Below are 113712 nucleotides of genomic sequence, written 5' to 3'. Positions count from 1 at the left end.
GCTCTGGCACAGACCGTACAAGTCTGTCCAGCACTATCCCCGCCTCCCACCACCGACTCTGGCACAGACCGTATAAGTCTGCCCAGCACTATCCCCGCCTCCCAACCACCAGCCACGCCTCCCAACCACCGGCTCTGGGACAGACCGTATAAGTCTGCCCAGCAATATCCTCGCCTCCCAACCACCAGCCCCACCTCCCACCACTGGCTCTGCCACCTGATCTCAGCTAAGCTTCTGAGGATCCATTCCCTCGGAACAGGATTCCTTTTTGTTTATCCCAAGCATGTTTGAATTCCATTACCGTACTCATGGCAACTCCAGACCATGCTAATTAACACCAACATATGACCAGGTCCCAAAGAAATTTGAGCATTGGTTTGATCAGCCAATTCTTTGCTATCCACACGTAAACACCCTCAGAGCACTGCAACATGGTGATTATTCCATGAAGGCCCAGATAACATAGGCAACTGCCTAGGACTCCAGCTTTTGAAGGCACAAAATGGGAGGTATGGAGATTTATTTGTGGAGCTAATAAGGTGGGTAGGACAGGCAGTTCCTGCATACTGTACAATTGAGATTTTAATAAAGCTATAATTTGAGATAAGATTTACATGTCATGGTGGCACTGCATGCAGATCAGTCATATGTGTATTCATTCTGAATATTCTAAAAATCTGAAAGGTTAGGAGGCTCCCCAAGACAAGGCTGGGAACCTCTGGCCTGGCATACAACAGGAAGGCAAAGTAATCTCTGTTCTTAAATAGTTGATAGGTTCTGTTGGGTAGGTGGTGGGTGATTGTGAAGTATGTTTTTAGCCTGTAAAATGTATTGGGTATTTTCCTGTTTTAATTATGTCTGAAGTGTATTTCTCCTATTTGGCCAGCAGATGGTGCATGTTTATGCTTAAAGCTGTTGACTGGGCTCTGATTGGCCCAGGAGCTCACCTCATTTGGATTTTACTGGGTTTGAGTTCAGTCTTAGCCAGGAAGAAAGCAAGACAGATCTCTTTGCCGAGGCTTGGTAAATTATATGTCCTGATCTTGCCAGGTACTGTTTAGCCAGTATGCAAATGTTTAGTTAGTGTTACAATTGATCCATAGTTCAGTTACCTGTTATCGTTTGCCAATTGCACATTTTTGTCCACTGTTCCAAGTTCTGAGAATAAACCCAATTGTTTGTTCGTTCTGCCTGTCTGGACTGATAAAGAATTCTGGTGGTTTGTGTGTTGGGTCTGTGAGTGCTTTCTGGGAACTGTGGGAACACTGGGAGTATGGCTCCAGTAACCTAGAAATCACGGGAGATAATTGAAGAGCGGGAGAGTCGCAAAAAGCGGTTGTGACTCAGTCGGTGGGAGGAGGGTGCTAGTGTAGAGCACAAGCGGCAGATGCAGGTGGACCTGAGCTGTGCTGGGGATAGACCCTCTTAAGTGGCCACGGGATAACCCCAGGTGGGTGGCAAGGTGTTTTGTGACAGTGATGAATGGTCTGTGTGTTTAGCATTATTTTTTTTTTTATGCGAAATAGATTTCCTTCCTCATTTTTAAATTTTGTATTATTACATCACTGTCAAGCTTTAAAGAAAGTAATATAGGAAAATCAGATAAACCATACTGATATACCTGTGCTAATTTTGCAGTACAGCCCCCTGTTAGAGGGTGTGAAATGACAAAACTCACAACAATTATACTATCAAGGAGGGGCCACAAAGTTTAATAAAATTCTTTAAACAGATTCCAATCTTTATCATTTTAAAATACATTAAATAGCTAAAATTCAGTGCAAAGTTTAAAAATCCTTCTTATACTCCAAAAATGTTTCTTTCTTTTTTTTTTTTAAACAAATATGGAAAACACACATATCTGCATGACAATTATTCTGTCCAAAAATCTGTAGTGGACCAATGAACAGTGTCCCCTCCCCACCCTATAAAAAAAAAAAGTCCAACTGTGAAAATAGAGGGCACTTTTTACAAAAAAAATCTCTCCACAATAATGTTAAAATTATATATGTATATAACTGTACATATTAACATTTTTACATTTAGTCTGTAGTACAAGTGAGGAAAATGGCTTCAGGTTCTGTTTCCATTCGAGAGGAACTGCCATATGAATTCCCGAGCTCTCCTCTTGTCGGAGACATCCTGCTTGGTCTGGTCAGGGGAAGGTCGAAGCAGTAAGCTTCCAAATAAACTAGCTGCACAGAAGGAAAAAAAAAATCCATACGTTAAAAGCACAACAATTTCAAGCAGCAAGACAACAGTATATAATCTTGTCAAATTAAAAGAGGCAAAAAACGCCTTTCTGGTTGGAGAGGCCAAACAAACCAATGTCTAGTCTGAATGTCATACTCTCTAGTCGCCGATGCTGTATTCAAAAATGTTGGTCAGGCCCTGGCAGCCCACCCTATTCTTCTGCCTATGAAATTAAAGATTTTATGTCATAAGAACATAAGAATAGCCATACTGGGTCAGACCAATGGTCCATCTAGCCCAGTATCCTGTTCCAACAGTGGCCAATCCAGGTCACAAGTACCTGGCAGAAACCCAAACAGTAGCAACATTCCAGAACCCCAAAGAGTAGCATGGCCTCCCCCATGTCCATCTCAATGACAGACTAGACTTTTCCTCCAGGAACCTGTCCAAACCTTTTTTTAAATCCAGATATGCTAACTGCTGTTACCATATCCTCCGGCAACAAGTTCCAGAGCTTAACTATTCTTTGAGTGAAGAAATATTACCTCCTATTTGTTTTAAAAGTATTTCCATATAATTTTATTGAGCGTCTCCTGGAAAAAAAATTGATTCACGTTTACCCATTCTATACCACTCAGGATTTTATAGACCTCAATCGTATCCCCCCTCAGCCTTCTCTTTTCAAAGCTGAAGAGCCCTAACCTCTTTAGCCTTTCCTCATATGGAAGGAGTTCCATCCCCCCTTTATACTTTTGGTTGCTCTAGATTTCTGAGGCAAAAACGGAAGGGCCTAGGCCCACCTGTGGCTTCACCCCTGGCCCATACCATACACACAGATGAAGAATCAGAACTGTTCATGAGTTTGAATGGTTTGGGACTTTTTTTTTTTTTTTTTAAGAGGTGGCAGTGGGGAAAGGTAATCTGCATTCTTACATAATGGCACAATTGTGCTATTCAACACAGAACCTGCTTACCCAGAATCGGAATATCCAGGTGATTTAGTTCAGCATTTCTCAGCAGCTCCTGCAGGAATGCCATAAGGTAGTCAAACACATTTTTATGGCACTTAGGTAGCCTGGAGACCGCCTGAAAGAAAAGCAAACACAGTGCAAGGGCTCAGTCAGGTTTTCTGGCTTTTGTTCCCACTCTTCCAACTGATCCGGATGCCTGTTACAGTCCTGGATGGCTTAGCGCTCCTCATTCTATAAGCCAAAAAGTTTCACACCTGGTGTTTGATGTGGAGGCGTATTTTCAAAGCGCTTGATGCCTCCCTCCCCCGACGTTTTACCTGGTCACGATGACTTTCCAAACCTGGCAGAGGCAGCAATTCCTATACGCTGCCCTGCCGCCGCTGGCAACCGCCTCTTCCCTTTACTGCGGCTGCCTGAGCAAAACAGGAAGTTACTTCAAGTGGCCACAGTAAAGGGAAGAGGCGGGTGCCGGCGGCGGCAGGGCAGCGTATGGGAATCGCTGCCGGGTTTGGAAAGTCACCGTGAGTAGGTAAAGTGCCGCGAAGCCACCCCCCAGAGATGCCGCTCCTAGAGAGTGGCGCCTGAGGCCCCTGCCTCAGATAACCTAATGGTCGGGACCCAAAGGCTCATGCTGTGTGTGGAATTGCTTCTGCAGATGTTGTGACAGCCAGGCTACAAGTAACACCCACAGCCGTCACGCAGTAACAGAGCCACCACTTTCCAACACGCAAACCCCCCCCCCCCCCACGCTAAAGCTTCCTTTGCTAAAATTATACATCAATTTTCTTTTAATAAAATGTTTGTGGATGACCTCCCATGACCTTCAACTAGTCCTGTGCTTTCCAATACACACACACTTGAGGAGCTTAAAAGTACCAAAGAATGAGGCCAGTTTATCTTATGAGCCCTTGAGAGGAAAAAGCTAGCTGCAGTGACACTGTTGGCCTTCCAACCATCCAGCTGGCAACTGTACGTTACCTGAACACACATGGAATAATCAGTGGCACTCTCAAGACAAGTCTCATATAAATGGTAGCAGATGACAGGCTCTGGAAGGGCTTCCAAGAACAGCAGCAGGGCCTCAGCCACAGAGTGGATACTGCCAGCTGCCAGGGTGTCATGAAGGAAAAGGTCACTTCGAGCTCTTTTTTGCATTAGCATCACAGAGGATCAAACCAGAATTACAACACTCAACATATTTCCACCCCCCTCAAAATCTGTAAATCAATCAAACATATAAACGGCAAGTGACCGACTCACCTGCAAATGCGCAGTACAGTCGGAACGCTGAGAGTGTAGAAGTCCAAGCCCCGCCTCCACCAGCAGTACAGCCCAGTAGGGAGGAGGGCTTGGACATGGGTGTGGAAATCGGAGGAGGAGGGAGCAGGGAGGGGAGGAGGGGGTGGAGCTGAAGGAAACAGACGCAGCGATGGAGAACTGATGACACGACAACAGCGGAAAGAGGGAGGGTGACGCCGGGGGGGGGGGGGGGGGGCGGCGAAATGGCGGCGGCAGGGACGGCGAAATAACGGCGGCAGGGACGGCAGGGCACAGGAGGTCACAATCGCGGTGGATGGGAGCCCGAGAATGGAGGGTAGGGGAGAGAACAGTTAATGGACACGGGTGGATGGAGCGGATGGGAGGGGGGGAGAGGAGGGTTGCTGGACATGGGGGGAGGGCAGGGGAGAGAGCAGGATTGGTGGATGGGGGGAGGCCATAGGAAAACAAAACACTAGCCCGTTGTTACGGGCTTAACGGCTAGTTATTTTATAATTTAAAGAAAGACATTTAACACAGAACAGAGATGTCTCTACAACTTGCAGAAACAGTGGCCTAGTGGTTACAGTTGTGGACCTAGGACCAGGGAAGTCAGGCTTCAAATCCATTTCTCCCACTGATGATCTGTGTGTCATTGGGCAAATCGCTTCACCGTCCATTGCCTCGGGTAAGGCCTCTGGGCCAGGGAAACCCCACTGTGCCGGAATTGTGACTTGCCTTTAGACTGGGTTTGGAAAGTTGAATTAAATCCACAATCCCAAATGGCTCCCCAATCCAGACACTACCACCTCAGCTCTGAACTCCTGTGTATTACAGTCCCTACCCCCAAAACATAGCAGCACGGACTGTGTGACCCGTTTACCCTGGAGCTGCAGGCACACTAGGCAAATATCAGCCTTGTGTTCTCTCAAAAACCTGCAGGACCCTAGGTCCCCCACCCTCCCCATTTCACGATGTTGATAAACGAAATAAAATTATGAACACCCCCAACATCATTCCTTCTGGAATGTCCAGTAAAAAGATATTTAAATATGATGTCCAATTATATATATATACACACATGAGGACAAGTTTCTGTCTGAAAATTACACTTACACAACCTCCAGGCTGACTGTACTTTGGTTTGACTGAAGTTACTACATTTTTGGTATTTCTTACCCCTCCCCAGATTCTGCCTGGCTAACTGCTTAGCCTGCCTAATGGTTAAACTCGCCCTGTGGGAGCTGTTAGGATCCAAAAGCTCAGGATTGGGGATACTGTTCACGCTATCCAAAAATACTAGGACTAGAGGGCATGAGTTGAAGCTACAGTGTGGTAAATTTAAAACGAATCGGAGAAAATTTTTCTTCACCCAACGTGTAATTAGACTCTGGAATTCGTTGCCGGGAGAACGTGGTACGGGCGGTTAGCTTGACGGAGTTTAAAAAGGGGTTAGATAGATTCCTAAAGGACAAGTCCATAGACCTCTATTAAATGGACTGGAAAAATTCCTCATTTTTAGGTACAACTTGTCTGGAATGTTTTTACGTTTGGGGAGCGTGCCAGGTGCCCTTGACCTGGATTGGCCACTGTCGGTGACAGGATGCTGGGCTAGATGGACCTTTGGTCTTTCCCAGTATGGCACTACTTATGTACTTATGTACTTATGATACATATGTAACCCCCTGGGGGATGGGTAAGTTAAGAGATTCTGGGTAACAATTTTTGAAAGGCTCATATTTAAAAGCGCAGAACAGCAGCACCAATGTGTGCTTGCACGTCCAGATGCACATTCCTCCCCTTGCTTTTTGGTTTGACAGCACTAATTAACCGCACATATTATTTGACCCCCAAACATATGTAGACGCTATTGAAAACAATACCATACGTGTGAGGTCTCTGCCTGCCTGCCTGCCTATGTGTGGGGGTTTTATTTTTGACAAGTTTTTTATTTATTTATTTGAAAACTTCCCATATGTAACCCAAGGGTTTTTTTAAACCTCTGGCAGGTCCTGGGGGGGGGGAGGGGGTGGGGGTGAGCCACGGTCCACAGGTGCTCTGGAGCAGCAGACTTATTTTTTAAAAAACAACAACAAACCTTGGGTTACATATGGGAAGCTTTCAAATAAATAAAAAAAAACTCTCAAATAAAAAAAAACCCCACACACATAGGCAGTCATAAACCTTGCATTTGCTATTGTTTTCAATAGCATCTGTGAATGTTTGGGGTCACACAATATGGCGGCTGTGCAGAGGAGATGGCTTCAAGTTTTGATGTCATGCTGTCTCCTGTCTTAATACCTCCTCCTTGGACAGCACGGTGTAAGAGGGGAGGGAAAAGGAAGGTGGGAGAACCAATCAGCTGCGGTGGTCTGTCAGAGCTTCTGCCCAATCTGGAATTGAGAAGGTTTACTGAGAAGGGAGTTTTCTCCAATGAGGACGGAGGTAACAGAGATGAAGGCGGGAGTTGGACATGAAAGGTGGTGGTGGTGGTGGCACACACAGACACAGTGTGGCAGACAGAGAAAGCAGCAGAGGTTGAGAAAGAGACAGTGGGGAGAGAGGGGGACTGGGAAATAAAAGGAGGTGCAGTGACCCCCAAAAGACACTGAAATTAAAAAGATAAATAAAACCCCAACTCCACACTAGTGAGGTCTGAGTGATTAACACAGTCTATTTCCAAAAAGACTGAAAAGAGAGGGATCCCCCCCCCCCTAAGGTCCATTTCAGGGTTCAGCACCTTTTCCCACCTTCACCCATCAGAACCTCGATCCAGAGCATTTGGGACATTAGGGGCTTCCAGTTACACCACTGGACTAAGAGTGTCCTTATGAAAACCCAGGCAGTGTGAAAGTCACCACAAAATTCACCCCAGAAGTTTAATGTGCACAAACTTTGCAACAAAGATCATAATTTCAGTTTCCCATTGGGGCCAGAAGGAGATGATTTAGTTGTGTGGAATGAAATTTTATAACAGGGCACTTAGGTTAATTGGGCAGGAAGGTGCCTATAAAGATACATAGGCACCAAACTATCTAATCTTTTACTTCAAAAAGACTGAAATGAGAGGGATCCCTTTCTCCGTCCCCCAAAGGTCCATTTCAGGGTTCAGCACCTTTTCCCACCTTCACCCATCAGAACCTCGATCCAGAGCATTTGGGACATTAGGGACTTCCAGTTACACCACTGGACTACGAGTATCCTTACGAAAACCTAGGCAGTCTGAAAGTCAACCACAAAATTCACCACGGAAGTTTAATCCACACAACCTAATCGCTTGCAACAAAGATTGTGATTTCAGTTTCCCATTGGGGCCACCCATCAGGACCTCGACCCAGAGGACTAGGAGTTCTACTGTAATTATAGGTTATAACCTCCCAGTTATACCAGTCAGCCAGTCGGTCACTGTACCGGGCAGTCAGTATCCACATGGAAACCCAGGCAGTCTGAAAGTCACCACAAAATTCACCTCAGAAGTTTAACCCGCACAACCTAATCGCTTGCAACAAAGATTGTGATTTCAGTTTCCCATTGGGGCCAGAAGGAGATGATTTAGTTGTGTGGAATAAATTTTATAACAGGGCACCTAGGTTAATTGGGCAGGAAGGCGCCTATAAAGATACATAGGCACTAAACTATCTAATCTTTTACTTCAAAAAGAATGAAATGAGAGGGAGTCGGAGAGATCCAGATTCTCCTGAGCCAAATTCCAGGGTCCAATCACCTTTTCCCATTCCGGGATCTTGACCTAGAGGTCTGGGACTGCTACTGTAACTATAGGTTAGAACTTCCCAGTTAAACCAGTCAGACATTATTCTGAGCAGTCAGTACCCCACATCAAAATCTCAACAGTGTAAAAGATCACCACAGAATTTAGCTAAAAGTTTAGGAAATAAAGGTTATAACAGGTCACTTTATTTGTGAAGGCCGCATAAGCAGCTACTTTAAAAAGGCACTTAATCACCTACTTAAATCAGCTGAAAATCACAAACTATGAAGCTGTAGATGCTGACACTTGCTCAGGAGCAGGCTTAAACGTTAGCGACTAAAATACATGCGTAAATCATAACTCTGCCCCTGAACACACCTGCAAAGTGTGTCGCATAGAAAAGTGCATGCCTTTTTGTCACTGTGTAACTCCTGAGCTAATGTCATCAAAGCCCTTTACAAAACAGCCTCCTTAAATGGGCAAGTCACTTAACCCTCCATTGCCCCATGTAAGCCGCATTGAGCCTGCCATGAGTGGGAAAGCGCGGGGTACAAATGTTAAAAAAAAATGTGCAACCAATTAATTGCTTTTGACAAAGACTGAGATTTCTTTTCTCTCAGTGAGGACCAGGACATATTTATAGGTTATGTTTTGTGTGTTCAAAGTAAAAAGTTATTTACCCCTTTTTTATGAATTTTATCTACTGTAACCCATTTACAAAAAATAAAACCCACACCCCACTGTAGCTGTGTACACACCCATGTCCACATCCCTTACCAGTTAAGTGCTAAAGGAATTGCACAGTAAAGTTACAGAATTACAACCAGGGGCAGTTATGCTCATAATTGCAAATTATTGGCAATTAGAACCAATCAAGTCCAATTTTAGCCAATTATTTTAGGGGGTCCTTTTACTAAGGTGCGCTGAAAAATGGCCTGCGGTAGTGTAGACGCGTGTTTTGAGCACATGCAGAATCATTTTTTAGCGCACCTGTAAAAAAAATGCCTTTTTTAAATTTTTGCTGAAAATGGACATGCGGCAAAATGAAAAAAAAAATTATACATATATATATATTTATTACATTTGTATCCCGCTCTTTCCCACATACAGCAGGTCCAGTGCGGCTTACATAGTAAAGAAAGCATCTTACATGGTAAAGAATACAGTAAAAACAAGGAAATGCAGGAACAGTATTATAAATTGTGATGATCATAACTACTTACATTGTGAAAAGTATTACAAAGGACATGCGAAAAGAATATAATGGACTGTGGCAACAGTGTCCCGGAATATATGATTTAGAATAGGGAAGGTAGACAAGGATATATATACTGGAGATGGGAAAAGGATACGGATGGTTTCCGGTATTCCTGTATCCAAACAATCTCGAATTGCTTCAAAGTCCGACCGTAAGCCAGGCTGCTGGAAGAGATCTTCCTGTAACACAAACAGATCACGGTGTGTCAAGACAGCTGGGTTATTCCCCAGAATACAACATCAGCAAAATTCACCCTTTCCTCTCTGAGCACACCACCCGAATTCTCGTCCACTCTTATTACCTCTCGCCTTGACTATTGCAACCTACTCCTCACTGGCCTCCCACTTAGCCACCTATCCCCCCTGCAATCCGTTCAGAACTGTGCTGCACGTCTTATCTTCCGCCTGGACCGATATGCTCATATCACCCCTCTCCTCAAGTCACTTCCAATCAGGTACCGCATACAGTTCAAACTTCTCCTACTAACCTACAAATGCACTCAATCTGCAGCCCCTCACTACCTCTCTACCCTTATCTCCCCTTACGCTCCTACCCGAAACCTCTGCTCACAGGACAAATCCCTCCTCTCTGCTCCCTTCTCCACCATCGTCAACTCCAGGCTCCGCCCTTTCTGCCTTGCCTCTCCCTATGCTTGGAACAAACTCCCTGAGCCCATACGCAGAGCCCCCTCCCTGCCCATCTTCAAATCCTTACTCAAAGCCCATCTCTTCAATGTCACCTTCGGCACCTAATCATTTTACCTCTATCCAGGAAATCTAGACTGCCCCAATTGACTGTCTGTACATTTTGTCCATTAGATTGTAAGCTCCTTTGAGCAGGGACTGTCCTTCTTTGTTAAACTGTACAGCGCTGCATAACTCTAGTAGCGCTTTAGAAATGTTAAGTAGTAGTAGTAGTAAGGTGGCAGAGGCTTTACTTACTTAAGGTTTGTCCCACTTCTTGCCTCTGGGGTAAGTAATCTGTACTCAAACTATACTATTTTAACCACTAGGCTACTCCTCCACTCCTATAATGCAGCAACAAAAAGAGTGTGAGATACATAACAACAATCCTTACAATCTTGCAGCGCTAACACTAGGGAAAATCCATCATCCCCCGCCACCCAGTCATCACAGGAAGCACATGACCGACCTGCAGGGAAATATTCCGGTACATGTGGTCCACCATCATCCAGATTTCTTTGGGGATATCCAACGGTTTGTCTCGAACATAAAGATCATCCTTTATGTGCAGGGGTATCAGTGCCTTAAAAAAAAAAAAAAAAACACACAAAACTAAAGATCAGCTTTCCCAAAACTGTGACCAATGCAGCAACTGAAAAACACAGCAAATCACGGATAAATGATGCGACAGCAAAAGATACTAAGCAGTGGTGTAGCTAGATCTGACATTTTGGCTGGGCCCAGAGCTAATATGGGTGGGCCCTCGTCGGAACAGGAAATTGACGTCAGCAGGGGCAGAGGACGGCAGAGCCGACAGCGCATGCCTGAAGGCTGCTGCGGCCCCGCGCTTCATTTTCTTCTTTTGCTGAGGCTGCTCACAGAGAAGCAGCGGCGGCAGAGGATCATCACAGCGGCAGCGGGAGACTTTACCGCTTTGGCGGGAGTGCGGAAGATGACCTGCCAAAGCGGGAGTCTTGGCAGGCAGGCGGGCGGGCGGGCCTGAGCCAAGATTGGGCGAGCACGGGTACTGGTGGTAGTTCCGACCACATGTGGCATTTCTGCCACTAGCAGAAATTAGGGAAAAGCATTTTGGGTAGTGCCGTGTACTGCCCGGTTACAGCCGGCTTCCCCCCCCCCCCCCCCCATGAAATGGCTGCGCGGCAAGTGCTTTACTTGCCACACGGCCATTTCCTGCAGGAAGGCGAGACTTCCCTTTTACCAGCTGTGGTAAAAGGGGGACTCGGCGTGCATGTAAAACGCATGCCGACACCAGCACCGGCCCACGTTTGCCGCAGCTTGGTAAAAAGGGGCCCTGGGATTGATGTGGTTAACTCAATAAAGAACATTTCTGCATAAGATTTCCTGCGGAGCAGGTGGGGGGAAGAGGGGGTGGTGATTGGGAGGAGAGGATAGGGGAGGGCAGACTTGTACGGTCTGTACCAGAGCCGGTGATGGGAGGCGGGGACTGGTGGTTGGGAGGCGGGAAATACTGCTGGGCAGACTTATATGGTCTGTGCCCTGAAAAGGACAGGTACAAATTCAAGGTAAGGTATACACATATGAGTTTGTCTTGGGCAGACTGGATGGACCATGCAGGTCTTTTTCTGCCATCATCTACTATGTTCCTGTGTTCATTTGGCCATCCCCACTGTCTTTGTTTTGGTTTCTGCTATTTGTGGGACTTTTGGTTCTTCTTTTTTTGTGGCCTAGACTTACATTTCACATACGTGTGCAAGTGCCAACTTAATTGGCACGGAAGTGCATATATACATTTGTTGCTATTCTCTTAAGATAGCACACAAGATGACATGGAACTGCAAGGGAAAATAGAAGAAGTGGGAAGTGGACCAATAACTCCAGGGACTGGGACAGATAAGTCACAATGTTAAACTTTATTACAGACTAGACTGAGCTCTGTGTTTCGGCCACAGGCCTGCCTCAGGAGTCTTGACAAAGACCTTTTGTAATTGGATTCACCGTAGCGCATATATAGTGATACCTCGGTTTTCGTCGATAATCCGTCCGAAAACAAATCGGCGAAATCCGAAACAGACGAAAACCGAGGCAATTATTTCTGAGCAGGAGAACGCGTGGGTCGCCCTTTGTTTTCGCAAAATTAGCAGCAAGGTCACGTGGGCACGCCAGCAAAATCCGAGACAAACTTTTCATGGAAAAAATCGACGATAACCGAAGTCTACAAAACCTGAGGTATTACTGTAATATATGCTTGATGCAGAGTACCTTCTTATGCGCTATGGCGAATCCAAGTACAAAAGGTCTTTTTCAAGACTCCTGAGGCAGGCCTGTGGCTGAAACACAGATCTGTGTCGAGTCTGTAATAAAGTTTAACATTGTGACTTATCTGTCCCGGTCCCTGGAGTTATTGGTCCACTTCTTCTATCTTCTCATTGTTTTTCGTGGGATTCTGTTGTTCATCCACCTCGGTGGATTACCCATCCATGGAACTGAAAAGGGGGCATAAGGTGAGTGGAGCATGGGTGAACCATGGGCATGGTGCCAGTTTACACAATATTAAAAATAACGTGTGTTGCATGGCACACTTAGGCAGGCTCATTTACACCAGTCACTGAGTTGGCGTAATTAGCCTTTCCTACAGATTGGTGCCCCAACATGGCTTTGTGCTGTATTTTATGATGGTGTAGGCATGCCCAGAAGCCATTATGGAACTGGCACGCAGCACATGCCATTATAGCGCTTTATTTGAGGTGCCAAGCTAGAGAATCACCCTTTTTGCACCTGCTTTAAAGCAGATATCAAGTACCCACGCTCCTCCATGTTTTCAAAAGGGGAAGCTCTACCAGTGCCGCCAAGAGGGGGGGCAGGGGGGACAAAATTCCCCGGGCCCGGGCCTCCAAGGGGGGCCCAGTGCCACAGTCGCACTCGCCCTCCGTCGTCGACCGTCTGCCACCGGGCCGGGCCCCCTGCATTGAAATCACAGTGCCTCTTACCTCCGCGTGAAAGCGCTGCAGGCAGCAGATCACCTCCCTTCAGGCCTCCTTCCCTTCCAGTGTCCCGCCCTCGTCAGACGTAACTTCCACGAGGGCGGGACACAAGGAGGGAAGGATGTCCGAAGGGAGGTGATCTGCTGCCTGCAGCGCTTTCACACTGAGGTGAGAGGCGCCATGATTTCAATGCAGGGGGCCCGGCCCGGTGGCGGACGGGTGGAGGGGGGCAGGGCCCCGGGGGCAGCCTTGCCTCGGGCCCGGTCCAGTCTCTCGGCGGCCCTGAGCTCTACAGACCCCATAGAAAGTTTAAAAATTGCTCCTAACAGGGCACAGTCCTTCTGTGCTCTAAGGGGGTCTTTTTCTAAGACGTGGTAGAGGTTTTAGCTCACAATAGAAATCACCTGGCGATAAATGCCAAGACACTCATTATATTTCTAGGGGACGTCTCGGCATTTACTACCAGTTGATTTATACCGCGAGCTAAAAACGCTAACGCAGCTCAATAAAAGACCCCCTAAAATATTTGTTCTGTGTTAGCACTTTCTCAAGCACTTCAACCTACCAGTTCTCGGATGGACTCTGCTGACATATCCTGAATAGGCTCCCTCATGTAACACAGGGTCTGTACAGAGCACCCAAAGCAGCTGGGCAAGTAGTTACCAGACACAGAAAGGAAATAATCTTTGCCTCCGGCCAGGTGCAAAACCAAAATCTCCTCGATGCTGTCTTCACCCGAGTTAAGTTGCGTGGCCGTTGATTTATTAACAAACAATTCTAAATCAATGACAGCTTCGGCACCTGAAGGACAGACAGACAGGCTTAGGAGAGAAAAGTAAGCATGCCAGAGATGTGGCAGCTGTTCTTTGCATCAATCGAGAGCTGCTGTTTTTTCCCCTTTTTGACCTAGTAGTTCCTGTTTTTATATCTTTCTCCCAAGTCAGTCCGGCTTTTTGAGCTGAATTGCTTAGTTTCCATTCTCTTGTTATTTATTTCCAAATGACTAAAGTTCACACAAGCTCAAAAAAGCATTGTATATCAGAAAATCAATATGCACCAATTATACTATAGCTCATGCATCCAGACTCTAATGACACAAAAGCCCTCGAAAGCACATCCCAAAAACAGTGGAGGAAAAACCTCAGTAGAGTCACCCAGCCAACAATAGTTATAAGGCTTTTTCTCCTCTGTTTTGTAGGGTGTACTTGAGGGCTTTTGTACCATTAGAGTCTTGACGCACGAGCTATAGTATAATTGGTGCATATTGATTTTCTGATTTATTTCCACCATTTTTATACCACACAGTCCATAGTACTAGGTAGTTTACAACTTGCCCATAATAAAACCAGAAAAACAAATAAAACAAAACAAACACGACATACTAAAATAACATACAATTAATTAGTTCTTAAATCTAGAACATCAGCTATGAACTATTGCCCTCGATTAAAAGTGTGTTGGAATAAGTATGCCTTAAGCAGCTTACGGAACTGTAAATGTTTCCTACTGCACAAATTCTCTGGAAACATATTCCAAAGCCTGGCACCCTCTACATAAAACATCCTAGAACTATAATCATCTACTCAAATCTAGTCGATGGATTAGCTACTGTTGGGCATTTGATAATTATTAAAAAAAAAATCAAAGGACTAAAATAATTACATATCCAACTTGTTAAGAATACTTTTTACTTTGTAATAAATATGTTTTAAGAGGGTATACTTTGTTATTTTTACTTGAGGTTTTTTTTTTTTTTTTAATAAAACTTTCTACTTTTACTTCACTACTTTTGAAGCCAGTACTTTTAACTTTTTATTTAAGTACTTTAAAAAGTAATGACCCCCATCCCTGGTCATTTATAAAGTGAACCAATGCAAACTGGAACTAGTTACTGGAACCTAGTTTAAAAAAAAAAAACGGCTAAGGGCGGAGGAAGTCCTGCTGTGTAGAAAGCTTTGTTTACTAGCACGTAAATGTATTTTGCAAAAATGGACTGTTCCAGATAGACCTGAATTTTGGCACTGGCGCAATCAGGTACACCAACTGATGACTTGGGAGGCGCAAGAGGCCAGGGGTTCCTTTAAGCGGAAATCACGTTTTTTAAAGACGTGGAGTCCCTTTATAGCTAAACTCACGCAAAGAGGAAGAAGTCTCATCCTTAACAGACTATGATTGAGAACCTGGAGACTCCATTGATGCCTTTAGACAGATCATAGGGAGGGTAAAAGGGAGGGGGGATGGGAGGGGGAAAAGGGAGGGATGAAAAGACTAAGTAAAAAATTGATGTTACTTTAACAAAGGTTTTGCTATTGACTTTAGAGATATCATTTTGGTGATTGTAATTGATGCTTAAATGTTGTGGATGTGACATCAATAAAAAAGTTAAACTATAAAAAAAAAAAAAAAAACAAAACAGTGCAAGTAACAGATTCCTCCACATTTAAACACGGGCTTCCAAAGATCCCTATACAAGGCAGCTCCTGTACCTCTAGGGACAGGAAGAGGTAGCACTGTTAATCTTGCAGGATTTCCATCAACATTTATACTAGGTTCACTCATTAATACCAGCTGGGCCGACACAGAGACAAAATGTATTCACACATAAGACTTTGATGTATATCCCAGGATCGGTTGCTCATATACCAAGATCCTCTGAAGCCCACACAAGGGACTATTTACCTTGCATGAGAAACCCCTTGCAGGGATTCGCAATCAGCCACTGCTTGCAATATGAAGGTTCATCTGGTTTATTGATGAACTCAAACTGGCACGGCACCTGGCCATCGTTCTGAATGGTGAAGGTCTGAGTCTGCAGCTGCATGAACTTCACATCCTTGAAGAAAAACTGAAGGGAGGGGGGAAGCCAACAACAGCAAATAAAATGTTCTGTAAATCGCACTTGTGAAACTCTGTTGGGAACTTCCAAAGAAGAAGTATAACTCTGAATAAATACATCCTTAACTGTTATTAAACCCTCTCCCGGCATTGCCCATGGTCAAGATTATCGCTCTGTTACAAGTTAGATGATATCTCAGTGTTCATACATCCAAATGTGTGCTGCTCAATCCAGCTGTTTAGGTGCTATAATCATGTATCAGTTCTATGTAACTACACAGACATTTAGCATAATTTCCAGGGTGGTAGTGGAAAATGAACTCAATTCTGGGGAGTAGGTAAAAACAAATGAGCTCCTACCCCCACCAATAACTGCCTTGGGGATCCTGGCCAAGTTGTCGGCACTCTCTGGGCCTTGGTTCAGCCAAGCGTAATGAAATTAACAGCAGTAATAACTTTGCTTTTCTCCCCGCTCATGTGGCAGCTGTCACAGATGCAAGGTTCCAAAAATAAACCCCAGAACTGGCTGCCATGTTGTTCTAAAAGTTAAAACAGAAAGCCACACTGGAATCTTTGGAGGGAAAAGCACTCTGTAGACCAAAACTGTTTATTACAGTTTCACTGGACTACAGTACCCAGCAGCCAGGTGTGATGATGCCTGAGCTCACAAAGAGGTAAATAGGCTTGGCTGAAAATTATCTTCCTCTGCTAAGACATACTTTTAGCTGGATTTAAAAGAGATGCTCCCAGGGGTGTATATAGGAGGGAAGAGGAAATCGGTACGCGTAAATATAACTTTTAAAAGCAAGCGCACCCTTTCACCCTCTGGCTTCCGCACGAATGGCAACTGCAGAAATACATGGGAGCTTCCAGCAAGCCTTGTTTACTCTACTTAATTGTAATTTCCCTTTGGAAATTAGTTAGTAACAGTTTCCTCTAAGCTGAGCAGGAGTCCTCTGCCTACAGTCCTGCCAGAGGGGGGAGCTGTTTCACTAACACATTTTCAACAGAGAGGGACAAGCAAGATCTGCAGGTAGAGAATGACATGGGGACAAAGGTTTGTCTCCGTCCACGCCCCGTCCCCGTGGGTTCTGTCTCAGTCCCCACCCTATCCCCGGCAGGTTCTGTCTCCGTCCCTGCCCCGTCCCCATCTGCAGAAGCCTCGAACACTTATGATTTTATATTTTAAATCTTTTTATTAAAATATAAAAAGGAACAATATGATGTGCAACTGTTGTGTATAAATTACAAATAGAGAACAATAATAACAATGAGCAGCTATAATAACCCTCCTTCCCACCACCACCCTCTACCCTTCCAACCTCAACAATAGGTGATTTCTACTACACTAAACAATCCTAATTCACACTGTTAAAATGTCCAGGGGTATAAAATACAACCCGTTCCATATGCCCTAGAGGGGAAAAATATGCCCTATAAAGCACTGTTATGTTTTTTTAAATCTGTGGATAAATAAGAAATCATCAACTATCTCAGGATTCAATCTAGCTCTCCTGTCTTCCACAGTCCTTCCTGGAATAGAAGTTGTCTTCCTTGTCACCTATTACTTCCCTCACCCGTAACTGTCTTGTCTGTCTGTATTACTTAGATTGTAAGCTCTTTTGAGCAGGGACTGTCTCTTTGTATCAGATGTTCAGCGCTGCGTGCGTCTGGTAGCGCTATACAAATGCTAATAATAAGATGTGCTGGTAAGCAGGATGTACAGGATCCCACCATGCAAATTTTGCTAGTTGTGGCCAGGATGTTTGCTTGTTTTTCCAAAAAAATCAAAATATCTTTGTAGGCATCACTTAAATATAAATAACAGTCCAGTTCATTAACAGGCTTCAAAGTAGAAAATGACATGGGGGCAAAGTTTGTCCCCTGTCCCTGTGGGCTCTGTCCCCATCCCCGCAGGATCTGTCCCCGTCCCATTCTCTATCTGCAGGACTCCAGGGTCCCTAGTGATCGAAAGCATAGTATTGTAGCACTGCCCCCTAGTGGCAGCAATACAGCTGTGGGACTCCCACTCAGCTTAGAGAGAACAATGGTTACTAACCACCAGATTCTATAAACGTTGTCCAAATTAGCGCACAGTCCTGAGATACATGCACAATTTAATTGGTTAACGAGACAATTAATGGCAATAATTGGGTGCTAACAATTATTAACTGTTATCAATTAGGATTTGTGCACACATACGGCTGTGCGTTGTTCTATAGCACTGGCTGCTTAAATCCCGTAGTGTGCAACCCAATGGGGGGCATGAGTGGGAGGAAGTGGGGCAAAAAAAAAAATTTGCGTGCAGGGTTACAGAATACCAGGGAGGCACGCAAATTGGGTGCCAGGAATTACGCCTGCAAATTTGGCCATGGGAATTGGCAGCATGAGCTATTCTATAAAGTGTGTTCAGAACGGAGCGACCTTTACAGAACAGCGTTGACTACAGATTTTTTTTTTCCTGCAATTATTTTTGAGCGTCATTTACTGAATCCGGCCCTAAGTGTGCGACTACAACCACTCAAGTATTTTGCCACTGCACAGGCTAGAGAAAAGTGCCCGGATTAATGTCAGCCACAGACACCTGGAACCGCAGGGCGGCACTCCTACCTCCCTTCTGGACAGCGACACCGATGGGATGTTCTCATTTTCTAGTTTATCCATGGAGCGAACAATGTCCTCAAAGGTTTTCCTGTATATTTCTTCATTCACTACTTTCACCTGTCAAAGGAACGTTAAGGGCAGAGACAAGTGAATCTCCAGAGCTGTAAATATTGACTCCATTGTACGCAAGACTGTCACAGATTTGGGTCTGTCTGTTCATTTGGGCTCCAATTTATTTATAAACCTCATGAGCACTGGGGAGGAAGGGGAGAGTAGAACAGAGGTGGCCAAAAACATTTAATCGGCCTCCATAATCTATCTGTTTATGCCAACGGAGAGATTACTACAGGATCCTTATCGCCACTGTGCGGTTTTTCACCTTAAAAGATATGCTTGTTTTTTGAGATACGTATCATGCCTACGCTGCTCTGACTGATCGTTTTCAGCAATTTTATAAGATTCAACTTACATCTAAAGCTTTGGACTTACATATTTTTGATACGTCACAACTTAATTCTGACCCCTGAGGCAGGCGTTGTTTAACACCGAAACACGGCCTGTGTCGGGTCATCTGTCAATAAATGACTCCCTTTGTCTCAATCTTGAAGGCCCAGTGTTGCTTTTTTGTTTGTGTATTCTGCATTAAACAGGGCCATCGCTTTCTTGTCCTACAAGTCTTGAGCTGTAGAAAACCCTCTCCTGCATTTAGGACCAGATGATGAAAAGGAAACGCGGGCGCTAGAGGCCATTAGTGTCGAATTAGAACCTGCATTGGCTTGCGCCCCAGGATCAGAGTCGGCGAGCGCATGCTAAACGGGGACATTTGTATTCTTCCCCAATGCTCAGCAGACAGCACGTCAAACAATGGCAGTGCTATCACTGTAAAGCCTACACTAGCTCGGAGCTGGCGTTAGGGATTATAAAGCACTGGAGAGGAATGGGTTGCCCTGTCCAGCATGCATCTGAATGATAGCAGAGGGCCCTCCCCATCCCCCCAACCGACTGACCCCCCCCCCCCCCACCTCATGGACTTACCCCAATGTTGAACAAGGAGCTGACTGGTTTGTGGTCACTTGTCTTCAAGCCCATGTGACTTCGGTAATCCAGCTGTGTGACGTGCTTCCCCTTCCAAAGGATACGGTCGCACCAGGCGGGGGCTCGACACTTCTCACTGTAACAATGGAAAGTTATCCGAGATTAACAGAAGGCGAAGGGCCGGCAAAGCATTTGCCAGTTTGGAAGGACAGTGGAAAACTGCACCTGCCAAGAAACATAAAACCCTGAAAAACCCTAGCACGTTCATTCTTCTCCACATTTTTATTTAAAACATTTAGCGCATTTTCAGCATCCCAGTAAGACAATTCAGCTTGCTCAGATGTCTGTTGCTCTGTCCTCACATTTTACTAGTGAACCTTGAAAAGGAATCCAGCTAATACAGTGGCACCTCTCTTTCAAGATCGGGAGGCGGGGCTGGTGGTTGGGAGGCGGGGATAGTGCTGGGCAGACTTATACGGTCTGTGCCAGAGCCGGTGGTGGGAGGCGGGGCTGGTGGTTTCGGAGGCGGGGATAGTGCTGGGCAGACTTATACGGTCTGTGCCAGAGCCGGTGGGAGGCGGGGCTGGTGGTTGGGAGGCAGGGATAGTGCTGGGCAGACTTATACGGTCTGAGCCAGAGCCGGTGGTTGGGAGGCGGGGCTGGTGGTTGGGAGGCGGGGATAGTGCTGGGCAGACTTATACAGTCTGTGCCCTGAAGAGGACAAGTACAAATCAAGGTAGGGTATACACAAAAAGTAGCACATATGAGTTTATCTTGTTGGGCAGACTGGATGGACCATGCAGGTCTTCTTCTGCCGTCATCTACTATGTTACTTTCCCAACCAATGTATTGACCCGTTTCAGTTCCTGTTACTACAAAGTATTACAATTGCAGATGAAGCCTTTCCAAAGCATTTTATTAGGGATGAATTCCATGTTTTTTTTAATCCATCCTCTACATTGGTACTGATCCATTTGCATGGAAATACAAACACAGACCTGGTGTCCCAGGCATCAGATCCAGGGTCGTACTTGTACGTTGGTTGAAAAGCTATCGTCCCCTCTGTAAAACCTTCAAACACACCTTTTTCATCCACCTGGATCTTAAGCTGGTGAAAGAAAAAAAAAAACCACAGAGTTTTATTTTGCTTTAATCTGAGGATTCCGGGTGTACCTTTTCTTCTCTCTCCCCCTCCCCTGTGCTCCAGCACCATGAAACCACTGTTCTCTACAGACCATGACACCTGATCAAGCTTATCAGAGTGAATCATGGATGACCGGACTCCTTGACACAGTGTCTCTCTCCCCCACCCCACCCCAAACTCCTGTCAGTCTATTAGCAGGGGCTGGGCTCAGTACTCAAACCCAGGTCTGCCATACTCCCTGCTCGTCTCAAATTTACCTTCATTTTAGAATGACATCATCATCATCATTACCTGATCATATTTATAAAGTGTTTGGAAGTCCCTGTCCTCAATCAGCTTTTTAACCTTTTCCAGATCAAGATCTTTTATTCGGTAATTGAGGTCTCCAAGCCACAGGATGACACTGAATAAAACAAACAAAAAAAAAAAATCACTTTTCAGAAGTTTAAGTCTGTTGATCTAGCACAAAAGTCAAACCAAACGAGATGCATTTCCCCATCCTCCTCGAGAGAATAAGTACTATAATACAGCAATATCTCCCCTCGGAAAAGAATAGAGCGTCTTTATTAAAAGATGCAACCCTGGTACACTTTTTCCTTTTCATCACCATTCGAAATACCCCACTGAGCTACCAGGGACTCTAGTGCTGCTGCTGATGGGGAGAAAATTAGAGAATACCCACAAGAAAAGTCCCTCAACTTTGCAGGAAACATGTCAAGTTTCTTTTCTCCTTCTTCAAGTGCTCTACACTAGCGTTATGGGCCTGCAAGTAGGAAAGAGAAGGCTTCTTCGCTAAGCTAATGTCCGAGCACCTCTTTAATGGTTAGTGCAGTGGACTTTGATCCTGAGGAACCGAGTTCAATTCCCACTGCAGCTCTTTGTGACTCTGGGCAAGTCACTTAACCCTCCATTGCCCCTGGTACAAAATAAGTACATGAATTTACTATTACTACTACTTATCACTTCTATAGCGCTACAAGGCATACGCAGCGCTGTACACCATACATGAAAAGACAGTCCCTGCTCAAAGAGCTCACAATCTAAATAGGACAGGCAAACAGACAGAACAACTGAGAGGTAAGGGAATTAAAGAGGTGGGGATAAAAGGGTACAGGGCAAGTGAGTAGTGGTTAGGAGTCCAAAGCAGCGTTGAATAGGTGGGCTTTTAGCCTGGATTTGAAAACGGCCAAAGACGTGGCTAGACGTACAGGCGTGAGGTGCAGCGAGATAAAAGGAACGGAGTCTGGAATTAGCAGTAGAGGAGAAGGGGACAGACAAGAGAGATTTATCCACAGAACGGAGTACCTGAGGAAGGGGGGGGGGGGCGTAGGGAGAGACAAAAGTGGAGAGGTACTGGGGAGCAGTAGAGTGAATGCACTTATAGGTAAGAGAAGTTTGAATTGAAAGCGGAAACGGATAGGGAGCCAGTGAAGTGACTTGAGGAGAGGGCTAATGTGAGCATAGCGACTCTGGAGGAAAATGAGTTGTGTAGCTGAGTTTTGGACTGATTGAAGAGGAGAGAGATGGCTAAGTGGAAGGCCGGTGAGAAGCAGGTTGCAATAATCTAGGTGAGAGGTGATAAGAGTGTGGATAAGGGTTCTGGTAGAGTGCTTAAAGAGGAAGGGAAGGATTTTGCTGATGTTATAGAGAAAGAAAGGACAGGTTTTGGCAATCTGCTGAATGTGAGCAGAGAAGGAGAGAGAGGAGTCGAAGATGACCCTAGGGTTACGAGCTGATGAGACAGGGAGAATGAGAGTGCCATCCACAGAAATAGAGAAAGGGGGGAGAGGAGAGGTTTACTATGTAAACCGCTTTGAATGTAGTTGCAAAAACCACAGAAAGGCAGTATATCAAGTCCCACTTCCCTTTCCCCTTAATGCTTTGAGAATCTGCTAATGTACAAAACACAGGACTTAAATTAAGCCGGCAAAATAAGCCCGGATCACCTACTCGTGCTTGTTGATGGTAAGTGGTGGCAGAGTAGGGTCCAACTGGGAGAACTGCATTCGGGAGCAGATGTCCCTGTAGTCCTGGTTCCTTTTCTCACACTCCTCCACGTGGGCAGCCAAGTGGGAGTTCACCACGCACACCTTTGTGTTGTGGAACTTAAATCTTACCGCCACCCCACCTTTGTTGCCCTGGAAAAGCAGCAAACGGAGAACAGTTCAGCGAGTCAGCAAACCAGCAAAGACGTACAGTCAAGAATATCAGGACAAAGAATCGGCCCATTTTTCCCCAAGGAGAGCTGCAACCTTAGCAGAGCTCTTACTGTCCGTGTGCTGATGAAAGCATCACTAAGTGCTTATATGTGGCGTTGATATTTAATGGTACCCAGTCAAAATAGCTTCAAACAAAAAAGGATAAGCTTGGTAAGACTATGAAAATGATGACAATATTGTTGTTATCTGTTTTTAATTAGAATGTTGATGGAAGAATAGTTTCCTTAAACAGCAGTCTAGAGAGAATCCACGTACGTGGAGAACTCAGTAGATCCCACGGGGCGTAAAATGAAAATAAAAAAAAGGTGGGAGTACGAGCCAGGCTATCCAAAGACTGAAACCAAGGTAAAATTAAAATATATGACATTTAATAGTTTTAAAACAAATAATAATAAAACAATTTTACATGGAAAATGACTCGACACAACGTTGTGTTTCGGCCAGACGGCCTACATCAGGAATTGAGATCATCAATGGTTATAATCACAAAATCTCAATGCTCGAAAAAAAATGCCAAATGAAAGATCTGCTGACAGGATCTTAAAAAAATGGTCTTGAAAAAGACCGTTCAGTGAGTGATCCGTCTACTGCTGCGTACTGCACCAACGATGGGAATAAGAAAGCTTTCTTATTCCCATCGTTGGTGCAGATCTTTCATTTGGCATTTTTTTCGAGCATTGAGATTTTGTGATTATAACCATTGATGATCTCAATTCCTGATGTAGGCCGTCTGGCCGAAACACAACGTTGTGTCGAGTCATTTTCCATGTAAAATTGTTTTATTATTATTTGTTTTAAAACTATTAAACGTCATATATTTTAATTTTACCTTGGTTTCAGTCTTTGGATAGCCTGGCTCATATTCCCACCTTTTTTTTATTTTCATTTTACGCCCCGTGGGATCTACTGAGTTCTCCACGTACGTGGATTCTCTCTAGACTGCTGTTTAAGGAAACTATTCTTCCATCAACATTCTAATTAAAAAAAAGATAACAGCAATATTGTTTTACGTCTACCCATTCCACTCCAATCATTATTTTATAGACCGCTATCATATTTTCTCTCAGCCATCTTTTCTCCAAGCTGAAGAGCCCCAGCCGCTTCAGCCTTTCCTCATAGGGAAATCTTCCCATCCCCTTTATCATTTTTGTCGCCCTTCTCTGTACCTTTTCTAATTCCACTATATTTTTTCTGAGATGCGGTGACCAGAATTGAACAAAAGATTAAAAACGTGCATCAAGAAATCCGGTGGGTAAACCTGAGCCTGGACAGGGGCAATGAGATGATATGAATAAAATCGCATTGAATATTCATGTGTTGTGTCCATACGAACCAGAAACACACAGAAGAGGACACACACAGATCAACCCAAAGTAATTTAAAAAGTAAAGGAGATTCCGACTACGAGCATTGAAAGCAATTGACCTCTCACCTAGTAAATCCATTTGCATTTCAAGTTCTTCTTACCATCCTCCCCATGATGCCCGTTCCAACCGTCTCCGCCTCCACCTCCGAAATATTGCTCGCGTGCTCCCTTTTGACGTAAAGCAGCAACATGATACCAATCAGCCGGATAAGCTTGATCTACACAACAGACAGAGAAGAAGCTCCCAATGAGAGTCTGTATCGGTCAGTTCAATAAGAAATTTCATGGCGTTTCATCTTGCGTAAATGCAAGGGGAAAGCACACTGATTTTTTTAAAAACTGAAACCACTGTGCTCTCAGGGGGGTCTTTTACGTAGGCACGCTGGTGTTTTTAGCGCACGTTAAAAATGGGTGTGCGCTAAATGCTAAAGACGCCCCTAGGAATACATTGGCGTCTTTAGCGTTTTAGCGCGCGACTATTTTTAACGCGTGCTAAAAACGCCAGTGCGCCTACGTAAAAGACCCCCTTATTGTTTTAAGCCAGGTGGTATTTCAAATAAATGTGTGGGGGATCTGGATTCAACTCCAATTTCCACTGCGGTTGGTGAGGCCTAAGGGAAAAGACCAGACATTTACAGATATAATACAGCAATATGAAACATAGAAAACAAGGACAGATAAAGACTTCATGGCCTATCCAATCTGCCCATCCATACCATCCTTTCCTCTCCCTTGATTCTCTATGCTTCTTCCATAATTTCTTGAATTCAGATACAGTGCTCATCTCCAGCACTTCCACATGGAGGCTATTTCACACATCCACCACCAGAGGCAGCATACTCAGATGGCATTAAGAGTTCTAAGAAATGATGGTACAACTTCACCTTTGCATATTTGGCATCGTGATGCAGAGCATCCGACACGGCTTTAAACCACTCCTCCTCTTTTGGCGTGTCATTGAAGAAAAATACTTCTTTACTGAGATCAAGCTCCTGAAAGCTGTTAAAGAAAGCAGAATCAATCTAATAGGCAAGGGACACAACGATTTATAAATCCCTTCCACTTTAGCTTTTAAAAAAACAAGGATACATCAGGGGCGTATCTGCGTGGGGCCACAGGGGCCTGGGCCCCTGCAGATTTCGCCCTGGACCCCCCTACCGCCGTTAACCCTCCCCCCGCCTACCGCCGTCACCTACCCCCGAGGTCCGCTTCCTCCTGCCGGTTTTTAAAAATATTACTTCAGCTGGCGGGGGACCACAACCCCCGCCAGCCCAGCCGAGGTCTTGTTTGAGTTCTTCATCCTTGTGCTGTGAAAGCTGCATTCCTTCCAGTTGGACGGAGTCTGACGTCGCAGCACGTTGACGTCCTGCACGTACAACGTGCAGCGACGTCAGACTCCGTCCAGCTGGAAGGGATGCAGCTTTCAGAGCACGAGGATGAAGAACTCAAACAAGACCTCGGCTGGCGGGGGGTTGGGGTCCCCCGCCAGCTGAAGTAATATTTTTAAAAACTGGTAGGAGGAAGTGGACCTCGGGGGTAGGTGACGGCGGTAGGCGGAGAAAGGGCGGCGGCCGGGGGGGGGGGCTATAATGTGCCCCCTCACTCTAGCCCCTGCCCCCCCCCCCCACCGCCGAACCTCAGATACGCCCCTGGGATACATCCTTTTGCGAGATGAGACTGATCCATGACTGAACGACAAGATGCAGCTGAGAAACTCAATTCTGCTGTGTGAATTTTAGAACTCATTTAAACTTCTGTTCAGAAAACATTATAGGCTACAATTAATATTAACGGCTCGCATAATTTCTGCTAAGGTCCTTTGGGGACAATGACCTTAGTGTAACATGATTTACCTTTTAAAACACTACACAAACAAGCTGTTGTAATGATATCGAGTAAAAGTCAGCTGACACATTTGCAAACAGGTCTATTTTACTGATGTGTTAAGGAAAAGCACCAAGACGCAGAGGATACGCCTTATACCCAACAGAAACGTAATCAACCAAGCAAACAAGTCAGTTTTCTTATTTATTAACAAGTAAATGAAGGTAGTTTGCTCCCAAAAAATAGCTGACTTGGGATCTCTGAGTTTGTCAATACCTGTGGATTTACGGGAGGGAGGGGGGTTGGTAGGATCTGTTAGCTTGGTGTTAAGTTTTGGGAGGGTCCCATAAGTCCAGACCTTGTGGGACAATTTTGTTTCTGTTAATAGGAGAGAGGTCTCTGATGGGGGTACTCAGGGAGGGTATGGGGGCTGCAAATAACCTACACAGTACAACTGTTATTATATTTACATAGTAACATAGTAAATGACGGCAGAAAAAGACCTGCATGGTCCATCCAGTCTGCCCAACAAGACAAACTCATATGTGCTACTTTTTGTGTATACCCTACTTTGATTTGTACCTGTCCTCTTCAGGGCACAGACCGTATAAGTCTGCCCAGCACTATCCCCGCCTCCAAACCACCAGCCCCGCCTCCCACCACTGGCTCTGGCACAGACCGTATAAGTCTGCCCAGCACTATCCTCGCCTCCCACCACCGTCTGGCTCTGCCACCCAATCTCGGCTAGCTACACAGCATATTTGTTTAATAAACATTATTTCCAAGTTAAATATATTGATAATAAAGCAGAAGACAAAGGGGGGGGGGGGGGAGGTGTACGATGGGTAGGAATTCAGGGAATAAATATATGAAAAGATGGATGACATATTTCAGTCTGCTGTCTTTACTTATGTATGTCTTGATCTTGGACACTTTGTACGTATTTTTATAGTGTTTTATGTTTTTTGCTGCACTGCCATCAATAAAAATTGTTAAAACCTAACATGTAAATGAAGGAGGACCATGCGCATACCCAATGCAGTACACATCAGGGGGTTCGGGGTCACAGCTTAACCAAAGCTTCAGGCTCTCCTTCGGGGACTGGCCATTAACGTTGTATGTTCCAATGAAAAACCTGCCAAAACATTTCAACAAAGGAATAAACAAGGGACGCCGCAAAACCAACCATGTGAGGTCGGGGGAGGGGGGGGGAAATAATACAATACAGTGTTTGCATTAGAGTAATATCAATTTTGGGAGGGAGCGGGGGGACCATACATGCACTTACATTAGCTGAGCAGTTATAAAACCCCGGCATCAACCCCCAAACTTCCTTCCCCACCCCCAAACCCCGTTTACTGAAATCTGCAAGGAAGTGCTTGTTCCAGTTAGCTTATCAAGCCACACAGACAAACCCTTTCTCCTACTGCTCCTCTGAAGTGCGGTGTAATACATGGGATTGAAGGTCAGCTGGGGATGGAATGAGTAGAATGTTTTGGCTGTAATTATGTGTTGATATTCTCTGTTATGGGAAATAGGCTAGTTGTTTAAGGGATGCCAGCACCTCTGGGAAAGGCACCTTCAACCTGTGCAGGTCTGGGGGAGTTATTCTCTGTTATGGTGGTTGTTTAAGGGATGCCAGCTTGTGCAAGTCTGGGAAAGACACCTTTGGTTCACACTATAAAAGAGGGGGGAGCACGGACCTTCTTTAGAAGCTTGCCTGAACATAGGGACGCCTTGTTCAGTGAAGGGTATTTCCCTGCAATCTCTGAGGAAGAGCTAGTGCTTCCCTGGTGGTCTTCCCAGATGCTGACTGAATTGCGGGTGCTGTAAGTATCTTGGTGTATGTGTTCACATATGTATCACCAATAAAAGCGATATACCGCATATTGTGTCTGGTGGCTTTTGTGTTGTCATAAGCACAGCGCCCCCTAGTGTTACATGCGGATACCTGAAATTCCTGATAGAAGTGTACGAATCTTCCTGCTTCAAAAGTTCTAATTTAACAATATTGTCTCGTAGACCAAATGCAGATGTCGGTAATGTCTGGGCCTGGCTGGATGCCATTACATCTGAGGGCCTCACCATATCATCTGCGATCTCTGCTTTCAGTTTGCCCTGCCTGTAAGAAAAGCAGTGACCAAAATTTACTGCTGAAGCAGCAGGTCACAGGCGAGATTTAACAACAGAAATCCAGGAATACGACTGAGAGAAGGGAAAGAGGGAGCTAAAAATTGCTAAACTGATATTTTGAGGACAAATAGTCCTGTTTTGCAGTCAGAATGCTTTCTTCTTTTCCCAGTAAATATCACAGAGTAAAAAGATTTCACGCATGTTCAGCACTCCACATCTTTCCAATCCTAAGCTCCTGTCTGGAAATAAAGGGACCTGCTTAGGAATGCCAAATTCTAGGGTAAAAAATGCAAAGTTTTGGGGGCACAGTCTGCAGGAAGATGGATTGTTTTTATACATTTCTGTCCTGGTATTGTCTTACTTAAAACCTGGTGACCTTTTGAGCACACCTGCAGACTGCTCCTTCTAAGCTCTTACGGGTGGCTCTACAAAATCCACATGCGACCACCTGGTCATCTGACATATCATAAGTATTGCCACACTGGGACAGACCAAGGGTCCACGAGAGCGGCCAATCCAGGCCAAGGGCACCTGGCGAGCTTCCCAAACGTACAAACATTCTATACATGTTATTCCCGAAATTGTGGATTTTTCCCGTCCATTTAGTAGCAGTCTATGGACTTGTCCTTTAGGAAACCGTCCAACCCCTTTTTAAACTCTGCCAAGCCAACCGCCTTCACTGTGTTCTCCGGCAACGAATTCCAGAGTTTAATTAAGCGTTGGGTAAAGTAAAATTTTCTCCTATTTGTTTTAAATTTACTACACTGTAGTTTCATTGCATGCCCCCTGGTCCTAGTATTTTTGGAAAGTGTGAACAGACGCTTCACATCCACCTGTTCCACTCCACTCATTATTTTATAGACCTCTATCATATCTCCCCTCAGCCGCCTTTTCTCCAAGCTGAAAAGCCCTAGCCTCCTTAGGCTTTCTTCATAGGGAAGTCGTCCCATCCCCGCTATCATTTTCGTCGCCCTTCGCTGCACCTTTTCCAGTTCTACTATATCTTCCTTGAGAAGCGGCAACCAGAATTGCACAGAAATTGAACACAATGTCAAAGGGAGCAGGGAACCGGCGGAGCCAACAGCCGCTCCCAGCACCCCCTTGCAGAGTGAACCCGGGACAGACCGCCCCCACCGCCCCATTCTTGGTACGCCACTGCTGTTGTGGACAACACCACGCTCTGGCATCCTAATCCTGTCTACAAGATTTGGTCATTTTGAAAACTTCCCAGCGATGTGTGCATTTCATCAATGCAGCTTCCAGGTTTCTGGTGGGGTGAGGTGGGGGGGGGGGGGGCGGGGAAAAGATTTCCATTTTTGCAGAAGGCCATACTGCAGTTACCTGGCAGCAGCGCTGGTAAATAAGGCTTGATTCGGAGTCACGCTCCACTTCAGGTTCTCCCCATTCTGCTGGGATTCATCGGATCCAGGGTCTCCTATGGGAAAAAACAGTTTATTAAACATGGAACGCACACTTTTCCACACACTGAACCCTTGGGCCTTATGCAAATTTTTAAAAATAAAAGGAAAAAAAACTCCTAAACGTATGTCTGCCTTTTTTTAAAAATGTTTTTATTGAGGTTTTCAATAATACAACAAACAAAAGAGAGAAAGGAAAAATAAAACAACAACTTATACAAAACAGGAAGCTGAGATCAAACATTAGGCAACACAATTAGACAGCTGATGTCAGAAAGAGGTCGAGAGTTTTCCATTTCTGAGAACCATAATGAGACCCAGGGATAGCAGGCGCTGAAAGCTGCTCCTATTTCTTGTACAATAAAACCCAATTCCTACCGAAGAATGACATTGACTGGAGAGTTGTCTTTCCAATGCGATATTATGAATTTCAACGCAATAGAGACCAAGAAGTCAAAAAGCAGTTGATCGCTCTCTGCAAATAGAAACGGGGTGCAAATTGACTTCCAGATCACATACTTTGGTAGAAAAGAGTCCTGAAACCCCAAAATGCAGGAGTGGCCTAGTGGTTAGGGTGGTGGACTTTGGTTCTGAGGAACTGTGTTCGATTCCCACTTCAGGCACAGGCAGCTCCTTGTGACTCTGGGCAAGTCACTTAACCCTCCATTGCCCCATGTAAGCCGCATTGAGCCTGCCATGAGTGGGAAAGCGCGGGGTACAAATGTAACAAAAATAAAATAGATACTATTGGAGATTCTACATGGAATGTTGCTACTATTGGAGATTCTACATGGAATGTTGCTATTCCACTAGCAACATTCCATGTAGAAAGCTGCGCAGGCTTCTGTTTCTGTGAGTCTGACGTCCTGCACGTGCAGGACGTCAGACTCACAGAAGCAGAAACCTGCGCGGCCACATTGGTGATCTGCAAGGGCCGACTTCTACATGGAATGTTGCTAGTGGAATAGCAACATTCCATGTAGAATCTCAAATAGTAGCAACAGTGGAGGAGTGGCCTAGTGGTTAGGGTGGTGGACTTTGGTCCTGAGGAACTGAGTTCGAATCCCACTTCAGGCACAGGCAGCTCCTTGTGACTCTGGGCAAGTCACTTAACCCTCCATTGCCCCATGTAAGCCGCATTGAGCCTGCCATGAGTGGGAAAGCGCAGGGTACAAATGTAACAAAACAAAAAAAAAAAAGACATACGAGGAGAGATTTGCTGACCTGAACACATACACCCTCCAAGACTCACGGCAGAAGCGCACACTTCCAAATACGAGTTTACAAGAGAACGTAACAAACAATCCTCTTTACTCTGAGTCTACAGCCTTGATTCTTCCTGAAGTTCCAAATCCCCTCTTCACACAAATGGCTACAGACTTGGTCAATTAGAGCTCAGTTCTCTAAAGAGTTCCCAAAACTGGGAGCCCAAAAAAAGCCCACTAAGCGTTACTCTATAAACAGCGCTCCAAGTTGGGCGAATTTATAGAATAGTGCTTAGCACCAGGATCCGTGTAAATCTCCGTGCCTAAATTAGGTGGGGGTTCCCCGAATTCTGTAACTGTGTGCAAATCCTAGACCCGCCCCTGACCCTCCTATGGTCACACCCTCTTTTGGATCGGTGCTGAAAAATTTACATGCACATCTTTATAGAATAACAACTATACAGATGAGTGTGTAATTTCCAACTATTGCCAGTAAATTGATTTTTCATGCCAACAATCAGTGCTAATTGGCTCGTTCAGCAATTAAATTATGTGCACAATTTATGCACATGCTCAAATTTGTGCAGACTATATATACAATTACGGGGTTAGGGAACAGCAGCACATGGGGTGTTTTCCCTGCTTCTGTCCAACAGGTCCAAAATACTACCATTGGTTAAGAACATAAGCGTTTCCATACTGGGATAGACCGAAGGTCCATTGTAGATAGAATGTATTTGGATACAGGCAGCAGATGATGTTTTGTATATTCCTGAGAATCTAGCATGTGATGTTTTTGTTCTTTCCTGAGAAAGTAGCAGAATAGCAGGTGATGTTTGTACATTCCTGAGCAGGTTCACGAGCTGTTCATGTAGAGTTGTTCTTGTAAGCAATGCATGATCATGGTTGTGTAAGCAAAATGTAACCAATAGTAATGATAATACATGTAATATCCATGAATATTCATAGAGTATATAAGAAGGGGATTGACTCCCAAATAAAGAGTTTTTTGCCCAGACACACGAGAGGAGAGTTATTTTGCAACATCTGGTGACCCCGACGTGATCGGTGAAAACGTGACGTACTTACTACGACTGGAACAGTCAGCGCGCCATTCCTTCTACGGAACACTGTAAGTATGGGGGGAAATTTAACATCATCACATAAACAACATGCACAGGAGCTATATACTATAACACAAAGATATGGATCCTCCCGAAATCCAATAACTCTTAAAGATATAGAGCGTTTAATTGAGGAAATAGTTTGTCAATGTCCCTGGTATCCAGAGAAGGGATCATTCGATCCTCAAACATGGGAAAAGATAGGGCAGCAGTTTCGTTTAGAGCCTAGAGTTTCGACTCCTATATTATTGACTTGGAGAGAGATATATTCTACTATAGTAATTCTCTCTTCTGGATTGACAGGCATTACTAACGAAAATATATCCAACAAATTGCCAGGCAAGACCTGGTCTCTTTTACCTCCCGCGACTCTTGGACCTACACCTTCTCCTCCTTCTTGTCGGCTGGCCACCGATATGGGAAGGGAAGAGCAAAACAAAACTCCTGACTTTACTACTACTACCCCTAATAAACCAATTGAAAATATCCAAAACAACAACGCTAATGATAGCGTTATTATTACCAAAACACCAAAGAGCGTAGAACGACCTAGTTTAATTCAATTAGGTATACAGCAAGCACGAAAAAATGGTGAATTCATTTGGAACGATGATCTATGGGATAATTCGGAACCTAATCCTAATTTATACCCAGTTACTAGAACTACAACAATAGAGGCAGGGAACGAAACACATCATGCAGAATGGACTGCTCTACCTTATCAAGTTTTGAGAGAATTACGTAGAGCTATCGTAGAATCAGGTTTAAAAAGTTCATTTGTTCAAGGCATGATAGAAGGGATTAGTAACGGTTACTTAATGACTCCAAAAGATTGGAAAGACCTTTTCCGTATGCTGTTAACTCCTGCGCAATATGTAGTGTGGGATAATGAATATAAGCAAGCAGCACAACTTATCACTGGGACTAATTTGGTGCCTGATCAAATTTATGGATCGGGACCATTTTCAACCCTTGATATGCAAATTCAACAAAACGATACCTGTTTTCAAGCCATAGGCACTTGTATCTTGCGAGCATTTAAAAGAACACCAGAAGGGAATAAACCAACAAAATCTTTTGCATCAATTAAACAGGGTGCAACCGAATCTTACCTTCAATTTGTTAATCGATTGCAGGAAGCTGTAACTAGGCAAATTGATAATCTTGATGCGCAAACAGAGTTATTGATTAAATTAGCCCAAGAAAATGCAAATTCAGATTGCAAAAAGGCATTGCAGACTGTAGCTCATCGCCCAGGAATTACTTTAGCAGATTTATTGAGCGCATGTGCAGATGTGGGGACTCATGGTTATTCTATGAATTTGTTAGCAGGAGCTATACAAAAAGGTAATAAGCCACAGGGGACGTGTTTTAATTGTAAGAAACCAGGACATTTTCGAGCTCAGTGTAGAGCCCCAGGAGGGGGTGCCAACTTTGCAAAAGGACCTTCTCGACCTTCTCGAAAATGTCCTCGATGTCAAAAAGGATATCATTGGGCCAATCAATGTCGCTCTAATCCAATTAATTCCACACCGCCACCCCCAAAAAACTTTGCTCCGGGTTAACTCCTAACCTCGGTCCAAAGGGAGTGCAAGGGTCTTTTGCTCATAGTACTACTGCTACACAAGGTAGTGCAGGAATTGACCTTATTGCAGCGGAATGTAAAACTGCCATCTTACCTCATGAAGTTTTGGTATATAATACTACCTTTAAAGGACCCATTCCAGCGGCTACTGTAGGTTTAGTATTACCTCGCTCCTCTGCATCGAAGGCAGGTATTCATGTTATCCCTGGAGTTATTGATGCTGATTACACAGGCATTGTTAAAATTCAAGTATGGTCCTCATCACCTTTAACAATTTCTCCCGGGGACTCGTGGGCACAATTAATTATTTTACCATATTTTACAGCACCTATTCCTTCTACTGTCTCTCGTACAGGGGGCTTTGGATCTACGCGACAGGTAAGTGCAGTTTTAAAACCGGTTTCTAATGCACGACCCACTGCTCAATTTTTATTGCAACAAAAGCCCTTTGTTGGTATATTAGATACCGGGGCGGATGTTTCTGTCATAGCTTATAAACAATGGCCTGTGGAATGGCCCATTGAAGATACTTCACATGTGACAGGAATAGGGGGAACTCAGTCAGCCTCCCAAAGTTCTCAATGGTTATCTATTACATATCCTAACGATACCAAGGTTCTAGGACATATTAAGCCCTGTATTTTACAAGTACCCTTTAATTTATGGGGTCGTGACCTTTTGGAACAATTAGATGCATCATTGATCCTACCTGATTAACAGTTCATAAATATGTCTTTTTCTCTTCCTTTGGAATGGAAAACTGACAAACCTGTTTGGGTAGAGCAGTGGCCGATTACCAGAGAAAAACTGTTGATTTTACATCAATTGGTGGAAGAACAATTACAATTAAATCACATTGAGCCTACCAATTCTCCATATAATACTCCGGTATTTGTGATCAAGAAAAAATCCGGAAAATGGAGATTTTTACATGACCTACGAGCTATTAATGCGATTTTAGAACCAATGGGCCCGTTACAATGTGGTATTCCAAATCCTAATTTGATTCCTTATGATTATCAATTAGCTATTATAGATCTGAAGGATTGTTTTTTTTCAATTCCTCTCCAGGAAAAAGATTATAAATACTTTGCTTTTACTGTACCTGTTTACAATAATGCACACCCTACTACTAGGTATTGTTGGAAAGTTTTGCCCCAGGGAATGTTAAATTCACCCACTATTTGTCAATACTATGTTCATCAAGCCTTGCAACCATTTCGTGCCTATTTCCCTCAACTTTTGGTATATCATTATATGGATGATATACTAATTGCAGGGATAACTCTTCCCCCTTCTTGGAAATCTACTTTAATTTCTATCTTGGCCTCCTCAGGATTAACAATTGCCTCAGAGAAGGTTCAAGAAAAGGAACCCTATGTATATCTAGGTTTCCGTATGACTAAAGCTGCAGCCCAACCTGTCGCTCCTCATCTCAATTTACAGTCTCCCACGACATTACATCAATTACAAGAGATTTTAGGAAATCTCAATTGGTTACGTCCCTACTTGAAACTTCCTACAGAATTTTTACAACCCCTGTTTCTCGCATTAAAAGGTCATAAAACACCTGCTGAATTAATTACACTCACTGCATCGCAACAAACAATTCTGTCACAATTGGATCAAATCTTACAAACAAAATGGACAGATAGACGAGATGCATTTGCCCTTTTTTGTTTTTGCGTTCTCAAAGACCCCACCCACCGACAACCGTTTGGTGTCTTATATCAAGATACAACTCCTCCGAAATTGATAGAATGGGTCTATTTACAGAATACTCTCCATTCTACTATTACACAATGGCCCCAGCAACTAGCCTTGCTGATTACTAAAGCTCGAGAGCGAGCAACATTCATGACTGGTTTCGACATTCTTAAACTCATCATTCCTCATTCTTTGTGGCAGTGGGAAAAAATGATTCAGTTCTCCGACGACTTGCAATTTATTTTAGCCACTTATGTTGGTATTATAGATTGCCACTATCCTAAAGACCCTCGCATACAGGGCACATCCATTTTGCCAATCACTCTTCATGATCCCATTTCTTTACGTCCACTCCCTACTGCTCTCACCGTCTTTACAGATGGTAGTCCCACTCGTGGGGTGGTTACTTGGTACAATCTGAACAAATGGCACGTCAAATTTACCTCTCCACAAACCTCTGCTCAACGTTCAGAGCTTGCTGCCATCATCCTGGCTCTTTCTTTATTTTCAGATCAACCACTGAATCTTATTGTTGACAGTCAATATTGTGCTAATCTTGTCCGTCGCATGCCCGACAGTTATGTATCATTCAAAATGGATGCCTCTTTTTATGCTTTACTGTTAACCCTCCAAGGTTACTTGGAGAATCGCCTTTCTTCTCTCTTTATAGGTCATATCCGCAGTCATCAACCTTTTCCTGGTGGTCTGTCTGAAGGGAATGCTCGAGCGGATCGCCATCTTCATTTTTTCTCCACAGCACACTGCAGTCATGAACTTCATCATCAAAATGCACCTAGCCTAGCTCGCCAGTTTCAAATTTCTTTAGAAGAAGCTAGAGCTATTATCAAAAATTGTCCACAATGTTCCTTTTCAGCTCCTACTACCTTTTTTCCTGGAGTTAATCCTCGTGGTCTGGAAGTTAATAGCCTCTGGCAAATGGACGTTACTCACTTTCCCCCTTTTGGTCAATGGTCTAAGCTTCATGTGGTTGTTGATACTCATTCTGGATTTTTGTGGGTCACTGCACAAAAAGGGGAAACTACATCTCATGTCCGCTCTCATCTTCTCCAAGCTTTTGCGGTCATGGGTGTTCCTAAAACTCTCAAGACAGACAATGCCCCTGCTTATACTTCCACCTCCTTACAGGAGTTCCTGACCCTCTGGCATATTGAGCACCTTTTTGGTATCCCCTATAACTCCACTGGTCAAGCTATTGTTGAACGTGCTAATCGCACACTGAAAACTGCTTTAAGTAATCTGACTACAAAAAAAGACGGTATTCTCCGTCATAGAGTAAGCATTGATGAATGCTTAGCACAAATCCTTTACACACTGAATCATCTCAATCTCATCAATAATCCTGCTACAAAAACTTTTTCTTCCAGATTTGAACAACATTTTCGTACTCCTGCCCCACCTTTATCTCGTCCTTTGGTCATATACCGACAACTACCTTCTGATCAGTGGAGTTCCCCTGTGCCTCTCCTTACCTGGGGTCGTGGTTACGCTGCTGTTCAAACAGATTCTGGCCCGGTGTGGATTCCAGCAAAGTGGGTGAAACCTCATGTCGTGGCATCAAGGTCTTCACAACCCAATTCCCAATTTCACACTCACCCTTCAAGGACCGCAGATGCAAACACGCAAACGGTCAGTGACTCGTCAACCTAATGCTCCTGTTACTTGGGGACAAATTAAAGCCTTGAGTCAACAAGCTACAGAGACTTTAGAAAAAGCTCATATTGAAAAGACTGATGATAACTTCGTAGTGGCTATTATTGCAGCGCTTAATGCTAATTCCATTACATTGCTTCTACTGTGTTGTTGTTTGTACATACCTTGTGGACAGTCACAATTACTTCCCACAAAAAATATTTGGGAAGCGTTTGCAATTTCACTGAACCAAACTGATTTCTGTCTTTCTCATCAAAAGGCAGTTGGAGAAGTTTTGGCAACTTGCCTGATTCCAGTATGTCATGATCCTAAAGATATGCAAAATGATACTTGGTTTTATTCACAGCTTCCTGTTAATTCATCCTATCGAAATGCTTCTTATGAATACCATAATTGGGGAACACAAACCCTGTTGCCGCCTACTTTGGCAATGCATGTGAGAACCAATCAAATAGCTAGTATCAATATGACATGTGCTCGTATGGTTAATTGTACCCGATCAAATTGTGTTAATTTTGGACCAACTTTGTTAAATTGTAGCTCCTACGAAAATGTTTCATATATTTATAAATTTACTCATTTACCCCCTGGCTGGTTTTGGTCATGTGGAATGTATACCTTTAATTATATTCCAGCTAATATATCTGATGGTACTACATGCTGTCTAAGTCGACTCACTATGGTACTTCCCAGTAAACATATTTTATTTTCTAACTCCTCACATATGCGATCCAAGCGTATGACCCTTGCTGCCAATTGCAATGATAATGTTAAATTTCTGAGTCAAACTGAATATCTGGCACTTGCATTTTCATTAATAGGTGTCCCTGCATTGGCAGCGGCAAATGCAAAAAATATTCGTGAATTAGCCTGTTGGGCAATTAAATCAATCAATGCAACCTCCACTGCTATTAGTTTACTTAATGCTGAGCAACAGCAATTACGTCATGGAGTTTTACAAAATCGAGCAGCCATTGATTATCTTTTATTACTTAACCATCATGGTTGTGAAGAGTTTCAGGACATGTGCTGTTTTAATTTATCTGACAATTCTAAGGCCATTGACAAACAATTAGCTTTCCTACGGAATTTAACTACTCATATTACTATTCATAATAACCTACTCTCTGATGTATGGGATCAATTGTGGCAATGGATCCCTTGGACCTGGCTCCGCCCTATTATCCAGTATTTAGTCATTGGTATTTTTGTTTTCACTATTTTTTGCTGTTGTATACAATGCATTCCTAACCTTTTTTCTTTATGTTTTCCTCGTCCATTCGCTCCAACACGTCACTCTGCTCAATATGTTTATAAGCTATTACAAACATCTCCACCTCCATCTCCAGCTGGCACACCACGGAGATTTCATTAAAAAAAAAAAAAGGTGGAGATGTAGATAGAATGTATTTGGATACAGGCAGCAGATGATGTTTTGTATATTCCTGAGAATCTAGCATGTGATGTTTTTGTTCTTTCCTGAGAAAGTAGCAGAATAGCAGGTGATGTTTGTACATTCCTGAGCAGGTTCACGAGCTGTTCATGTAGAGTTGTTCTTGTAAGCAATGCATGATCATGGTTGTGTAAGCAAAATGTAACCAATAGTAATGATAATACATGTAATATCCATGAATATTCATAGAGTATATAAGAAGGGGATTGACTCCCAAATAAAGAGTTTTTTGCCCAGACACACGAGAGGAGAGTTATTTTGCAACAGTCCATCAAGCCCAGCATCCTGCTTCCAACTGTGGCCAATCAAGGTCACAAATACCTGGCAAGATCCCAAAAAAGTACAAAACATTTTATACTGCTTATGCCAGAAATAGTGGATTTTCCCCGTCCATTTAATAGCGGTCTATGGACTTTTCCTTTAGGAAGCCGTCCAAACCTTTTTTAAACTCCACTAAGCTAACATCCTTTACCACATTCTCTGGCAACGAATTCCAGAGTTTAATTACACGTTGAGTGAAAAAACATTTTCTCTGATTCGTTTAAATTGTACTACATTGTAGCTTCATCGCATGCCCCCTAGTCCTAGTATTTTTGGAAAGCGTGAACAGACGCTTCACATTCGCCGATGACACAAAATTATTCAGGGTCGTCAAGTCGCAGGAGGAATGTGAACGATTACAGGAGGACCTTGCGAGACTGGGAGAATGGGCGTGCAAGTGGCAGATGAAGTTCAATGTTGACAAGTGCAAAGTGATGCATGTGGGTAAGAGGAACCCGAATTATAGCTACGTCTTGCAAGGTTCCGCGTTAGGAGTTACGGATCAAGAAAGGGATCTGGGTGTCGTCGTCGATGATACGCTGAAACCTTCTGCTCAATGTGCTGCTGCGGCTAGGAAAGCGAATAGAATGTTGGGTGTTATTAGGAAGGGTATGGAGTCCAGGTGTGCGGATGTTATAATGCCGTTGTATCGCTCCATGGTGCGACCGCACCTGGAGTATTGTGTTCAGTACTGGTCTCCGTATCTCAAAAAAGATATAGTAGAATTGGAAAAGGTACAGCGAAGGGCGACGAAAATGATAGTGGGGATGGGACGACTTTCCTATGAAGAGAGGCTGAGAAGGCTAGGGCTTTTCAGCTTGGAGAAGAGACGGCTGAGGGGAGATATGATAGAAGTGTATAAAATAATGAGTGGAATGGATCGGGTGGATGTGAAGCGACTGTTCACGCTATCCAAAAATACTAGGACTAGAGGGCATGAGTTGAAGCTACAGTGGGGTAAATTTAAAACTAATCGGAGAAAATTTTTCTTCACCCAACGTGTAATTAGACTCTGGAATTCGTTGCCGGAGAACGTGGTACGGGCGGTTAGCTTGACGGAGTTTAAAAAGGGGTTAGACAGATTCCTAAAGGACAAGTCCATAGACCGCTATTAAATGGACTTGGAAAAATTCCGCATTTTTAGGTATAACTTGTCTGGAATGTTTTTACGTTTGGGGAGCGTGCCAGGTGCCCTTGACCTGGATTGGCCACTGTCGGTGACAGGATGCTGGGCTAGATGGACCTTTGGTCTTTCCCAGTATGGCACTACTTATGTACTTATGTACATTTACCCGTTCAACTCCACTCATTATTTTATAGACCTCTATCATATCTCCCCTCAGCCGCCTTTTCTCCAAGCTGAAGAGCCCTGGCCACTTTAGCCTTTCCTCATAGGGTCATATATTTATTTATTTGTGAGATTTATATCCCACATTGTCCCAAACAAGTTTGAGTTCAATGTGGCTTACAATAAACAGTATAGGATACATAACAAAGAATAATGCATAAGAAAGTAATTTGTTGTAAGAATCCAATTTTACAATACAGTATCATAAACATACTGGGATAACGATGGATGTTTAACATTTAGAAAATATATTATGAATGAGAAATTGTACATGAAGCAAAGAGAAAGTTAATGATAAATAGAGTAATAACCAATTCAGCTAATAATTGTTTCAGATATGGTCGTTTTTGTGAGGGTTTGTTTGAATAGGAACGATTTGAGGACTATGCGGAATCTAGTATATTCCTGTATATTTCTTATTTCGGGTGTTGAGGAGTTCCACCATTTGGTTCCTAGGTAAGTGAAGTCTGCAGAGTGGACAGTTTTGTAGAACATTTTGGGAGGTGTAGTCTGAGATAGTTTCTTGCCTCATATTTAGTGTTTCTTTGAGGTAAGTTTATTAATGGTACCAGGAGTGGAGGAGTGGCCTAGTGGTTAGGGTGGTGGACTTTGGTCCTGGGGAACTGAGTTCGATTCCCGGCACAGGCAGCTCCTTGTGACTCTGGGCAAGTCACTTAACTCTCCATTGCCCCATGTAAGCCGCATTGAGCCTGCCATGAGTGGGAAAGCGCAGGGTACAAATGTAACAAAAATAAAATAGATACTACTGGAGATTCTACATGGAATGTTGCTATTCCACTAGCAACATTCCATGTAGAAGGCTGCGCAGGCTTCTGTTTCTGTGAGTCTGACGTCCTGCACGTATGTGCAGGACGTCAGACTCACAGAAGCAGAAGCCTGCGCGGCCACATTGGTGATCCGCAAGGGCTGACTTCTACATGGAATGTTGCTAGTGGAATAGCAACATTCCATGTAGAATCTCAAATACTAGCAACAGTGGAGGAGTGGCCTAGTGGTTAGGGTGGTGGACTTTGGTCCTGGGGAGCTGAGTTGGATTCCCACTTCAGGCACAGGCAGCTCCTTGTGACTCTGGGCAAGTCACTTAACCTCCATTGCCCCATGTAAGCCGCATTGAGCCTGCCATGAGTGGGAAAGCGCAGGGTACAAATGTAACAAAAATAAAAAATATAGTCTGGAGCTGTGCCATTTAGGATTTGAAAGATAAAAGATACATAATATAGAGAAATATAGAGAAATCCTCTCAGGTTTTGGAAATTATATTAACTTCCACAATTTATTTTGTACCTCAAATTAATAATCAAATAATAGGGAAAGTCTTTTTTAAGCTTAAGCAACTTAGACTGATCCGATTCTATTTTCCCGAGGAACATTTTGCCTTGTTAGTTCAGCAGTTAATTCCATCTCACTTTGACTACTGCAATTCTGCTTATGTTGGCATTTCAAGAAAAACCATTAAGTAGCTCCATCTGCTTCACAACACAGCTGCAAGGCTGATTTTTAGCCGTACACGATACGAAAGGATTACTCCTCTCCTGGTAAATCTCCATTGGCTTGCAGTCAAGAGCACAGATTTTTCATAAAAATAAAAGCTTTTTACGGTCAGTCCTCTGAACTGGTCTATTCAGTAAAGCAAATCACAAATCACATTTCATTCCTTTCATTCTCAGGTCTGGAAGTTGTTACGTTTTCCATCTTATAAAAGGTATTTGAACAACTCAAAAGACTTCCCTTGACTATTAGGCAGGAAACATCGTATAACTCATTCTGTAAGTTACTAAAAACCCTTTCTTTTTCAAATATTTTTGTAACCATATATTCACTGTATTTTTAGTTTACTGAAAGCAGAGCAGAGGAAGGTTTGTGTTATTTAAGTATTTCCAAGACTTATAATGCACATGATAAATGTCACAAATAAATAATCTACCGATCTCCACAGCTTACAAAACTACATATGTAATCACAAAAATAACGACAAACAAGATATCCATCAAAATCCTAGTGCATGGACAAAATAAGCAGGGGCAAATCTCCACAGACAAAGCCAATTCTCACCTGAGCTGACCCAGAGCTGGACATCCCTGAGGGACGAATGAGGGGTGACTTATGAAAGCTGGACAAGTGGCCCAATACTTTCCAGATTCAATGGGGGTGCACAAATCTAAGGGAAAAGTAAACAACAAGGGAAGGTGACAGTGCCTGAAGGTAACACAGTGTGATGTTAGGCTACACAAGGAGAGAGAGACACACGAGCAGCCGAGAGAAGGAGGTCAATAATATATCTGTGCAGGGTGCTGGCGAGATCAACTGGAATTTAACCCCTCAGAACAAATTCCAGAGTTCAATTACACGTTGAGCGAAGAAAGATTTTCTCCGATTCATTTCAAATCTACTACATTGTAGCTTCATCGCATGCCCCCCTAGTTCTAGTATTTTTGGAAAGCGTGAACAGACGCTTCACATCTACCCGCTCAACTCCACCCACCATTCTATAGACCTCTATCACATCTCCCCTCAGTCGCCTTCTCTCTAAGCTGAAGAGCCCTAGCTGCCCCAGCCCTTCCTCACAGGGAAGTCGTCCCATCCCCTTCATCATCTTCACCGCCCTTCTCTGCACCTTTTCCAATTCCACCATATCCCTTTTGAGATGCGGTGACCAGAATTGAACACAATACTCGAGGTGCGGTCACACCATGGAGCGACACAAAGGCATTATAACATCCTCATTTTTGTTCTCCACTCCCTTCCCAACAATACCCAACATTCTATTTGCCTTCCTAACCACAGCAGCACACTGAGCAGAACGTCTCAACGTATCGTCAACGACGACACCCAGATCATCCCTCTCTTGGTCCGTGACTCCCAACGTGGAACCCTGCATGACACAGTATCTCATCCCAGAAAACCATACATACAAGTGGCGGCACTTAACTACAGAAGCCGCAAAAAGTGCATTTTACTTTTCAGGTAACATAGTAACATAGTAGATGATGGCAGAGAAAGACCTGCACAGTCCATCCAGTCTGCCCAACAAGATAACTCATATGTGCTACTTTTTGTGTAAACCTGACCTTGATTTGTACCTGCTATTTTCAGGGCACAGACCGTAGAAGTCTGCCCAGCACTAGCCCCGCCTCCCAACCACCAGCCCCGCCTCCCACCACATCTCGGCTAAGCTTTTGAGGATCCCTTCCTTCTGAACAGGATTCCTTTATGTTTATCCCACGCATGTTTGAATTCCGTTACCGTTTTCATCTCCACCACCTCCCGCGGGAGGGCATTCCAAGCATCCACCACTCTCTCCGTGAAGAAATACTTCCTGACATTCTGCTTGAGTCAAATTATGCCCATGTAACACCCAGCTAAAATGAGCACCTACGCATGTCCTGCAGCTGCTGCATATATCAACAGGGAAAACGCTGTACATAGACATGCATTCCCATCGTAAAATGGAAAACATACGTATACATTTTTGGCTCACCCTAGGTACAACTATTGCTATTTGAATCTCTCTCACCCCCTTCAGCTTTCTTCTTATCTTTTACCACCTGTTCGCTCCTGGGAATACTCTCTCTCCCACCCTATACAGGCATGTCCTTCATCACAAAACATGCATCACTTGGGGGGGGGGGGGGGTGGAATCAGCTGTCTGGTAGCAAAGATCTAAATGCAAGATCAGATCTCATTTTATACTCTGTGCTAGACCTGATAAAGATGGCACCTTTTTACTTGTTTTGGTGGAGGAGGAGTAAAGTGAATCTTCTTGCCCTCAGCCTTTTACTTTGCTGCAGTGTAAAAGGTAACATCAATCACCAACCCTGCTTTACATCCTTCTAAGCAAAGGAGACCAAAATCAATCAGTTAAAAGTACAGATCAGATAAAGGAGCCTTGAGAGTCTAGCTCCACATATCCTTGCTCAGAGCCAATGCAAGGGTGGTGAGCACCCTAGGTCAACCTTCAGCCTTATCCTCCCCCACTCCAAATAATTTTCAGTCCCCTTGCCTGACAGCACTTATCCCCCCCCCCCCCCCCCCCAACACACAGCAGTCGGACAGTTTGCAAAAGCCTCTGGTAAACACTCGCATTAGCCCAACCGATATAACACAAGATCAGAATTAACATATAGTAATATCGTGACCTCACCCAGCAGACAGAGGAAGAGGCTGCAAATCTCCTTCCTTCCTGCTCAACTGAAGATACGAGGAGCTTCGTAATCAAACACCACAATCCGGGGTCCAGGAATCAAGTGAAATGCACAATGCTGGTGGTGGGGATGATCCACAATCTTTTGCCCACGATGTCCTCCCCCCCCCCCCCCCCCCCCCCCCCAAATATGGCCGGTGTGATTTCCACTGAAGGAAATTTCTCTCCTTCCTAGGCTCCTCTGGAAAGCCCCTCAACTCGCTGAAATGCTGTAGCAGATACCGAGCCCGACATGAGGACAGGGGATTAGGTTTCTAATCTAATATCCTGTGAAGTTTGCAGAGAAGAACGTTACAGCTGGGCAGCACAATAAACAGTGCCTGCCATGACAAGCTCCAGGGTTACCACCTGACACCCAAGTCAGCCCAGAGAGGCTGATCCATTTTTGGTTCTGCCCCACTGTGTGGATGGCATTATACTTCTGCTACTGTGGATATAATGCAAATTTAAAAAAAGAATGCAAGCATACGAAACCACTGCACCTGATTTGCCTGCCCTTCTGACCCGGGTGAGACAGAACTACCCCCCTCCCCCTCTCTCACCATCAAAGGCTGTCCAGCGCCCCTGCTGCGTGGAGATCAGGGCCGGTCCCAGCTTTTTCTGCCCTGATCATTCTGCTACTTGCAAACGGACTAGAACCCCACCATGCAAAAAAAATAAAAAGCAAGCACGCGCCTCCAGTCGCTTAACCCGGCTGCTCTCCTCCCGGCTGCTTCAGGCTCCCTGCAGCAGCTTCCCCGAACGTCACTCGCAGCAACCACTCTGTCCCGCCCCCACCTATACTCAAGCCAATCAGAACACTTCAGCTGACAGTCCCGCCTCCGGCTCCTCCCCCTATTGCCTGGGCCTGGCGTTGGAACGGAGGAGGGAGGGTCGCAATGATTTGCTTTTTCCTTTCCACCCACTTTTCTCTACAGTGTCATATGTGGGGTTTCTATGCAAATATAAGTTTGTGCCAGAGTACCGGGGAAAAATCTGGTTCAGACCTGGGTTTTCCCTATTGCATGCATGATGCATGTACTTGTAACCTTGGTTTTTTCCCCAAGGTGTTATGGTACAAATATGGGCCCCCAAATGCAATGGGATAAATTGAGAACCTAGCACGAGAGTAACCCTTTCCAACAAATCTGCAGTTGACACTCCTAGTATCTTCTGATGCTCCTTTTTTTTTGTTACATTTGTACCCCACGCTTTCCCACTCACGGCAGGCTCAATGTGGCTTACATGGGGCAATGGAGGGTTAAATGACTTGCCCAGAGTCACAAGGAGCTGCCTGTGCCCGAAGTGGGAATCAAACTCAGTTCCTCAGTTCCCCAGGACCAAAGTCCACCACCCTAACCTAACCACTAGGCCACTCCTCCACTGTTGCTACTATTAGAGATTCTACATGGAATGTTGCTATTCCACTAGCAACATTCCATGTAGAAGTCAGCCCTTGCAGATCACCAATGTGGCCGCGCAGGCTTCTGCTTCTGTGAGTCTGACGTCCTGCATGTACGTCAGACTCACAGAAACAGAAGCCTGCGCAGCCTTCTACATGGAATGTTGCTAGTGGAATAGCAACATTCCATGTAGAATCTCCAATAGTAGCAACATTCCATGTAGAATCTCCAATAGTATCTATTTTATTTTTGTTACATTTGTACCCTGCACTTTCCCGCTCATGGCAGGCTCAAAGCGGCTTACATGGGGCAATGGAGGGTTAAGTGACTTGCCCAGAGTCACAAGGAGCTGCCTGTGCCTGAAGTGGGAATTGAACTCAGTTCCTCAGGACCAAAGTCCACCACCCTAACCACTAGGCCACTCCTCCACTTGAGCAAATCAGTTCACCATCCATTGCTTTAGGTAAATGTTAGTCAATTGGGTAAGGAAAATTACTATAGTGCCTGATTATGACTCTTCTTGAGCTTGCATTTGGAAAAGGTGAGTAATAAATCCAAATCCAATTTCATTGCAGAGTTGTGGGATTATTTCCAGCAAAGGACATCCCAGGGCATTCACTACAGATTTTCAGGAATCCACATCAAATCTGCCCTCTGCAGGTTAAAGGAACCTATACTGGAAACAGGTTCAATTACAGCATCCCATATTTGCACAGACGACTTTGTCTAATTTATTTCACCACTACTTCCTGGATTGGTTCCTGTTACAATCTGCAATGATGGTTCAGTAACTTTGCTCCCCCCCCCAAAAAAAAAAATATATATACATCAAATTGCTTATGCTGTAGCTACTCCCCTGTTTTGTTTCTTGAGGTAGTAAAACACCAATATACTCTTGCAGTTTGCACATATTTCCACTTGGGAGCAGGGGTGTAGCCAGACTTCAGTGGGAGGGGGGTCCAGAGCTCGAGGGGAGGGGCACATTTTAGCCCCCCCCCCGGCACCGCTGACCCCCCCCCCTGCTATTGCCGACCTTGCCCCCACTTCTGCCGACCCCTCCTGCCATTGCTGACTTTGCCCCCCTCCCGCCACCGACCTTCTCGACCCCCCCTCCCACCGCCAACCCACCGTTGCCTACCTTTGCTGGCGGGGGACCCCAACCCCCGCCAGCCGAGGTCCTCTTCTTCTCGCAAAAGGTTTCCTTCTGTTTCTGACGTCAGAAACCTCGGCTGGCTTGGGGTCCCCCGCCAGCAAAGGCAGGTGACGGCGGGTTGCCGGCGGGTTGCCGGCGGGAGGGGGGGGGGGGGGTCGTTGGCAGGGGTCCAGGGCCAAATCTACGGGGGCCCAGGCCCCACGTAGCTACGCCACTGCTTGGGAGGAGGAATATGTGCAGAAAACATTATAATCAGTCAAACTGTCCAATTATAATCTCTTCTCCAATCCTACCATGATGCTGGAGAAGCCTTCTGGCCCTCAGAGCAGAAATGGGACCCCTGAATGCTTTGAGGATAAATGTCAAAATGTGCTATAGAAAAAAAAAGAGTCTGCAAATGTAACAAGGTCTGGAGCAGCAGCGTACCTAGGGCGGGTCTGTCGGCTCCACTGGTTCCCTGCTCCCTCTGCTGTTACTTCCTGTTCCAGGGCAGAGGGAGCAGGGAACCGGCGGAGCCGACAGTCGCACGGCTGCTCTCAGCACCCCAGCAAGTAAGAAAAATGCACCCGGGGGGGGGGGAGGCTTGGAGGTGATATACCGGAGGGACAATGCTGCACCTGGGGGGGGGGGGGGGAGATGACGCAGCTGCGATCTGCCCTGGGTGGCAGCCAACAAAGGAACACCACTGGTCTGGAGAAAAGTACATAATTCACAGGTACAGCAAACTCCGATACACAAAGACAAAAACTGCCACATCAAAAGATTACTTAACAGACAGTTCATCTCTACTTGCTTATGATTTTTTAACTCACAAACAAGGTTAGTGTTAGACATGCAGGGGCTCAGGGCAGAGACTTGGAATGGAGACCCTAAAGCCTATTGTTAGATTGTGCCTCCGTCAGTTTTGGGCAGGCTTGGTGCCCCCTGTGGCATGGGAGCCCAGGGCAGCCGTCTTGGTTGCCACCCCCTAACGCTGGCCCTGCTCACAAAAAACACAATGAATTTAAATACAACCAATAAAGATACTGGGGAGAGGTGGTAACATTAAACATGGAAACAGACTAGTATTTGCTTCCAAATTACATTCAATGTATATGTTTCCCCCGTTTTCCCAAGACAGCCTATGCCATGATATTAAAAAAGTATCAGCAAGGCAGTCGCGTGCTTTCCTTCAGGAGCCACAACTTCTCAAAATAAAAAGAAAGGAGTCAGTCAAGTGGCCATTTGGCTAGCAAAGGGATCTGGGTCCTATTCGTGGGGCAGGTTTTCTGTTCATAGTCCCCTGGGATGGGGAAGGAGTCACAGTCACTGTGGATGAGTTTAGGATCCATAATTGTAAGGACCAGTTGAGGACAGGGGGAAATGAAATCTAGGTCCCTGTTATCAGATCCAAGCCTTTTGCCCTTATATGATAGTTTGACCCCTAGTGGTTGTACCGTAAGATTGCCACATGGGGTTGCTGATGCCATTTTAAAACCAGGCACTGGAAGGGGCAGGATTGAGTGGGGATTGCAGTTGCCCTGAACCCACTAGACACCAGGGATTAAGAAGGTAGGCCTGGGGGAGGGGGATAAGGGAGGGGGAGGGTCTTTGGCAATGTTTCCTCTAAGGAGTTGTCTGGTGTGTGCAAACTTTTTTTTCCATGCGAGCTACAAATTTTGCAAATCAACCATTTTTGAGTGCCAGTATTAACAGCGCATTTCTGTATATACCTCAAAAACTGTTTTTGTGAGCAACCATGTAAAATCTGTGATCGACACGCCTAAAACGTATGAGCAGTTGCTTATGCAGTCCGCTTAGAGGGAACATTGTTCTTTATGGTAGGAGGGAAGTACTCGGGGGGGGGGGGGGGGGGGGTCAGCTCCTGATTGCAACCACCTACCCCTTAACATGCATTATGGTAATACTAGTAAAACAGGCCCATTTCTGACACAAATGAAACGGGCGCTAGCAAGGTTTTCCTCGGAGTGTGTATGTTTGAGAGAGAGAAAGTGTGTGTGAGACAGTGAATGTGTGTGTGAGTGAGAGAGAGAATGAGTGAGAGACAGACAGAGTGGGTGTGTGTGTTTGTGTCAGAGAGAGAGAGTGTGTGAGAGACAGAGTGTATGTGTGTGAGAGTGAGTGTGTGACAGAGAGAAAGAGATAGAGTGTGTGTGAGAGAGAGGTAGAGTGTGTGAGAGAGAGTGTATGTGAGAGACAGAGAGTGAGTGTGTGTGTGTGAGGCTCCGAGTTCCATGACCCCCTCCTTCCCTCCCTCCCTCTCCTCCCCTCCAAGTTCCAGGCCCCCCTTCCATCCAAGGTGCAGGCCCCCCTCCCTCTCCTCTCCTCCCTCCCTCTTCTCCCCTCCAAGTTCTTGGCCCCCCCCCCCTTCCCTCCGAGTTCCTTGCCCCCCTCCCTCTCCTCCCCAGCATGGTCCACGCCCCCCTTTCCTCAGAGTGTGTATGTTTGAGAGAGAGTGTGTGGGTGAGAGATGGAGTGTGTATGTGAGAGAGAATGAGTGAGACAGACAGAGTGTGTGTGAGAGAGAGAGAGAGAGAGTGTGTGTGAGAGAGTATATGCGAGAGACAGAGAGTGAGTGTGTGTGTGAGAAAGTGAAGCCTTGAAGCATTCGTGCGCTCTGTAAGGCTCCATCTCCCCAATTGACGACACGTAGTTCCGGAACGTTGCAGGAATGCTTCAAGGCTTGAAGGCTTCACTTTCTCGGCTTCAGAATGTTGGAGGTGCGTTTTATTATATAGAATAACATGCATTAGTGTTCTTTTACGTACATTAAGGGGCAAGTAATGTGTATTATTTCCATAACAAACTTAGATAATGACCCCTCTGAGCTGGAATCCCAGAGGAACAGGAAGAAAAAACTGATCAAACACTTGTATACTCAAACACTAAATATCAGACAGGCTTTAGCTAATTCATCAGGTTCAATTTTAAAATATTCATATAGATAGATCAATTCATTGATAACACACCATAAACTCTCAGCACAGACAAGTTATCAATGTTATATCATTCTTTTAGCTTTTGTCTATCACTTGCTAGTTATTTATTACGCGAGTAATTAAAGTATACAACTTCTGCTTTGCTGCTTTAAGTAAGCAGGTTTTTCCGGAACAAACCCAGCTTCTTCCAGTAATCCCGTGGAACTGGGACCCACCTGCGTCTGCTGCCGTGACCTGGGTGAGAGAGTCAGTGAGAAGCTCCTTTGCAGTCTGCTGCCGGCTATTTAGAAAGAAACTGGACTGGAGGTTCTGCCAGTATTTGTTCAGCCACAGGAACTGTGAAGACATAACCCCATTGACTCCTCGGTAGAGAAGAGAGGAAAAGTGCATTTTAGAAGGCTGTCTAGCCATGGTTTATCATTTCTCTACCAATTCTTATTGAGCACAAATCAAAGCAGGTTACATAAAAACAAATAATGACAAGGTATAGAAAGGAAGTCCACATTTTAAAACAGGAAATCAATGAGGTCAGTTCCTGCTCTCTGCATGACCACTAATCTAAGGAGTTCTTTTACTAAAGCTCAGCTCGAGTTATTTGCAGTTTTATTCCTATGGGCCCTGCTGCAGATAACTCGAGCTAAGCTTTAGTAAAAGACCCCCTTAGCGATCTGTGCCAGAGACAGCAGAGTTGGCATTACCTGGAGGGCACTGGTTCACTCTATTTTCCAGTATTCAGAGGTCTGTAAAACTCTTCACAGCACAAAACCAAATATCCAACTGAAGTGACCCAAATCTGAGAGAAAATGTACCGTATTTCCAAACAGATGACTTCCAGTCCCAGACTGCACAATAGAAGCTAGGGCCAGCCTGACTAAGGCGGTCTAGGTGTCTGCCTAGGGTGGCACATTTTATTTATTTATTTAGATTTTGCTCACACCTTTTTCAGTAGTAGCTGAAGGTGAGTTACATTCAGGTACTCTGGATATTTCTCTGTCCCAAGAGCAGTGGTGTACCAAGGGGGGGGGCGGTGGGGGCGGTCCGCCCTGGGTGCACGCCGCTGGGGGGTGCCGTGGCGTGCGCCTGCTCTGAGATCGCTGATTTCGCGCATTCGCTGCAGCTCCCTCTGCTCTGCCCTGGAACAGGTTACTTCCTGTTCCAGGTCAGAGGGAGCTGCAGCGAAGTCAGGGAACTCTGAGCAGGCGCGCACTGCGGCACCCCCCCAGCGGCATGCACCCGGGGGGGTCCGCGCTGCATCGGGGGGGGGGGGGCGCCGCCACGGGTGTCCGGCCCCCCTAGGAACGCCACTGCCCAGGAGGGCTCACAATCTAAGTTTGTACCCGAGGCAATGGAGGGTTAAGTGACTTGAGGGAGGTGGCACCAACATGGCAGACAACATGCCTATGGAAGACTGTTTCTGAATTCAAGAAACTTGGGACAAGTGCATATGATCTCTAAGGGCGAGGAAGAGATAGTAGATGGTAAGGATGGTCATTATCTGCCTTTATTTTTCTATATTTCTAAGACATTGCAGCCTTTGCGGGGTCTTGAGCATCCATTCTTGCTTAAGGCCCACAGGATCCCACCCCCTCCGAACTTCCCTGCAGAAGCCTCAATGTCTTCCACAAGCATGCAGATTGACATGGCAGTGGAGCAGGCATATTTACTTATGCCAAGGTCCACAAACCAGCAGAACATAAGCACTGCCTTATTGGGACAGACCAAAGGTCCATCAAGCCCAGTATCCTGTTTCCAACAGTGGCCAATCCAGGTCACAAGTATCTGGCAAGATCTCAGAACAGCAAAACAGTTTAATCTGCTTATCCTAAAATATACAATGGATTTTCCCAAGCCCATCTTAATAATGGCTTGCAGACTTTTCTTTTAGGAAGTTAGCCAAACCTTTTTTAAACCCTGCTAAGCTAACTGCTGTTACCACATTCTCTAGCATAGAATTGCAGAGTTTAATTACTCATTCAGTGAAGAAGTGTTTTCTCCGATTTGTTTTAAACGTACTACTTAGTAGCTTCCTTGTGTGCCCCCTAGTCCTAGAATTTTTGGAAAGCGTAAACAAGCTTGATGCATCTTATCTCAGCAAGCTTTTGACATTTATCCTTAAAAATCATGTTTAGATCGACCTGTTTACTGTGAGGTTTTGCTGTTTACGGAGATAATATGATTATGATGTGTGTTTTGTGAAATGTGTATTACTATTATGAATGTGGATTGTTCCCTGCGGGATATAAAATCTTTTAAATAAATACATCGTGATAAAGGAGAAAACTCCAATAGAGGTGTCGGAGCCAAATAAAAGAGATCTTCAACTACCAGGCAATGCAGTCAGAGAGCAAGAAAATACGGCAGAAAGATGCAGAAATATGAACCACCATTTTGGGTGTCGCAGGCCTGATTAAAAGCCATTTTCAAGCAGACCTTGACAAGCTCTCTGTACGTACTACATCTTATAAATTCAAGAAGGAAGCTGTCTTTGGTAGGTGCAAGTATTCCAGTGAGAATTAGCAGTAAATTTGAGACTCCACATACCCTGGCTTAGGAGTGAGGGTCATTACCGTCATGGTCTGCGCAGAACAAATCCATTTGGTGACCTGATCCTGAAAGACCAGTCAGGCGCAGACAGCAAAGCTAATCGACTGGGTCTGACATTGAAATTGAGCCCTTCCTTCTTGCTCCAGTGTCAGATGTGGACTTTGAACGTCACAGCTTTTTCCTCTTTACAACAGGTTATTGTACGCGATCTTATAATGTTAACGAGTGCACACAGTGTGCCTGATTTTATTTGGAAACCACTGCGACCTGTGCTTAGAAAATAACGATATCTCAAGTTTAAAAATAAACATAAACTTGAAGCAGTTAGAGAGCTACTTTCACAAGGCCAAGCACAGGATGTGGGGCAGAGAATGACACGGGGATAAAATTTGTCCCCGTCCACGTGGGTTCTGTCTCTTTCTCACCCTGTCCCCCCAGGCCCCGTCTCCATCCCCGTCCCCTCCTCACAGGCCCTGTCTCCGTCCCTGCAGATTCTGTCTCTGTCCCGCCCCGTGGGCTCTGTTTTCATCTGCAGAAAACACTTATGATTTTATATATAAATCTTTTTATTAAAGTAAAAAGCAACAATATGCTGTGCAACTGTTAAGTATAAATTACAAATAGAAAACAATAATAACAATGAGTAACTGTAATAAACCCTCCCACCACCACCACCCTCTACCCTTCCAACCCCAAAAACATCTGACTTCTAGTACCCCAAGGAATCCTAATCCACCCTGTTAAAATATCCAGGGTTACAAAATACAACCCATTCTGTATGCCCTAGAGGGGAGAAATATGCCCTACGAAGCACTCTTGTGATTTTTTAATCTGTAGATGAATAAGAAGTCATCAACAATCTCAGGATTCAGGATTACTAACCTGTGGTAAAACAATGCATTGATGTGGTTTTTTTTTTACTGCAGGAAAATTTACCACCGCATTCACTCTCCTATGGCTGATAAGAAGTACTTATTTACTTACTTACATTATTGCAGCTTGGAAATGCTTTGTGTTCCCAGCACAGTGTGAAGATAGTTAAAAATGTAAATGGCCCTTCCACACTACCCCTAGCCTACTGAACAAAAGGCCTGACAGTCTAGTGGTGATAAGCATGTCCTTCCACCCCCCAATACACCCCCATCCAGTGGCGTTCCTAGGGGGGCGGTGGTCCGCCCCAGGTGCACGCCGCTGGGGGGGGGGGGTGCACGCGCCTGTCGGCTCTGCTCATTCCGTGCTCCCTCTGCCCTGGAACAGGTTACTTCCTGTTCCGGGGCAGAGGGAGCATGGAACGAGCGAAGCCGACAGGCGCGCGGCACCCCCCCCCCCCCCAGCAGGTAAAAATGCACCCGGGGGGAGGTGTCGTTTCGCCAGGGGGGGCGCTGCACTCGGGGGGCGCATCGGCGATCCGCCCTGGGTGTGAGCCGCCCTAGGAACACCACTGCCCCCGTCTGTTCTCTAAATGTGTAAACTAAAATGTAAATTTTGCTAAAAAGGGTCAGGGCTTGGGAGCCACATCAGTCCCTCCCAGTACCTAACAATCCTGACTCAGTGGCTCCGTTTTCCAAAACAGTGCTGCCCTGCCCCCTAGCGGTACTTTTGCGGTACTATCACTTGACCCCCTAGCAACAGTATCATGAAACTATCACTAGGGTGTAGGTGCTGCCATTTTGGAAGAGGGAACTGCCAGGGCAGGAGCAACAGGAAGATTGCTCCTTCCCCCATCAGGCTACTGTAGATGGCCCAGTAATTGCTGGGGTGGAGGAGGTAACTTTTGCTAAAAAGGAATGGAGCATATTTTAGATTACACATCCTTCTCATCGCTATACCACCAGGCCTTTTGACCACTGGGGTGAGAGTTGTGGAAGAGATAAGTACATAAGTACATAAGTAATGCCACACTGAGAAAAGACCAAAGGTCCATCGAGCCCAGCATCCTGTCCATGACAGCGGCCAATCCAGGCCAAGGGCACCTGGCGAGCTTCCCAAACGTACAAACATTCTATACAATCAAGCCATTGTGACATCACTAATGAGGTTGGCTCTTATTGGTGGAATGAGCCACTATGACATCACAATAGGTTAAATCACTGCTCTATGTAATAAAAGTGAGCCAAGTAGAGGACATAAGTACATAAGTAATGCCACACTGGGAAAAGACCAAGGGTCCATCGAGCCCAGCATCCTGTCCATGACAGCGGCCAATCCAGGCCAAGGGCACCTGGCGAGCTTCCCAAACGTACAAACATTCTATACATGTTATTCCTGGAATTGTGGATTTTTCCCAAGTCCATTTAGTAGTGGTTTATGGACTTGTCCTTTAGGAAACCGTCTAGACCCTTTTAAAACTCTGCTAAGCTAACCGCCTTCACCACATTCTCCGGCAACGAATTCCAGAGTTTAATTATGCGTTGGGTGAAGAAAAATTTTCTCCAATTTGTTTTAAATTTACTACACTGAGTTTTCAGTTTTCACACCAGCATCTTCAAACAGCTCCTCGGGTCACTGGTTTGTAGGTCAGTGGTTTGGGGAGGAGGATGGGGGGGAGAGTTAAAAGCAATTCTGGAGGTGGTGTTAAGTTTCTTGAAATAACTATTAATGCATTTCCATAACAGAGGTGCTTTGTAGCTCATTTATTACTTAACACATGTTGGTGTCAACGTGTAAATAAGCTTTCTACATACTTAAGACAATGACAAGACTTGCCCAAGTAGGATATGAATCCAGACTTCCCTGCGTTTCAGCAGCTGCTCTCATGACTCGACTCGGCTACTCCTCAGACTAGCTTCCTGTTACAGAGTGAAAATAGCTGAGAAATGTTTTTCTTTCTCACTATAGATTAATTTTGAAAGTAATGGAGGAATGTGACTGGGACAGAAGAGACACTGGCACGAGAGATAATGCTGAATGCATGAAACCACAATGTTCTATCTAAAACCGTGTACGGCAACAGTCCTACTAAAGAGCTCAGAGGAAATGATGCTGGTTTCCCTTCCCATTTTTTTTTGTTTTCTTTTTTTAGTACTGAGAGCTCTCACAAGGCAGCCTAGAGTCTGTAACCTGCCAATGGTTACTAATAAAAACTGTGAATAATATACATTATTAATCATTTGTATAGGACATATCAGGTGTACACAGCATTATACAGAGACACTGTAGTATAGACAGTGCATTTTTTCTAGCAAAAAGGGTGCTGGTACTCAAGTGCTAGGCCACCCCTTCAGGGATGGGGTGATCACTGAGGGACCCACCCCACAATATTTATTTATTTAGATTTTGCTCCCACCTTTTTCAGTAGTAGCTCAAGGTGAGTTACATTCAGGTACTCTGGATATTTCTCTGTTCCAGGAGGGCTCACAATCTAAGTTTGTACCTGAGGCAATGGAGGATTAAGTGACTTGCCCAAGATCACAAGGAGCACTGCAGCAGCGGGATTTTAAACCGGCCACCTCTGGATTGCAAGACCAGCGCTCTAACCAGTACTAGGCCACTCCTCTACTCCAGAATCTTGCTATTCTTTGAGATTCTGCATGGAATCTTGTCACTCTTTAAGATTCCAGAATCTTATTTATTTAGATTTTTGCTCACACCTTTTTCAGTAGTAGCTCAAGGTGAGTTACCTTCATGTACACTGGATATTTCTCTGTCCCAGGAGGGCTGACAATCTAGGTTTGCACCTGTGGCAATGGAGGGTTAAGTGACTTGCCCAAGATCACAAGGAGCAGCAGTAGGATTTCAACTGGCCACCTCTGGATTGCAAGACCGGTGCTTTAATCACTAGGCCACTCCTCCACTCCAGGACCTTTCAACCAATCACAGAATCTATGACAAGGCAGAATTGGTGTGTAGAGCCTGAGCGCTTTCATTAAAACTTGGGGTCCATGGGTCAATTTTAGCAGACAATGGAAAAGGTGCCAGTACTCAGTACCCCCAAGTACCCCCTCAAAAAAAGCCCTGAGTATAGACATCAGGACACATCAGCAAAACAAGTTCAATCTCTTAATTCTTCTTTGCTTTTTATGTCATTTCTGATAATAGCATAGGCGCCCCGTATAAGAGGCTTGGGGAGGCTAAGCCTCCCCAGCCGAATCGTCGACTTCCGCTTGTTGTGGAGCCCACCCTCCCGCCCCCCGCATTTTCATCTTTTATTTCCATGGCAGCGACGTCAATGAAGAAAAAGACTACAGGCTCGCCGCCAGCTTCTCCCTTCTCTCTGCTCTCGTGGAAACAGGAAATGCATCACGGGACACTGTGTGCAGAGAGAAGGGAGAAGCTGGCGGTGAGCCTGTAGTCTTTTTCTTCATTGACGTCGCTGCCACGGAGCGTATGGAGGTAAGCTCCGCCCCCTTTAGCCTCCCCAAACAGTTGGGCTACCGACCGTCTATGGATAATAGCATTTAAATGTTTGTGAGCGTTCCGTTTGAAGAAAGGCTAAAGAGGTTAGGGCTCTTCAGCATGGAAAAGAGACGGCTGAGGGGGGATATGACTGAGGTCTATAAAATCCCGAGTGGTGTAGAACAGGTAGAAGTTAATTGATTTTTCACTCTGTCAAAAAATACAAAGACCAGAGGACACTCAATGAAATTACATGAAAATAAAACAAATAAGAGGACATTTTTTTTTCACGCAAAGAATAGTTAAGCTCTGGAACTCGCTGCCGGAGGATATTGTAATGGCAATTAACATACCTGGGTTTTAAAAGGGTTTGGACAAGTTCCTGGAGAAAAAAAAAGCCCATAGCCTGCTATTGAGATATAGACATGGGGGAAGCCACTGCTTGACCTGGGACTGGTAGCATGGAATGTTGCTACTATTTGGGATTCCAGAATCTTGCTATTCTCTGGGATTCTATATGGAATGTTGCTACTACTTAAGATTCCAGAATCTTGTTACTCTTTGGGATTCTTGAATGCTGCTATTCTTTGAGATTCTACATGGAATGTTCCTACAATTTGGGTTTCTGCCAGGTACTTGTGACCTGGATTGGCCACTGCTGGAAGAATACCGGGCTAAATAGACATTGGTCTGACCCAGAATGGCTATTCTTATCTTCTGCCACTGTGATCCATCTAAGGCTATTAGGGTAGCCAAAAAATGGTTCTTCGGGTGCAGGTGTCACACCAGAACATGCAAAGCATGGATGCAGCATGAGCACAGACAGCTGAAGAGTGGATCTTTATCAGAGCCTCATGCAGAGTAGACCTCACACTGACACAGGTAAATCTGGAATATGACACGCATAGTAAAAAAAAAGGAACAAGTCTTCAGAGGGTGCCATGAAGAAATCACCAATACAAGTAAAGCAGGTATACAGCACAGACAGCTAAAGTGCAGATCTTCAGAATCCCACACAAGGCTCACATTTAAAATACCCAAAAGATGGATGCAGCATAGGACAGGGGAGGAGTGGGTGTTCATTAGGAACACAGCAGAGACAGCAGAAGACTAGATATTCATCAAAGTCCCACGCTGACAGGTATAGCAGGAATACAGCATGGACAAGAAAAGCGCTCACCACTGCAAGCGCTCAGACAAATGAGATGGCTTAGCTTGGTAGGATGTGGGCAGAGCAAGCAAGAAATACATTTATTTTACTAGCTTCGCTCCTTGCAGGGAGAAGAAATGTATCCCTAGAAGGCAGCTGGCACTAGATTTGAACTCTGGCTGTACCATGATTGGAATGTGTGTAATACAGTGGTGCTGTGAAGTCTGCTGCTTGTTTATGCCACTTTCCTTGATATATAGCTACAGCAAACACAAACAGTAATTATGTCCTGTCTTATATCACCCCTTCCCCTCCATATACACCTCAGTGTTTGGAATCCTGCAAGAGTGCCATTTGGAGAAGCAAAACAGATACCTTGTCTCTAACCCCAGCCGTTTCAACACAGAGACATTTTTCAAGAGGAGAAACAGACCCAAGGGCAAATCAGCTTCTACCTAAGGATTTTAAGTCCCGAAAGCTACCGGTAGTCAAAATGTATCGTTAGTCCAATCAACTGGAGGAGTGGAGGAGTGGCCTAGTAGTTAGGGGTTAGGGTGGTGGACTTTGGTGCTGAGGAACTTTCAATTCCCACTTCAGGTACAGGCAGCTCCTTGTGACTCTGGGCAAGTCACTTAACCCTCCATTACCCCATGTAAGCCGCATTGAGCCTGCCATGAGTGGGAAAGCACAGGGTACAAATGTAACAAAACTAAAATAGATACTATTGGAGATTCTACATGGAATGTTGCTACTATTGGAGATTCTACATGGAATGTTGCTATTCCACTAGCAACATTCCATGTAGAAGGCTGCGCAGGCTTCTGTTTCTGTGAGTCTGACGTCCTGCACGTACGTGCAGGACGTCAGACTCACAGAAGCAGAAGCCTGCGCGGCCACATTGGTGATCTGCAAGGGCCGACTTCTACATGGAATGTTGCTAGTGGAATAGCAACATTCCATGTAGAATCTCAAATAGTAGCAACAGTGGAGGAGTGGCCTAGTGGTTAGAGTGGTGGACTTGGTCCTGGGGAACTGGGTTTGATTCCCACTTCAGGCACAGGCAGCTCCTTGTGACTCTGGGCAAGTCACTTAACCCTCCATTGCCCCATGTAAGCCGCACTGAGCCTGCCCTGAGTGGGAAAGCACAGGGTACAAATGTAACAAAACTAAAATAGATACTATTGGAGATTCTACATGGAATGTTGCTACTATTGGAGATTCTACATGGAATGTTGCTATTCCACTAGCAACATTCCATGTAGAAGGCTGCGCAGGCTTCTGTTTCTGTGAGTCTGACGTCCTGCACGTATGTGCAGGACGTCAGACTCACAGAAGCAGAAGCCTGCGCGGCCACATTGGTGATCTGCAAGGGCCGACTTCTACATGGAATGTTGCTAGTGGAATAGCAACATTCCATGTAGAATCTCAAATAGTAGCAACAGTGGAGGAGTGGCCTAGTGGTTAGAGTGGTGGACTTGGTCCTGGGGAACTGGGTTTGATTCCCACTTCAGGCACAGGCAGCTCCTTGTGACTCTGGGCAAGTCACTTAACCCTCCATTGCCCCATGTAAGCCGCACTGAGCCTGCCCTGAGTGGGAAAGCACAGGGTACAAATGTAACAAAACTAAAATAGATACTATTGGAGATTCTACATGGAATGTTGCTACTATTGGAGATTCTACATGGAATGTTGCTATTCCACTAGCAACATTCCATGTAGAAGGCTGCGCAGGCTTCTGTTTCTGTGAGTCTGACGTCCTGCACGTACGTGCAGGACGTCAGACTCACAGAAGCAGAAGCCTGCGCGGCCACATTGGTGATCTGCAAGGGCCGACTTCTACATGGAATGTTGCTAGTGGAATAGCAACATTCCATGTAGAATCTCAAATAGTAGCAACAGTGGAGGAGTGGCCTAGTGGTTAGGGTGGTGGACTTTGGTCCTGGGGAACTGAGGAACTGAGTTCGATTCCCACTTCAGGCACAGGCAGCTCCTTGTGACTCTGGGCAAGTCACTTAACCCTCCATTGCCCCATGTAAGCCGCATTGAGCCTGCCATGAGTGGGAAAGTGCGGGGTATAAATGTAACAAAAATAAAAATAAATTAAATGTATCATCTAGTGATGTCAAACATAGAGAAGTGGCCTCACAGTTAAAGCAGCAGGTTGAGAACCAGAGCAAACCGAGTTCAAATCCCAATGCAGTTCTTTGTGATCTTGGCCAAGTCACTTAGGGGGTCCTTTTACTAAGGTGCGCTGAAAAATGGCTTGCGGTAGTGTAGGCGCGCCGATCCATTTTTCAGCGTACCTGTAAAAAAAGGCCTTTTTGTTAAAATGTTTGCCGAAAATGGACGTGCGGCAAAATCAAAATTGCCGCGCGTCCATTTTGGGTCTGCGACCTTACCGCCAGCCATTGAACTAATGGTAAAGACTCACGTGGTGACCGGGCGGTAATGACCTATGCGCATCAAATGCTACTTGGTGCGGGTCCGATACGTGCGTCCAAAAATAAAAATTATTTTTCGGACACGCGTATCGGATGTGCGCCAAAAATTAAATTATCGCAACAGCCACGTGGTAGCCGGGTGGTAACTCCATTTGGCGTGTGTTGGGCACACATAGACACTTACACGACTTAGTAAAAGGGTCCCTTGATCCTCCATTGGCTCAGGTACAAACTTACGCCTATGTTTACTAAGGTGCGCTACAGACACGTTAGCGGTTTTAATGCGCGTTAATTGTTTACACGCATTAAATGCTAATGCACCCATACAAAAGTATAGGCACATTAGCGTTTAACGCGCCTTAACTTTAAAGGCACGTTAAAAACGCTAACGCACCTTAGTAAACATACCTCTTAGATTATAAGTCCTCCAGGGGCAGGGAAATGCACGGCTTGTAGGTAGTATAGAAATAATAATTTTATGTTTTATTTTGATTTTTGGATAAAGAAGAGGGATTCACACTGTCGCAGAGGACATGCTGACGACCACTTTGCAGTGACTTCAGTCTGCAAGGAGAAATAAAAAAATCTGGGATACCGAGAGAGTGCGTAAGGATAGATTCATAGCAGTGGCGTAGGAAGGGGGGGCGGTCCGCCCCGGGTGCACGCTGCTGGGGGGGGGTGTTGGCTCCCAGCGATGTGCACTCGGGGCGGATCGGCGTTCCCGCCCGCCCCCTGCTTTCATATGGCAGTAAGAATGCGCTCCGGGGGGGGGGGTGTGCACCGAGGGGGGGATGCACTGTGCTGCAGGGGGGGGGGGTGCACAGCTGCGACCCGCCCCGGGTGTCAGCCGCCCTCGCTATGGCACTGATTCATAGAAACATGATGGCAGATGAGGATGGCCTGTCAACTTGAAACCCAAAATATTGCAGTTGGATGGAACATTTTGGCATGCATTTTCAGGCCAGATATACAGATTAAACATAAAAGTAGGTCAGACAGTGCAGAAAGCTCAGAAAGTGGCTTGCCTAATCAGTTTTCAAATCATATACTCATGCAGGGGGGGGGGGGCTTTCATTTCGCGCAATATTCGGACTGGAAGGGACAAGAACACCCAGCACTGTATGAAGAGAGTCTTAATGGTCCTGTGCACAGAAGACACTTATCGAGAAAGGGTTAATATAGCGATGATGTGTGAAAGAAAACCCAGCTAGCTGAGCTGCTGCCTTTGACATTTAAAGGAGTCCCCACTGCTGTCAGGATATCCGGTTCATTTATTCTTAGACTGAAGGCAGTGGTAGGTTTCTTTTATATTAAAGCTATTCCACAGTCCCTGAACATACTAATGCTGGGAGGTACCAGAACAGGAAAAGCAGTCTCCAGGAACTGAGGAGTCATCGTCTTTTAAAATAATTTAGAATATATTCACTAGAAAAAAAAAATGAGAGAGAGGGACAGGATGGAGGACAGAACCGTGACAAGAGGTGGGCAAAAAATGCAACAAGCCTGGGAGGGGGGGGGGGGGGGGAGATAATATCATCATTTTGACTCAACAAACAGGAACACACAAGTCTAAATGGGAAAATGGCACAAGCAACATTTGCTCAGTTCTCCTCCATTTTGGCCAGCGACTGCCCAGGGGGAGAAAATGACAGAAACAGTCAAATGCCTTATATACAGTGATAGAGGATTAAACAGGTTCCCTGTACCAAAGTGGCATCAGTGAGGTCTATTTTGGAACAACAACCCAGTGGCGTAGCCACAGGTGGGCCTGGGTGGGTCGGGGCCCACCCAATTAGGGATGAGGCCCACTCAACAGTAGCACACGTATTAGCAGTAGCAGGTGGGGATCCCAAGCTCTGCCAGCTGAAGACTTCTCCCTGATGGTAATGAAAACGCTATTCTCCACGATACCAGCACCAACGCATGCTCAGTTTTCAGCACGTGCCTGCTGCAGACTGCTAAGTGTTTTCCCGCCAGCTGAGATTTTTCTTTTGGTGGTGGGTGAAGGAGAGAACCGCCCACCCACTTCTTGTCTAGGCCCACCCAAAATCTGTTGTCTGGCTACGCCCCTGCTGAACAACCCAATAGCAGCAGATCCTCAAGGTTTGGAGGGACTTATAAAACAAGTTTCTTCCTTCCCTAGAGGTATAGCTGCCAGCTCTGTGGATGCTTGAACTCCCCTAATTTCCATTTAGTTTAGCACCCCCAATCATTTTAAAGTTGGCTAAAGGGGGTCCAGTGGATTGGAGAAAGGGAGCATCTTCCTATCCTTCCCACAGGTGGCAGTCCCTAAGCTAGAATGTAGTGGGAAGGGTGGTGGGTTTCCTGCCCTGCCCTGGGGCCCATCAAGACCTCAGTCTTCTACCCGGGAGGGTAAGGAGGAGAGGGAAAGGGCATGAGTGGGGCCTGGTCCCACAAGGAGAGAGCCACAGCTGAACCATAGGGTACAAAGGTGCCTTACAGAGGAGAACGGAGGGGTCATTAAGGAGGTCCTGTCCTGTCCCTGGGGAGATACAGGGAAAGAAAAGCTGCAATTAGTTCTGTAATCAATTTGGGGATAAAGGATTGGAATTCACAAACAGTGCGAGTAAATATTGGAAGCCTGTGTGACAGGAGGTGGGACCCAAGTTCTGGAAGCTTCCTACTTGCCTAGTCCAAAGAAGTTGAGCATGAGGAATGTGTGACAAGGAGTGAGGAGAATTGAGCAGGTTGAAAGCACAGAAGGGGCCAATGCAAAAAGCGTTAAGGCAGAGAGGAGGAGGAGACTGAGGCTACCAGAGGAACCCCATGAAAAGGCATTTCCCTAAAAGCAGAGAGTATTCAAAATCCATCCACTAATGAAAGGAGTTCAGGAGACGCAGGAGACAATGTACCACAGAGGAGATACTGTTGCTACTATTGGAGATTCTACATGGAATGTTGCTATTCCACTAGCACAACATTCCATGTAGAAGTCGGCCCTTGCAGATCACCAATGTGGCCGTGCAGGCTTCTACATGGAATGTTGCTAGTGGAATAGCAACATTCCATGTAGAATCTCCAACAGTAGCAACATTCCATGTAGAATCTCCAATAGTATCTATTTTATTTTTGTTACATTTGTACCCTGCGCTTTCCCACTCATGGCAGGCTCAATGCGGCTTACATGGGGCAATGGAGGGTTAAGTGACTTGCCCAGAGTCACAAGGAGCTGCCTGTGCCTGAAGTGGGAATTGAACTCAGTTCCTCAGTTCCCCAGGACCAAAGTCCACCACCCTAACCACTAGGCCACTCCTCCACTGTTGCTACTATTTGAGATTCTACATGGAATGTTGCTATTCCACTAGCAACATTCCATGCAGAAGTCGGCCCTTGCAGATCAGCAATGTGGCCGCGCAGGCTTCTGCTTCTGTGAGTCTGACGTCCTGCACGTACGTGCAGGACGTCAGACTCACAGAAACAGAAGCCTGCGCAGCCTTCTACATGGAATGTTGCTAGTGGAATTGCTAATAAACACAAACCAGGACTCAAAAGCCACCTACTGCGAGTAAGTGTAGTAACAAACAGTTATTTCACCCGTATGTGATCAATAATTTTTATGTGTAGAGTACCCTCAGATATAAACCACCGTGACTGCAGTCAATAATGCTGCTACAACGTGGCATAGCACTTCTTTCATTGGGTAACTCCTACTGAATTTTTTTGGGGTAAAGAGCAACCTCTGCTCATATTTTTTTGCATCCCAATCACCACAGTGCTATAAAATCACTTATTCATTTGTTTAAAAGATTACATATACTAGGTGAAAAAAACTGTACACTTATCTCGTGAGTTCTTGCCTCTCTAGCAGAACTGTGTTGCCTTGCTGAAACAATTAGCAATTGCCTTCCCCTAGATCCTAGTGGAATAGCAACATTCCATGTAGAATCTCCAATAGTAGCAACATTCCATGTAGAATCTCCAATAGTAGCAACAGAATCTCAATAGTAGCAACATTCCATGTAGATTCTCCAATAGTAGCAACATTCCATGTAGAATCTCCAATAGTAGCAACAGAATCTCAATAGTAGCAACATTCCATGTAGAATCTCCAATAGTAGCAACATTCCATGTAGAATCTCCAATAGTATCTATTTTATTTTTGTTACATTTGTACCCTGCACTTTCCCACTCATGGCAGGCTCAATGCGGCTTACATGGGGCAATGGAGGGTTAAGTGACTTGCCCAGAGTCACAAGGAGCTGCCTGTGCCTGAAGTGGGAATCAAACTCAGTTCCCCAGGACCAGAGTCCACCACCCTAACCACTAGGCCGCTCCTCCACCTGTTTGTACTCGCCTGTTTGTTACTTAAATGTTGCAAGCCACATTGAGCCTGCCAGCGGTGGGAAATTGTGGGGTATAAGTGCTGTAAAATAAATAAATAATAAATAATTATGTTGATCCTAATTTCTGGTTTCTGCTTTTCCCTTGCCAGGATCTCCTGTCCCTTTGACATGTCTTGTCTCTCCTTGCCCGCCATCCATCTCCCTTCTCTGTGTCCCTGTTCTTGCCCCATGTTCAGCATCTCCCCTCTGTGCTCATTTCTATCCCCACATCCAGCATCAGCTCTCCGAGCCCCTCATCACTGCTTTTCTAGGAAACAAGTTCCATCGCCTTTTCTGCAAGATTCTGCCTGCACTGTTTTTCCTCTAAAAATAGTTTTCCTTTTTTAGATCTTGATAAGGGCTATCTATATGAGGACTAGAAGGCTGTAAATCCTTGGAGCACAGGCACTGTGTGAGCAAACTCTTCAAACCAGTCCTTAACTGTGCAGGAAGTTAACAAAACACGGCATTAAATTCAGCAGTATCTCGAGAGGGTGGGGAGACCATATTCTCAGCTCTGTTTTTTTTGCTAAGCAGCACGCCCTATCATTCATCAAAATGAAATTTCCATGAAGTCATGGATCTGCACTGGCACTCCTTTGGGAGAGGCAGCTATCAGCTTTCTGTTAACCATTAATTCCTTGACATATGTTAGGCTTTCACCCATTTGCTTGTTCCCTAGGCTAGGTGGCAAAGCACATGCACAGTGTGGCCTGGTTTACCTGAAGGCTTCCTATCAAAATTCCCTCCTGAAAACACACACAGCTCGCAGCACACTTGGAAGGAAAGACACTGCTGGAGCGGCAGCGAACTCATCTGCAGAGGCAAAGCGCTGGCCAGCAAGAATCACTTAACTAGCATCAGAGAACAGGAAATCATGTGACCCAACTGAAGAGAGTTAACTAACTTTCTGTTTTACAATGTTGTTGTGCCATGCGATGATGCCTACACAGCTGATGTTGCTTAAGGTTTTATTGTACTGTTGTACATGACTTTGGACAGTTTTCTAACTGAGGAGGTGGTTTATAATAAGTGAATAAAATGGAATGATATCTACCTCAAACATGTTCGCTTTATTAATATTTGCATTTGTCCAAGGAAACCTCATGTCATTTCTGATCCAAGCATGAGGTAAGTGAATGTGAGATATAAGAAAATGCATCTGAAATGAACAGGACGACAAACGGAATTATACATGATTTAGCTGAATGGGTAGTAGCCAAGGTTAAAGCCTTGATGGCTGGCACCGCTTTTGTTGTTGTTGTTGTTACATTTGTACCCTGCGCTTTCCCACTCATGGCAGGCTCAATGCGGCAATGGAGGGTTAAGTGACTTGCCCAGAGTCACAAGGAGCTGCCTGTGCCTGAAGTGGGAATTGAACTCAGTTCCCCAGGAACAAAGTCCACCACTCTAACCACTAGGCCACTCCTCCACTGTTGCTACTATTGGAGATTCTACATGGAATGTTGCTATTCCACTAGCAACATTCCATGTAGAAGTCGGCCCTTGCAGATCACCAATGTGGCCGCGCAGGCTTCAGCTTCTGTGAGTCTGACGTCCTGCACGTACGTGCAGGACGTCAGACTCACAGAAACAGAAACCTGTGCAGCCTTCTACATGGAATGTTGCTAGTGGAATAGCAACATTCCATGTAGAATCTCCAATAGTATCTATTTTATTTTTGTTACATTTGTACCCTGCGCTTTCCCACTCATGGCAGGCTCAATGCGGCAATGGAGGGTTAAGTGACTTGCCCAGAGTCACAAGGAGCTGCCTGTGCCTGAAGTGGGAATCGAACTCAGTTCCTCAGGACCAAAGTCCACCAAAGTCCACCACCCTAACCACTAGGCCATTCCTCCACTCTCCACCTGTACTAATTCAACCCGGAGCTGGTACAAGGATGGTGGGCATCCCTTTTGCCATATACACCCCTCCCCAATTAACTTTCAGGCCCTTAGCCTGCAACCCCCCTCCTCCCCCGTCTTCCATGTGTTATAGGTTAATACAGCACTGAGGGGGGTCACTCTTCATCCTATGATCTTAGGGGGTGGGGGGGGGGGGAACCCAGATTCCACGCCCAGTGGCTGTGCTACATGTTACAATGCAGGAAACCAGGGTTTGATTCCTGAGCCGGTCTTCTCAGCTAGTTCAGGTTCAGAGTGCTGGGCAGCATTCGCAACCCTTGAGGGAAGGGAGTTTCAACCATCATTCAACAGTGGCATCTAGTGGCCTGACACTAAGGGAACTGTTGTTGCAACGACCAAGGACTGTGGCTGTGTTGACTGAGTTGAACTTGGAAGAGTATATAAAATTCTCCTCCACTCTGCGGTGGTAAAAAACTAACTTGTTAACGGAAGAAGTAACTAACTTGTTAGTCTCACTCACACACACAAGGAGTGACTCGGGCTGCACATACTGCAGCGGGACATGTTTATCCACTCCTACCCTAGCTGAGATAATATTTAACCATCTCTCTGACCTCGCGTGCAACTTTCTTATTTCTTTATTGCATTTGTATCCCACATTTTCCCACCTCTTTGCAGGCTCAATGTGGCTTACAATACATCGTGATAAGTGGAAATACAGTTAGAAAATATACAATTACTGGTACGGAAGGATCTTGGTTAACATTATAATAAAAGACATCATCAATCAATATATATAAAAGGCGAGTGTCGTCCTCACTCGCAAATGCGCAGTAGAGACCTTCTCTGCCCCGCCCCCGCGTCAATACGTGATGACGGGGGGCGGAACAGAGAGGGTCTGTACTGCGCATTTCTGAGGGAGGGACACCGCTGTCTAACGCTCCCCCCACCCGAGTCGCCGCCGCCACCCACCTTCTACCTGGTCGGGCCCTCGCTCCGCTATTGAAACAGCGAGGGTCCGGGAACGCAGCACTGAGCTCTGCTGAGCTGCCGACGTTGCCCTTCCTTCTTCTTCTCTGCCTCTGTCCCGCCCTCGACGACGTTACGTCACACGAGGGTGGGACAGGCAGAGAAGAAGAACGAAGGCTGACGTCGGCAGCTCAGCAGAGCTCAGTGCTGCGTTCCCGGACCCTCGCTGTTTCAATAGCGGAGCGAGGGCCCAGCCGGGTGGAAGGTGGGTGGTGATGGCTTGGGGGGGGGGGGGGCGTGAATTCGGGGGGGGAGGGGCAGCGGCGAACTCGGCGGCGGGGGCGGGCCTTTCAACCCCCCCTTCCTATAATAGCCTGTTTTTACGGGCTCAAAGGCTAGTGATATTATAGCAAGCAGATATAGTAAGACAGTTCTGAATATATAAGGGGGAGTTATATTTGTTCATATTTGTTACTCTTTGTGGTACGCCTTGTTAAAGAGACGGGTCTTCAGTAGCTTGCGGAAGTTAGTTAGTTCGTAGATCGTTTTTAGGTTGCGCGGTAATGCGTTCCATAGCTGCGTGCTCAGGTAGGTGAAGCTAGACGCATGCATTAGTTTGTATTTTAGGCCTTTGCAGTTGGGGAAGTGTAGATTAAGGAACATGCGGGATGATCTTTTAGCATTCCTGGGTGATAGGTCTATCAAGTCTGACATGTAGGCTGGTGCATCTCCGTGAATGATTTTGCGAACTAGGTTGCATATTTTGAACGTGACGCTTTCTTTCAGTGGAAGCCAGTGTAGCTTTTCTCGTAGGGGTTTAGCACTTCTTCAAATCAATCACCTTACTTTCTAACTCTTCCTACTTTCTTACCCATCTATATGTTACAACTTTGCTCTACCCTTCACTAGTACATAAGTACATAAGCACTGCCATGCTGGGAAAAGACCAAAGGTCCATCAAGCCCAGCACTCTGTCTCCGACAGCGGCCAATCCAGGCCCCAAGAACCTGGCAAAAACCCAGAATTTAATAACGATCAATGGACTTTTCTTTCATGAATCTGTCCAGACCCCCTTTGAACTCAGCAAGGCCAGCTGCCATCACTACCTTCTCCGGCAATGAGTTCCAGAGTCTAACTATGCACTGAGTAAAGAAAAACTTTCTCCGATTTGTTTTAAACCTACCATATTCTAATTTCATCTTGTGTCCCCTGGTTCTATTATTGTTAGAAAGCGTAAACAAATGCTTCACATCTGTCCGCTCTACCCCATTCATTATTTTGTACACCTCTATCATATCACCCCTCAGCCGCCTTCTCTCCAGGCTAAAGAGTCCTAGCCGTCTTAACCTCTCCTCGTAGGGTAATCGTCCCATCCCTTTTATCACTTTTGTCGCCCTTCTCTGCACCTTCTCCAATTCCTTTATATCTTTTATGAGATGAGGCGACCAGAACTGAACACAATACTACAATTAATACTATCAATTAAAATGTTCTATTACGTACTGTGTTGACATTGTAAGTAGTAGAGTATGTCACACTTTGTATTGTTATTTGAATATTTTTTTTCTTTAACTGCCTATTGCTCATGTTTGATCTATTCTTACTGTACACTGCCTTGAGTGAATTCCTTCAAAAAGGCAGTAAGTAAATCCTAATAAATAAATAAATAAAGTAGAAACTGCCAGTCTCAACCCCTTCCTCCCTCCAAAAAAGTGTTAATTCCTAAATCCTCCATATGCATTTTGTCAGTGTCAGAGCATCAACCCAGAGGCCGCCTCTATGACTTGTTTACTGTAAGATCATATAATGAATGTCAGTACCTAAAGCACACTTGTTGATTTCCTGCAGAAACTCCTGGGTTCGTGATCCAAAAGGGAAGTTCACTTTCAGGTGAGTGTTCTTGGAGGTTATCCGCACGGTAATGTCAGAACCTAATTGCAACAGAAAAACAACAGTGTTATTTCCTATTTAATTATTTTTTTCATTGTGTCTTGCTCTACTTTATTTTATTGTGGACTAACTAAATGGAAGTGTTTACCTCAGGAGGTTATCTCCTAGATTTTTTTTTTTCTTTATGCTGTAATTCAATTACTGTGATTGCAGTCATGTTATGTGATTGTTAATTTGGAAAATTATAAATAAAGATATATAAAAAAAAAGAGAGAAAAACAACAGTGGTTAGTGTTACTGTACCTAAATGCAGGATGCAAAATAAGACAACGTGGCAAACAACTCAGGGGCATCTAAAATAGTGATTCTTAACCCAGTCCACAGGACACGCACAGGGCAGCCAATGGGGGGAGGGGCAAAATTTCCCGGACCCGGCCTCGGAAAGCTTCTTCTTGCTGCCTGCTTCCGGGTCTGTGCTCCCCTGTTCCTGCGTGCCGCCCGGGACCCGGGTGATTGCATAACCACGATATCGCATTAATGCAATCATAGTAACATAGTAGATGACGGCAGAGAAAGACCTGTACGGTCCATCCAGTCTGCCCAACAAGATAAACTCATATGTGCTACTTTATGTGTATACCTGACCTTGATTTGTATCTGCCATTTTCAGGGCACAGACTGTAGAAGTCTGCCTAGCACTAGCCCCGCCTCCCAACCACTAATCCGGGTCCTGACTCCCAGCACGGACAGGAGCAGGCACGCAAGGAAGCGGCTTGCCAGCACAAGCCCCCCCTTGGAGGCAAAGACAAAAAGATGCGGGAGTGGCAATGTGAGTGGGGGGGGGGGGGAGCAGTGTGAGTGGCTTGCCGGCGTCGGGCCTGAGCCCCCCCTTAGAGGAAAAGACAAAAAGGTGCATGGGCAGTGTGAGTGGGGGGGGGGGGGGGGGGTCAGCCTGTGGCAGTCTGCTTCTGTCCCGGGCCCGGCCATGTCTCTCGGCGGCCCTTGACACGCAGGCTGTTGGATTTTCAGGATATCGATGAGTCAAATCTGCATTCCAAGGAGGCAGTGTATGCAAATCTATCTCATGCATATTTATTGAGAATCTCCTGAAAACTGGGCTGCCTGAGCTGTTCAGGGCTGCGTTAAGAAGCTCAGGTGGTGATGCCATGAGCGAATTGTTCTGTGTGCATGTTAAAATTTAGTTTGTATTGTACCGACAGTCTCAAGCGAATTCGAGCTGCTTCATGTAATCTTTACACTCATAGACTGAGGCCCTGATGCTCAAAAGTAAACTTGGGCGCTAGAGGCCATTAGCGCCATACTTATACCCACATTTACCTGCACAGAATGCTCAGCGCGGGAAACAAGCACGCCAGGCACTAGCACAGATAGCGTGCAAATGTAGTTAAGCTCATGTAAATGAGATCAGAAAGAGCACCTGAAACAAAACTGCCTTACCGCTGCAAAAAATAATGCCAGGTCCGAGCAGGCGTTAGGGTGTTGGAAGAGGATTTCTCATGCTTTCTTTCTGCAAACTCTGCTGGTTTTGATTGCTTTTGGAAGCAGAAGGAAGCCCATGCAAGCCCTTAAGCACTGGCTATGAGAAACAGCAGACTCAAGCTAACGCACACATTGGCATTTGTTTCCTGCCTATAAATATAAGCATCCAAGCTTAAAAAAAATTAAAAACGCTTATATTCAGGCTACAGAAAACAGATATAAAAGAAAAGTGGGATGTTTGACCACGGAAAACCAAAGACTGGACAAATGAATTCTTAAAAACAGTTGTTTATTGATGAAAAAAAGACTCGACACAAACGTTGTGTTTCGGCCGTTAGGCCTGCATCAGGAGTCTCAGTCGACAGAGAGAGGATAATATAAGCGTTTAGAGGCGCTTGGTGTGGTGATCAATAAAACAGGTCTCAGTCGACGAAAAAACAGTTGATACAGCTGTTTAGAAGCACATTGTCTGGTGATCAATGAGGTTGGTCTTTAGAAAGACCTTTTTTCGGAAAAGCTTGCTCATAGACAATTGAAATGTCTTTGGTTTTCCGTGGTCAAACATCCCACTTTTCTTTTATACCTGTATTTTCTCATGGGGCGTTCGAGTGCTCCGCCTGTGGCGGATTATCTGTACAGAAAACAGATGCCATTGTGTGCTTCACATTCAGGTTTTACTAGGTGCATGTGCACAGGAGGCAAGCTTACCGTGCAACTCTTCTGCGCATTGATTTTTTTACTCGTTCCAAAAGTTCAAAGACTAGGGGACACTTGAGGAAATTACATAGAAATACTTTTAAAACAAATAGGAGGAAATATTTTTTCACTCAATGAATAGGTAAAGCTTTGGAACTCTTTGCCGGAGGATGTGTAACAGTGATTAGCATATCTGGGTTTAAAAAAGGTTTGGACAAGTTCCTGGAGGAAAAGTCCATAGTCTGCTATTGAGACAGACATGAGAAGTAACTGCTTGCTCCAGGATGGGTTGCATGGAATGTTGCTACTCTTTGGGGTTCTACATGGAATCTTGCTATTCTTGGGGATTCCGGAATCTTGCTACTCTTTGGGGTTCTGGAATGTTGCTGCTAATTGGGTTTCTGCCAGGTACTTGTGACCTGGCTTGGCCACTGTTTGGAAAACAGGATACTGGATTAGATAGACCATTGGTCTGACCCAGTATGGCTACTCTTATGTTCTCAAAGGAAATGGTATGCAAAGCATATGCGTGCGGATAAAGCGAAAGCAAGGAGGAGGGGGGGGACGTGCTTGGCATGTGCGCAGAAGAGTTTTGCAGTAAGCCTCTGTGCGCATGCGTCAGACAAACCCAAACATGAAGCATATATTGGCATCTGTTTTCCACGCCTTTAAATATAAGCTTTTCAATTTTAACTTGGAAGGCTTATATTTAAACAAGCGCCAATGTGTGCTTTCACTTTCAGGTTTGCTCAGACTCGCGCCCATTTGTTTCTCGCTACTGGTGCTTAGGGATTTACACGGGCTTCTTTCTGCTTCGAAATTAAAGAAAACTGGTGGATTTTAAAGAATGAAGAGAAGATTTCTCACAATTCTAACACCCTAACGCCTGCTCTGAGTTGGCGTTATTTTTTCAGCGGTAAGGGCGGCTTTGTTTTGTGTGCTGTTCTCTAAGCATTGGGAGGGAATAGGAAATAACCTAATTAATATGCGTTTGACTACATTAGCTTGCTATTTGTGCAAATCTCTGGTGTGCTCATTGTGAACCGTCTGTGCATTCTGCACTCACTAATGGAGGCGCTAGTCCAGCACTAATGGTCTCTAGTGCCCGCGTTCGCTTCTAAGCATCGTCAGCTGAATATTGCACTGGAAAAACACAGTATAGGAATATGCAGCTGGAAGTTCATAAGGCACTCGTACTTAACAGCAGCTAAAGACGCAGCAGGGAGGGAGTGCCTTGGGCTGAGGTATTATGAGCCCTCATTTGCAGAAAGCCGAGGCATTTCTGACATGTTTTAAAACCTAACCTCTTCTCTTTAGCCTAGTTATAGCTGTGGATTATAGACTGCAGCTCTCTACAGAACCCAATACTCACTCAAGCACAGCGAGTCTGGCCAGGAGGAGTCACTAGTGAGCCAAGGCTGAGACTCGCTCCCCCACCAGAGTCTGTGAATGCTGCCTTCTGCCTTCACGGTATCCCTAACTCAACATACCTCCGAAACACTGAGAAGGACAGAAATTGAGATTACTTACCTAAGATATGGGTGCCTTTATCTGGTAAAACTGCATAAAAGAGAATATGGTTTTAGGGAGAATTACACGCCAATATCCCAGGCTGAATAACAATCACATAATTTGATTTTAGGTCATCATGGTGCTAACATGCTTTATACACACACACTCACATCCATGGCTCATCACATGGTGACCAGTTTCAGTGCTAACATTGAGTAGCTCGTGGGGTGGAAAAAGTAGTTGAGAAAAGTGAAATGTGGACTTGGGTAATGTGGTTTGGCTCAGCTCAGGCAGACAGGCTATAAAAGAGAGGATGGGGCTCTTTGCCTCAACCCACTGGCCATACTACTACTTAACATTTCTAGAGCGCTACTAGGGTTACGCAGCGCTGTACAATTTAACAAAGAGAGACAGTCCCTGCTCAAAGAGCTTACAATTGACAGCACTGGCTACCTACAAAAGGGGTATGCAGTGCGTTTTTTCTAGCAAAAAAGGTGCAGGTGCTCAAATGCTAGGCCAGGGGTGGGTTGATCACTGAGAGGGACTCATCCCACAGTAGCCAGGCCCCCTACAACCAGTCACAGAATCTATGACAAGGCAGAATTGGTGTGTAGAGCCTGAGATCTAGCATTAAAACTTGGAGTCCATGGGTCAATTTTAGCAGACAATGGAAAAGGTGCCAGTACTCAGTACCCCCGAGTACCCCCTCAAAAAAAGCCCTGGCTAGGGGCAATGCAACTTTCCTTGAAGCTGTATATTCTGTTTAGTTGTCCTGATTTGTGTGTTATACACAGTGTGTTTTTCTAGCAAAAAAGGTGCCCTTACTCAAATGCTAGGCCACCTTTCAGGTGTGGGGGTGATCACTGAGGAACCCACCCCACAATAGCCAGACCCCCTGCAACCAGTCACAGAATCTATGACAAGGCAGAATTGGTGTGTAGAGCCTGAGATCTAGCATTAAAACTTGGAGTCCATGGGTCAATTTTAGCAGACAATGGAAAAGGTGCCAGTACTCAGTACCCCCGAGTACCCCCTCAAAAAAAGCCCTGGCTAGGGGCAATGCAACTTTCCTTGAAGCTGTATATTCTGTTTAGTTGTCCTGATTTGTGTGTTATACACAGTGTGTTTTTCTAGCAAAAAAGGTGCCCTTACTCAAATGCTAGGCCACCTTTCAGGTGTGGGGGTGATCACTGAGGAACCCACCCCACAATAGCCAGACCCCCTGCAACCAGTCACAGAATCTATGACAAGGCAGAATTGGTGTGTAGAGCCTGAGTTCTAGCATTAAAACTTGGAGTCCATGGGTCAATTTTAGCAGCCAATGGAAAAGGTGCCAGTACTCAGTACCCCCGAGTACCCCCTCAAAAAAAGCCCTGGCTAGGGGCAATGCAACTTTCCTTGAAGCTGTATATTCTGTTTAGTTGTCCTGATTTGTGTGTTATACACAGTGTGTTTTTCTAGCAAAAAAGGTGCCCTTACTCAAATGCTAGGCCACCTTTCAGGTGTGGGGTGATCACTGAGGAACCCACCCCACAATAGCCAGACCCCCTGCAACCAGTCACAGAATCTATGACAAGGCAGAATTGGTGTGTAGAGCCTGAGCTCTTTAATTAAAACTTAGGGGTCCATGGGTCAATTTTAGCAGACAATGGAAAAGGTGCCAGTACTCAGTACCCCCGAGTACCCCCTCAAAAAAAGCCCTGGCTAGGGGCAATGCAACTTTCCTTGAAGCTGTATATTCTGTTTAGTTGTCCTGATTTGTGTGTTATACACAGTGTGTTTTTCTAGCAAAAAAGGTGCCCTTACTCAAATGCTAGGCCACCTTTCAGGTGTGGGGGTGATCACTGAGGAACCCACCCCACAATAGCCAGACCCCCTGCAACCAGTCACAGAATCTATGACAAGGCAGAATTGGTGTGTAGAGCCTGAGCTCTTTAATTAAAACTTAGGGGTCCATGGGTCAATTTTAGCAGACAATGGAAAAGGTGCCAGTACTCAGTACCCCCGAGTACCCCCTCAAAAAAAGCCCTGGGGGTATGTGAAATTCTATAAGGAAAATACTTGTGGATCTGTCACTGAAGAAGCAGTTTACCAAGGAATCAGAGACCAGAAGGCGGACTTAAAAACACAGGAAGATATTTCTGTGCATTTAAGTAAAGGACAGAGGTGAATCATTCTAAGTCACCCCCTTGAGGTGCTAAGCAGGTTGTAAATACAAATTTTAAAAAAAGAAAAAAGAAGCCCTGAATTTTCTGTAAGGTAGCGCTCCAGCTTACAAACATAGTAGATGACAGCAGATAAAGACCTGTACAGTCCATCCAATCTGCCCAACAAGATAAACTCATTACATATGGTATGTGATACTTCATATATATATATACCTGTTCTCATAGGAGCCAACTTTTCAAAATTATTGGGGGTGCTAAGCCCAATGAAAATAACCCCTCCCTGGACACATACAAGGAATTTTCTCAATATTGGGGGTGCTCAAGCACCCACAGCACTCACAGAGTCGGCTCCAATGCCTGTTCTTCATCTACCCTTGCCATTTTCAGGGGCACAGACTGTAGAAATCTGCCCAGCACTGTCCTTGTTCTAAAACTCCTGAAGCTTAAAGGAGAGACGGCTGAGAGGTGAGAACGGCAGAGCTGTGGTGAGGTATATGCAGCCATAAAGGACACAAGGGAGACAGGGGTGCCAAAAGTGTGCCCCATCCATTATCTCCCCTAATTCACCCTGACATAATTTCACTCAATGGTCAATTAAGCTGCGGAAACAGGATACTGGGCTTGATGGACCTTTGGGCTGTCCCAGTATGGCAACACTTAAGTTCCTATGTTTCTTATCAGAAGATATGGTGAAAGCAGTTAACATAGCTGGGTTCAAAAAGGACTTAGACAAGTTCAAGAATGGTCCATAAAACATCGTTAGCCATTGCTTATATCTAGGTGTTAAGTTAAAAAGGAATGGATCTACTCTTTGAGATCCTGCTGGGTACTGATGACCTAGGGGTTGACCATTGTTGAAAAAAGGATGCTGCATTTGATGGACTTTTGGTCTGATCCGGTTTGTATGGTCTGGGAGGTTAAAAAAATCCTACAGCAACATTTCAGACACCTGCTGTCAGGGCCCTGCCACAGACTGTGTGAGTGGTGCAGCCACAGAAGGCCATAAGGGAGACGGAGGTGAAAGAATTATTCCCAGTCCATTGTCTCCCCTGTGGTGTGGGAGCTTGGGTTGCATCCTGCAAGGCACATTTCTGGCTCCGGAGGTTCCTTCCTGCTGTTTTCTAGATGTAGACAGACAGGGAAGCTTTAAACCCTAAGCTTGATTGGAAAAAACATAGCCTGCAAAGAGATGAGGCTGGGGGGGTGGAGGGGCAGGGCGAACAACTGTGTTCTTATTTCTTAACGAGCTCCTTGACTCTCTAATGTTTTTGTCATCTACACTCAGCTGGTCTCCAACAGGCACAACTCCAGAAAATCCACCCAAGACACCCGAGTGTCCAGCAAGTAAAATGTACAGGGTCCGTTTGAAGATGCTTGTTTAAACCGCCAAGGGCAACTTGGACATATCAATCTCTTTAATGCTTGGTACAAAGTGGTTTATCAAATCAATTCAATCCAATCCAATCAAGCATCTCTGCAACATGGACTCTAATCCCAGCAGGGTCAAATCATTCTCAAGCAGACAAAAGTGAGGACCAACTGTGATTCAGCAGTAACAAGTGGGTATTATAGCCCTGGAAATCGAATCACCAGCAAACGTTATCACACGCACTGAAATAAGTAAGGCCGTAGAGTTCTAAGACCTGTGAATTGCTATGTCTCATCATTGTTGACTCTACCTTCTTCCACCTCAAATCCCTCTGTGATTGGCACAATTCTGTCCAGAGTAACATCGTCCCCGGTTATCGCCATCCGCCTGTGTGTGTATAGAAATATCCTAGAGAAATTGAGAGAGAATTATAGCAGCTGCTGATGCATTGGGTAGATTCTACTTTATAGACTAGAGCTCTTATCTAAGAAAAAAAAATATAGCTTGACCTTCTTTCAGTAAATACTGTAAATAAATGCATACAACATGGGATGCTCATTTTCAAAGCACATAGAGGTCCTTTTACTAAGGTGTGCCGAAAAATAGCCTGCGCTGGTGTAGACACGTGTATTGGACGCGCGTAGGTCCATTTTTCAGAGCATCTGCAAAAAAGATCTTTTTTTTTTGGATGAAAATGTACGTGCAGCAAAATGAAAATTGGCGCACGTCCATTTTGGGCCTGAGACCTTACCGCCACCCATTGACTTAGCAGTAAGGTCTCACGCGTTAACAGGGTGGTAATCATTTTCAGGGCATTTGGTCTCCCACTTAGCCATCTCTCTCCTCTTCAATCTGTTCAAAATTCTGCGGCCCGACTAATATTCCGCCAGTGTCGTTATGCTCATATTAGCCCTCTCCTCAAGTCACTTCACTGGCTTCCTATCCGTTTCCGCATACAGTTCACTCTGCAGCTCCTCAGTACCTTTCCACTCTCATCTCTCCCTACATTCCTCCCCGGGAACTCCGTTCACTGGGTAAATCTCTCTTATCTGCACCCTTCTCCTCCACTGCTAACTCCAGACTCCGTTCCTTTTATCTTGCTGCACCATATGCCTGGAATAGACTTCCTGAGCCGGTACGTCAAGCTCCACCTCTGGCCGTCTTCAAATCTAAGCTAAAAGCCCACCTTTTTGATGCTGCTTTTAACTCCTAACCCTTGTTCACTTATTCAGAACCCTTATTTTATCATCCTCACTTTAATATTCCCTTATCGCTTGTTTGTCCTGTTTGTCTGTCCTAATTAGATTGTAAGCTCTGTGGAGCAGGGACTGTCTCTTCATGTTCATGTGTACAGCGCTGCGTACATCTAGTAGTGCTATAGAAATGATAAGTAGTAGTAGTCTTTGGGATTCTGCACGGAATCTTGCTACTCTTTGGGATTCCGGAATCTTGCTACTCTTTGTCCTTATCCCTTATTTGTCCTGTTTGTTTGTCCTAATTAGATTGTAAGCTCTGTGGAGCAGGGACTGTCTCTTCATGTTCAAGTGTACAGCACTGCGTACATCTAGTAGCGCTATAGAAATGCTGAGTAGTAGTAGTAGTAATCGTCAGCGTGCATACAATGCCGATTACTGACCGGTTAGTGCCGAGCACCAGAAATTTTCCGAGGTGTGTAATGGGCGCGCGTAGAAAATGAAATTACCGCCTGGGTCACATGGTAGCCGGGCAGTAGTTAAAAAATGATGCGTGTAGGACACGCGTACGCAGCTTAGTAAAAGGGCCCCATACACTTACAAAGTTACATATGTTGCTATGGAACTTTGTAAGTATGCACTTTGAAAATGAACACCACCACCTGCTTGGAATTATGAGATGGAAAACAAACTCCTCCCTCCACTTCCATTTGGTTTCTTAGCGCCAATTAACCCTGCGTATCATTTGCATCACTTTGCTATTCTTTGCATTATGTAACATAGTAGATGACAGCAGAAAAAGACCTGTATGGTCCATCCAGTCTGCCCAACAACATAAACTCATATGTGCTACTTTTTGTGTACACCTTACCTTGATTTGTATCTGCCATTTTCAGGGCACAGACTGTAGAAGTCTTGCCCAGCACTAGCCCCGCCTCCCAACCACCAGCCCCGCCTCCCACCAGCGGCTCTGCAGTCCCTACCATGTCTAGCGATCACCTCTGCCCCGCACATCTGTTGAACTGGACTGAGCTCAGTGAACAATTTTCAGATGGGAACTAAATTAGTTACTACTGAGCCAAGCCAGGCTTGAACTGGGGAGCTAGAGAGGAAAGGCTAAAACTTTCATTTCCCCTTAATAATCTTACTCTAATAAATTGAAAAACTCCAACCTTGTAAAGGAAAACTTACGCGAAATCCCTATTGCACTCCACCAGCCCCAGAAGACGACTTTCAACGGTCTGGGTCCCAGCCAGAACACCCTGTACTGCCTGCAGATCGGGGTTAAGGAATAATTTAACTTCTCACACAAATAAGTCTCAGCCATACAGTTAAAACGCACAGAGTACAGAAACCTTTCCTTGGTCTGTTTCTCCCACTGATGAATGCCTGAGTGATTTCAGTCTATTTGAGTCCTTTCCACAGAGTCTGCCCTCCTCCAGCAGGGAGTGTTTTAAGACTCCCCCTGCATAGCATCTTAAGCAGTTCCAGCTTTTACTTTGCATTTAATTAGGCACACCTGAGGTTTGTTTTTATCTGCAAGCGTTACTTAGTATTTCCTATTGGTTCTGTGTGCCTAATTAAGCTCATAGCAATAGCTGGAATGGATCCAAGCAGTGTGTACTGGGATTCTGAAAATACTGTCTGCTCTTTAGTTGTTCTGCTCTGTATTAGTAGGAGTTCTACAACTTCATGCAGAGCTGCCAAGTTACCCGTTCCAAGAGGGAGACTTTTTGGCCGGTCCTGGTTTTAAACTTACACTCCAGAGCAGTGTAATATGTGAAGTCCATGATTCTATCCATTGAAATCAGGTCCCACAATGCACCAGGATGAGGTTGGCAGAAAGCCAGGACTGGCCGCAAAGTCTCCCTCCTGGAATGGGTAACTTGGCAGGTCTGTCCATGGCCAGTGTAAGGGTATTAGGCATCCCAGCCAAACCTTCAGCTTTGCACCCCTTTAATGAACTTTCAAGTGCACCTCCCACCACCTCCACCCCCAACATACATACAGATATTTCTAGAAATCATTTAGCCAAATTTATGGACTATTTGAATACTGCCCACCCTCCCTGCAGGCAAAAGAACACATTGATGGTAGTTTCAGTTAATGTGACTTCCTATTTGGCTTTGATGGCAGCTTCTTTTTTTACTGCCCCCAGACGCTGATGCCCTAGGCAACAGCCTATTCTGCATAATGGTTCAGCCAGCCCTGATGTATCCTCTCTTCCCTATGGCCCAGGATGATATAGAGAATGTCACTATATATTGAGACCTGAATTCTTTATAGAAAACTTGACTTGCTGCAACAGAAAAGTGCCCTGATACACTTCTATTGCCCAGCACCCTGATACTGTGATTTGAAAAGAGTGGCAGGGCTTTGCCAGCTGTGGCACAATGAAATCACATTAGTATTAGCAGAAAATGCTTTACCAGGGGCGTAGCTACGTGGGGCCCTGTAGATTTGGCCCTGCCCCCCCCCCCCGCCGCCGTCGTCGGGTACCTTTGCCGGTGGGGGTCCCCAACCTCTGCAGGACGTCTGCAGGACGTCAGACTCACAGAAACAGAAGCCTTGCAGATCAGCAACGTGGCCGCGCCGGAGAAGAGGAATGTGCAGGATGTCAGACTCACAGAAACAGAAGCCTTGCAGATCAGCAACGCGGCCGCGCCGGAGAACAGGACTTTGGCTGGAGGGGTTTGGGGATCCCCGCCAGCAAAGGTATCCGATGGCGGTGGCAGGGGAGGGTTGGCGGCGGCGGGAAGGGGGGGTCAAAAGGTTTGCGCCGGGGGGGCTAAAATGTACCCCCTCACCTCGGGATCTGGACCCCCCTCCCGCCAAAGTCTGGCTACGCCCCTGTGCTTTACATAAATAAATGTTACTATGGAACTTTGTAAGTCTAAGGGGGTTTTTTACTTAGGCACACTGGCATTTTTAGCACGCGTTAAAAATAGGCACGCGCTAAATGCTAAAGACACCAATGTATTCCTATGGGCGTCTTTAGCATTTAGCGTGCATCTATTTTTAACATGCGCTAAAAACGCCAGCGCACCTTAGTAAAGTGCTTTGAAAATATGCCTCAAAATGCACTAGGCACTTTTCTATAAGGTAGAACCTAACCACAAGGGGGCGTACAATGGGCAGAGCATGAGTGGGCCATGGGTGTGCCTCCCAGTTATGCACATAGGGGTGAATCCTATATATGGCGCAGCTATTCTACAAACTTTGCTTGAAGTTAGTCGCGATTTATAGAATTCCGTAGTGCCCGTTCCCATTACTAGAATTTAGGTGTGATCCAGAAAAAAAGCGCAAAGGGCTCTCAAGAATGGAACAAGTGGACTTTATTAATGACCCGACATGGGCTGTGTTTCGGCCAACAGCTGCCTCAGGGGTAGGTGCGACCATTTACACCAACTAAAACCTGGTGTAAATGACTACACCAAACTCAGGCACGGATCGGCATATTCTATAGCAGTGCACATCATTTTTATGAATGCCTACGACCCGCCCATGTCCCTCCCATGGCTACACCCTCTTTTGAGATCCACATGTTAGAATTTATGCATACCTCTTTACAGAATAGACATCACATGAAAAATGCCAGTGCCAGCCAGTGGGGCAGCACTTTACAAAACCAGAACACTGTACCAGTGATTTCATAGTAAGACTCCTGAAAGGTAACTTTAAAACAATACAGGAACGTAAGACCTTTGAAGTCAGAATGATTAAATATTTTGACACCCACCAGACAGGACTTAACAAAGATCTGGGTTTTCTAGCCCATTATAAACCATAAAGTTGTATTGCTCTGTTTGTCACCCTCCTCTCACCTATCCACCCCCATCCTGTTAGACTGTCACTGAAATGCTTTGATGTTTCACTTATATATACTGTCATCTACCAACACTTGCTTATTTCCGATCTGATGAAGAAGGGCAACCTTTGAAAGCTAATCAAGAAATGTATTAAGTTATGTCCAATAAAAAAGGTATCATCTTATTTCTTTTCCATGTTTTATTTCTATTGATTACCTTTAAAAGTGGACTAACACGGCTACCACACCTCTGTACTCAGAATACGCTAGAAAGTTGCGTGTGTAAATTCTAAATAGTACCAATTAGTGAAAATTGCTTATCAGTGGCCAATTATTGGAATTATTGGTGCCAATTGGCTTGTTAACCAATTAAGTTGCATGTGCAATTTGGCCCGCACTGCCAAATTTGCAAGCTCAACTTTGGCGCCATATATACAACCTATGGATTACGCGCATCACTTGGAGAATCTGGGCACGCCAACTTATGCTTAACAGGGTTGTGCTAGAGCCAACGTACGCTAACATTCTATAATGGAATCTTGCCGCCAAGATGCCATTGTAGAATTGGCACTAAGCACACGGTATTAGGGCGCTTAAACTGAGACACCAATTTATAGAATTGCCTCGTAGGACATAAAAATTAAGAAAGGGAACCGAAAGAGGACATTCTCTAGCTGACACCGGTCTTTGGCTATTCATTTCGGCCCAAGGATATTATCCGACAGATCTCGCCTTCTGCAAGAGTCTCTTGAATAGCAATCGACTCGTCCATTTCCCTCCGAGCTGAAAGAAAACATATTTGAATCATCTTTTAGGGTTTGTTTCAGAGATTTAAAAAGGGGGAAAAATATCTATCTTATACAGTATGATTCCCACCGGAGAGTCTTCGTAAGAGTAAGGAGGGGCTACAAACTGTGCACTTCCCCCTCCCTCCCCCCTCGGTTCTTCGAGATTCGGAACACTAAGAACAGATATACTAACGGGTTTGTCCCATTTTGTCTATGTGGGGAAATCCAGCAAGGGCTTCCCAAACTTGTCCTTCCCTTAGGAGGCAAGAATCAGCTGGGTTTTCAGGCTATCCAAAATGAATATGCATGAGAAATATTTGCATATACCGTGGATATCCTGAAAATCTGAATGGCTACAGCACAAGGCTGGCTGAGGGAGGGGGCAGGGGCATTCTCTCAACCCAGCTGTGCCTTCCGCAGACAGAGGGGTCAGGTTGGGTTCTTTGGAGGGCACGTGCATTTAAGGTTTGTGGAGAGTTGGTGAGTTAGGTTGGGTCAGCAGGAACATGCCAGATGTAGGTATAGGTGTCACAGGCATATGCCTAGGGCACCAAAATTTGAAGTCACCAAATATCCTGGCTACTGTGATCTCTGAAAAATTCTTCCCTCCCCATCACTTATGTGCACTGACATCTTATACCCAGCATGTGATGCTACAGGGTCATGCATGCTTAGGGCTGTCACTGTTACCCACAGATTTCAGAAGTCCTAAGTGTGCCAATTAACACAACTATGAGCGTCTCTCTCAGTCTGGGAAGTTCTAGTACATTTGTCTCCTTCGGTTCTGATGCCCTGCTTTATTTTAGCACAGGGAGTGGCGACCTGTTTTCTTCCCTTTCCTTCATGCATAGCCGTTCCCTACCGATTCGCTATGGAATTCGGTAGGGAAAGGCTGTAACGACGACTTTAGTGCATCCCCTCCCAAAGTGATTTTAGCTTTAAAAAGGGAAGTTTCATAGGATCCCATTCTACCGGGCTATGGGGGGAATGCACTAAAGTCCTCGTTAGAGCCGTTCCGTACCGAATTCCATAACGAATCGGTAGGGAACAGCTATGCACGAAGGAAAGGGAATGCAAATGAGCTGCTGGTTGCAGCTCACTTGCATTCAATAACCCTTCGTAAAACCGTCGGAAAATCGGCCTGTAGAGCATGCGCAGAGCAGCCAAGCGTTATGCTGTCTGCTTTGCGCATGCCAAGGACATCAGAAAAAAAAACAAACACATCCTTTATGGACGTCCTTGCCCCCCCCCCCCCGCCCGAGGTCCTTTATCGACGGCCTTGCCCCCCCCGCCCGAGGTCACCGCTGCTCCCCGCTCCCCCCTGCATTAAAATCATAACTTTAGGCAGCCCCGGCCCCCCTCCCTCCCTTCCTCTCTTTCTCCTCCTTTCTTTGAACTGACAGCTTCCGCCACCCTCCGCCCCGTGCCCCGCCCCCCAAGGTGATCAGCTGTTCTTGCCCGTGCAGCGCCTTCACACAGAGGTGAGAGGCGCTGTGAGAGCCCGGTATCAGACGGAGGTGGGCCCGGTGGAGGGGGGAGGGGCGGCAATGACCTTAGGGGGGGCGGGGCATGGGGGCGAAGGATGGCGGGAGTTGTCATTTCAAAGAAAGGAGGAGAAAGAGAGGAAGGGGGGGGGGCGGGGCTGCCTAAAGTTATGATTTTAATGCAGGGGGAGCAGGGAGCAGTGGTGACCTCGGGCGAGGGGGGGCAAGGCCGTTAATAAAGGATGCTCCTGATGAGCGTTTTTGCCCCCTCCCGATTTTTTTTTTTTTTTTTACATTTAAGTTTTGGAAGCCGTACAGTCCTCTCGTTAGCTTTCCCGGAGTTTTCCCGCGTTAGGGCAAGCGGAAAACCTTAGTGCATCTCATTTCAATAGGGTTTCTACACAATTTGCTCATCTGCATTCCGTTTTCGTTAGCTGCTACCGTCGTCGGAAACTGGGCTTTAGTGCATGCCAGGGTAATCTACTTGATCGTTAAAGGCTCGTTAAATGCTTGTTAAAGGCTCGTTTAGTTTAGTGCATCTTGCCCTGTGTCTTGACATCTACTAATACTACTTAACATTTCTAAAGCGCTACTAGGGTTACGCAGCGCTGTACGGTAAAATCCTCATTCTGACACCATCAAGTTGCGACATGCACCTTTCATTTGTCACCCTCGACCATAATCAGCCACGTTTAATTGTGAAGATTTTTCCCACACCAAACTCATCTGCTGACACGGGGGGGAAGCAGAGATCTCAGGAGACCAGTAGAATGGCCAACGTGTCAGCTTCAGCCCAAGGGAAAAGGTTCACAGTTATTAAAAATAATAAGAGAATAACGAAAACACCAAAGCCAGCACGTCCCCTTTAATTTTAACCAGCAAATGAGCACCAGCGCGTGAAAGTGGCCACATCACAACCTGGCAGCATCTTCCCTCTGCCAACAGGGGCCGTATGTGCAATGGTGCAAACACGAGCGGTTTTTGCACCAGAGCAGTAAGGCCGGCGCACCAGCCACATTAGCCCCGATGGCTGCAAAGTGGCCTCCAGCTGCAGAACCGGGAAGGGGGGGGGGGGGGGGAGACAGATGGTACCTAGCGTGATCACAGTTAATCAGTGCAAAGTGTTTATGGTGGAAGCGGATTTCAGCAAGCTTAAGAAAAAGGCGCTTTTCCCCTTTATACTTTACCAGCCCAGTACGTGGCACTAACACTTCCCGTTGCAGAGAAAGGCCGAGTCCGCGTTCGCTTCCCTCGGATGGGTCAGATCTGTTTTGGGCCGGACACCAGGAACCGCAGCAGCAGGGCGGGGGGAGGCCCCCAAGTATCCGAGACAATCAGACGGGGGCACTGAAGGAGCATCGCGTGCAGTTGCCCCTCCCCTCCCCCCCCCCCCCCCCGACCCGTTATCTGGGAGGCTGTTGTCACACTTCAACGCGCATCTGAAATTATTTCCAATATAATAGTCAGCTCCAGCCCCAGTGACATTCCCAGGCACCGTAAACCGGGTCCCCCCCGCGCTGGAGGCTGGCCCCAGTACTACCATTCCCAGGATCCACCCTTCCTCGGACTCTGGGCCCAGGCCAGAATTAACCCATCGGGTACCAGCAGGGTGAACCTAGCGGAATGATTGCACCGGCGTGCATTTCATTGCTGTAAATGGCTGCTTTTCAAAGCCTAGGCTTTGCCTATAATGATCTCGGGGCTTGTTAGAAATCCGTTTCCAGTAGGATGAGATTAATAACCTAAAACAATATCAGTTCAATGTGGCTTGTGTACACTTGAACATGAAGAGACAGTCCCTGCTGGACACAGCTTACAATCTAATTAGGACAGACAAACAGGACAAATAAGGGATAAGGACAAAGAGTAGCAAGATTCCGGAATCCCAAAGAGTAGCAAAGATTCCGGAATCCCAAAGAGTAGCAAAGATTACGGAATCCCAAAGACTACTACTACTACTCATCATTTCTATAGCGCTACTAGACGTACACAGCGCTGTACACTTGAACATGAAGAGACAGTCCCTGCTCAACAGAGCTTACAATCTAATTAGGACAGACAAACAAGACAAACAAGAGATAAGGGAATATTAAAGTCAGGATGATAAAATAAGGGTTAGGAGTTAAAAGCAGCATCAAAAAAGGGCTTTTAGCTTAGATTTGTGGTGCTAAGTGTTGAGCCCTCCAACTCCCCCCCTAAACCCACTGTACTCACATGTAGGTGCCCCCCTTCACCCATAAGGGCTATGGTAATGGTGTAGAGTTGTGGGGAGTGGGTTTGGGGGGGATTTGGGGGGCTCAGCAACCAAGGTAAGGGAGCTATGCACCTGGGAGCTTTTTTTGTATTTTTTAAACATTTTTAGAAGTGCCCCCTAGGGTGCCCTGGCATGTGAGGGGGACCAGTGCACTAAAAATGCTGGCTCCTCCCACGACCAAATGCCTTGGATTTCGCCGGGTTTGAGATGGCCGGCATTTTTTTCCATTATCGCTGAAAAACAAAACTGGCGATCTCAAACCCGGTGAACTCTGGCATTTGGCCGGGCTAAACCGTATTATCGAAAAAAAAGATGGCCGGCCATTTTTTCGATAATACGGTTCCGGCCAGCTGTTGCGCCGCCGCCAAAATAGATCACTGGCGATCTATTTGACCGTCGACGTTCGATTATGCCCCTCCACGTTACTATGTTATGGATGTCTATAATGTCTCCTCTCAGCCAGCTTTTCCGAAGATCCTTAACCTTTTTTTCTCCACTGGGAAACTTGTTCCATCTCCTCTATCATGTTTGTCACTCTTCCCTGAACCTGTTTTTTCAGATCCACTATATCCTGTTTCAGCCCTGGATGAACCACTAAGCCAGTGGTTCCCAAACCTGGTCCTGGAGGCACCCCAGCCAGTCAGGTTTTCAGGATTTCTGCAATGGATATTCATGGAAGAGATTTGGGTGCAGTGAAGGCAGTGAATGCAAATCTTTCTCATGAATATTCATTGCGGATATCCTGAAAACCTGACTGGCTGGGGCGCCTCCAGGACCAGGTTTGGGAACCACTGCGCTAAGCAGAATAAGCACCTGCGTTACAGAGTTCCCCCCCCCCACCTAACTATTATGCCCTTAACTCTTTCACTGCCATCTGCCACACCCATTATCCAACATGAATTTCAGTGTTTTTCTAATCATTCTAAATAAATAAATAAATAAATAAAATGGGCTTTTTTAAAAATAGTGAATTAAAAAAGGTTAAGGCTCTTCGGAAAAGCTGGCTTAGAGGAGACATTATAGACATCCATAACATACCCTGTTTCCCCGAAAGTAAGGCATCCCCCGAAAATAAGACCTAGTAGAGGTTTTCCTGAATTGGTAGATATAAGGCCTCCCCCGAAAGTAAGACCTAGCAAATTTTTGTTTGAAAGCAGGGCCACCGAGAGCTGGACAAGGCCGCCCCCCCCACCCAAGGTCACCGGGCCCCCACCCACCCACCCTCCGTCGCTCCCGAAACTAACCTTAAATGCCTCCTTTCACCTTCGCACCAAGCAGCAGCAGCAGGGCAGACCTCTCCTTTCTTCCATGCCCCGCCCTCGCGGACGTTACATCAGGCGAGGGCAGGACACGGAAGGAAGGAGTGGCCTGCCCTGCTTCTGCTTGCTGTGAAGGTGAAAGGAGGCGTTTAAAGTTAGTTCCGGGAGCGACAGAGGGCGGGCGGGCCAACCCCGATCCATCCCTGATGTTTCCCCGAAAAATAAGACAGCCCTTGAAAATAAGACCTAGCGCATTTTGGGGGGCAAAAATTAATATAAGACAGTGACTTATTTTCGGGGAAACACGGTAGTAACATAGTAGATGACGGCAGAAAAAGACCTGCATGGTCCATCCAGTCTGCCCAACAAGGTAAACTCATATGTGCTCCTTTTTGTATATACCTTACCTTGATTTGTATCTGCCGTTTTCAGGGCACAGACCGTAGAAGTCAACCTTTTCCTACATGAGCACGCAGTTCTGGAATTCACTGCCGCGCAACCTGAAAACGATGTACGAGCAAACCACCTTCCGCAAACTACTGAAGACCCATCTTTTGAGAAAATTTACGGAAAGAACCAAAACACATAAAGGCGCTCTCACTGTTCAATAATGCATCATTACAGCCACTCTGAATTCCCATCCCCCCTAACCTCACCTTCTCATCCCCCGTAATCTCACCACATTCATACCTTTACTCATAGAAAATGTATACCAAATGCTTTCCTGTCATTATATACTGCCCCTTTTAGTTTCCCGTTCTTTCCTTTCCAATGTTTCAATGATCTTTTCCATTGTTATATTCCTTAATGATACTTGACTTTGTCTCACATAACTCCTCATAATGTAATCCATAACTGAGTTGTAACAAACTGTATTTCCAGCTTTCATAACGTATTGTAAGCCACACTGAACCTGCAAATAGGTGGGAAAATGTGGGATACAAATGCAATAAATAAATAAATTTCTCAGTACTTACTAATGTCTTGTCACTTAACCAATGGTAGAACCCAGGGGCACCGTTTTTGGGCGGTGCTTAAAGCGTCAGTTGGCCTTGATTTGGCCACGATGCTGTTTGAGAGGGGGAGACCAGAGTACATATCAGCCAGGAGGCCAGAGTGGAATCTGACACTCTGCACAGCTTCCACTTCTTCATGATTTAATACTGGTGTACTTCATCTCTGTCTTTCCCTGCCAAGTTTGGGGCACAGACTGTAAAAGCTCGCCTGGCGCTGGTCCTACTTCCCAACTCCTGGCGTTGCTGTTGAAGCCCACTCCGGCCCTGATCCTGGCATTTGTGCGATAGAAAACTAACAACCTGCTTTGACACAAATTATTTGCAGTTTCTAATTCCATTGGGTTTGTGTTACTCAGGACTAGGGTTACCATATGTCCGGATATACCCGGACATATCCTCTTTTTGAGGACATGTCCGGGCAACCGGGCGGCAGTGGCATTCCTGGCCTGGATGGCACCCGGGGCGGAGCGCTGATGCGCCCCCCCCCCGGGTGCAGCGTGCCCCCCCTCCGGCGAAATGACACCCCCCCGGGTGCACGCTGCTGGGGGGGTGCCGCGGCGAGCGCCTGCTCCTCCGCATTCGCTAAACTTCGTTCATTCGCTGCAGCTCCCTCTGCCCCGGAACAGGAAGTAACCTGTTCCGGGGCACAGGGAGCTGCAGCGAACGAACGAAGTTTAGCGAACGCAGAGGAGCAGGCGCGCTCCGCGGCACCCCCCAGCTGCGTGCACCCGGGGCAGACCGCCCCCACCCCCCCCTTGGTACGCCACTGCCGGGCGGGTTTTGCCAATCTGCCGGTTTGTCCGGATTTCTGGACAAACGGGCAGGCTGGTGGGCGGGCAGATTGCTAGCCTCCCCTCCCCTTACTTACTACTGCCCTGGTGGTCTAGTGACCTCTTCCGCCTTCGGGGCAGGAAAGAGCCCCCCTCTTTCCTGCCCGGAGCGCTGCCCTGCATGCATCCTTCCTGTTGCTGATCTCGGCGCCGATTCAAAATGGCCACCGAGAGTTGATGTGACCTCGTGAGACTTCAACTCCTGGCGGCCATTTTGAATCGGCGCCGAGATCACCAACAGGAAGGATGCATGTAGGGCAGCGCTCCGGGCAGCAAAGAGGGGGCTCTTTCCTGCGCCAAAGAGGTCACTAGACCACCAGGGCAGTAGTAAGATAAGGGGAGGGGGGGTGACAGGGTGTGTGACAGGGGGGAGGGGAACATGTGACAGGGGGTGGAGCGAGGGCATGATAAGGGGCGGGGTGGGTGTGAAAGGGGGCAGGGCATGTGTCCTCCTTTTTGGGGGACAAAATATGGTAACCCTACTCAGGACTCTTAAAATGTTAAAAGAGCCCATAGGAATTAGAAGAGAGCAGGTTTAAAATGTATAAACATATCAGCAAAACAACATTTTTTTTATTGCTTTAGTGCACATTTGAAGACATAACCTGTTGATTTAAAAAAAAAAAAAAGTACCCCGTAATTGTAAGTGTATTTATTTTACATTGCAATTGAGGAGGGGATACATTCATTATAATAATTAGCATTAGTGGGAAAAGAGAGGTTTCTTTTTTCCAGGAAGATTAGTACCGTAGAAACCAGAACAATAGCCCAGCTGCTGTTTATGCTTCTGCTTGCAGAGAGAACCTGTAACTTCTGATTTCATATGCAAAGCATCCTCTTAACAACAGGTGCCTGGGAAAAACACAGAGGAACCACTGGCCAGGTGTGCAAGCGGAGAGCGTTGGGGCTGGATAATGTTGAAAAAGAAGAGGAAGAAAAGAAGTCCAGGTTCAACTTGAACCTATTGGGTGAGGTTCAGGCAATTAGGGACTCTTTTACTAAGCCACGGTAGGGCTATCGCACGCCTACCATGCCCTACTGCTGGGGTAGTGTGGAAGCCCGGCGGTAGTTCTGGTTAGCATGTGCAGTTTCCCCACAGTAGAAAAAGTTGTTAAATCGCGGGAGGATTGTGAAAAATTACAAGCGGACCTTACGAGACTGGGAGACTGGGCGTCTAAATGGCAGATGACGTTTAATGTGAGCAAGTGCAAAGTGATGCATGTGGGAAAGAGGAACCCGAATTATAGCTACGCCATGCAAGGTTCCACGTTAGGAGTCACGGACCAAGAAAGGGATCTAGGTGTCGTCGTTGATGAAATGTTGAAACCTTCTGCTCAGTGTGCTGCTGCGGCTAAGAAAGCAAATAGAATGTTAGGTATTATTAGGAAAGGAATGGAAAACAAAAATGAGGATGTTATAATGCCTTTGTATCGCTCCATGGTGCAACCGCACCTCGAATATTGTGTTCAATTCTGGTCGCCGCATCTCAAAAAAGATATAGTGGAATTAGAAAAGGTGCAGAGAAGGCCGGCAAAAATGATAAAGGGGATGGGTCGACGTCCCTATGAGGAAAGGCTAAAGCAGCTAGGGCTCTTCAGCTTGGAGAAAAGGCGGCTGAGGGGAGATTATGACAGACGTCTATAAAATAATGAGTGGAGTTGAACGGGTAGATGTGAAGCGTCTGTTTACGCTTTCCAAAAATACTAGGACTAGGGGGCATGCGACGAAGCTACAATGTAGTAAATTTAAAACGAATCGGAGAAAATTTTTCTTCACTCAATGTGTAATTAAACTCTGGAATTCGTTGCCAGAGAATATGGTAAAAGCAGTTAGCTTAGCGGAGTTTTAAAAAGGTTCGGACGGCTTCCTAAAGGAATAGTCCATAGACCATTATTAAATGGACGTGGGGAAAATCCACTGTTTCTGGGGTAAGCAGTATAAAATGTTTTGTACTTTTTTGGGATCTTGCCAGGTATTTGTGACCTGGCTTGGCTACTATTGGAAACAGGATGCTGGGCTTTGGTCTTTCCCAGTATGGCAACACTTATGTACTTATGTAAGTACCTGTAATAGAAATTGTAAACTGCAGGCACCTCAGAGATCAGATCGCTTATGGTATATCAAGTGCTGAAAAAAAAAAAAAAATTGTATTCTATAATATCAGTAGGAGCCTTGGAGTTTCTTTACAGTAGGCATTGTCCCCTTAATTCTGTAAACTTGTGCGTTCACTTTGATGCTTAGTACACAAAGTTGTGTGCGCAGGTTACAGAACAGTGTCAGTTACATGTGCAACACTTTAAAGCAGAAATTGATAAGAAAGGAATGTTTTTCTTGAACGATGCCCTCCGTTATCTCTCTTTATTGAAATAGCCATTTACTCAGTGGCGTACCAAGGGGGGGGGGCGGTCTGGCCCGGGTGCACGCCGCTTGGGTGGTGCCGCGGCGCGCGCCTGCTCCGAGTTCACTAAACTTCGTCGCTCGTTCACTGCAGCTCCCTCTGCCCCGGAACAGGTTACTTCCTGTTCTGGGGCAGAGGGAGCTGCAGCGAAGCAAAGTTTAGCGAACTCGGAGCAGACGCGTGCCGCGGCACCCCCCCCCCCCCCAGCGGCGTGCACCCGGGGGGGGTGTCATTTCGCCAGAGGGGGGAAAGGTGTCATTTAGCGGGGGGGCGCGCTGCACACCGGGGGGGGGGGGGGCGCATCGGCGCACCGCCCTGGGTGCCATCCAGGCCAGGAACGTCACTACATTTACTTACCATTTATTGCTCATTCTAGTAGTATATTTTCCATTCACAGTGCAAGAATCAGTGGCGTAGCAGGGAGGGCTGCCACCCGGGGCGGGGCGGGGTGGTTCGCCATTGCACCCCCCCCCGGTTGCAGCACGATGACCCCTCCCCCCCGACGACCAGCTCCCGCACCCTACCTTTAAAAAGAATACCGGGAGTCGCGCCTGCCCTGCACGTACAAGAAATGTGGACCGTCGGCTCTTCTCTTGCTCTGTCCCGCCCTTGCAGAAATAGGAAGTTGGGTCAGCGGAGGTGGGGGGTGTCGATTCGCCGAGGGGGGGGAGCTGGCAGGGAGCACCCCCTCCCGAGCTGACACCCGGGGCGGACCGCCCCTCCCGCCCCCCCCCCCCCCCCCCCCCTTGCTACGCCACTGGCAAGAATAGAAGAAAAATGTTGCTTTTTAATGGGCTTTTAGTGAAGAAAAGCCCATTGTATCTTGGTTGCATTACCTCTAAAGCACAAAAATAAAGAAAATGTCTCCCACCATGTCATCTAGATTTAACAGGAGGTCTGAGACCATCCTCGCCTTCAAGATATCCAAATATGAAATGTTAAAAGCCCTCCCCCATTTACTCCCTCTACGTTTCCACAACTATTTATTGCTTTACACCTCTATGCCCCCTTTAGCTCCCCCCCCCCCAATCTACACCTTGCTAATATCAGCAGCATGAAGTCCTTCTATACTAGAATATCAAAAGAAAAACATCTGTCAAAATCCTTTGGAATTAAACTGGCCACAGCTTCACTTATTGCAAAGTATAATAGGAGCGAATAGTATAAACACACACCCGAAATTGAGAACACAAAGTAACAGCAATGGATAAATAAACCAGTATAAGCTGCCCAGCTTAGCAGCTGAACAGCCTGTTGGGCTGGCATCAACTTCCATGCCATTGCTTTGGGTAAAACTCATTGAACAAGGGCCTAATTGGGTGCTCCCCTACTTTCGTTGCGACAGACAATTTGAACATAAAGCTGCCAAATTCAAATTCTGAAAATGAACTATTCACTCTTCGATTGACAGCCGGGTGGGAGGGTGGGCTGCCTCTGAGGAACACAAGAAACTTGATCCTTGGAGATGCTCTGTGATATAAGATTCTTCACTTTTCCGACCGGGACTGCCGGATTTTCCCGCTGCACCGAATTAAAAAATAAACTAGCCAATTGGAATCTTCTCACAATCCCTGGCATGATGACTAGGTAGCCTCAAGGTAAGGTTGGCCTTCAGCCTCACTCTTCCCCTACCAACCCCAGTGTCTTGCCAGCCATAGCCCCCCAAATTGTTGGTTGGTGATGCGAACTGCAAAAAAAAAAAATCAAACTATGTGGAAGTTAGGCAATTGCCTAAGTAATACCAAATTACCTCTTTTTGACCTGTATATATACAGGTATACACATGTATCTTAGTTTGTAATGTTATTAGTCCAGTAACCTAGTTTAATTGGTGCCCAGGCAGCTGCACCCCTGAATTCAAATCATAGCATCTCACCTCCACCTCGCTCCGTGTGAAAGAAACGCAGCAGCGGCAGTCTGCAGATCGCCTCCCTTCGGGCCTTCCCTCCCCGTGTCCCGCCCTCGCGCAAGTTACGTCAGACGAGGGCGGGACACGGGGAGGGAAGGCCCGAAGGGAGGCGATCTGCAGACTGCCGCTGCTGCGCTTCTTTCACGTGGAGCGAGGTGGAGGTGAGGCGTTATGATTTGAATTCAGGGGGGCCCGGCCTGGTGGTGGACGGAGGGGGACGGGTGGAGGGGACTGCAACGCTGGGCCCCCCTTGGAGGCCCGGGGAATTTTATCCCCCCTGCCCCCCCCTCTCGGCGGCCCTGGCAAGGGGGTTAATTCCTGTGCTCAGTACTAGTCCAATAAGCCCATCAACCTGTATTCAAATATTGAAATATCACTTAAAAGCATAAATAATATCTTTTTTTTGTTTTTGTTTGATATCTACTTACATTGCTGTTGCCTTTCACCCTTTTCCACCCTTCTGAAGAGGAGAGGTTAACAAACAGACTGTGAACTTCAGCCAGCTCTTCCCCTATTTGACTATACACAGTCTGTACTGAATTTAATACATAAACAATACTTGTATTTGCTAAGCAGATCATTTTTCATAACCTACTGCTTTGTGGCCAGGAAACAAACAGCAAATCTCTCTGCTGTATTTTTAGAAGCGCCTTTTATTTTCTACAAGAATGAACCTCAAAGAGCCCTTAAAAACAAAAGAGAGCAGCTCAGAGAAAGCGAGAGCGAGCACAGCTGCAGCAGAGGAACAAACCAGGGTGTTGGGTTCAAGGTTTCAGGCAGCTGCCGGCTGCTTATTCAGTGGAGAGGAGGACAGATAATAGCCCATCCAGGTGGAAGGGTTCCCCCCTTGCCTGGGTAGTAACGTTTGGTCCAAACTACCCAACAATTATTGGCAGATAAGGTCCAGTTGGCCAACCCGTAGGTGTAGTGGTATCAGGCGAGTTCCCATCCACCAATTCCTCCTGGGACAATTCCCACTTAAGGGGACTATTCCCAACAAGGACTGTCCCCTCCCCCCAGACATTTCCCTCTCTCCCAAGCCTGTAGCTTCTTTCTTGTATCGGGTCCCATAAGCCCTGGCAGTCCTTTTTTTTAATCTTTACGGCATCTGAAACAAGGTTAGAGCAAAGTACGGATGTAAACAGAGGACATATAATAACAGAATAAGTTTTCATAGGTAGAGTAATAATTTGTTATAAATTGTAATCAGTGTGTCATTTTGAGGGGCTGAATTAGGTTGAAACATAGTTTGGGGGGGTGTGGGGGGGCATTGCCCCCCCCCCACATGAACTGCACATTGTATCTATCTATTTATTTATTAACTTATTTATGACATTTATATCCCAGATTAAACATGAATTAAGTTGCAACCTAGTTTGGGGGGGGGTATGGGGGGGCCAAACTACGTGCACAACTTAATTGATTAACAAGCCTATCAGCGCCGATAATTGATATTTAACAGCCAATTAGCAGCACTAATTGGCTTTAATTAGAATTTACACGCACAACTTTCTAGGCGTTTTCTATAACGCAGTGCATGTAAATTCTAATGCACATAGTCAAAAAGAAGGTGTGGCCATGGGTGTGGAATGGACGGGTTGAGGGCGTTTCAAAAAACTATGCGCTCTATTATAGAAGTAAAAGTGCATGAGTATGAGCAAACCCGAAAGTGAACGCACACATTGGCGCCTGTTTCCTGTGCTTAAATATAAGCCTTCCAAGTAAAAAGAAAAATTGAAAATTTTAGATTTAAAGGCACAAAAACAGGTGCTAATATGTGCTTTGCTTTCGGGTTTGCCTGGTGCATGCACCCAAGAGCTGAGCTTACCGAGAAACTCTTCTGTGCGTGCGCCAGGTACATTCCCCCCTTTCACTTTCACAGTGTGCATATAATTTGAATACTACTACTACTACTACTACTACTATTTAGCATTTCTATAGCGCTACAAGGCATACGCAGCGCTGCACAAACATAGAAGAAAGACAGTCCCTGCTCAAAGAGCTTACAATCTAATAGACAAAAAATAAATAAAGTAAGCAAATCAAATCAATTAATGTGAACGGGAAGGAAGAGAGGAGGGTAGGTGGAGGCAAGTGGTTACAAGTGGTTACGAGTCAAAAGCAATGTTAAAGAGGTGGGCTTTCAGTCTAGATTTAAAGGTGGCCAAGGATGGGGCAAGACGTAGGGGCTCAGGAAGTTTATTCCAGGCGTAGGGTGCAGCGAGACAAAAGGCGCGAAGTCTGGAGTTGGCAGTAGTGGAGAAGGGAACAGATAAGAAGGATTTATCCATGGAGCAGAGTGCACGGGAAGGGGTGTAGGGAAGGACAAGTGTGGAGAGATACTGGGGAGCAGCAGAGTGAATACATTTATAGGTTAGTAGAAGAAGTTTGAACAGGATGCGAAAACGGATAGGGAGCCAGTGAAGGGTCTTGAGGAGAGGGGTAGTATGAGTAAAGCGACCCTGGCGGAAGATGAGACGGGCAGCAGAGTTTTGAACCGACTGGAGAGGGGAGAGGTGACTAAGTGGGAGGCCAGCAAGAAGCAGATTGCAGTAGTCTAAACGAGAGGTGACAAGGGTGTGGATGAGGGTTTTGGTAGAGTGCTCGGAAAGAAAGGGGCGGATTTTACGGATGTTGTAAAGAAAGAAACGACAGGTCTTGGCGGTCTGCTGGATATGAGCAGAGAAGGAGAGAGAAGAGTCAAAGATGACCCCAAGAGTCAAAGATGACCCCATGTCCTTTGAGCATTGGTGAGCTAGTTTTCTGCGCAGTTCCAGCGGTACAGGTTCTGCGCTGTTGGCTTTACTGCTGGAGTTCTGAGTATCGGCCTGCAAGTCTGCCCAGCTGTTCTCTGTCTTGGCCGTATTCATTTGCCAGGCATCTCCTTCCCTTTCCTGTTACCCTTGTCCCTCTGTATCTGTGCCAGGCGTGTTTGAATTTTTTTTACAGATCTGAGAAACATTCTCCAGCATATCTGTGAAAGATTTCTCTCTGATTCTTCTACAATAATCCAGTCATCATCAGGACATTTAACCCAGCATATATATTTAACTTTTATTAACTGGTGGAAAAATACAGAATTATATTCAGAGCTGAGCGACAAGAATGCTCCCCGTTCTGATGGGAAACCACATACTTCATAGAATTAAGGCTGTACATTTTTAAAAAATGGTTACAACCTTCATTTAGATATATTTTTTTTACTGTTTCTTTGGACTACTATACATTCTCAGCTGTCAAGGTGCAATTTTTCTCAGTTATAAACAACAGCTAGAAGAGAAGTTGAAATAATTAGCAGCCATTTTGCTATAAAAATTGCTGGATTTTCTCCGCCTGACCTGTCTGTGCTTTGGGGCTCATCTCTGTCATTTTGCTTTCTCTTTAGTGGTTGTTTAATTTTACTGCAGAGAAAACTTGGAGCCTGAAGCTCAGGAGTATTCTACTCTATTCCCGGTAGCTTCTGACCTCAGTTACAGAAACAATGCGCACTTCACTTTGCGTCCTGTGCAGAAACAATATGCAAATTAAAAGGGGCTTTTGATAAGGATGTCCGATCGGGATTCCGTGCTTTATTCTTTGTGGACTGGTAAGTATTTCTTCTGCTTTGCTGTTGCGCTTAGGAAACAAAAACCCAGACCTCTCCAATATAAAAAATGTACTAATATAATTTTGTTCCTTAAAAATGGACTTCGCTACATGAGTGTGTCTGTGTGTTTGTTTCTCTAACAGAGAATAAAATTTAAACTTTATCTCCAGCATTTGGTTGTATCAGGTATTATTATAATTCAATATAATGTGTGCAAAAATTCTTAAAGGCATCTATTTTCTCTACATCATAGCTCCTTAGCTTTAAAAAGATCTTGAGTTTTATTTATGCTTTGAAATTATTGTGTGCAGTAAAAAGACTGATTTATAATAAGCTCCTTGCCATCCTGGACTGTGCAATATTTCCAAAGCAGACTGGCAGTTGGGCAGCCTCAGCCTGTCTAACACTGAAAATAACAAAGAAGGTGTTTTCTATCATTTCTACAGGAAGATCTCTTGCCACCAATTCCTCAGCACCTCCAGGAAGCAGCCACCTCACCATATGGTCATCCAAAGTGACATCACCTTTACCCAATTCATTCTGCATAATTCAGGTTCGCTGGCCCAATCAGACACTGAATTGTGTGTGATGTCACTTGGGGCTATTTGAGTTCTTCCTTGAGAACCAGGAAAATTACAGGGTATCACTCTAAAAAAAGGAAATCGATCAAAGAAAACATAATATATTTAGACCCCTAGAATTATTCTGACTAAAATGGAGAAGTGAGCACATTACAGAATAATGTAAGCCACATTGAGCCTGCAAATAGGTGGGAAAATGTGGGATACAAATGCAACAAACATTATTTAAAATATTTTTTTGTAGGCTCAAACCATGATAATGTGAGCTGATTTTCTGCAGGACAGGGACCCATACTGCTGCAACCTGAAGGGGGAAAACCTTAGGGAAATCATAGGTCTAGATTTGTGACCTGTGCATGTACATTTCAGTGCATTTAAAAATGTGAAAAGCATAATTCATTTTGATGTCATCCCGTCTGTCCATCTATCAGAAGAATTGCCCAGATCATGGCGTTGTGCATTCCTTCCCTCCCTCCTCCCCCCACCCTATCAGTTTATTGATCTCTCTTCTTTCCCTTGGCTTTTCAATAGCACCCAAATGAGGGCACCACACCCCAAATTAAATACAGATACAGTGAGTGTCTGCCCCAAACAGGTCGGAGTCTCTATGGATAGCTGAGGGCATAGGAGATCAAGTGACTCTCCCAAGAGACTGATGAGATTGGAGGAACTGATGTAACAATCCCAGTGACGATCCTAGGTCGGCTGCCACCCGGGGCGGATCGCCGATGCGCACCCCCCAGGTGCAGCACGACACCCCCCCCCCCCCCCCCCCCCGGGTGCATTCTTAACTGCTGGGAGCAGTTGCACGGCTCTCGGCTCCGCTGGCTCCCTGCTCCCTCTGCCCCGGAACAGGAAGTAACCTGTTCCGGGGCAGAGGGAGCAGGGAAACAGCGGAGCCGACAGGCGCGCGGCTGCTCTCTGCACACCTCCAGCGGCGTGCACCCAGGGCGGACCACCCCCACCGCCCCGCCCTTGGTACACCGCTGAACAATCCACCTTCGATTCTAAGCCGATGAGGCACCCTTCCATTACAACAGTATGGGGTCTTTTTACAAAGGCGCGCTGGGCTCTCGGTAGTGCAGGCGTGGGTTTTGGGCGCGCAGCAATCCATTTTTCAGCGCTCCTGCAAAAAAAGCCTCTTTTTTTTGCCGAAAATGGACGTGCGGCAAAATTAAAATTGCCACGTGTCCATTTTGGGTCTGAGACCTTACCGCCAGCCATAGACCTAGCGGTAAAGAATTTGGGCGGTAATGACCTACGTGCATCAGATGCCACTTGGCGCGCGTCCGCTACGCACGCCAGAAAATAAAAAAAATATTTTGCAGACACGTGTAGCAGACATGCTCCAAAATTGAAATTACCGCAAGGGCCACGCGGTAACCGGGCGGTAATTCCAATTTGGCGTGCGTAGGCGCCTTCGCGGCTTAGTAAAAGGGGGGTCCTCTGTTTTCTACTAGGCCATTTCCGCTTCCGTTTGCACTGATCTGATTTAGAAAAAAAGATTTAAAAGGTTAACTGATTGACAGGACGAGACAAAGTACCAGATGTTTGGTTTATGTCCGAAGAAGCAAAACCTTCAGTTTGCACAGGATTGCAACTGGGCTCGGGTCTGAGGCCGTAGTGACACGTGATCTGGTGAAGCACCGACCGGTGAGGGCTTCCTTCCGTCCTTTCGGTTCCCTAAACCCACTGAAGGGCTGGGATCCGAGCGCTCAGGATCACTACTGCAGCACAGATGAGGAGTTTGATCAGCGACCCGCTCTTCACTTGCCCCGCGCCATTAAAGTGCACTTTCCCATCCAGCTTCAAGCAGCTGGTGCCAGCGGTGGCGTTACAGCACTCTTGGTAGCAGTTAGCGGTGGACGCGCCGGTGCAGACGGGGCTGCCAGTTCTGCATTTGCTGCTGCAGCCACTCGCATAGGACACCTGAGCCCCAGCAAATTTCTTTATCAGCTGCATAAAGATGAAAAATAAAACAATTAACGCATCGAGTAATTTACTTTCCTTTATGCAATCACCAGTGGCGTTCCTGGCCTGGATGGCACCCGGGGCGGAGCGCCGATGCGCCCCCCCCCCCCCCGTTAAATGACACCTTCCCCCCCTCCGGTGAAATGACACCCCCCCACCCCGGGTGCACGGGTGCACGCCGCTGGGGGGGGTGCCGCAGCGCGCGCCTGCTCTGAGTTCGCTAAACTTCGCTGGTTCGCTGCAGGGCCCTCTGTCCCGGAACAGAAAGTAACCTGTTCCGGGGCAGAGGGAGCTGCAGCGAACGAGCGAAGTTTAGCGAACTCGGAGCAGGCGCGCGCTGCGGCACCCCCCAGCGGCGTGCACCTGGGGCGGACCGTCCCCACCGCCCCCCCCCCCTTGGTACGCCACTGGCAATCACCCTGCTTCATTGACTTATACAGAGCACTCAAGCAAATTTGCACATTATTTAAAATAGGACTTATCACTGTGTAGTATAAGCAGAAGTGAGGAAACCTCAAAGGATTTTGAGTCTTGTTAATAAGGATCCAGAACTGGGGCGTAGCCAGACAACAGATTTTGGGTGGGCCTAGGCAAGAATTGGGTGGGCACCAAGTGTTCTCCCTCCCTCCCTCCAAAAAAAAATCTCAGCTGGTAGGAAAACGCTTCTTTCCACCTTGGCAGCAGGAATGCACTGAAAACTGAGCATGCGCAGGTGCCGGTGTCGTGGAGAGTAGCGTTTTCGTTACCATCAGGGGAAAATCTTCAGCTGGCGGAGCTTGGGATTCCCACCAGTTACCACTAAACATGTGCTACTGTTGGGTGGGCCTGAGCCATAAATGAGTGGGCCCTGGCCCACCCAAGCCCACCTGTGGCTACGCCATTGATCCAGAATAGAAAAGAATGGGGTAATTTATTCTACACATGTATGCAAGATAAGGCCTGGTGGGCTTCAGCCCCCCCCCCCCCACACACACACACACAATCACCCCAACACCATCCCTCCAGAATAATTTAGGTAACATTGCTATTTGAAAATTATCCACCACCGCCACCACCCCTGTTCCTCACTCAGCCGCTGTCAGGTATGAGGGCCAAGGCCTTGGCTTGGGGTGGATGGGGGGGGGAGGTCCACTAGACGTCCAGGGATTTGGGGGGAGACTGGGGAGGAAGGGAGATGGCTACTAGAATACCAGGGAACTTGTGTGGGTGGGAGGAAGGGGGGCAGGGGGGCCACAACCACCAGGGCATCTATTTTATTTATTAGGAGAAGGGAGGTCAGGTTGAGAGGGAGGCCAAGGGTCTACTAGACCACCAAGGCATCTTATTATTATGGTTAGGAGGGGGCCCATTAGACCACCTGGGAAACTTTTGTTTTTAATATCCAGGGGAGGGGGGACAAGTCAGGAAGCAATCTGGGGCAGGGTAGTCGGCTTGAAGGGAGAGAAGGGGTGCTGCTAGTCACCCACTCCTCTCAATCAACACTTCTATGGTGCCCTGGACCTGGTATGACGCTGCCATGGACAAAGTGCATGAGAAACCTTTTTATTTGATCATGGCCATGGAATACCTAATTACTTCACTACTATGTATTTTAATCCGGTCTGCAATAATGGTTTTCATGCCAGTTAATACATGCGTTAAAACCATTTGAGCATTTCTCGGCCAGTAAAGTCTGCAGGAAAACTGGGTTAAAGCCACGGGAATGCTTTGTGCAGCATCCTTTCATGCTCTCTCTCTCCTCTTTGCCTTTGTCCTCATCCTTCCTTCCTTCCTTCCTTCTTCAATCCCAGCTACCAGCACCTTCTCCCTCTTCAAATGTCCTTGCCAACTCCATCGGCCTTTTTGATCTCTTCGTAACCCATTCCCCTTCCAATGGTTACTCAATACCTCCACCCCACAAATTTAGTGGCTGCTAATGCTATATCAGTTCCCTTTACCTCATTGGGTTTCTAATATGACTTCCTTACCTTTGCCCCACCCCACAGTCCCCACCCCTCAAAATAAGCAGACGATCCTCATCAGTGTAAACTAAAGGATTTTTAGGACATGACCCACACGGAACAGCATCTCTGGACAACTGGTTATTGTAGTTTTTGCTCTTCTCCAGCAGAAACTTACCGCTGTACAATTAAGTCAGTGCAAGTGCTAGTTTTTATTTTATTCAAGCCCCTGCCTAAAGTCCCCGTGAAAACTGTGTCACAACCCCATTTACAGCTAGATAGTCCAATGAAGCCTAGTGTATACTTTGTAAAGGATGAAGAGTTCCCGGTTAGTCCTAGGAGTCTTTCCTCAGACCTTCAGTAGGCTTGCTGGCAGGAAAAAAACGTCGTACTTTACCTCACAGTAATCATACCCCACCCTGCACCCTTCTGTGCTGGTGTGGGTTTTGTAGCAGTCCACTCCGCTGCACACAGAAGTCCTGCATTTCTTCCCCTAGAAAGCAAAGCCAGAAATTTGAAGACAGTCCCCTGAAGAAAGTGATCAAGATCATGGAAATGTTAAAATTAGAACCTTTTTCTCTTTTGCAGTGTAGCCCGGTCTTTAATATGTGTGCACTTAGGAATCTGCTTTGCATGGGGATTTTACTTATATTATCCAGAGTTTCTAAGTTATCCAGCTCAAGGAGGGAGATGTAACATCAGATCCTGATGCATTATGGGACCAGCAGACCTGATTTCAATAGGTAGAATCAGGGACCTCAAATACCACGCTGGTTTGGGATGTATTAAGTTGAAAAGCAGGTCTCCCTCCTGGGAAGTGCGTAACCATTGTCTTAAGAGTGTTTTTTACTCAGGATCTAGGCAGAAACTTAAGAACAGAAAGCAGGACCTTAACCTCCAAGTTATCTTTCATTTTTGAGGATTCATATTAGGTTTTGTTTGTAAGTCCAGCTGAGACGGTACAAGCGAAGCCATTTTCTGTGCTATAGTAACCCTGAAGGGCAAGAGACCAAAATCTCTGATTTCATTACTGTTACATGAGGGTCATTTTACTAAGTTGCAGCATTTTGTGGGGCTTTTTCTGTTGTTTCCATTGCAGGTTGTGCACTAATGTTCCTATTAGCATGTGGTACCTTCAAAGAATTAATGCTCCTATTTGGGAGATGCAAAGTGCTCCCATGTTAACTCTGCATTATCCGGTTTGCGTGCACTAATCATAATGCACTAGCCAGATCACGCAGAAATGTCCACTCTCTGCCCGTGACATACCCCTTCTGAAAAATATTTTTAAAAGCTAGGTAACTTGTGGGTTAGCACACATAATGCCTTTTGGTAAACTGGCCTCATGGAGAAAGGCATCCACGATTCCAAAAATGAAATTCAATTTAAAAATATTAGACCACTTCCCAAAGTTAGATTTGTCCAGGTCACCCTGACTCTGTGGTAACATGATATATGGGTAACAGTAATGGGATTTGATATACTACCTTTCTGTGGAACAATGTTTATGGTGCATATTTAAGTATACAATTTTATATACTATCATAGAGGCCCTTTTACTAAGCTGTGGCAAACTCTGGGCTTAGCACATGCTAACGCAGGAGTTTCCCCACGCACTAGGCCCAGATTTACCATGGCATAAAAGTTGGGGTATGTAATAAAAGTGAGCCAAGTAGAGGGCAATCAAGCCATTGCGACATCACTGATGAAGTCGCTCTTAGGTATTGGTGGAATGAAGCATTATGACATCACAATCTCAGCTCTTGTTACCAGAGACTGAAACTCTTCATACTAAGGAGGAAATTTATCAACATAGGCTACCGTTGATGGGTTATTTTACCACTAACGTCTGCTATTTTAGTACAGGTCATATTTTATGCAATGTGACCTAATTATTAATATCTAGGGTTAATAGTAAAATAACACATCTTAGAAGTAGCCCACGTTGATAGCTTCCTCCCTTAATTAAAGAAAAATGAAATGGCTCCAGAAATTGAAAATCACTGCTATATGTAATAAAAGTGAACCTAGTATAAGCCATTGTGACATCATTGATGAGGTTGGCTCTTAGGCATTGGTGGAATGATGCATTATGACATCACAATATCAACTCTGGTTATCCGAGACTGAAACTCTTCACACTAAGGGGGGAAAGTGAGCCAAGTATAGGACAATCAAGCCATCATGACATCACTGATGAGGTTGACTCTTATTGGTGGAATGAGGCATTATGACATCACAATATCAGCTCTGGTTACCAGAGACTTCACACTAAGGAGGGAAGGTCATTGCTATCTAATATAATAAAACGCACCGTGAACGTTCTAATGAGGACAACGTTCTGTGAAGCCCTGAAGCCCTGAAGCCATGCCCTGAAGCCATCTGACGTCACTGAAGCTGTAGGGTTCGTGGATTCGTGGTGTGAAGCCTTCAAGCCAGCCAGCCGTCTCTGCCCCGCCCTCGCGAAAAAAACAAACAAATCGGGAAGCGAAACGTCAGGGAAGGAGGCGGCGCTCCCGACGTCTAGCCTTCCCTTCGCTGTGTTCCGCCTTAAGGCGGTTACACAGCGAAGGGAAAGCTAGACGTCGGGAGCGCCGCCTCCTTCCCTGACGCTTCGCTGCACGAACCGCCACGGAGGTAAAGTTAAAAAGAATAATAAAAAAAAAAAGGGATGCATGGATGCGAGGCATGGATGCGAAGGGGGGGGGGGAGAAGAGGGCGGGCCAGGCTGGGACATGGGAGAGAGAGTGGCATGGATGCGAGGGGGGGGGGTCATGGAAGGGCGAGAGGGGACTTGCTGGAAAAGGATGAATGGAGGCGGCAGGGGACAGAGGAGCATGGATGGGTATGGATTAGGAGGACAGGGCACAGGGAGAGAGGGGAATTATTGGAAATGGATGAATGGAGGGGGGCAGGGGACAGAGGAGCATGGATGGGCATGGATTGGGAGGGCAGGACTCAGGGAGAGAGGGAAATTGCTGGATAGGGGAAAAATGGAGGGGCCAGGTGACAGATGAGCATGGATTGGAAGGGCAGGACTCAGGGAGAGGGGAATTGCTGGATAGGGATGAATGGAGGGGACAGATGGGCATGGATGGATATGGATTGCAGAGCAGGCCTCAGGCAGAGAGGGGAAATGCTGGATAGGGAAAAATGGAGGGGCCAGGTGACAGAGGAGCATGGATGGGCATGGATTGGAAGGGCAGGACTCAGGGAGAGGGGAATTGCTGGATAGAGATGAATGGAGGGGACAGATGGGCATGGATGGATATGGATTGCAGAGCAGGCCTCAGGCAGAGAGGGGAAATGCTGGATAGGGAAAAATGGAGGGGCCAGGTGACAGAGGAGCATGGATGGGCATGGATTGGAAGGGCAGGACTCAGGGAGAGGGGAATTGCTGGATAGGGATGAATGGAGGGGACAGATGGGCATGGATGGATATGGATTGCAGAGCAGGCCTCAGGCAGAGAGGGGAAATGCTGGATAGGGAAAAAATGGAGGGGCCAGGTGACAGAGGAGCATGGATGGGCATGGATTGGAAGGGCAGAACTCAGGGAGAGGGGAATTGCTGCATAGGGATGAATGGAGGGGACAGATGGGCATGGATGGATATGGATTGCAGAGCAGGCCTCAGGCAGAGAGGGGAAATGCTAGATAGGGAAAAATGGAGGGCCCAGGTGACAGATGAGCATGGATGGGCATGGATTGGAAGGGCAGGAGTCAGGGAGAGGGGAATTGCTGGATAGGGATGAATGGAGGGGACAGATGGGCATGGATGGATATGGATTGCAGAGCAGGCCTCAGGCAGAGAGGGGAAATGCTGGATAGGGAAAAATGGAGGGGCCAGGTGACAGAGGAGCATGGATTGGAAGGGCAGGACTCAGGGAGAGGGGAATTGCTGCATAGGGATGAATGGAGGGGACAGATGGGCATGGATGGATATGGATTGCAGGGCAGGCCTCAGGCAGAGAGGGGAAATGCTGGATAGGGATGAATGGAGGGGGCAGGTGACAGACAAACATGGATGGCCATGGATTGGGAGGGCAGGGCTCAGGGACAGAGGGGAATTGCTGGAAAAGGATGAATGGAGGGGGCAGGGGACAGATGGCCATGGATTGGGAGGGCACGGCTCACACTCTCTCTCTCATATACAATGTCTTTCTGACTCTCACTCTCACACACTCTGTCTCACACTGTATCACATTCACTCTCTATGTGCCACACAGTCACTCACACACTCGCTTGGTGTCATACACTCACTCTCACAGAGAATCTGTGTCTCACACACACTCTCTCTCTTGCCCACACACACACACTCTCTCTCACACTGTGTCTCACATACACACTTGCACACACTCTCATTCTCACACACACTCTCTCACAAACACACTCACACCCAGACTCACTCTCTCTCTCACACACTCACACTTTCACTCTGACTCTCAAACAGTCACTCTCACATACACTCTCCCAAACATACACACTCCAAGGAAAACCTTGCTAGCGCCCGTTTCATTTGTGTCAGAAACGGGCCTTTTTTACTAGTATGTAATAAAAGTGAGCCAAGTATAGGACAATGAAGCCATGGTGACATCACTGATGAGGTTGGCTCTTATTGGTGGAATGAGGCATTAAGACATCATAATATCAGCTCTGGTTACCGGATACTCTTCACACTAAGGAGGGAAGTTCATTGCTATATGTATTAAGTGAGTCAAGTAAAGGACAACGAAGCCATTGTGACATCACTGATGAGGTTGGCTGTTATTGGTGGAATGAAGCAATATGACGTCACAATATCAGCTCTGGTTACCAGACTGAAACTCTTCATGCTGAGGGGGTGGGGGGGAGGAGGAAGTTATTAACATGGACTATTGTTAAAATGTGTTATGTTACCACTAACTCATGCTATTTCACCACAGATCTCATTTTATCCAGTAAGATCTAATTACTAATTACTGGGGTTAATAGTAAAATAACACATCTTAACGGTAGCCCATGTTGATATCTTCAGCTCTGTGTTAACTATGTGTGATTGCTCAGTAATTTTCATTTCAAACCTGCTGGGTTTGCTGGTTTAAAAAACATATTTTTCATGCACCCTGGTACTGCAGAGTAAAACCAGATGAGAAGAGCATGCAGACGGTTCTTTTCAGGAGCCTTTCCAAGTGACGGCAGCTCAACATTCCATTGCAATGCAGCAACTCCCTTTATCGGAGCACTGCTTTATTAAAGAAAGTTAACAATACTTACATTTAAGGCTATAGTGGTGGTGGTGGTGGTGGTAGTGGTGGTGGTAGTGGGTGGCCTTGTGGTCTCCATGACACCTAGAATGGACAGCAAACAAAGCAAGTCAGACTAACATGAGCATCGCAAGCAATAGCATTAGGCCAGGTCAAGATGAATAGTTTTTGCTGTCCACAGCAGGGGTGTAGCCAGACAGCAGATTTTGGGTGGGCCTAGGCAAGAAGTGGGTGGGCAACAAGTGTTCTCCCCCTCCCCCCCAAAAAAATATCTAAGCTGGTGGGAAAATGCTTCTCTCCACCTTGGCAGTCTGCAGCAGGCATAAGCTGAAACAGAGCATTCGCAGGTGCCAGTATCGTGGAGCACACCATTTTCATTGCCATTAGGGGGAAGTCTTCAGCTGGTACAGCTTGGAATCCCCATCAGCTACTGCTAAACATGTGCTACTGTTGGGTGGGCCTGAGCCCTAAGTGGGTGGGCCCCGGCCCACCCAGGCCCACCTGTGGCTACGCCACTGGTCCACAGTGCTCGTTTAAGTCTATAGCACTCGATGTGACTATATCGGACCCCATTGTTCCTTGGGGTCCCTGAGAGCATCCGTCATTCCTTTGTTAAACCCTTGAGAGCGTTTGCCCTCGTGATTCTGTGCAATTTATCGGTTCTTTGTAATTACTATTGGAGTAGAGGATGGGTAATGATATCGAGCTGACGTTTTCTGTCCATACATTTTGTGAACGGAGGTCTCTCGATTATTCTACGTATTGACATCTGTTCGAAAACCATTGTGACCCCTGAGGTAGGCGATTCATTACGCCAAAACACGGACCGTGTCGGGTCCTACTGCATAAATACTGAATAAACCTCTAGGAATGAATCCATCCTCTACTCCTTATTTGATTGGATTTTCTACGTGGAGTCCTTTTCCTGTTCTGCTTGCGGCTCTAATCACTATTGGAGCTATTGATCAAACAGTAGGGTGGAAAGGGTGGTGGAGCCTCCCCCCCCCCCCCCCCAAATTTCTTATACTGCTCCTGTGCATGTCAACACCCATAGTGAAATGGACCCTTACCTTTCCCACAAAAGGGGGAAGGTGCAAAGGCCTTTGCATGTAATCTGACTGGTTTTGGAGGAGGGAGCTGCTACCCTACGTTTATTACCAAAATAGGCCGTCCGGCTGAGTTTCAGGCAGAGGGATGTGTTGCAGCAGTCCACGGTGCACCAGTCCTGCATCGTACCGTTGACCAAACACGTGTTGCTGCTGGAAGCACATTCAGCAGTGCATCTGGCTTGGTAATGAGATGCATTGTGGTGGTAAAGCTAAAATAAATATGTATTAAAAGAAAAACAAACAAAAAAAAAAAGAAGTAACCAACACATACTTAGTGGTGTGACATGAAAAGTGCATTTCTAATTGTTTTTTTTTAAAGCTTCTAACAATCTCTGGGTCATTTTGTTTTACTTTTCCTTTAGTGAGTTCTGTCCATCAGCTCATCCTGAGACCCCAGGCTATGGGGGATTTACAGATTAGGATGACGTTTATTATCTCTGCAAGTGGTACGCCAGCAGGACGTGCAGAGCTGAACTGCTGGGCATTGTTTTGAAATTTTTTAATTATTATTATTATATTATTTGTAACGCTTATACCCCGCACTTTCCCACTCATTAGCAGGTTCAATGCGGCTTACATGGTACAACAGGTTTACAAAGTAACATAGAATGGATACAGCTTTAATAAAGTGAATAAAGAGGTGTTCGTTTAGATGTGGGTAGGTAAGAAGGGTAAGGAAGGAGAATGGTAGAGGTAGGGGAATGGGAGAGAGGTGTGTTATGGGATTAGCGCATTGTTTAGTAAGCGTATTTCTGCATGGCATTTGAATCCAGCTAACAAGGAGGGATCCACCGGTGAGGGTCATCAGTGACCAACAATATGTCTCACTTCAGTAGAAGTCCATTGGAACAGCTAATTGAGGGGGTCTTTTATTAAGGCGTGCCGGCGTTTTCAGCACGTGCTAAAATAGGCACACACTAAACGCTAAAGACACCCATAGGAATGCATTGGCGTCTCTAGCGTTTAGCGCATGCCTATTTTTAGCACGTGCTAAAAACACCAGCGCACCTTAGTAAAAGACAAACTGACTTCCTTGTGCCTGTATCGAGGTTGAGTACTTTAATTTAATTTGGCATTTATAACACACTTTACCGACAAGTTCTAAGCGGTTTACATTTAACATTCAACTTATTTGGTGAAAGAAGGAGGCAGATGACATCAACATCTACTCTTTAGGATTAGTTACAATACAATTCTTTGACCAGTTGCTCGATATTGGGGCAACACTGCTAGTTTTCACTCAGCCTGGCCTCAGCACTGAATTTCCCATTTGGCCAGTGAAGACAGTCAAGACTAGCCCAACCTCTTCAATGCTTTAAATGTAGTTTCTTCAGCAAGTGTCATTTACGGAGGGCTGGAGCATCATGAGGAATTTCGTTCCTGCTACCAACCTAATTAGAAGGCCTCTTGGGTTGGGAGTTGCCAGCTACCCATGGTAAAGGCCCTGGGCTTCACTACACTCAGGTGTTTCTGATGCAACAGGACGGCTGAGTTACAGTTCTGCAGATTTTGCCATTCCTGACTGAGAGTGGCATTTTGGGGGGAAGATAAAACGTTGGCATCTATCAGATTTCAACATCAAAACCTCTAGGAATGTATGACTTCATTGAACAAACTATTTCAGACCTAACCTCATTTCTTTATTTATTTATGAGATTTATACCCCACATTTTTCTGCACAATTTCAAGTTCAATGTGGCTAAAAAGAAGTCATTAGAAAATATGAAATAAAATTCATAAACTCACACTTATCAATAAGGAAAGAACCATAAATGCATAAAATTCAATAATAAAGCATACTGGAGAGAATGGAAGGGGGGAGGGAGACTGGACACTGGGATCAATTGCCAGAAATGTTTTGCAAAGGAAAGATTTCAAAAACGTACAAAAAAACCTAGGGGTCCTTTTACTAAGATGCGCTGAAAATGGGCTGCGCTAGTGTAAGTGCATGTTTTGGGGCGTGCGCACAGATCCATTTTTCAGCACGCCTGTAAAAAAAGGCCTTTTGAAAATTTTGCCAAAAATGGACATGCGGCAAAATAAAAATTGGCGTGCGTCCATTTTGGGTCTGAGACCTTATCGCCAACCATTGACTTAGTGGTAAGGTCTCACGTGGTAACCATGCGGTAATCGTCTATACACGTAGAATGACGATTACCGCCCAGTTTTTGCCACGCGCCAGAAAATAAGAATGATTTTTCCGCCGTGCGTAACGGACACGCATCAAAAATGAAATCACTGCGAGGGCCATGTGGTAGCCAGGTGGTAACTCAAAATTGCCGTGTGTCAGGCACGAGTAGGTGACTACACGGCTTAGTGAAAGGGCCCCCAAGTTATCATGTTGGGATCTTTTATTTTTCGGCAAGGAATTCCACCACTTAGTACCTTGGTTTGAAAAAGTAGCTGAATATATAGATCAGTGGTGTAGCGAGGGCGGTTGCCACTTGGGGCGGGTCACTGCTGTGCACCCCCCCCCCCCCCGGGTGCAGCCCGACACCCCCCCTCGGCGCATTGATACCCCCCCTCGGTGCAGCAACCCCCCTCCCCCAGAGTGCAGTCTTACCTGCTGGGAGCTGCGTCGGTTCCGCTGGTTCCCTGCTCTCTCTGCCCCGGAACAGGAAGTAACCTGTTCTGGTGCAGAGGGAGCAGAGAACCAGTGGAGCCGACACCCCCCAGCAGCGTGCACCCGGGGCGGACCGCCCCTCTCGCCCCCCCTTCCTACGCCACTGATATAGATTTATAAACTACTTTCTTACTGGTAGGTAAAAGAAGACACATGCAGTCCGTTACACCAAAGATTGAATTGCAAGAAGGCAAAGTAACGAGGGGCAACATATAGTCAGGGGCAACACCATACCAAATCTGAAATATGAGAGCACGGACTTTGAAAACAATCCTGGCCCTAATGGGAAGCCAATGCAAATGTATCAGCAAAGGAGTAGCTCCAGTGGCATAGGAAGTGGGGGGAGGGGCGGTGGGGCAGTCCGCCCCGGGTGCACGCCGCTGGGGGGGGGTGTTGACTTCGCTGGTTCACTGCTTTCTCTGCCCCGGAACAGGTTACTTCCTGTTCCGGGGCAGAGAGAGCAGGGAACCAGCGGAGCCGACGCAGCTCCCAGCGACGACGTGCACTCGGAGTGGAGCGCCAGTGGTAAGAATTCGCTCTGAGGGGGGGGTGCGCTGCGCTGCACCCGGGAGGGGGTGCGCAGCGGCGACCCGCCCCGGGTGTCAGCCGCCCTCGCTACGCCACTGAGTAGCTCTCTCAAAGACCGGTACATGCATGACAAAATCTAGCTGCAGGTTGCAGCTTCCTTAAGATACATTCTTTACACCCTGCATAGATAGAATTACAATAATCAAATTGGATCAAGACAACAGACTAGACAATTAAACTGAAAATATCAGTTGAAAAAAGGGCCTAATATGCTTCAGCTTCCAAAGTAATTTAAAAGATTTAGTAACCACAGAGGACACCCGAGATTGAAAGGTTAAGTGCTGATCAACAACAAACCCTAAACTTTTAAGAGTGGACTGCAAAAGAAACACAGTCAACGCTAACATCGCTGCAGGGATCATGGTCAAACAGATTGTCATTACCAAACACGTAGACTTCTCCCGAAGACTGCATGGGGACGACTTAGGAACCAAAAATGTCTTTTTCTAATAAAATAAGGAAAGGGGGCATATGATAGAAACATTTGATATTTGGCAGGCTTCAATAATAGAAGGGCGGTGACAGGACTGATAGAAAAAGAAAGAAAGAAATTCAAGGACCTGGGATCACACCAGGAAGTTGGAAAGAGGAAGGCTTGGGGGAAATGCTAGGAAAGCAGATGAACAGATGTGGTGGTGGATATTTGGAATCACCTCCCCTCATGATCAAGAGAGAGACAGAGACAGGGAGAGAGGGGATAGAGAGAGGGGGAGAGAGAGAGGGAGGAGAGAGAGAGAGCGAGGGGAGAGGGGGAGAGAGAGAGAGAGAGAGAGAAGGGGAGAGGGTGAGAGAGAGAGCGAGGGGGAGAGGAGCGGGGGGGGAGAGAGAGGGAGGGAGGGGAGAGAGAGGAGGGAGGGGGGGAGAGGGGGCGGGGGGGAGGAGGGGGAGAGGGAGAGAGAGGGGGGGAGAGAAAGAGGGAGGAGAGAGAGGGGGAGAGAGAGGGAGAGAGAGGGGGGGGAGAGAGAGGGGGGAGAGAGAGGGAGAGAGGGGGAGAGAGGGGGAGAGAGAGAGAGCGAGGGGGAGGGGGGGAGGGGAGAGAGCGAAGAGAGGGTGAGAGAGCGAGGGGGAGAGGGAGCGGGGGGGGGAGAGAGAGAGAGCGAGGGGGATGGGGGAGAGAGAGAGAGAGAGAGCGAAGGGGAGAGGGTGAGAGAGAGTGAGGGGGAGAGGGAGCGGGGGGAGAGAGAAGGAGGGAGGGGGGAGAGAGGGAGGCGGGGGGGAGAGGGAGGGAGCGGGGGGAGAGAGAAGGAGGGAGGGGGAGAGAGGGAGGCGGGGGGGAGAGGGAGGGAGAGGGGGGAGAGAGAGGAGGGGGAGAGAGAGAGAGGAGGGGGAGAGAGAGAGAGAGCGAGGGGGATAGGGGGAGAGAGAGAGAGAGAGAGCGAAGGGGAGAGGGTGAGAGTGGAGAGAGTGAGGGGGGGAGGGAGCGGGGGGGGGGAGAGAGGGGGGGGGGGAGAGAGGGGGGAGGGGGGGAGAGGGAGGCAGAGGGGGGGAGAGAGAGAGAACTCCAGTCTGCCTGCGGCACTAACACAACAAAGAGTGGGAAGAGCCACAGAGAGAAATAAGAGAATCCCAGTCAGAGGGGTACACTTTCTGTACCAAGGGTTCCTTACCAGCCAACAATTACCCCATGTTTCCTTGTAGAAAGAGTATGAAGCTAATTTCCAGCTTCTTTTTATCCATAGCAACAAAACAAGTGTGTTATGAAAATGTTTGAATCAATTAGTTGACTGGTTTTGTTTCTACTGAGCTCTTGGTCAATTGACCAAAATCTGCTGTGTACCCAACAAGATGAGGTATGTTCCTCAAACATATGCAAACAGGACAGCCTCTGCTGTTTAGTAAAGTTGGTTCCCTAACAGCCTCGTTACAGAAGACTAACAGAAGTAGTTGCCCACCAGTAAAACAACAGAAAAACAAAATTTCTGCTCTAATGTCTTACCTCACAGAAAGACAGGTTGCTGGAGCAGGGCACAGAGGAGTTAACAAAACTCTGATTCTGGTAACAGTGTTCCCCCTTGCAGTGAAAATCCCTGCAGGTAATCCTCTAAGGAGACAAGGTATAAGACTGAGAACAGAGCCCATCTGGGAAATAGCAGCCATATTTACCAATCGTTTTCTGGGAAACAGCAGCCATGTTTACCAATGGCCTTCTGGGAAATAGCAGCCATGTTTACCAATGGTCTTCAAAGCATCTTGGGTTAGGTTTACTCAACAGCTGTACCATGTTATCATCATATGTCAATATACATCATTTACTTATGCAATGGACCTATTTACTAATCAAAACATACAGTATATAGGGTCATTACCTTCCTATCCTAAACAATATAACACTTCAAAAATTGGGGGGCAAAACTATGGGATCCTTTTACAAAGGCGCACTAGCGTTTTTAGCACGAGCTAGAGATGCCCATATATTTCTATGGGCGTCTCTAGCGTTTAGCACATGCTAATCATTAGCACGCACTACAAATGCCTTTGTAAAAGACCCCCTATAAGAACAAACAGGTATAGACATATATCTTACAGCATAAATATCAAAAAGTAAATAAAAAATACCATTATAGTGTTGTAAATTAAATACATCTCAACAAATGCAAAATTTTAGAATCCTATTTACTAATTTACTAA

The 113712-nt window shown here is 46.0% G+C and overlaps 1 protein-coding gene across 7 annotated transcripts; it reads right to left on the bottom strand.

Annotated features, from left to right (window-relative positions):
* Window positions 1–1848: 1848 nt before the first annotated feature.
* On the bottom strand, window positions 1849–85232 carry INPP5B (inositol polyphosphate-5-phosphatase B). Of its 7 annotated transcripts, none has more exons than XM_030218147.1 (24): window positions 84965–85232; window positions 82221–82288; window positions 78889–78968; window positions 76815–76912; window positions 72986–73015; window positions 69190–69300; window positions 49938–50081; window positions 29536–29629; window positions 28013–28183; window positions 27095–27196; window positions 25122–25236; window positions 24339–24455; window positions 22603–22790; window positions 20944–21055; window positions 20507–20616; window positions 19509–19644; window positions 18480–18590; window positions 15714–15879; window positions 13600–13835; window positions 10541–10654; window positions 9483–9567; window positions 4143–4270; window positions 3168–3279; window positions 1849–2195 (listed from the first exon to the last, which is right to left on the bottom strand). In XM_030218147.1, exons 2-24 carry the CDS (start codon window positions 82275–82277, stop codon window positions 2074–2076), a joined length of 2739 nt encoding a protein of 912 aa, XP_030074007.1. In that variant the 5' UTR covers window positions 82278–82288; window positions 84965–85232; the 3' UTR covers window positions 1849–2073. The 7 variants fall into 7 exon arrangements, with proteins under 7 accessions (XP_030074007.1, XP_030074006.1, XP_030074008.1 ...); XM_030218146.1 differs by having other exon boundaries at window positions 49938–50084; window positions 84965–85231; XM_030218148.1 differs by lacking the exons at window positions 69190–69300; window positions 72986–73015; window positions 76815–76912; ... (1 more) ...; window positions 82221–82288; window positions 84965–85232 and adding an exon at window positions 65258–65550 and having other exon boundaries at window positions 49938–50084.
* Window positions 85233–113712: the final 28480 nt, after the last annotated feature.

This window comes from Microcaecilia unicolor, chromosome 11 (genome assembly GCF_901765095.1).
Source record: "Microcaecilia unicolor chromosome 11, aMicUni1.1, whole genome shotgun sequence".
NCBI classification, from domain to species: Eukaryota; Metazoa; Chordata; class Amphibia; order Gymnophiona; family Siphonopidae; genus Microcaecilia; species Microcaecilia unicolor.
This window is presented reverse-complemented; position numbering and strand designations above follow the sequence as displayed.

What these genes read in the sequence shown, in the direction of transcription:
- INPP5B (XM_030218146.1), bottom strand. Translation starts at nt 82,277, where the DNA reads ATGGACGAGTCGATTGCTATTCAAGAGACTCTTGCAGAAGGCGAGATC. An exon ending in CCTGATGTGTACTGCATTGG is followed by an intron (nt 25,237 to 27,094) that starts GTATGCGCATGG and finishes TTTCTTTAACAG; the next exon opens with CTTTCAGGAGCTTGATCTCA. An exon ending in ACCGGAATATTTCCCTGCAG is followed by an intron (nt 9,568 to 10,540) that starts GTCGGTCATGTG and finishes TTTGTGTTACAG; the next exon opens with GAAGATCTCTTCCAGCAGCC.